Genomic DNA, 133,281 nt, shown 5'->3' with positions numbered 1-133,281 from the left:
GTTCTGTAGGCAAATTAAAAATCAAAACTGTATCAAGATAACAAGGGCCATAAGCAAAGACGGGCTGCTGGTCAGTCTAGGAAGTCATCTCGGAGAGAGTTTGGTTTCCTAGAGTTTCACGGAAGGTCATCTCCTCGTCACAAAGGCATAGCCCTCTACACTTGGCATTTAGTATTTGTGGCAAATTAAGTCCTCTTTAGGGAATCCCTAAAAACACTGAGTTTCTTTAAATCTAATACTGAAAACAACACATTCAAACCTTCAATAAAAATTATGTCTTTTCAGGGATTCATTAAAGTGAATTATAACATAAAAAATAAATCTGTCTCTGATCATAGATGACATGCTTACCTACTTGGAAAAGCCCAAAGAACCTACCAGGAAGGCTCCTGGAATTAGTGAGTTTAGCAAGGTCACCGGATATGAGGTCAATAGGCAAAAATCAATTGCCTATCCATGTGTTAGCAAGGAATATTTGGAATTCAAAATTTTAATAATAATAATAATTATGATAATGCCATGATGACACCAAAAAAAAAATAAAACCTACTACTATGCTCAGAATGTTTGTAACATCCCCCTCCGCTGACTCTACCATGTGTTGATAGCATTAGGAGGTAAGAGCTTCAGGAGGTCCTGAAGGTGGAGCCTTCATGAACGGCATCAGTGTTCTTATTAAAGGCCTCCCCTCTTCCCTGAGGGCTTGTTTTCTCCCTTCTACCATGTGAGGACGCAGCTAAAAGGTACTGGCTAAGGGCCAGGGGGAGGGGCCTCCCCATAATGTGACCATGCGGACAACTTGATCTTGGACTTCCCAACCTCTAGAACTATGAGAAATAAATTTTTGTTGCTTATAAGCTGCCACGTTTGTCATAGTGTAGCCAGGGCACAGGATGCAAAAGCAGCTGGCTCTGGGGGTTCTGAGAAGACCAGGTTCAGCCACTCACCACGGACAAAATCCAAAGGCAGAGAGATGTCTGATGGTGCAACAAGGAAGAGGTTCATTTCAGCGAGGCCAACACTGGGAAGATGGTGGGCTGGCAGGTCAAAGACTATCTCTAAAATGCCAAGAATATGGATTTATAGAAGGAAAATGTGGAGCAAAGGTGGGCAGGTCCATGCAGGGTAGGCAGTGAAAGTCGAATCCATCACGATCTTGGAGTCAATCACGCCTTGCTGGTTCAGGGCAGTCCTTATTGCTTGAGCATGTATTTTCAGCAGCCAGCAGGGGATGCTTTGCTTAGAACCAGAGGGGAGCTAGAAGGAAGAACTCAATTAGAAGATTCAAGGTCAAAATGGAGGCAATCAAAGGCCTCTTTCCATAGCAGCCTGGCTGGGCTAAGAAATCTAGGTGCAAATCTAACAAAATACAATTTGTGTAGTGAAAAATGTAAGACACCAACGAAATACACCAGCGATGACCTAAATAAATAAAGAAATATTTATAAAGATGTACTTGTGCTCACGGATTGGGAGACTTAGTGTCGTCAAAATGTCACTTTCTTCTCAGCCTGATCTATAAATTCGATGCAGACTTAATCAAAATCCTCGCAGTATATTTTGTAAACATAGACTAGCTGATTTTTAAAATTTACAAGTGGTCCAGATACAAATGGCAACGTATGCCCCTGATGGGAGCATCTGCATTTGTTTTTATTTTTTTTATTGGATGTAGTATTTCAAACACACAGTGTAACCGAGTCAATTTGACATAGTTTCATGAATAAAGTCAATACTACTGTTACTAATACTCAGATTAATAAACGGAGCAATCACCACCAACAAAGTCATCGCTGTCATAAATCATGTCCATATGTGCCAGGTTTTATTACAGGACCTTCTCGACAATCCTTTAGATTTTTCATCAGCCCTGTCACCATAGGATCCTCATCAGTAGAGCTTAATAGGAACTCTTGATCATTGGCAAGGTCCCCCCACTTCACTGGACGGTGGTTCCCTGACACGAGCCTTTGGATTCTGTGAGTCGCATGTGCCTGTGTCCTGGCCCCTGAGACGCTCTCTCCAACCTGACTCCACCACAAATGACAGTGGGTGATCATCGCCACTGATGTCAGCACCTGCATCCCCTGGCTTCCTCCACTTTTCCAGTTTCTGATGCGACTACCATGTGGCAGGACGTGGACACAGGTTTTCCATCCACTGCCAGAAGGGCCAGGCTGTCTCCACATAATGCCAGATTTGGGATAAAAGATGGGAGGGAGCTGATAGGTAAGTTCCTTCTCTGTTCCTCTCCTTCAGGGACTTCCAAGACATGGTATTTCTGCACAGACTGCTCAAGGCTAGCCTGTGTGGGGAAGTGAGTATCTACACTTCCCTTTAAAAAAAAAAAAGATTTTATTTATTTATTCATGAGAAACACAGAGAGAGAGAGAGAGAGAGAGAGAGAGGCAGAGGGAGAAGCAGGCTCCCTGCAGGGAACTCAATGCAGGACTCTATCCTGGGACCAGGATCAAGCCACCCAGACATCCCAGTACCTGCATTTCCTTATGAAGCAGTGACCAGTTTGAAATGTATTATATTTGCTTCATATATTTTTCCCTGCTTCAAATTTTTTTCTTTTTTTCTTCTCTGATATTCAAACTCACAGTAAAGAAGTAGCATTTACGTTTTTTCTTCACACTCTTTTCTAAGAAAATGACTAAGATGACTATTTAAGCTATTTTTTTGCCTTTTGCATTTCCTACAAGGTCATCAATTTCTACACACACAGTTTGTCCATTTCCATCATAAATTCTGTTATTATAAAGCAATGTGAGAAAAATCAACATCACTAAATATTGAGTACTTCAATTAATTGATACAGCATAACTCCTCCTTTATGGGGATTTTCTTCAGTGTCAATAAGTAAATATTTCATAATCTTTTGATAGATTTACTCCAATGTACATGACATTTTTATGCTATTTTAAATGGTGACTCCTCTTTATTTCTCACTCATTGAGCCGATGTGTGGAATGCAGCTAATTTTTAGATATTGCTTTTAAATCCTGCATACTTGCTAAACTTGCTGATGCATGCTCACACAGGCATGAGCGCACACACTCCCCCGACGCACACACTTCTTTTTCTGGCATATTAGACTATCTAGACTCTCCAGTAACATATTAAATAGCAATGGTGAAAATGGGAATCCACGCCTAATCTATAGGAGAAAAAAATTCAACCTTTAATTGATAGATTTGCTCTAAGTTTCTTTCACCTATTTTTCATCAGGTTGAAGAGTTTACTTGGTATTTCTGGTTTACCAAAAATCTTATCATGAATGGATCATAAATCTCATCATATCCCTTTTCTACACAATATACTCATTTCATTTCTTGAATTTAAAGCAAAACTCACTGTGAGTTCCTGTGATACACACACGTGAACGGGATGTGATATCATCTGCTGCTGCTGCTGCACTTGCTTCACTTATATTTTCTGTAGGGTTCTGAGGACAGTGTTGGCTTGGGATTTTCTTATATTGTTCTTATCAGATTTTGACTCGAGATCAGACTCGGTTCTTATATTGAATTATAAAGTGCTCATACTTTTTCAATTCTATATTGTATTATTATATCATAATATATTCTATATTGTATTATATTTTACAGTTGGTAAGCAATCTTTCTACCTCGAGTGTTTGGGGGGAACTTAACTAATGAAACCAGCTTGTCCTTCAGGAAGAGTTTTGCTTATTTGTTTGATCACACACACTAAGCGTATTTAATAGTTCTAGAATTATTCATTTGCTTAAATTTCTATCTGTGTCAGTTAGGGTGATTGTATTTTTAGTTCACTCGTTTAATTTTTGTTTTCTAATTTGGGGCATTAATTGGTTCCTAATCTCCTTTGGTTGATTTGTTGTTGAATACGTGCAACACCTCTTGCAATGATGTCTTCGTCTCTTCTGACTTTGGTTATTTGAATGTTTTCTCACATTTTTTACTGTTCGCTCCTGCCAGAATTACCTCACTCTAATTAGACATCTCAAAATATGAATTTTTTTGATCCTTACCATTGCCCATTCTGTACTTTATTAATGTTTTCTGTCTCTCCTCTACATTCTCCAGAATGTAGAAAAATAATACTGCTATTTTTCTAAATTTAACTTGTAAAATATTTTCTTTCTAATATGCCCATTTATCTATTTTAATTTCATCCCATTATTTAATTACATATTATTTTAATTAACACTCCAATGAAATGGTTAATTTTCCATGTTTTATCCTTTTCTCTTTGCTTTCAGATTGATTGTATACACCCTACTTCTCCACATACTAATTTAGAAGTCATATAGTGCTTTTATTCTTGTAAATGTTATCCCACTAATTACAGCATGCAGAACCCTCCTTGTACACTTCTGCTCATTCTGATTGCAACATTAATCCACTTACATTCTCTCAATTGTGCCCTAATATTTACCAAATAAACCTAGAACCATGTGCTGGAATTTAAGCTTCTGATCTCTCTTTGACTTTTTCAGTCTTATCTACTAGAACTTTCTTCAATATCCATTATTCACCCTAGACTAAACTCTTCACTCTCCTTCCCTCTTTGCTCTGTTTCCTATTCTTCATTTTTTTCTTCTCTAATATCAAAAAATGGAATGATCCTATAGTCTTCAGTCCTTAGTTCACATAATGTCAATTTCTCATAGGCTTTCTTGGCCTCTTCAACCGAAAGCTCAGCTCTCATTCCTTTCAACCTCTTGGCTCTACATCTGTACCTCAATTTCAATCTTAAATTACCTTTCTTTGAGTACATGTCATTTTTCATCTCCTAAAGAATATGCATGAGCCATCTTTGTATTTCCCATCATGCTTGGTTAATTGCCTTGCACGTAGTAAACGCAGTGGAAATGTAGAAGAATTGATTGAATAAATGAATAAATAAATAAATGATTCAGTTGGCATAGGATGATGCCACATTGTCCTTGGCTGATTAGAAATTGGCATCCATTCAGTGAACGCTCTAAATTGTTTCCACAACAAAGTAACATGCTTCATATAGTAGATAGTCAGAGATTGATCCTATTAAATTGGAACAGCACCTGTTTTTCTTTTAATGTATTTTCAGGGCATATCAACCATGCTTGATAATGCAGCCTTGCTTTAATTGTTCTAAATTGGTTTGAGTCTACTGAAATAATAAATGAGGTAATTTTGTCTTCAAAGACAATGGACTTTAATGAGAATATTTCTGTATCTGGCAATTTGCAGTCATAATTTATTTATAGCAAGGCTTATGATTCATCATTACAATTTCTTTCAAATTTTGTGAGAAAAATCATCTCTATGAGTAGAAGAATCTTATTCTGGCAGCTGTTCTTCACTCGCTGATATTTTCTGCAAGATCTAAACTTAACGTTAGCAGCTTTCAGCTTATTCTTTCTTTGTTTACATTTGAAATATGTTCGCCCTGTAAAAACAGTCTCATTATAAGAATGCAAGAAAGATATGTATGCAGTTGAAACAGACCCTGTTAGCAAACTCTAGTCTTCTCTTACCCTAGGTGAGTATGTTGGTAGAAGGTTACCTGTCCCTGTGGTGAGAATCTATAAAAGGAAACTGGATCAAATTATTTTTTTTTTCCAAAAGGCTCATTGTGCCTGAAGGGTTTCTGTAGAAATATTTGCTTTGTAAAGGTTTAGCCACTTCCCAAAGGTTCTGAAGAATGATATTTATTTTTTATTGTTTTTTTTTTCAAGGAATTGTAATCTCTGGTTGCTGGAGAAGGAATGGATGGGCATTATTGCGGTGCTAGAGTAGTATATTTAACCAAATCCAATGTCTGTGTATTACTTTCATTCTATCTGTGTTCATTTTGTGACAGATCCATCATGTATCTATAAGGCAATCTGGAGACTGGGAAATACCTACACAATGGCTGACAGCCTGAAACTCTATAGCTGCATACAAATTCACTTGGGAGACAATAAAACGCCCTGATATAACAGAAGGGGATGGAAGGAGAAGGTGGCTACTCAACTTGCTCCCTCTTCTTACAAAAGTATTTAACTAAACTCATACCCGGTATATTCAGGTCATATTAATTCCCACATGGGTTTGTTTCAACGTTAATTATTTTCATTCACACGCACACACACATTCACACATGCAATCACTTGTCTCATCTGCATTAGAATGAATTCTTGCAAATGTTCAACAGAAGAGTCAGGACTTTCCTTAGGAGATGAGTCACGTAGTATCAGAAACCCCGTAGCACTGTGCATGTGTGGAAGATGCAGAATCCATGTGGAGACGAGGTGTTTCAAACCAAAGCTTCAGGGGTTGGAGGTTTAGCCTCCAATTAAAACTATCAGAAAATTAATGGAATCGATATGTAGACATATTTGGCATATAGGAGACGTTCAGTTATATGCGTTCCACCTCCCAATTGTAATTGTTTAGTTTCCCATCAGAAAATGAAAAAATAAGTGGGAAATATCAGAAAGGAGACAGAACATGAAAGACTCCTAACTCTGGGAAACGAACTAGGGGTGGTGGAAGGGGAGGTGGGCAGGGGGTGGGGGTGACTGGGTGACGGGCACTGAGGTGGGCACTTGATAGGATGAGCACTGGGTGTTACTCTATATGTTGGCAAATTGAAAACCAATAAAAAATAAATTTATGAAAAAAAAAAGAAAACGAAGAAGTCAATTGCATTGAGAAATACTTGAATATAGGAAGGTGTCAGTCCTCAACATCAACTATCTTGGCCTTCGGAGTTTGAGGATCTTACCACCATTGTACCGTAGTCCTTCTGTATGAGAATCGTTCTGAGCTGCTTTGTGTCTGAATCCTGAGTTTTAATAATCCACTGACCCCTTAAAATTTGGTTACATTGTTAAGCTTCAATTTCCTGGCCCTGTCTTTAAAGTTCAAGCTTATATTGGGTTCTAAACTTTAATCTGTTGATGGTGTTTTCATTTTCTCACTGGCTCCTGGTTGAGATATACCTGTTTCTACTTTCATCACTTCCAGCCCTTCAAGGATTTCTTGATTTCTCTAGCTTAAGACATATTTCTGGAACCAGATATGGCAAATTTAAATACCCTTGGTGGTAGACAGGGGGCATAGATTCAATTTGGGGATTATAATTCTTACATGTTATTAAATTTGTCATTAGGTTAAACAAAATTGGGAGTCAAGGAATTAATGAGTATTGTGGAGGATATGAAAGAAATAAAAGATGATGCCGTTATGGAATTCATTTTCTAGTTTGTCCGGTAGAATTTTCAAAGGCTGTTGAAATAAAGTGAATGTTTTTTAATATGAATGCAATTTGGGGACAGAGTTATTGGGGGAGCAGAATCAAAGTGAAGGAAGTCCTAGAAGGAAGGCCAGAATCAGCAGTTGTGAATGAGAAATATGCAGGAAGATGGAATAATTGTGAGCAGATGACACATCATAGTCCTGAGCTCCATAATGGGAGTTGCTATTTCATGTACTGGAAGACAATTCATTTTTGGGTGGATTTCCTCCTGAGAATAGTTCACAAAGGGCCATGATTTTTTAATATAGTCTCATATTTTGTTGGAATATTTGGCAATGGATTCTTACTCCAAATTATTAATTTTTCAAGTTAAAAATTATCAAATAAATGTGTAAAGCAGTTATAGGCATATCACTCTTCCCGGGATGTGAGTTAAGACAGTATAAAGATGATTTAAGAGGTAAATGTCATTGATGTCTATGGAAATTAGAGTAACTTTACTTTTTAAAAAAGATTTATTTATTTATTTTAGAGAGAGAGAGAGAGAGCATGAGCAAGAGGAGGGGCAAAGGGAGAGGGAATCACAAACGGGCTCCCTGCTGAGTGCGAAGCCTGACCCAGGGCTCCATTTAACGACCCTGAGATCATGACTTGAGACGAAATCAAGAGTTGGGTGCTTAACTGAAATCAAGCGTTGGGCGCCACTCAGGGACCTCAGTAACTCTACTTTTTTATTCAATCAATGAAGCTTCATGGAACTGATCATATTTAAATAATTTTAATGTGAATATCTAGTTTTTAAACCCCATTTGTTAAAGAGACTTCCATTTCCCCATTGTATGGTACCCTTGTTGAAGGTCAGTTGACACTATACCCATGGGTTTATTTCTGAGTTCTCTATTCTGCTACATTGGTCTAGGTGTCTGTTTTCGCGGCAGTACCATACTGCTGTAATTACTATAACTTTGTGGCACATTTTTAAATCAGGAAATGGGATGACTCACATTTGTTCTTTCTCCAGATTGCTCAGGCTATTTAGGGTCTTCAGTGGTTTCACATGAATTTTAAGATTTTTAAAATATTTTTTTCAAAAAAATTCATTGATATTTTGATAGAGATTATATTGAATTTATAGATAGATAGTATACATATTTTAACAATATTAAGTCTTCAAGCCTGTTAACACAAGGTATCTTTCCATTTATTTGTATATTCTTGAATTTCTTTCATCAATGCTTTGTAATTTTTTTAGTGTGCAATTGTTTTACATCCTTGGTTAAGTTTGTTCCTCAGTATTTGATTCTTTTTGGTTTATTGTAAATAGGATCTTTTTTCTTAGTTTCCTTTTTAGGTAGTTCATTGCATGTGTATAGAAGAAATATAATTTTTGCATGTTGATTTTGTATCCTGCAACTTTACCAAATTTTTTATTAATTCTAAAAGCCTTTTGGGGTAGTCTTCAGGGTTTTCAATATCCTGCCATTTGCAAACAGAAGTAGTTTTACTTCTTCCTTACTGATTTGGATGCCTTTTATTACTTCTTTTTCTTGCCTAAGTGCTCTGGCTAGGACTTCCAGTATCATGTTTAATAGAAGTGGTGAGAGCGGGCATCCTTGCCTTATTCCTGATCTTAAAGGAAAGTTTTCAGCTTTTCTTATTGATTAAGATGTTAGCTGTGGGCTTTTCATATATGGACTTTATCATGTTGAGGTAAATTCTTTCCATACCTAGTTTGTTAAGAGTCTTTATTAATAGGAGGGTGTTAAGTTTTATTAAATTCTTTTTTGTGTCCCTTGAGATGATCATAGGATTTTTATCCTTCATTCTGTTAATAAAGTGTGTTACATTAACTGATTTTTGTATGTTGAGCCATTCTTGCATCTTAGGGATAAATCCCATATAGTTGTGGTATACAATCCTCTCCTCAACAAATGGTGCTGGAAAAAGTGGATATCCACATGCAAAAGAATGAAATTGTATCTTTACCTTATGCCATACACAAAAATCAATTCAAGTTTGATTAATATCTGAAACTGTAAAATTTGTAAAGAAAACACGAGAGAGTAGCTTCATGACATTGGTTTTGGCAATGACTTCTTGGACTTGACACCGAAAGCACAAATAACAGCAGCAAAAATAGATAAGTGGTACTCCATTGAAGAAAAAGCTTCTGTACAACAAAGGAAACAATGAATGAAGTAAAAGGCAACCTGCAAAATGGAAGAAAATACATGCAAACCCTCTATCTGGTTAAGGGTTTAATATCCAAAATACAGGGGATCCCCGGGTGGCGCAGCAGTTTAGCACCTGCCTTTGGCCCAGGGCACGATCCTGGAGACCTGGGATCGAGTCCCACATCAGGCTCCCGGTGCATGGAGCCTGCTTCTCCCTCTGCCTATGTCTCTGCCTCTCTCTCTCTCTCTCTGTGTGACTATCATAAAAATTAAAAAAAAATCCAAAATACACTCCTAACAATTCAATATTTTAAAAATAACATACTTGGATGAAAGCTGTGTAAAGGACTCGAATAGACATTTCTCCAAAGAATAAATACAAATCACCAACTGGCCGATGAAAAGATATTTAATATTGCTGATCACCATGTAAATGTGAGTTAGAAAAATGTATAAGGTATTACATTTTATCTACATATATCTACATATAAGCTATTGAATTGGTGACCATGTGTATTTATATTTAGTCTAATGGATTCCTCTGTTTTAGCAAAATAATAATGATAATATTGGTAGGGGAGTTAATGTGATTAATTGCCCACTTCAACTACCACTGCTGATGGATAAATCCCTAGTAAAGAAATGATTGCAGTCGACAGCATAATCACCATGCCCCAGGGACCTCTAAAATCTGAATCAAAATTCTTTTTGTTAAGTCATGTTTAACAACCACCTTTACAACTTGAAAAGTAGTGCTCATGATCTACTGAAGAGATATTTTATTTTTAGTATTTTAGGTGTGTAACACTGTCTCAGCTGCTCTTTTGTTCCTTTTCAAATACTAGTTCCTTCAGTTCACATAAAATTTCCTGTGATGGGTGCTACTATTTTCCCAACTTTTTAGACGAGGATCCTGAGAAACCAGTGTGATTAAGTAATTTGTCCAAAATAATCCAGCTATGTAGTGCCTGGCTGGCTCAGTTGGTTGAGCATGTGACTCTTGATCTCAGGGTTGTAAGTTTGAGCCCCGCATTAGACGTAGAGATTTAATGTTAAAAAAAACTGAAATAAAAATGATACAGCTAAGTTGCAGATCCAGATTTTCAGTCTTGCATTCTGACTCCTTAGTCTGTATTCCCAAATGTTCCCTGCACAAAATCCAAGTTAAATAGCATTTACCTATTTATTTCTATATATTTTTGTTATTATATTTTAAGAAAAATTAATTTTGGACATTTTAATGGCATATTTTTTGATAATTGGATGGGCCACTCAATTGGTCTTCTTTAGGCTGAGGTAGATAAAATCACTAGCAACAATTTTCAAGCTGGTGAACGAGAAAGTGTGTTTCTCCACGTTATGTTTTACCTTCTTAGTCTAGTTATATGTTAACTTGCTCATAGGAAATTTGTATTCCCTTAAAAACAAGCACAAATTAACACCTCGGGATTTTTATGATAAAGATCATTGTTTCCTGCCACGTCTTTGAGTTTTTGCACTAGGTTGATAGCCCCAGCAGTCCTATAGCTCTTACATTTTTGGAGATGGGGAAATAATTGATACCATGAAATTCTAGGGCCATGTATAAGTTGGTAGCAGATTTAAAAATTCAGAATGTTCCAGAACAAGTATATCTGCAGAAAGTAAATAGTTACCTTTTTGAGGAAAACTCTACTCTCTGAGGAAGAGGGAATATCCTCCCTCCACTGGAAAGATTGAAATACAATCTAGTTGTATTCCTGAATTCTAAGATTAAATAAATGTGTGATATTTGGTTTCCCTCCAAGGCACTAGCATCTACTGATTTATGAATGACCTGGAAATACATACACAAATGAGCATCCAGAGATGAACATAAATCAGCAAAGGATTGTGTCAGAGGAACCAAGGGAAGAGAATGTTTCAAGGAGGGTTACTCAATATTATAAAATGTTCCTCCGAGATAGAGAAAAAAATTTCCATTGAATTTTATACATTTGTTGTGAGCTTTTTATTTCTAATATTTTTTATTTATTAAAAACTGTTTTTGCAACATTAACAGGTTATATAATTGGTGCAAATGCAAAAATTCTTATTTGTAGGGAAATTGTCTAACATTATTATACCTTAATTTAAATGTTTGCTTATAAAAATAGGCAGGGGTATTAGGACTGCTAATGACACTTAGTCTCTATAAACACTTTGGATTTGAATGGGGAATAATATGTGATTATTGCCAATTTCCCCGAGAACTTGAGTTTGGATAGCATCAGTTTTGAGCAATGGGTTTTACAAAGAAATCCTCCAGGAAAACCTCCTAAGGAGCTGGAGAGTGTACCATGAGCCAAAGGCGAGTGAGAAGAAGAGAATTAATAATACTAGTCTTATTCACTGGGGAGGGCTTTGTGCATACACTGAAAAACGTGTTCTACTGCAACATCTTTAAAGAGCTCAGCACGGACACTGTCACGAACACACATGGTCAAGTACTGGGCTGTTTCGTGCCTTAGCATGTTTGAATGGCTATCTTCCTCCGCTTAAGGAATTTTTCATGTATCAAAAATTAACCCAATTTCCAGTCTGAGAGACTTTTCCTGACCTCACAGACGGGATTAGGAATCTCTTTATTTTACCCTATAGTAGCATGTGCATGATCGAACCAGATCCACTGGTTTCCAAAATAGACTGTGAACTCTTCTAAAGCAGAAATTATAGTACTCATCATTTTATCCATCATTTACTGCCTGACATATTATGCACCGTAGTAACTATTGCTTAACTGAACTAACCACCTAAAGTCTTGTTAAGAGAATCTTGGTGTCGTGGGCAGCTTCTAAAAGGGTTCCCGGTGACTCCTACCTTCTTGGACTCATACCCTTATGTGGCTAGACCAAGGGAATTTCCTTTGCAAAATAAAATACAGCAAACTAAATGGGATGTCCCTTTTTATATTAGCTTAAAAAAATCTTGAATTCTTTATTGCTCATTAGTTCCGTCCTGCCTCTTGTTTGCAAGTTCTGATGAGGTAAGCTCTAATGCTGAGAGCTACGCTATGGAAAGGACCATGTAGAAAGATATTAAGGATGTTTTCCAGTCACTATCTTGTGAAGAACTGAGACCCTCCACCTACTGACCCATGGGGATATGAATCCTGTCAACAACTTGCCAATGATCTTGGAAGAGTATCTACCTGACTCAAACCCTGAGATGACTGCAGCACAAGATGACACCTGATTCCAGTCTTGTGGAAAACACACAGCCAGAGGACCTAAGATAGTGAATGTTGGTTTAAGCCACTACAGTTTGCAGTATTTGTTATACAGCAAAAGCTAAATTACATAACTATTAAGCCAAAGCCTAAGATGGACCCTCAAGTTATTCATTTGGTTAAACAGAAAATAGAAATCACCTTGATGTGTTCTATGCCAAGACCTGGAAAGTGAAACTTTGCAGAGAGAAGGACACTCAAAGGCACCCAGATACAATAGTGAACTATTGTGAGCAAAAGAAGGTTCATGTATCTTAGCATTTGCATTTTAAGTTCTTGAGAATTGATTAGAGGATGTGCCATGAGAGTAAAGATTAATACTTTCCTACTAGGTATGATCAAAATTGGGATTTTTTTATAGTTTTATAGTTCAGTGAGGGACAGAGAGCTGGGGCAGTTCTGAGGTTATATGAAAAAGAATTCTATATCAAGAAATATACTGTACTCTGTGTGATTCTCAAATTTAGGTTCTGTCCCCTGAACTATGCTGTCCAGCCATACATCAAATACCAAGTCCTCCAAGAAAGAAAAATATGTGTACAGCCTAAATTTATCTGTAAATGATTCAACTAGAATTCTGTGGGACTAACCTTAATATCTGAGTTTCTACTTGTTCTAGAATTGAGCGAAGAAAAAGATTGAACAATAAGACTTGATTGTAGAGATGGAGACAAAATTGCATGCAGAGGAAATTGTTCTTGGTTCTGATATAGCTGGAGAGCAATTTTGAGTTTCAGCTTGATGGCCTTTGTGTCATATTTCTTTGGTACATTGCAGAGAGGGAAGAGGAACAAAGGTCCAAATAGAGTCAATAGATCCCTTAAAGGTAGAGAACACAAAATTGGACACGGAAAGTGATGGTGATGAATCACTGAACTTGTTCCATAAAAAAGCACACTGTAAACACAGAAAAAATATTCAATGGTCTACATTACCTTTGTTGAAGTAGGACATATAATCCAAAATATAGCGATCCATGATTAATGCTATTCCAAAAAATTACATTGACATAGAACTTACTATATTTATATAGCTATGCAAGCTTTAAAAAAATTTTTTTACAAGAATCCTGTGAGAGATATCTTGTTATTTCCATTTTATATGTGAGACTAAAGCTTGGGGTGTTCTCATAAATTACAAAATCATCTATGCAAAACCCAATTAAGTAATATAGTTAAAAGGGGTAAAGGATTTTAGGGCTTAGATAAAAATTTGTTAGATAGGGGCACCTGAGTGGCTCTGTCAGTTAAGCATCTGACTCTGTTTATTGGCTCAGGTCATGATCTCAGGGTCACTAGATGGAGCCTGGAGGCAGGTTCCATGCTCAGCAGAGAGGCTGCTTGTCCCACTCCCTCTACTCCTCCATCCGCTCTCTCTCTCTCTCTCTCTCAAATAAATAAATAAAATCTTAAAACATTTAAACAATTTTATTAGAGGAGTTGGGGTATGGGTTGGAATTTGAAATGCAAGATTTAAAGAAACAAGGAGGTGTTTGGCCCAGAGACAAAGGATACTGGTGATTTTTTTTTTTTTTTTTTCAGTAGCAAGAACGTGCAGATCATTCAGGGAACAATGAGAACCTATGTCAAATGAGAGAATAATGTCCCTGGACTGGCACTAAACTAGACGTTGATTTTATCCATTTTGTTTTGAATTAATAGAAGAGATGAAAATTGAAGGGTGAATGGAATTCACAAAATACCAGTTTCCTCACCAAATTCATCTCTTCTTACTTATTACAGTACTTCTTATTCTATTTTGCTCTTATTAAAAAAATTATTATCTGGATTTTTTCCATTTCTCTCACTTTACCAGTGAGCTTTGCATCATTTGATTTTTCTTATCAAAAGAAAATTTTAATTTTCAGTACTATCCCTGTCCAATTTCACTTTCTTCTATGTCCATAAACCCCAATTAAATCTTTAAATATTTTCCTTGTGGAGAAGCTAGTGAAGATACATGTATAAGGAGGAAAAGGTTAGAAAAGTAAATGCTTATTATTATTCTCTTTTTTAAAAATTCCTTAACTGCATTTATTTCATGAGCTTATCCCTCATTAATTATAGTTGGCAATGGATTCATTGTAAGATTAACTAAGCAAAGCCAAGACCATTAATTTATGAGTAACTTCTATTCATTCTTCATTTATACTGCTGCATATAAGGTCATGTTTTTATGCCAGACTAAATGTAGTTCTAAAAAGCAAGAAGACATTTATTAGCAAAACACTCGTAAAACTCTTTGACCTGTGTAGTCAGAGACTGTACAATATGAGGAGCAAAGCCACAAATTTAACTAAACCCTAAAATATTATAAATTTCATAAATCAGGATGATGGAGGAACTGGGAAAGAGTAAAATAACTTTTTAATTGATATTTTTACCTTGTTATACCCAAGCATGGGCAAGAAATATCTGAATTTTTCTGCTGAGATTATTTTATATTGCTACATTTGAATATATATTAAGGGAGAACAAAATCTTTTTATAAATAAAAAATTACATAGCCACCATTTTTTAATTTCTCTTTCATAAATGTCAACCTGAAGAACGTTTAGTAATGAATGTGGTTTTAGCTCTTGACAGAAACATGAATTTTTTACTTATTTCTTGAGATAATGTCTATTTCTATATATTTAATTTAAATGAAATTCTCATTTGAAAGGGACCAAGTATTAAAAATGTAAAAAAAATTATATAGATGGTTATTTTCAGTAATCTAATATAAAATGTAAACCCTTAAAATTTTAATTTAAGTACACTTGGTCTAATTTGTTCTTTTCTCTCCAGAATCATGGAAGTTTAATTCTGAGGTACCTCTGATACAAGTAAGAAGATAGGTTATAAGATGGCATTTGATATTTCAGATACAAGACATTTCAGTAGAATATGTAATGAAAAGTTTTAAGAGTATCTTAAAACTTTACTATCTTTATTATTTATTTATTTATTGTTTCATTTCATGGAACTATTTGTCATATGTCTGATTATTGCTAAATAACAAGTCACCTTGTAAGAGTATCTTAAAACTTTACTATCTTTATTATTTATTTTGCTCACAAATCTGTGCCTAAGAACAGGCATTTCTTATTTGGGGTCTTTTTTGGGGTGGAGAGACTTTCTCATGTGATTGCAATCAGATGGGCGGTTGGAGCTGGGGTCATTTCAAAGGTTTTGTCATCCAAGTGCCAGACATCTAGACTAGAAATATACAAACAGCTACAAATAGTGAAGATTCTTCAATATATAGTCTCACCCCTTTTCTCTCTCTTTATAGCCATACTTCTTAGAAGGAGGCTGATGGCTCCCAGAGTGAATGTCCCAAGAAAAATTGGTTGAACTCGCATGGCTTTTTCAACCCATCTTTGGAAGTCACACAGAATTTCTGAAAATATTTTATTCCTTGAGATGATCACAAACACTGTTCAAGGAGAAGGGAGACCGACTCCACTTTGCAATGGAGGATGAATCAAAGAATACAAAAACTGGTTTGAAAACCACCATATCATGTGTGCAAACTATTGTGTAATTTTCTATCTTCTCTTTCTATAGAGAGTCCATTTTGATTTAATAATGATGAATTTATGAGGTACTGAAAACCATACCTCACTGTGTTTTATCAGTTATGATTACCACAGGTAACTGAAGGCACTTTTCATTCTGACCAATAATTCCACAAAACAATAGGAAAAAAGTTAAATTCAACAAAATGTGACTTTCAGTTAACTGATGGAATCAGTAAATAGGATAATTGATTTCCAATGTCTGTTCAGTAAATATTTGTTCAGCACCTGGTATATGCTCACTGATCAAGTGAGTGGAACTATCAAAAAAAAAAAAAAAAAAGTACGCCCGAAACAACAGTGTTTTTTCTAGGAAAACACTATAAACTACATCAATTGTTAACCTCAGTTTGCATTTTAAAAACTGAGTATTATTGCTAAACTAAAACAAACAAACAAAAAACAACTAGAAATATGTAAATATATTAATAAAGGAAAGACAAGTACACTTTTTCAAGTCCATGAAAAGTTCTTTTACAGAGTAGAACTACTAATGACCGACAAATGGGTTGGTTAATAAAATATGAGCTCAGATAAGATAAGTGGGGAAACCTAATAAAGACTGATTTCAAATAAGAAATTGGAGTTGATTCTGCAAAGAAAAACGGACAAATGTGGATAGGCTGAAGAGATAAAAGAAATCAAAATCAGGGTAGTAAATCTAACACAGTCTCCATTGTGGCCCTTAGTTAACTCTTATTATTCCATTTCACATCAATCTTTCTCTTTTCTGAATTGTTAGCACATTCACCCTAAGTGCCAAATCCTTTAGCACATGTTTTCTAATTATTTTTGTTTCTTTGCTTTGTTAAATGGTTAGTACTCTAAGGACAAAAGCGATATCATTTTTTTTTTTTTTTGGAATGTCTTCTTTAGTATCTTTCATTGCATGGTGCTGGGTGCATGGGACCTGTAAATGTATATAATTTAAGAGTTTGTTGATTGAGCAAACACCTAACGAGGTTCAGTACATGAAATACTCCATTCGTATATAGGCAGCACATCCACACCAAAAAAAATTTTTTTATCTCACAGACTGCAAAATTGTCTACTTTTTTGCTCTTACTTTTTATTTTGCTTTTAATAGTCTGGTTAATATAAATTAAATTACAGATCATAAAAAAGCACTTAATAAAAATAAGCATTATTGCCTAAAAATGCATATTTTCCAATTTTCAGCATGGAACTGGGAAGACCTAATTTTAATATCCTAATATTAAGTATTTGTAAAACACTTCAAAAGTGAAAACTATTAAAGCAATATTTTGTCTGAATAATATTTCCTTTTTAGTCACACATACGAGATACAGAGAGAGAAGTCCTACTATTTGTCAGTCTATTTCCATATGTATATTTAAAATGATACTATGATTCATCGCACTATTAATGTTTAGAAATAACTTATTTGTCACATTTCCAGATGTGAGAAGATACCAAAAATCCCTATTTTTTAATTTTATAAACTGTCCAGAATAATTTTATGAACAAAGGAATCATAGTTATAACAACCAGTTGATTACAGTGGGTGAATCGTTTATCCACATTGTTTATTTCCTTTCATGTGTGAAAGTAGTTGCTTCTTACTTTTACAGTATATATAAACTTATGATACAAAACCAGATACTCTCAGCAAGAAGGCAAGAACATTCGTTTTACGATGGGAAAGATTTACATTTTGTGGAAGGCAGTAGTGGGGGAAAAATGTGCATACCAGTTATATTAAAGAAAACAGAAAGTGGGACAGGTTTATGCACGTATTCAGTGCACCGTGGAAAAAGCTACATATCCATATATTTTGCTTATTTAATCATTTGCATCTCATGTTACATTAGGAAATAGAGTGTCCTATGTGGATTCAGTTCTAATCTCAGGAAGGACTTCTTCCTGCCACTTTGTATGGGGAAAGATGAAGAGCTCAATTAAAAGTCGATAAGGAAATGAAATTGTATTTCTGAATGGGAAACAAGCACTTGACACGCATCTACATTCTAGTTGTTTTCTTTGTTTTTTGTTTTTGCAATGAAATACAAAACCACTACGATGAGATGTAAGATAAATTAGAAACTAGTTTGGAGGAACAAATCTTGTCACAATTTCACTGAATTGCCCAGTAATTAAACATATCCAATAGTTTGTCAGAAACGTGTAAAGTAAAATAATCCAAAACATAAAATTCCATCTCATGGGAAATCTTCCTTCAACCTGAAGGAATAATCATTTTTTTTCTTCTCGGACACTAACAGAACAATAGTTTTCTCTACTGAACTCCGTCAGTTGGGCTAAATGAGCACAGAGCGAATAAGAAAGACTGCACAAATTAACAACTTCTAAAGCTATCCGTCCTGACAGGTGTGAGTTAATATCTCATTTTGGTTTTCATTTGCTTTTCTCTAATGATTAGTGATGTTAAGAAGTCACTTCCAGTTTGCCGTTTGTATGTTTTCTTTGGAGAAATGTCTCTTCAAGTCCTTACTCATTTTTTAATGGGGTAGAAGTGTGGGATTTATCAGGACCCTAAAATATTTCTTTAGAAAAATGAATGATTGGTTGCTACAAGAAGCTTTCAAAACATATATTTTATAATAGAATATTTTAGCGCTGTTTATGTTATAATTAAGGTACCTTGAAAAACACAGATATCCAACTATTTAATAACTATTAACTCTTTAATGATAACTATTTAATAACTATTTAATAATCAAACAAAAAAAACTATTTAATGATCCAACAAAAATTATACAGAAGCATAAGTGTATGGCATTTATAGAGAGAAATAGGTAAATCAAGAATTGTTAACACAAAAGATCCAGTCTTAGAAAAATCCTTTAATGTTTTAACATAGTGATTTGCTCCTAGATCATTGCTTAAAAATATTACTCATACATTTAGTGAGTTTTCAGGCATTTGGGAAATGTAGGTGGAAACAATAGATTCTCCAGTTTTCTGGGTGATGGAAAAATAACATAAACAAGTAAAATAGAGAAGCACACTAGACACATACTCCTACAACAATCTCTTAAGTGTATTTGCCATATTTGCTGACTTGATATTCAAAAGTATGTGCTAGACCAAACCTTCTAGGCCATTCATTTGTTCTTTCATTCATTCAATGAACCTGTATCTAGTAGTTACTATGCGTAGGCATACACGGGAGATGGTATGATACAGAAATTAAGATAGGAGAGGGGAACACCATTGAAGCAAATTAGGACAATATAATGCTCAATGTGCTACTGGTGTTGATAAACACAGCGGTGAAAACACAGAACCGGCTGTGCTTGATCTTGCCTGAGGAAGCTGGAGACAGATTTGCAAACGTGAGAGCTCCAAGGTGCTTTGCAAAGAAGGAGACTATTGGCAGCTATAGGCAGAAGGGGAAAATAGAAAAAAGTGTGAAAAATAGAGATTAGTCCAAGGCCACCATTGCTTTGGGCATGAAAACATCCAGAAACACTGTGGCACAAGGACCAAGAGCCATAGGACAGGAGAGGCCAATGGAGGAACATCTATGATGGATGGATGCAGGTAATTAGAGCCAAGAAAGTTGTCTTTGGGGTCTGCCATGGAAACAAGATGACAAAGGGGACGTTATTGTTCAGAAAGTGTAATAAGATGCTTGTGCCGCCGCTGTGGCTCTAAGGCCTACCACCTTCAGAAGTCCACCTGCGGCAAGTGTGGCCACCCTGCCAAGCAAAAGAGAACGTATAACTGGAGTCCCAAGGCTGAAAGGCGAAATACCACTGGCCCCGGTCGAATGGGTCGAATGGGGCACCTGAAAATTGTACATTTTTTGCAGATTCAGGCGTGGATTCTGTGAAGGAACGACACTTAAGCCCAAGAGGGCAGCTGTTGCAGCATCCAGTTCCTAAAATCCTAAGGATTTCAACGATTAGTCAAAACAAACATTCTGGTTTAAAAAAAAAAAAAAAAAAAAACAAACCAAGAAAGTTATTTAAATAAATTATATTTGGGATTCTGAAAAAAAAAATCTGTCGGTTGTGTGTTCGGGAATGAGTGGGTTAGAGCTTGTGGCCAGAGGGGTTAGAGAGAGTGACAGAGAGCTTGCTGTTTCATGTAGGGTTTGGTTAGTTACAGAGAGAGCGTATCGGGCGGGAGGGTGAGAAGCCCAGATGGCCCTTGCTGGGGCAAGCAGCCCAGCTCAGTCCCAGCTCCCGGCAGCACGATATCGCTCTCCCTTGACCAGAAGAGCTTCTTCGTGAAAAATTACGTACCCTTAGTGCAGGCAGCTGGGTGGCCCACGTCAAACTGCCGGTGTGTTCAGGATTGCAGAGACACGGTCCTCTTGCCTCAATCCAGGACGACCTCTAAGGGCCAGCCCAGCTCCATGTATCTGGGCAATGAATAGGGTTATTTGGACATCTGAAATAGAAACGTCGGCCTTCATCTTCTAAGCCGCTACTCTGGCCAAACAGTGGTTTTTACATTCTCTGTGGCCATTATATCGGTGATTCGAGGGAAAATCCAGTGTTGGGGGGGGGGGATGAGGAGGTGGGGGGGTTGGGGGGTGAGAATCACTCATGATTAGAATAATTGGGCACTTTTTTCTCTAGAGGACAACATATCTATAGAGGGAATAGACATAGGTTGACCTCGTTCATAGGAAGACAGGATAATTGCCTTGTTGGAGAGGAGAGACTGGAAGGCCATGGCCCACGGTTCGGTCCAGTCCTATAGACCGTGAGGCGGCCTCATAAGGCCATCGCTGAGGTTGCCGCTGGCGGGAGAGCCTCGGTCGCTCAGGAGAAACCCTACTATTTCAGGGCGTACAGATGGATTTGTGGGTCAAGGCAAGGGCTCTCAGAAGCTTGTCTCAGACTATTTTCATAGATGAGTTGTCACTCGTCATCTTTTTGAAGGCATTAAAATAAAATATAGCCAAGTGCCCAACTGCTACAGTTATGCCCCCCTCCCCAGTGTGTACCTCAAAAATCACTCCCCTGTAAAATGATCATTGAAGTCTTGGAGGCGGGAAGGAAACCAGGGGAGCCAGCTGGCGTGACCCATGAAACTTGGAAGCGCTGCCTCGACAGCAGCAGGCCTGCCCGCGTCCATGTGGGGAGAGAGCACGCGCAGGACCAGGACCAGCCTAACTCTGCGAGATGCTAACTGGTCGCCGTGGAAGCAGCTCACCTCGCAGGCCTTACACGCTCGTGCACTGACAGGTTGAGCTGAGTGTGCGGCGGGGTCAGCTCCCTCAGTGACTAGATGGCATCAGTCGCAGGAAGCGGCATGAATGGAAACCAGTGAGTTCCCAGGACAGACAGCCGTAAGCACACATGTGCACACATGCACACGCACATGCACACGTTAAGAGCGTACTGAGCTCTTGCACCCTTAAGTCTTCCGTTTCCCTGTCCTCGTCCGTGTGGCCTGCTGTCCAGAACGCCAGCAGCCAAGCGGCTCCCGTCACAACACACATCCCGGGTGGGGACACCGGGATGCCCAAGACCAAGGTGCCAGCAGACTCTGGCTTCCTGATTCATACATCGTCACCTTAGTGCTGCGTCCCCACGTGGTAGGAGGCTCAAGAAGCTCGGTGACCTGGACGTGGGCTCCACCTCATGACCCGATCACCCCCAGGGCCCACGTCCTAGTAACATCACCCTGGATGTTAGCACCTCAGCAGAAGGGCTGGGACAGCACAAGCACCCAGCGCATGGTCCACCTCACTCCGGCTTCCTGTCATTTCCGACGGCAAATCCTCACTTTCCTGGCATTTGTGATGTTCTGACGTTTTCTTCTTTATTTATTCTAACAGTAGTGAGAGATGGTCTTCGTCTGTCTCTCATCAACAATCCTACCGATGTCTTGTACATAAACCATGGAGGCCTTAATCCAGCTTCATTTTAAAATTATTTTTTTATGTTGTTTCTATTTTTTTTGTTTCTATTTTTTTAATAAATTTATGTTTTATTGGTGTTCAATTTACCAACATACAGAATAACACCCAGTGCTCATCCTGTCAAGTGCCCCCCTCAGTGCCCGCCACCCATTCACCCCCACCCCCCGCCCTCCTCCCCTTCCACCACCCCTAGTTCGTTTCCCAGAGTTTGCTTCAACGTGGATGGAACTGGAGGGTATTATGCTGAGTGAAGTGAGTCAATCGGAGAAGGACAAACATTAAAATTATTTTTAAATAATTTTACGCCCACGGATAATATTGGGCATATGTGGAGTGGGAAATACACAGATGCCCCGAGGAGAAAGTGCGATCCCTTACGGGCCGAGTCTGGGAGCAAAGGGAGCAAAGTACACATAACGTCTTTATATCCCAGGATGAGAGAGCGCGTAGGCCCGAGATAGTTCATGCAAATCATTTACCTAATCTCTCTGACATTTCTCTACAACAGCTGTGTCCTCGGCATTTCCCAGTGTGACCCGCATAGGAAAAGGACAAACCGGGGAATATGGGGCTCATAGACGTGCTCTCTGAGTGCCCCAGTCCCGAGCACTGTCTTACGGGAACCACGCCACCCAACCAGCCCCATGTCCCTCCTTTCTCTGATTGGAGCTTCCCAGTCATCAAACCACAGCCACAGCCCTCCCCTGATCCCACGGATGCCTCCCTCCCCACCTCCCTGTGCCCTGTGCTGCCCTCTCTGCAGGTGTCACTGGCTCACCCTGATGCCAACCCCGATGGTGGCTCCAGACGTCTGGTCAATCATCCCGTTGACTCAGGGCCGACACCATATCATGAAAGCCTTTTTTTTTTTAATTTACCATGTTATTATTCCTATTGAACTTCCAGTCTCTCTTCCATTTCTTGAGTCACTGCACTGAAGTCAGATAAAACCTCCCTCCATATCTATCCACAGCAAACAATTCTTTAATTAAACGCTCAAATAGGGATCATGATTTCTTTTCCTATGAGTAATCTACATTTTTTTGTGTGCTTTAATACTTTGATTTATTATTTCAATTTAATCATCCTGCTCTATCCTTTCTCGGACCTGCACAAAACCTCCAGGACATGAACAGAAAAATAATATAAAATGAATTCTCAGTGCGGTGTTCAAAATCATTCGGCCTCATGGTGAGCAGTGGGCCAACTTTCAGCGTGGGTCCCCACTCCGAGCAGCACCAGCAGGAGCGGGTCTTAGACACACGCTGCTCTGGGCCCTGGACTTACATCAGCATTGGCTCAGCACCAACACATCAATCCCTATTTGATAGATGAGGAAACAGAGGTGCAAATTGCTAACAACTTGCCCAAGTTCTCACAGCCCACGAGGGGCAGAGCTGTGATTCTCTAGCAGGCAGCATGCTCCCGAGTCTGGGCTCTGATTACCCTGCTCCTTCATATCGGAGGTCGGGGCAGTCGCACTTACCAGTAGGATGTCCTGAAAGTTGAGGAGAAGCCCTAGCAAATTTTCTAATTCCAACCCCCAGTGAGTCACCACCAGCTCCAACAACACATTATTCATAATTTGGGAAAAAAAACCCAAAGCCTTCCTTGACGCCCATGCTGGGAAGCAGGTAGTTCCAAAGGGAACGTGAAAATGAGAGGTCTCCCCCTGGAGACTCCACTACAGTGGAATTTGATTGAAAAACTCTTTAACACGCTTAATTAAAATGGCACTTTTTAATGCAGCGCTACACAAATCTTTGGCAGTATGCATGTTTCCATCGACCCAAACATTAGCAAATGTTAAATAACGTGGAGGCCACTTCTCAAGTCTTTAAGGTTTCTTTTTTTTCTTTTTTTTTTTTAAGTCTTTAAGTTTTCTTTACATACTTACAAGAGTAGCATTGATTAGACTGCCTTGAGTAGATCTTCAGCTTTAGTTGTTCCTCCATATGACCATGAAACAGGACCGTTCTACGTGCCGCCTCCCGATCGGCTGCTGCTCCCCTCAGTCTTCCGTTATGCCGTCTGGGTCTGGAACCCCAGTTTGGATCATTCAGCAGCCAGTGTTTGCGTTACCACAACTCTGTTGTACCAAAGCCATGGATTAGACTACGGTTCCTCTTTCTTGCTTTCAACATGTTACCGGTTTCCCCTCTATATGCATTAATTATCTTTTTTTTTCGTTTTTCTTGACTTCCATGTACTGTTTCTTAAATTAGCTCAACACTTTCTCCCAGAATCGCAGAATTCATTCAAACTCCTTATATACATTGTGTGAGTTTATCAATTTGCTCTGTGACTCCGCGTCTGCCTCTGCGGCCTTTCTAAGACTGTGGTCTAGAGTCATCCTAGGTTGCCAACATCCTGGGGGTGCTCTTCACCTCTTTCAGAACCCTTTTCTTCACTCCCATGTTTTCTTTCTCTTGGATTATTTATTTATTTATTTATTTATTTATTTATTTATTTATTTATTTATTTTACAATATATCTTCCAAAGATTTCCTGAAAAAACAGCCTATGTAGGAAATGAATGTTGAGAATCTTTGTTGCTCCGTCACACCTGACTTGAAATGGGTTAGGTAATAATCACCAGTGGTTGTCACCTGTAATTTGGAAAGGTGTGCCCATTCTCCGTTACCTTTTGGAAACCACTTCCAGTCTGTTGGTTCTCTGGGCCTGAAATACCCATGTGCTCCTGCTCAGGTGCCAGGGGTAACCCCGCCGAGCAGGCTCGTCACTTAGGGTACTACACACCCGCGGTCACGGTGGCTGATTCTGCAATGAGCTTGCAGCCCCTCGGCACCTGGTCTGTATCAGTCTCTGTGTCCTGCATTTGTTTGTCTAGTTAACTGTCACGTTAGAGCATCAAATAATGGTGAAGGGCATACATATGCTGACCTCATACCAGGTGCTGGTCTACCTACATCTCCGTAGTCCTGATGAGCATAGTGCTCATCCTCAGACAACCTGAGGACGACTTCAGGCTCCCGCACCCCTGCCAGTTTCCACCTCACCGTCACTGTGCCAGGCACTCTGTGAGGTTTTCACATGCTCTTAGCTTTTGCACAACATCTTTCTTTGGTTTAGGTCAGGAAAAGTCATTTAAAAGTTTCAGATTTTATATATGTTTCGTAAATATTAAAAATAAATAATAGCATTTTGCAGTTGAACTCGACAAATTTCCTTAAGCTAAAATCCCGGTGGTTGTTTTTCATAGGCTTGTACTGAGTTTTTGTAAAATATTTATTTTGTAAGGTTATTAAGTACCTCGATAAATTTTGTTTAATAAAATGACAGTCAGAAACCTAAAATACTACATGACAATACTTGCAACTTGCCCACTTCTTTATAGTTCCTGTAGACAATCTCAACTCTATGATCTTGTCCAAAGAGATAAAGCAGGACTGAACAGAGAAAGAAATCTGCTAAAACTGGCCAAAGAGGGGATAATTTGGTGTCAATGATGTCAAAGAATGTTTATTTTTGTATTCTTTGATGGATGCTTCTTCATCATTGTTGTCACCATCATGATTTCAACCTATAGTTTTGTTAAAATTACATAAAATATCTTATTTGAATTATCCAATGCATGACCGTAGTTTTCCATTTTCAAGTTGGAGATTGTCTCCTTAAATATGTAACAGCTTTGCTTACAAAGTATTTTCAAGTCCTGGAGTTGAAAGTCCCTTAAGAATCTTTTGTTTTATGGTCTAATATAGTGAATACTAACAATATCTGTAAGAACCGGCCTAAATTTTAGGCAGTGCTAATTCCACTGTCGACATATGTTTATTTGCAAATGAGACACTTTCAGTCTATAATGGATGTATATTACTAGACTCCAAATTTGTATAATCTTCCTCCACAGTCTGCTTCTCAGTTTTAAAAATAATCATCTCTATAATGCTATGAAGATATATAGCTTGGATTCCATCCTTTCTCTCCCTGCTGGTTGTTTGTATGGTAGGTCCCTGACATTCCCGGCATCGATGCTCTGAAATAACGGAGCATCAGTAGTGTATACCGTGCACTTAGCGAAGGAGTTTTGGGAAGGTAGAAACTCATACCAGGACATCTGCATTCTTTGGCCTGGGTTATCTTGGAATATTAGAATGGGTGGTTTATGATGGACTAAATGTTTGTATCCCTATGAAAATCATATGCTAAAGCCCTAACTCCCAAGGCAATTAGATTAGGAGGTGAGACCTTTGAGAGTTCATTAGGTTTAGATGGGGTCACGAGGGTGAGGTTCTCATTGATGGTGGTAGGGCCCCGTAAGAGGAGACCAGAGAGCTTTCTCTGTCCCCCTTTCTCTCTTCCTGCCTTGTGAGGTCGCAGCGAGAAGAGAGCCATCTGTTAGCCAAGGGCCTCCCCAGCCACTGAATCTTAACCTCAGTAGTCAGTCCTCACCTTAAAAGGCTCGTGATCAATAACACATTATCCGTGTGACTTTGCAAATGTTATTTAACCTATAGCTCATTGTCCTTATGTATGAAATAAGTATCATGATAATACAGTTGAGATCAGATGGCTTGAGGTTTGCAAAGTGCTTAAAAAACAGTGCTTGGCTCATCCTAAGTGTCAGTTGTGTCATTGCTGTAGTTGTAGAAAGGGTTCTCACTTAAAATATTGAGTCTTAAAAAAAAATAAAAATAATTAAAAAAATCAAATAAAATACTTAGTCTTATCACCCCCTTTATGTAACGCTGATGCTCTAAAAATATGACCCCTAGTTTTAAATTAAGAAAATAAGGGCATTGCTGTAAGCGAGACACTTTTGGCTGGAGGTGACGGTAATTAGCTCAATGGGTTGATTAGATAAATAGTTTATGATCTTATAAAACTGAGCCCTGCTGAATCCAGGGTCCAAAGATTCATGGGTTGGAGAATATCATCAGCCTATATCAGTCTTCCTCTGTTTCTCTCCTTTTCAATCTTGCTTTCTTTCATGTCGATTTTACTCAAGATAAGCATGTCCTGCTAAGACCTCCAGAACTGCACTGTCTTTTCCATTTGAGGTCCCAGCACTTGCCCCCACCAAGCCCATCCTGGTTCCTTGTCTGTCCCTGAACAGTCCCCAGGGGTGTTCCAATCCCCCTGCCTCAGTCATAGCCCTCCTCTGGAGCTGCCCCCAGTGTCAGCCTGGCCAGAATCCTGTGCAACAGGAAAAGAGCTTTATGCTTTCACAAAACATCTTTAAAAGGAAAGGAAATAAAAGAGCCTTAAGACACATAAAACCGTACAAGTGTGTGCACAGCCACACCGGGCATCCCCCAAAACGTCCGGGGCAAGTGACAAAGCCTGTCCGACTGTTGGGTTTCCTTGGCCTCCCCGCTGCTGCTGCCCCCCCAGCTTTACCTCTTGGAATAGCTGCTGTTTCTTCTGCAGTCCGTGCACTCACCCCTGGCTGCAGGAATTCTGGACTCCAGGGTCCAAGTTCCTGCTGCAGCACTACTGTGATGAATAAGTTCCACTTCTTTTTTTTTTTCTTTTTTTTTTTTTTAAGTTCCACTTCTATGACTTGAAAATGGGGATGGTTATAGGACCGTCTCAAAATTTGGTAAGGCGTGAATAGGCTAATCCGTGTAAGATCTCCCACTTTGCTAATTGTGATAAACTGATCACTTTTCCTGGGCTAGGGAGTCCGTGTGGATAAGTGGAACACCCGTTTCCTTACGATGAAGAGAAAACATTGAGGAGGAGTAGAATTTAGAGGGTGGTAGTGAGAGCAATTAACCGTGTTCACAGGAGCAAGAATAACTCCATGCCTTACGTTTCATCTTAGGACATAGTGTGATCACTGCCTGCATTTTTCTTTTTCTTTTTTTTTTTTTTAATTTTCTCTTATTCATGGCCAAGCTTAATATCTGATGTATTCCAAGCATGTAATTCTTGTTTGATTTCAGAGACTGTCAAATGAATAAATAATATGTTCATACTTCAGGCTTCATCTGGTTTTATTCAGTGTTGCTATTTTTGCTCATTTGCTGTACCTCTTTGTGTCCTACTTCCTCCTCTACCTTCTTACAGATAAAATCTTAGATGATTTCCTTTAATCTTAAAAAGCTTTTCATAATTTTATATATATATATATATATATATATATATATATATATATATATATATATACAGCTCAGAGGCCAGGTGCACTTTTTAGTTCTCAATAGTGACAAAAATGCTTTCCCAAATGCTTTCATTGTGTTGAAATCCCTTCAGCAGCCCTGTTCTTGCTTTGGCAAACCCCACAGAGAGGTCACCCACTTCATTCAAATTCTCTGCCTTCTCTGAATTTGCAAAGTATGTTTAAAAGTCTTTACTCTAAAAAATAAAAATAAATAAAAATAAAGGCTTTACTCTCCCTCGTTCAAGTGAGTCTTGGTATAGAGATATTTTATCAAAACCTTTCATGCGTTTTTGTTGTTGTTGTTATTCACCTCCTATTTTACCCGTATCTTCATTAATTTTTCATTCTGTCACGAGGTAAAAGATTTAAAATAGGCATCTACAAAGCATATAACCTAATATTGTAAATGTCTTTGACAATACTCCCTTCATTTTTATTAATGTGTTTTTTTTTCTTCAATATGTGCTTTTAGAGTAGGAGGGCAGGGTATCCACAGCAGCTGGTTGTTTATTATCTGTCTTTGCAAAAGCTGAGAGACAAGATCAGATAATTCTCCTTGAGAGGCAATTGCAGGAGTAATTATCAGGCGAAGCTGTCTGATTCACACGGGCACTCTGAATAGCCCTCCTACCACATGACATTGAGGGTCACCTTAAAAGTAGATGATAGTTGACCAAGGAAATAATGGCTCATGGTAAATATAAATTGTGGGTTTTCAAGCTAGAAACGCTGGCCTTGAAAAGGAAAGGACTCTGAGATTCTGTGAAGTTTTCTTTATCCCACATTTTGCAAGGTGAAGAGTGATGAAAGATAAAAATCTCAAGCTACAGGAGGCCTGAAGCCCATTCCCAGAATGGCTTTAATAAATCTCCAACTAGAGGGGCCTGAGTTTTGGGGGAGAGTGTGATTCATCCCCCCATTATTTAAGATAAAAGTATTAGCCCCAGGCCCCCATCTGCAGTGTTGTGAAGATGAAACATAAATTAGGAATTTTGAAGAGACTCAGTAAATACTATTTTTCCATCTATACATCTTCATTTTCTGTTATTTCAACATTTTTCAATGTCATATATATTAGTTGTAGGTCAGACCAAATGCATTCCATGCCTCACCTTTCTTCCACCATAAAAACCCTGACCTAGTATTCACTTTATAACTTAAAAATTGCAAGGTTTTCCAGAGAGGTTTCTAATATATATTCATGTGAATGGTCATGTTTCCTTTATCTTTGGGGAGGAAAACTGATGCATCAGAAAAATTGCTAGCTAATGGATTTGGGTGGTGACTACATGAAGTCATTCATCACATACTCTCATTCATAATGCACAGTGGTTCTCAAAGTGCGGTCTCTAGACCAGCAGTATCAGCATTGCTGGCAACTTGTTAGAAATGCAGATTTTCAAAACTTACCTTAACCCATTGATTTGGAGAATCTGACGGGTAGAGCCTGGCAACGAGGGAAGCAAGCTCTCCTGATAAACTCTACAGTTTGGGAATCCCTAGTCTAGTGGACCAGTAGTTCCTTAGCTTTAGTATCCTTGAGGTATTTGCAGATTGTTAAAAATGAAGATTCTGGCAACACTCAAAATATAATAATTCTGACTCAAGCTATGTGATTTGGGCCACAGATAATGGCATGATAAGGAGCAGGTCAGTAAACCTGGTGTTGATGGTCCTTGGGGTTGCCTGGGTTAGATAATACTGTTCAACATTACAGTTATTTAGCTTTCTACATGTGCAAAATCAAGACCTGTTCTTTGGATGGTACTTAAACTCCATATTGGGCTCGTGCAGACCAATTTATCCCATCCTCAAAAGTATAGTTTTCAAGTTAGCAGATGAATTTTTGCAGTGTGACTATAATAATCCATACTGACTGTTCAATGTTCTTTTTTTTTTTTTTGGAACATTTACTGTTCTTTATGATGTACTTGCACTTCGAATATTTGCTATATGTGACCAACTAGTTGTGTTACATCAAGTCAGTCTAGTTTTCTTGCATTTGTTAAAGATCATTCTTTTAAGGTTTGAAGTCATGCTTTTTTAACCCAAGACAGAATTTTTGGTAATTCTGCTTTAGTTAGCTTTCAAAATCGGAGATTAGTTTATATAACTATGTTAATATTTTTATTTGATGGGTTGATGTTGGAAGACTATGAAGTGTTTGTTGCTTTATCATATAGGACTAGTCCACGGATGGTATCGCAAGTGTTTCGTTAGTATGGTAGCTGCCAGCCGAAATGCCCATTTTAATGAAGCTTTGCACAGGCTCTTATCTCTTGTTGTGACTGACTGTGTTATAAATAGCTCGGCCACTGACTCATCATTAGACTCAGATCAGGAATCAGCCTAAGCTCCTTTAGCTCCCTCAGAGGCCTGCCCTGCTTTATGGTTCGTAATTTTATATTCATATAGAGCAGATAATGCTCACTTCATGGTCTTATTTTTCTCTGCTACTTTATATAGTCAAGTAGAGGTGGGATCATTTTGTAATTTCTGGGTGGCTGAATTTTTGAGACATGCTTTTGCTGTGTGAGCTATTCACCAAGTGTAAGTGGTGTTATTCTAGTCCCTGACCATCAGATAAGACTGCCTGAGACAATGAACAGCTCTGTGTGTGGACGTGTGTGTGGACCTGTGGCATTTCATTAAGGAGAGGTTAAAACTCCCAGTCTTTAACTTAAAAGGTTAATGCTTTATAGCTTCTTAATGAGTAAGACTAGTCTAGGTTATACTATTAAGGCAGATCAAGTTTCAAAGTAAGATAGGGGGACTATTTCAAGAACAATGGGCATAAAGCTATGGTTAGATCCGCAGATTTCAGAGCATTGGCCATAATACAGTCCTGGTCGTATGGCTATGAGGGTGGTTTGGTTCAGTCGTCCTGGAATAGCGTCAGTTTTTAGACCTAGTGATGGAACTGCTCATGAATGTAAAACATCTTCTGAAGAGATAAGTATTCGGACAGTTATTTCCGAATGTGTGTGGACATGTCTGTGGACGTGTGTGTGGACGTGTGGAGGACAGAAGAGGAGAGGATAACTTGAATTTATCAGAGTTTTCCCAGCAGGGCGGGGTGGTTTGGGAGGAAATGCCAATGTCCTCTCACTGTAGATTTAGAGGAACTATTTTACCTGCCACTCGCTTTATATAAGCCTGACACCCTTTTCTTCTAGAACATTAAGGAATTGGCATTGGTCAATAACCATGAGCAAAAGAGCAAAAGTTTGGTAAATCATATCTGGATGTATGAGTCATATATGAAGGCTAGTAGTACTGATAACAAATAGCCCTCAAATCAAAGTTCTTTAAGTGCATATTTTTTTCCCCCATGTTATTAACACGGGTCTCTTGGAAATCTTTTTTTTTTTTTTTTTTTTTAAGGAGTGACTTAAGGATTGAGGCTCCTTCTGTAGTGTGGCTCTACTCTCCTGAAGTCATTTGCTTGTGGTTATGGAGATAGGGGAGACACACATACACACACAGAGGAAAACCTGAAATTTTAGGGTTCGCCCTTGAAAGTGGAGTGCCTCATTTCTTTCTGTATTTTATTGGCCCAAACTAACCCCAGTCACAATGTCACTGCAAGAAAGACTGGTATAAAAAAAAAAAAAGAAAGGCTGGTATATGTCCCAACATATGCTCCAAAACAGTGGGTAGAGTTGGCAAGAATGCACACAGTCCCTCTGGTTACCCATATCCTGTCCACCGCTCCTCCCATACAGAGGACATTCAGCCTTTCCCGACTGTCCATCCCCAAATTCCATCAGGCACTGAAGCCACCACAAAAACTAGGATATTTATGTGATATTCATTCTTCCTGATTGTGTCCAAATATTACTCTTTTTGGTCTAGAGACCTATTGTCAAAAAGATGTATTATTTGCACACCCTCCTCCTAACACCTACCCAGTTATTTAATGGTGAAACAAGGAAGAACATAAATGCAAAACATTGTTATTCTGAAAGTAAAAAAGAAACCCATTAATGGTCTGTAGTAATTCAAAGTCCTCCCAGTCAGACTATGTGAAAACCCTTTTCCTAGGATGGGGAAGTTGCTTGACTGGACATCAAGTAAGCTATCTGGGAGGAACTCCTTTCTTAATTTTTTCCCATATTCCTTTTGATCAGATTTCTGGGATGCTTCTCCTTATCCAAGCTGCCCGTAGCTGTAGTGAAAGCAGGCCTTTGGAGACTTGTTTCTTCTCATTGAAAGTTATGGGCCCAAGAATTCATCTTAAGTAATTTTCAAACCTCCCTCTCAATCAACTTTTTTTAAAACTTTTTTTATTTATTCATGAGAGACACACAGAGAGAGAAGCAGGCTCCATGCAGGAAGCCTGATGTGGGACTCGATCCCAGGTCTCCAGGATCACACTCTGGGCTGAAGGCAGCGCTAAACCACTGAGCCCCCCGGGCTGCCCTCAACTTTTTTTTAATAGTTAATTTTTTATGCTACATTTCCTTCAAAACTTCATAGATTTCTGCGCTGTTCTTTTTGAGCTGTTCCACGTGTTGGAAATCATGTCCAATGTTTTCCACTAGACATTATTCTCCAATCTGTTTTATTTCTTTTCTTTGCAGTCTCCATATCTTTCTGGATCTCTTTGTGGTCAGGTTTTGCCAAAGTAAATGATAAAAATAAATCCAGACTATATGAACAATATTACTAAAAACTGAACAGAATATTTTTTCAGCTATGAATAGTTGACCAAAACACCTGCTTTTAATTGCTGTTCTCTTTACATAAAAAATTGAATTAATTTTAACCTAATGTTTTATCCAAGAAGTTTGGGTGAGATTCTATCATTGTTATGTCTGGTGATACTTAGCTTAGCCATCATTCTTTCTTATAGTCACTGACACCTATGTTTCCTGGACATATTACTCAATCTCTCTAAATCTTACCTCTAGGGCAGCCTGGGTGGCTCAGTGGTTTAGCACCGCCTTCAGCCCAGGGCCTGATCCTGGAGACCCAGAATCAAGTCCCGCGTCGGGCTCCCTACATGGAGCCTGCTTTTCCCTCTGCCTGTGTCTCTGCCTCTCTCTCTCTCTCTCTCTCTCTCTGTCTCTCATGAATAAAGAAATAAAATCTTTTAAAAAAAATAAATCTTACCTCTAATATGAGGATAATAAGTATATTCTCTCCGTAATGTCACTTTGAAGATTGAGTAAATAACATTAAATTTCTTGTATAGTGTGTAAGATTTCAGCATATAACTATTATCATTATAATAATATATGATAATACTATTATATAGTAATAATAATGTCATAATAATATACTTTCATGACTGTTGTGTGGCTGCTTTTATTCCAACTGCCATCCATACTTTGGGTTTTACTTAAATACAGTATCTGTTGCATATTTCATACAACCAATGTTTATTGACCTGGATATAAAAGAATGATTAAGACATGACTCCAGAAAGTTCTGAGCTTTGCGATTCCTTTATGCGATTCCTTTATTCCTTTATAATCCACAGCAATTTGAGAAAATTCAATTCTTATGTTCAGCATTGCTTTCTTTCACCTGATCACTTACGAATGTCCACAGATTAAATCACTACTTACTGATTCAATAAGCAGAATTTGGAATAGCAGATGGCTTTGAATTGTGTCCATATTATTTCTTTGGGCCTTAGTGATGTATTGAGCAATTGTTTGCTATGTAGTTGTTGTTTCAGGAAACAGCAAAATTCCAAAGTATGAAGCAGACACATGGTGCGTGGCACCATGGTGTACACAGATGCACGTGGTGATGACATGGGTACAGCCTAAGTACCGGCCATAGATTCTAACTACCGACCTGCCTTTGGGCTACAACAGACACCACCAATGTGATCATTCTCAATTTGTTTTAAGGAGATATATACTTTTATTTTTACTTCTTGCTATAGATTTAGGAAGCCGAGTCAAGGTACTGAATAGTGCGTTATAGTTAGCCTAATTCTCCAACTTCTATTCCACATGATGCTGGATTCACCAGACAATTCAAGTAAGAAAATATACCTTCTAATATATTTGTCACTCTGTATACAAGGCACACTTCTTTTCTAGATGAGACTCTGGACAGATACCAATAATAGAATCTACGTAAAATGTGTTTCCTGGAATATATCTGGCCCCGATATAGAAGCACAGTGCCCAGCATAGTGCTTGTAATTGCCAAATTTGCTGAGATTTCAGGTAGGTGTTTGGCATTGTCAGCACCTGACAGATCTACGGCTGTGATGTAATCCTATCCCCAACTCCAAAGCCCCTTTCTAACTACTTGCTGTTCTCAAAATAAACCTGGTCTCCGTCTCTTGACTTTCATGGGACCCAAGATTGTACAATTGCATAAAAAATACTGACAAGTTAAGAATAATGTCTTCTTCAATTACTGTGTTTCTCTCTTTTAATTCTTTTGATTTTAGTAAGTCAAGACACACCATTGTTGTGCTCCAGGAGAGGAACAAAAGCAATTCCAGCTCGAAAAGTGTATCTTGAATTATCTGTGGGACCAGGGTCAGAAATCACACTCTCACATTCATTATTCTGCTGGTATTTTTCCTTAATATTTAACCTGGCAACTTGTAATAACCTAAAAAGAAAGATTGAATGACATCAGAGGTGGTTTTTTAAAGTACTCACAAACTTTTTTTTTTTTTTTTTGGTAAATTAAATCTTTTCATCTAGAGGCCAGTGTATGTTGTTGGGTGGGGAGAGGGAACAACAGACTTGCTCAGGGGTAAGAGGAGCTTGTAAACTTATCACTCAGATTGGATCAGTATTCTGATATTTTCCTAGGTTTGTAATTTGGTCTCAAGAAACTCCTACTATTATGGCTTTGGCGCTATTGTTTTATTAGCATCAAACATACTATATTTTTTTCTTTTTAAACATTCCCCTGCCCACTCATTTTCATCTCACCAATGATGTTGACATTAGGGCAAAACATTCTGGGGATTGGGGTCCTATCCTTGGCTTCCCCACATTGTGTCCTCTCTGGTGTTCATATATCCCTTTCCACCCGAGATTACTTTATGGGGATCACCGCTCACCTACCACTGTCTGAAAATCCGGTGGAGCGTGCCCTATCCTCCTCGCCTCTGGCTCTCAGAAACATCTGACTCAAATAAGCTCTTTCTTCTTCTGAAAGAATTCTCTTTCTCAGTTTCTGAGAAGTCATATTCTCTAGTTTGCTTTTTCTTTCTAATTTCCCTCTCAGCTTTTTAGTTTTTCTTGATATTCCTCCACTATTCTTCCTCTTGTGCTAGAATAATCCCAGACTCACTTCTGTCCTTATTACCCTTTCCCCACTGTCATGGTCAAAGATGTAGCTTATGAAATCAGGCTTCCAGAATCTGTCTGAATCCCAGATTCATCAATTATTATCCACTGTCTTTAGTCACGTTATGAGGCTCTGGGTGGTTCAATTTCTTGAGTTGTAAAATGAGATAAAATCTGTCTTAAACTCAAGTTATTAGGATCAGATGAATTAATCTAAATAAAATGTAAAATAGTGTCTAAACCACTACTAGACATGTGTGTGCATAACACACATATGTAGACAATATGTTAATTTTTGTTATTATTGTAATCAGCACATGTAATGTCTGTACGCTTGTTTCTGTGATTCTACCCTTGAGTTTACCACTGACATCCAGAGTTGGCAACCACTTGACAACCTGATGCTTCTGCCTGAAAGTTCATATTCTAGTAGCAATAAGAAAATATGAGCCAACCAAAATTCTTGATTCCTTTCGTCCAATAGCGTTCTTCCCCCTTCAGTCTTTAGTTTCTTTAAATGATACCACTCATTTGGCTCAAGTTAAAAATTTAGGAAACATCCCTGAGCTCTCTCTCTCTCTTCCTTATCATCTAACCACGTATTCATCTATTTTTTTTTACTCATCTATTTATTAATTAAACAAATAGTCGTTGAACAGTAACTAACTGGCCTGTTTTTCTGAGCCCTACAGATACAGCAGCAAACATAATAATTAAGCCCTCTGCTTAAGTTTACATTTAAGTAGGAAAGACAAACAAATGGATAAAATATTCACTAGTAATAAGCGCTATGAGCCTCATGGGAACACAGTTCTGTAGAAAGGCAAGCATGATTACATTGAACTAGAGTCTGAAGAGTTCTCCTTAAGAGATGACATTCAATCTTGGATCTAAATGACCGAAGAAGAGGGGCACCTGGGCGGCTCAGTTGGTTAGGCGCCTGACTGTTGGCTTCAGCTCAGGTCATGATCTCCCAGTCGCTTCAGATTCTCTCTCCCTTCCCCTTGCACCTCCCCCCACTCACATGCATGTGTGTGTGCTCACTATCTCTCAAATAAATAAAACCAATCTAAAATAATAAATGACAGAAGAAGAAGAGGGGGATGAAGAATAAATTTAGGATGCAGCTTGATTTGAGGAAAATAAAATGGCTGGATGGTTTTACAGTGGATGATGGTAAGAGTCATTTGAAATGAAGACAAAACAGGTAGTGAGTGGTCAGGTCATGTGGAAATAGATGAAAAAACAGCTTAAAGAGCTTGTAAATCATTCTAAATGCCACCAGAAACTGTTGGGTTCTGAGCAGGATGATGATATAGAATGATTATCTTGTAAAAAGTTTAGAAGTCTCATATTTAATACAAATCCTGTTCCTTTTTTTTTTTTTTGCTTAAAATCCTCTAAATGAAATTCGCCATTAATTAAATAACCAAGTGTTTTGCATATAGCAAATGCATGATGAAAACCATCGAATGAACAATTAAGCAAAATAAATTTTACATAACTTTATGTCTTTGTGAAATTAGCAATATTTTAAAATAAAACTGCTGAGTTTTCCATTTTATCTAAATTAGTAAATCTTGGATAAATTTAATAAAATTCAACTCAACAAATACGTATTGGATGTTACACATCTTCTTTATAAACATGCTCCAACGAAACGAGGAAAGCATAGCACAGAGCTCAAACCCTCGTAAGACATGTTATAGTCTAATAGAAGAGTGAATCACAGCACTTTCTCAAGACAAAAACAAACATAGGTTTTGATGATTTTCTTTCTTCTGCTCTTTGTTCAGTCTCTCGTTCTATAGGAAGGCTATATTACACCAGTTGTAGAAGCTGGGAGGGAAAATGAGAAAACTTGTAAGTAGTCCAATAGAAGGTAAAGGACATTGATATTTTAAGGGCATCAGATGACTTTGGTTCTGTTGGCACCAGAGACTAATGTATCACTAAATGCAGCTACAAATTCTCCGGAGCTTGACTGTAGAACTGCTCGTTATTGGTCAGTTTGGGTTCCCATGACAAAATTCCACAGGCTGGGCTACCCAAGGAACGGAGAGTTATTTTCTCATAGTTCTGGAAGTTGGAAGTTCCAGATCAAGTATGAGCAGAACTGGTTGGCATACAGACGGCCAACTTCCTGCTGTGTCCTCACGGGATCTTTTCTCATCACATGCAGAGATTGAGACAGACAGAGAGAGAGAGAGAAAGAGAGAGAAATTCTAGCATTTCTTTCTTCTCTTATAAGCACACCAACCTATCAGATCAGGGTCCTACCCTTATAATCTCATCCTTCACTACTCCCTTACAGGCCCCATCTCCAAAAACAGTCACACTGGGGGTTAGGGCTTCAATACATAAATTTTGGTGGTGGCGCACTTACAATTAGATGCCATGTCATCTATTAAATTTCCCCTGAATCTCACAGTTTAAAATAACAAAAGTTTCTGTGGTATAAGACTTGGGAAGAGGCTTCATTAGGTGTTTGTGGCTCAGAGTCTCCGGTGAATTTGTGGCCAACACATCAGCTGGTGTCTGGTGTTCTGAAGGCGAGGCTAGTCCTGGAGGATTTACTTAAAAGATGGCTCACTCACGTGGTTATAATTCCAAACCATCACAGCCCCCTGATAGTATTCCTAGCTCTATGATCTTTATAGATACACAGCAGTGCCTTAAAACTTAAAGAAAAAAGAGAGGAGGATCAATAAGAAATAGATGAGTTGGATTATTTACTCTGAAATTCAGAAAGAAGTCTCAGAGGACTCAACTCCTGGTATAGTAGGGATGACAAAAAAGGGAAAAGACCAGCATTTTATCAGCATAACCTACAGAAGCCTGGTTCTTACTAGTTCACAACAGTTTGCATGTCAGCAAAGAAAAAATTCTGGTAATTGTTTGTATTTTAATGTCATATATTAAATAATTTATTTTTTACCGGAATATCTCTTGAGTTATCGTGTAACAAAGACATTGGCCTTCACAGAAGATAGGCAGATATGATTACTGCAGTTCTTTTCCGGTGTATGTTCATTGGTCCAGAGAGTGTCATTTTCCGAGGCTGTGGATATGTGCTTCAGTTTGGGTCTTGCACAGCAAGATACAGCACATTGGTCTCCTTTCGCTTTAGCATAGTCAATGGATTTTTTTTTCCCTGTTGACTGGATAAGCTATTTCAAGAACGAAGAAGAAAACAACAGCTCAAAGACGTTTTAGATGCTGTCACAGGAAATGTTTCCTGAACAGATAGATATTCAGGGGCCAGAAAGACCTCTACCTTGAGATATTGAAGCCAGGGTTATAATGGCTTTTAAAATGGTAGTGTGAAAAAAAAAAATGGTAGTGTGGTCGGCACGGAACTTTCACCAAGGATAGCGCTGCAACTTCTGTCCTTGCTTCAGAATTGCGAAGACTCTCTGGCCTTGTAACAGAATTCCAGGGGAAAGCCCTAAGGAAGAGACTGCACATCCGAGTCCCAGAAACTTGAGCAGGGGTCAGCCCTCTGACTCCGTTTCCTCTACTACAACATGAGAAGTTAGGGTTCGTTGCTTTCTGAGGCCTCCTGAAGCTCCACAGTTCTGTGATTATTATTTTGAGGTAGAAAATATAGAATGTCACTTACTTGATTGGAATGTACACATCAATGAAAGCAATGAGCTGTAAAAGATGCAAGTTAATCTCCTACACGACCAAACCAATTTAACATTTAATATTTACAAGAACTTTTTAATGAAATGAAAGCTACCTGCGGTATAATGTACATCAATGTTAAAATTCTGTGATAACAGTGAGGAAAGCCTAGAGCTTTACAGGCACTGCGATGACCAAAGAAGTTGCCTATGTTTAACCAAAAATTCAGGAATCCTCCAATATACAACACTTTCTCTATAACATCTGGTATCAGCAAATTAGATAAGACCAGACATATGATCTTAGGATAAATGTCATCATGTTCATCGTCTCCAATGGGGTGATGATAGATAAAACATTTCTAAGCACATTATCACACCGGAGAGATTAGGGCAGGGAGGGAACTAGAATATTTTGAGTAATCTAGGTTGAAGCCACAGTGCTCAGCTATTTATAGATTTCATTTAATAAAGCTGTTTTTTTAAAAAATTACTTAAACAAAGATGAGACATTGTTAGCCCAGGTAAAGTCTTGCTGTAGGCCCAGGGACCCGAGAGTGACCTTTGGCTAATCATCTAATGTGGATTCACCGTGATGCTCTCATCTGCAAAATTAAGGGTTTGGAGTGCTGGGTCTCCTTGTGCAGATTTAAAGACACACCTGTAATTGATTATCTCTCTTTCTTCTACTAATTAAAAAAAATATATTCATGAGACACACACACACACACACACACAGAGGCAGAGACATAGGCAGAGGGAGAAGCAGGCTCTATGCAGGGAGCCTGAGGCAGGACTCGATCCTGGGACCCCAGATCACGATCTGAGCAGACGCTCAACCTCTGAGCCCCCCAGGCACCACTTTCTTACTAACATTAATCAAATTAAACATATTTAGTTTCTTTAGCTGCAAAATGAGAAATGCATCTTCCATGGTTGCTTTAAGGGTCACATGAAACACTGAGCATCAACTCTCTCACACAGGCCCAGCAGGTGGCAGGTATCTTATGTACTAGACCTCATCCGTACATTCTCTTAGCCTCCATGTTCTTTCTTTTTTCTTTTTAAACTAATTTTTGTCTAGGTTTTCCATTAACAGGGCCAATAAGGTTGTAATAATAATACATTTTAAGTTTCTTTGCGCAGATGAACCTAGATGGAATCAAATGTTATCTCCATCAGTGTACATTGTTGATAGTGGTAAAAGAATTGTATATTTGTATTTTTATGATAGTATGAAAAGTTCATAAATATGTATGTATAAATAGAACTCTTACATCCTGTGAACCCGTCACCTTAAACTCTCAGTACTTGGAGGAGATGTGAGGTCATAGGCATAGAGTGACACTTAAGATGCGGAATTGGTGCTTTGGTTAAGTAAATGCCAAATCATTTTCACTAAAATTAAAATTAAAAAAAAAACTACATTAAGAGAATGTACTTGTTTTGCCAGTGGTCCCTTTCCTCCTTCATTCCCTTCTAGTCCAGGATCTTAGGCTGGCTTCTTGGGGACAGGTGTGATAGCACTGGGGCACACAGAGGCAAACCCTAGAAATCCATCCAGAGGGAATTCATGCCTGAATATATACTATGTAAGCTTTTGCCAGAGAGCTCAAATCCACAAAGTGAAATGTTGGATGTGTCATGGTCTGTTCCTCCAGGGAGGACAGGCCTGGCACAGGTCAGACTAAAGGATATTTGGTGAGTGATAAAATGCAAAGAGAGAAAAAAAAAAGGTGTATTAATAGCAAACAAAATGGCATGAATGTTAAGGCAAATTAAATATGATCCCGGTAGTTCACGTAGGTGGTAAGATGTTCCAGTTTCTGAAGGATGCTGCAGTTCTTTCAAGGGCCTGCAGTGGAGGCCCCTGCCAGCTTGTTTCGTGGGCTCACCTTGTCAGGACGCCCATCTGGCTCCCTGGCTCACCTTCTGGGGTGAAGCTGCCTGGCTGGCCATCCGTAGCATCTGGAGCCCAGGTGCTTACATTGTGGATCAGCGAAGTGCTCACGGCCACCTGCTGTGTCCACAGTGGGGAATGTAGTAGCTTGATTTTAACCCTAAAAAACGAAATATGCGAAGGCTGCTGAATGGTTTTACTCTCAATCTCTGTCTCACGTCCGTGTAACGCTATTTCGACACAGCTCATCGCCCCATGTCCGTGCAAGTTGTGGGGAGAAATAAAAACATTACCTCCAAAAAAAAAAAAAAACCCAAAAAACAAAAAACAGCATACTTCCAAAGCTTGCCTGGAAACCCTTTTCTTGAACGCTGAGTCATCAGGTAACCTATACACCCCAGCTGACCTTTGATGCCCTCAGTGTAGGTCTGTTGTTGTCCCATAACTACTGAAAACACCCTCTTTAATTCCTGAAAAGCCCAGGTTTGGACACTACATTACACGGTTATTCGGTAACCTCCTCTACGATGACATTAAGAACCCAACATTCTTCCTAAGACTCTACTCCTTTCTACTTTTAAGCATTGAATTCAAAGCTGGATAAATAAACTTCCTGCCTATAGCTCAAAATCTAGGCGGATGATTCTAGAGCAACCTTCTAGGAGGAGATGCTGGTCCATGCAAGTGCTGACAGAAATCGCCCGACGTTTAGGGCCAATGCGGTCATTGCTAAGGCGAGCGACGGTAGAGGACTGCAACGGCAGAGTTAGGAGCTCATATTCACGGTAAGTTTGTCGCCATAGGGTTATGGGCCCATCTCTGGGTTCTCTGTTCTGTTCCATGGGTCTATGTGTCCGTTTTGGGGCCAGGACCACACTGTCTTGATGACCACAGCTTTGTAGTACAGCTTGAGGCCCGGCATTGTGATGCTTCCCACTTTCCTTTTCTTTTTCTTTTTCCAGGCTTGCTTTGGGGTCTTTTGTGGTTCCAGACAAATTTTAGGATCGTTTGCTCCAGCTCTGTGAACAATGCTGGTGTACTGTGATAGAGATTGCCTCAAAAGTCTGGATGGGGGAGGAGGGGCAAGATGGGGGAAGAGTAGGGTCCCCAAATCACCTGTCCCCACGAAATTACCTAGATAACCTTCAAATCATCCTGAAAATCTAAGAATTCGGCCTGAGGTTTAAAGACAGAACAGCTGAAACGCTACAGTGAGAAGAGTTCGCGCTTCTATCAAGGTAGGAAGACGGGGGAAAAAGAAATAAACAAAAGGCCTCCAAGGGGGAGGGGCCCCGCGAGGAGCCGGGCTAAGGCCAGGGCGAGTGTCCCCAGGACAGGAGAGCCCTGTCCTGGAGAGCAGGAGCTGCACCAATCTTCATGGGCGGAAAGGGGCTCGCAGGGTGTTAGAGCAGGACCCAGGAGGGCGGGGATGCCCTCGGGCTCCCTGGGACAGTAACAGACACCTGCGCCCCGGGAGAGTGCGCCGAGCTCCCTAAGGGCTGCAGCGCGGGCGGCGGGACCCGGAGCAGCTCGGAGGGGCTCGGGCGGCGGCTCCGCGGAGGGGGCTGCGCGGCCCGGGAGCGCGAATCCAACTGCACAGGCTCCGGAGCACAGGGCGCCGGGACACAGCCCAGGATCCGGCCTCCCCCGGGACAGGCAGAGGCCGGGAGGGCCCAGGACAGCAAGGACGCTCCTGCCCCAGCTGAGCAGATCAGCGGCCCCGCCCGGAGCCTCCAGGCCCTGCAGACGGAGATCTCCAGAGTTCCTGCGGGGGCTGAATCCAGGTTTCCAGAGCTGCCCCGCCACTGGGGCTGTTCCTCCTGCGGCCTCACGGGGTAAACAACCCCCACTGAGCCCTGCACCAGGCAGGGGCAGAGCAGCTCCCCCAAGTGCTAACACCTGAAAATCAGCACAACAGGCCCCTCCCCCATAAGACCAGCTAGACGGACAAGTTCCAGGGGAAGTCAAGCGACTTAAAGTTTACAGAAACAGAAGATACTCCCCCGTGTTTTTTTTGTTCGTTTATTTTTTTTTCTTTTTTGATTTCTGATTGCTTTCCCCACCGCTTTTTCCCCTTTCTTTCTTTTTCTTTCTCTTTTTCTTCTCTTTTTCCCTTTTTTCTTCCTTTTTTCTTTTTTTCTTTTTCTCTTTTCTTTCCTTCTTTCTCTCTTCTCTTTTTCTCCTTTTCCCAATACAACTTGTTTTGGCAACGCTGCACTAAGGAAAAATGACTAGAAGGAAAACCTCACCTCAAAAGAAAGAATCAGAAACAGTCCTTTCTCCCACAGAGTTACAAAATCTGGATTACAATTCAATATCAGAAAGCCAATTCAGAAGCACTATTATACAGCTACTGGTGGCTCTAGAAAAAAGCATAAAGGACTCAAGAGACTTCATGACTGCAGAATTTAGATCCAATCAGGCAGAAATTAAAAATCAATTGAATGAGATGCAATCCAAACTAGAAGTCCTAACGACCAGGGTTAACGAGGTGGAAGAACGAGTGAGTGACATAGAACACAAGTTGATGGCAAAGAAAGAAACTGAGGAAAAAAGAGACAGATAATTAAAAGACCACGAAGAGGGATCCCTGGGTGGCGCAGCGGTTTGGCGCCTGCCTTTGGCCCAGGGCTCGATCCCTGGAGACCGGGAATCGAATCCCACGTCGGGCTCCTGGTGCATGGAGCCTGCTTCTCCCTCTGCCTATGTCTCTGCCTCTCTCTCTCTCTCTCTCTCTCTCTCTCTCTGTGTGTGACTATCATAAATAAATAAAAAATAAAATAAAAAAAAATAAGACCATGAAGACAGACTAAGGGAAATAAACGACAGCCTGAGGAAGAAAAACCTACGTTTAATTGGGGTTCCCGAGGACGCCGAAAGGGACAGAGGGCCAGAATATGTATTTGAACAAATCCTAGCTGAAAACTTTCCTAATCTGGGAAGGGAAACACACATTCAAATCCAGGAAATAGAGAGATCCCCCCTTAAAATCAATAAAAACCGTTCAACACCTCGACATTTAATAGTGAAGCTTGCAAATTCCAAAGATAAAGAGAAGATCCTTAAAGCAACAAGAGACAAGAAATCCCTGACTTTTATGGGGAGGAATATTAGGGTAACAGCAGACCTCTCCACAGAGACCTGGCAGGCCAGAAAGTGCTGGCAGGATATATTCAGGGTCCTAAATGAGAAGAACATGCAACCAAGAATACTTTATCCAGCAAGGCTCTCATTCAAAATAAAGAGCTTCCAAGACAGGAAGGAACTGAAAGAATATGTGACCTCCAAACCAGCTCTGCAAGAAATTTTAAGGGGGACTCTTAAAATTCCCCTTTAAGAAGAAGTTCAGTGCAACAATCCACAAAAACAAGGACTGAATAGATATCATGATGACACTAAACTCGTATCTCTCAATAGTAACTCTGAACGTGAACGGGCTTAATGACCCCATCAAAAGGCGCAGGGTTTCAGACTGGATAAAAAAACAAGACCATCTATTTGCTGACTACAAGAGACTCATTTTAGACAGAAGGACACCTACAGCCTGAAAATGAAAGGTTGAAGAACCATTTACCATTCAAATGGTCCTCAAAAGAAAGAAGGGGTAGCCATCCTTATATCAGATAAACTAAAATTTACCCCAAAGACTGTAGTGAGAAATGAAGAGGGACACTATCTCATACTTAAAGGATCTATCCAACAAGAGGACATAACAATCCTGAATATATATGCCCCGAATGTGAGAGCTGCCAAATATTTAAACCAATTAATAACCAAAGTGAAGAAATACTTAGATAGTAATACACTTATACTTGGTGACTTCAATCTAGCTCTTTCTACCCTCGATAGGTCTTCTAAGCACAACATCTCCAAAGAAACGAGAGCTTTAAATGATACACTGGACCAGATGGATTTCACAGATATCTACAGAACTTTACATCCAAACTCAACTGAATACACATTCTTCTCAAGTGCACATGGAACTTTCTCCAGAATAGACCACATACAGACAAATCGGGTCTGAACCGATACCAAAAGATTGGGATCGTCCCCTGCATATTCTCAGACCATAATGCCTTGAAATTAGAACTAAATCACAACAAGAAGTTTGGGAGGACCTCAAACACGTGGAGGTTAAGGTCCATCCTGCTAAAAGATGAAAGGGTCAACCAGGAAATTAAGGAAGAATTAAAAAGATTCATGGAAACTAATGAGAATGAAGATACAACCATTCAAAATCTTTGGAATGCAGCAAAAGCAGTCCTAAGGGGGAAATACATCGCAATACAAGCATCCATTCAAAAACTGGAAAGAACTCAAATACAAAAGGTAACCTTACGCATAAAGGAGGTAGAAAAAACAGCAGATGGACCCTACACCCAGCAGAAGAAGAGAGTTAATTAAAATTTGAGCAGAACTCAAAGAAATCGAGACCAGAAGAACTGTGGAACAGATCAACAGAACCAGGAGTTGGTTCTTTGAAAGAATTAGTAAGATAGATAAACCATTAGCCAACCTTATTAAAAAGAAGAGAGAGAAGACTCAAATTAATAAAATTGTGAATGAGAAAGGAGAGATCACTACCAACACCAAGGAAATACAAACGATTTTAAAAACATATTATGAACAGCTATACGCCAATAAATTAGGCAATCTAGAAGAAATGGACACATTCCTGGAAAGCCACAAACTTACAAAACTGGAACAGGAAGAAATAGAAAACCTGAACAAGCCAATAACCAGGGAGGAAATTGAAGCAGTCATCAAAAACCTCCCAAGACACAAAACTCCAGGGCCAGATGGCTTCCCAGGGGAATTCTATCAAATGTTTAAAGAAGAAATCATACCTATTCTACTAAAACTGTTTGGAAAGATAGAAAGAGATGGAGTACTTCCAAATTCGTTCTATGAGGCCAGCATCACCCTAATTCCAAAACCAGACAAAGACCCCACCAAAAAGGAGAATTACAGACCAATATCCCTGATGAACATGGATGCAAAAATTCTCAACAAGATACTAGCCAATAGGATCCAACAATACATTAAGAAAATTATTCACCATGACCAAGTAGGATTTATCCCCGGGACACAAGGCTGGTTCAACACCTGTAAAACAATCAATGTGATTCATCATATCAGCAAGAGAAAAATCAAGAACCATATGATCCTCTCATTAGATGCAGAGAAAGCATTTGACAAAATACAGCATCCATTCCTGATCAAAACTCTTCAGAGTGTAGGGATAGAGGGAACTTTCCTCGACATCTTAAAAGACATCTACAAAAAGCCCACAGCAAATATCATTCTCAATGGGGAAGCACTGGGAGCCTTTCCCCTAAGATCAGGAACAAGACAGGGATGTCCACTCTCACCACTGCTGTTCAACATAGTACTAGAAGTCCTAGCCTCAGCAATCAGACAACAAAAAGACATTAAAGGCATTCAAATTGGCAAAGAAGAAGTCAAACTCTCCCTCTTTGCTGATGACATGATACTCTACATAGAAAACCCAAAAGCCTCCACCCCAAGATTGCTAGAACTCATACAGCAATTTGGTAGCGTGGCAGGATACAAAATCAATGCCCAGAAATCAATGGCATTTCTATACACTAACAATGAGGCTGAAGAAAGAGAAATTAAGGAGTCAATCCCATTTACAATTGCACCCAAAAGCATAAGATACCTAGGAATAAACCTCACCAAAGAGGTAAAGGATCTATACCCTAAAAACTATAGAACACTTCTGAAAGAAATTGAGGAAGACACAAAGAGATGGAAAAATATTCCATGCTCATGGATTGGCAGAATTAATATTGTGAAAATGTCAGTGTTACCCAGGGCAATATACACGTTTAATGCAATCCCTATCAAAATACCATGGACTTTCTTCAGAGAGTTAGAACAAATTATTTTAAGATTTGTGTGGAATCAGAAAAGACCCCAAATAGCCAGGGGAATTTTAAAAAAGACAACCATATCTGGGGGCATCACAATGCCAGATTTCAGGTTGTACTACAAAGCTGTGCTCATCAAGACAGTGTGGTACTGGCACAAAAACAGACACATAGATCAATGGAACAGAACAGAGAACCCAGAAGTGGACCCTGAACTTTATGGTCAACTAATATTTGATAAAGGAGGAAAGACTATCCATTGGAAGAAAGACAGTCTCTTCAATAAATGGTGCTGGGAAAATTGGACATCCACATGCAGAAGAATGAAACTAGACCATTCTCTTTCACCATACACAAAGATCAACTCAAAATGGATGAAAGATCTATATGTGAGACAAGATTCCATCAAAATCCTAGAGGAGAACACAGGCAACACCCTTTTTGAACTTGGCCACAGTAACTTCTGCAAGATACATCCACGAAGGCAAAAGAAACAAAAGCAAAAATGAACTATTGGGACTGGATCAAGATAAGAAGTTTTGCACAGCAAAGGATACAGTCAAGAAAACTAAAAGACAACCTACAGAATGGGAGAAGATATTTGCAAATGACATATCAGATAAAGGGCTAGTTTCCAAGATCTATAAAGAACTTATTAAACTCAACACCAAAGAAACAAACAATCCAATCATGAAATGGGCAAAAGACATGAAGAGAAATCTCACAGAGGAAGACATAGACATGGCCAACATGCATATGAGAAAATGCTCTGCATCACTTGCCATCAGGGAAATACAAATCAAAACCACAATGAGATCCCACCTCACACCAGTGAGAATGGGGAAAATTAACAAGGCAGGAAACAACAAATGTTGGAGGGGATGCGGAGAACAGGGAACCCTCTTACACTGTTGGTGGGAATGTGAACTGGTGCAGCCACTCTGGAAAACTGTGTGGAGGTTCCTCAAAGAGTTAAAAATAGACCTGCCCTACGACCCAGCAATTGCACTGTTGGGGATTTACCCCAAAGATACAGATGCAGTGAAACGCCGGGACACCTGCACCCCGATGTTTATAGCAACAATGACCACGATAGCCAAACTGTGGAAGGAGCCTCGGTGTCCAACGAAAGATGAATGGATAAAGAAGATGTGGTTTATGTATACAGTGAAATATTACTCAGCTATTAGAAATGACAAATACCCACCTTTTGCTTCAACGTGGATGGAACTGGAGGGTATTATGCTGAGTGAAGTAAGTCAGTCGGAGAAGGACAAACATTATATGTTCTCATTCATTTGGGGAATGTAAATAATAGTGAAAGGGAATATAAGGGAAGGGAGAAGAAATGTGTGGGAAATATCAGAAAGGGAGACAGAACGTAAAGACTGCTAACTCTGGGAAACGAACTAGGGGTGGTAGAAGGGGAGGAGGGCGGGGGGTGGGAGTGAATGGGTGACGGGCACTGGGGGTTATTCTGTATGTTAGTAAATTGAACACCAATAAAAAATTTAAAAAAAATTCACACTCTCAAAAAAATAAAGAAAGAAAGAACTATTAGTTTATGTTTTGGGACACACGATGTATAAAGATGTAACTTTGTGTAATAAACAACCAAATGGAGTGGGAAAAAAAAAAAAACAACTAAAAGACAACCTACAGAATGGGAGAAGATATTTGCAAATGACGTATCAGATAAAGGGCTAGTTTCCAAGATCTATAAAGAACTTCTTAAACTGAACACCAAAGAAACAAACAATCCAATTATGAAATGGGCAAAAGACATGAAGAGAAATCTCACAGAGGAAGACATAGACATGGCCAACATGCATATGAGAAAATGCTCTGCATCACTTGCCATCAGGGAAATACAAATCAAAACCACAATGAGATACCACCTCACGCCAGTGAGAATGGGGAAAATTCACAAGGCAGGAAACCACAAATGTTGGAGAGGATGCGGAGAAAAGGGAACCCTCTTACACTGTTGGTGGGAATGTGAACTGGTGCAGCCACTCTGGAAAACTGTGTGGAGGTTCCTCAAACAGTTAAAAATAGACCTGCCCTACGACCCAGCAATTGCACTGTTGGGGATTTACCCCAAAGATTCAGATGCGATGAAACGCTGGGACAACTGCACCCCGATTTTTCTATCAGCAATGTCCACAATAGCCAAACTGTGGAAGGAGCCTCGGTGTCCATCAAAAGATGAATGGATAAAGAAGATGTGGTTTATGTATACAATTGACTATTAGCCATTAGAAATGACAAATACCCACCATTTGCTTCGACGTGGATGGAATTGGAGGGTATTATGCTGAGTGAAGTAAGTCAATCGGAGAAGGACAAACAGTGTATGTTCTCATTCATTTGGGGAATATAAATAACAGTGAAAGGGAATATAAGGGAAGGGAGAAGAAAAAGACTCCTAACTCAGGGAAACGAACTAGGGGTGGTGGAAGGGGAGGAGGGCAGAGGGTGGGGGTGAATGGGTGACGGCACTGAGGGGGTCACTTGACGGGATGAGCACTGGGTGTTATTCTGTATGTTGGTAAATTGAACACCAATGAAAAATTAATTTATTTAAAAAAAAATTCTGGTTGACTTTGGATAGAATAGACATGTTAACAATATTTGTTCTCCTAACCCATGAGCATATGGGATGTTTTTCCATTTCTTTGTGTCTCCTTCAATTTATTTCGTAAGTGCTTTGTTCTATAGTTTTCAGCGTACAGATCCTTTACCTCTTCAGTTAGGTTTATTCCTAAGTATCTTATAGTTTGGTGCAGTTGCAAACAAGATGGATTCCTTGGTTTCTTTTTCTGCTACTTCAACATTGGTGTATCGAAATGCAGCGGATTTCTGTGTGTTGATTTTATATTCTGTGACTTTGCTGAATTTATGATATCAGCTCTAGCAACTTTTTGGTGGAGTCTTTTAGGTTTCCTACATAGAGTATCATGTTGTCTGTGAATAGTGACAGTTTAACTTCTTCCTTGCTGATCTGGATGCCTTTTATTTCTTTTTGTTGCCTGATTACTGAGGCCAGGACTTCTAGGATTATGTTAAATAACAGTGATGACAGTGGACATCCTGCCGTGTTCCTGACCTCAGGGGAAAAGCTCTCAGTTTTTCCCCATTGAGGACGGTATTTCCTATGGGTCTTTCATACATGGCCTTTGTGAAGTTGAGGTATGTTGCCTCTATACCTACTTTGTTGAGGGTTTTTATCAAAAATGACTGTTGTATTTCATCAATGCTTTTTCTGCATCTATTGAGAGGATCATATGGTTCTCATCCTTTCTTTTATTAATGTCCTGTATCACATTGATGGATTTGCAGATATTGAACCACCCTTGCAGCCCATGAATAAAATCTACTTGATCATGGTAAATAATTCTTTTAATATACTGTTATGTTTGATTTGCTAGTATCTTGTTGAGAATTTTCTGCATTCTTTTTCATCAGGAATATTGGCCTGTAATTCTCCTTTTTTAGTGGGTCTTTGTCTCGTTTTGGTATCAAGGTGTGGAATGAGAGGATATTCTTAAATTCAAGCCATAGTGGGGCAGAAACACTACCCATTATGCAAAGATTGGTGTCTTGGTGATTAAACATTTGATATTACCCTTGGGAACACATCAGGTCCTGATTTTATCACTTAGAAATTTTTTTCTTGTTTGCTATTTTGACTTTAACAGATGCAAAGTACAGTAGGTATATGTCCAAATTTATGTATTAAAAATTGGAACTTGAAAAATACTACATTAGGTATTCAAAGTCACAGAGTGAGCCAGTAGTAATACATAGAGGGAGTAGATCACAGGTTTTCTAAATTCTTACTTGCTGCTCAGTTTATTAGCATATGCATTGAAAATCTGTGGATTAGGGGCCTGCACCTGGGTGGCTCAGTCGGTTCAGCATCTGACTTTTGGTTTCTGCTCATGTCATGATCTCATGGGTCACGGGATCAAGTCTCAAGTTAGGTTCTGTGCTCAGTGGGGAGTCTGCATGAAGATTCTCTCCCTCCACCCCTCCACCCACTCTCTTTCAAAATATATAAATAAATCTTAAAAAAAATAAATCCGTGGATTAAATTACTGGGAAAAATCCATTTTATAACTTTTCATAATGGACATAAAAGTCCTTCCTTAGGCATACTAGTTATGATTTTATTTAAAGATATACTTACCTTGATTCTGTCTTGGTATTTACAAGGCAGTCAGAACCATTAACCTGAGATGACATTATTTTCAGTTGACATTAAACTACATATGCTTATTTTAGGTAACATTTAGAATCCTAAGCTTGGTTTAACAATTGGTTACATCTTTCCATCAATGAATGCTTTTTCTATCTTTGAATTCTCTTAAGTATAACCTGTTTTTTGTTGTTGTTTTTGTTTGTTTTACAAAGGTTATACATTCATACAATAAAAATTCAGAAGGAATTTAAAAAAATAACTTTAAGACTAAATCCTGTCTTCTTCATCTCCACATAGGTCAGTATCCTTCCCCAGGATACTGTCCACCATTCCTACTTTCTGGTATATTCCTCCCTCTAATTTATTGTTTGAGAGATGCACATGTACACATGCATAATTTTGTTGTTTTTACACAGAAAGGTACTGTACTAAATCTAATAGTCTATGCCTTGCTTTAAAATAAATCCCTATGTGACATAGCATTCTTTTTTATATCAGTTTATTTATTTTTAAAGGTTTTATTTATTTATTCATGAGAGACACAGAGAGAAGAAGGCAGAGACACAGGCAGAGGGAGAAGCAGGCTCCCTGCAGGGATCCCGACGTGGGACTCGATCCCAGGACTCCAGGATCACACCCTGGGCTGAAGGTGGTGCTAAACCACTGAGCCACCCAGGCTGCCCTTTTATATCAGTTTAAATAGAACTGTCATACTCTTCTTAATGGTGCACGGTATTTCACTGCATGTATAAGCATGATTGATTTGAATCAGCCCTAGTTAATAAACATATGTCTTGTATTTCTAGTGCTGCTCTAAATGTCCTTGCACATCTATTATTTTCCTCAAATGTAAGGAAGCTAAATAACAATGAATCGGCTATCTGGGTAAAAGGATATATGAATTCAAAAATTTTGTAAATATTGTCAAATTGTGACAGTATTTCAGTTTACATTTCCTCCAAGAGAAATCAGGAGATTGGAGAATGGTTCTTTCCTCAATCCTCCCTCACAATGTGTGGAATCAAACTTTTAGTTCTTTGTCCTTATGCTATGTGAAAAAATAGTATCTATTTGTAGTTAAAATTTATAATTTTTGTTAGAAAATTAATTTTGTCATTTTACTCTGTTTAACACTCAATTTCTATGAAATGTTTATATCTCTTTCCCTGGAGGAAGGGAACACTAGTGGCTTCAATATATCCGTATAAGATGAAGAGATAAATCAGTGATTTTAAATCATGGATAGAAGTTACATTTTGGGGGGAGGCTGAGCAACAATATAATGCCTGGACTTGTTATACACATACAATCTTATGATACAGAAAAAAATATCTAGTTTTAAAGCTATCTTGTTTTACCTGTTGTTATATTGGCATTTTTTTTTACAGAAGCTTTATTTGTGTCTTAACAAATATGACAAATTATATATTTGCTCATCAGTATTTTTCTTATTGATTTGTGTTTTTTATTATATACAAACAATGAAAAATTGAATAATTCATACAAAACATCCCCTTACAATTTAATTTTGTTCTTTGACTTACTTTATGATTATTTTTTCCTAAGGTGATTTTTTTGTGTGCCTGTGTTGTCAAATTTATCATAAACATTTTCTTCTGTGGAATCTAGATTTTGAGTAATTTTGTGAAAAATTTGTCCCATGGAGTGCTTTTTTAAAAATTACTTTGTAAGTATATATATATATATATATATATATATATATATATATATATATATTTAAAAAGCCATCTTGACACTTCACACTATACATAAAGAGCAAAGCAAGATTGGTTACAGATATAAAAGTGACAGGTAAAACATAAAAGTCTTAGAAGAAAACATAGGAAAATATTTTTTGCCAGTAAAGTGTGCAATTTTTTACTAAGAAATTAGAAGTGCTAACCTAGGGGCTGGGTGGCTCAGTCAGTTAAGCATTCAGCTCTTGGTCTCAGAGTCATGAGTTCAAGCTCCACACTGGGCTCTACACTGGGTATAGAGCCCATTTAAAAAAAAAAAAAGAAAAAAGAAAGTGCTGACCTAAAGAAAAAAAAAACAGATAAAATAGATATTATTAAGATTAAAAACTTTTATTTATCAGATAAAGTGAGTAAAATAAGCAAGCACAGACCAAGAGAAGATATTCAGAAGATATATTTGGGAAGGTATTTACATTCAGAATATCTAAAATCCTAAAACAATATCCTTTAAAAAGATAAAAACAGACAACCCAACAGATAAATGATCAGAGACATTCATTTCACAAAAGAAGAAAATTAAATATGCAATAGGTATATGAAATTTCATCAAAGAAATACAAATTAAAGTTACAATGACATACTACCATATTTTCATCAAAATTATTAATGTTTTAAGATGCTGACAATATAAAAGTATTGGTGAGAATTAGAGCAACTAAAATTTTCGAAAACTTCTTATGGGAATGTCAATTGGAAATTTGGCAAAATTACAGCTAAACACGTGAATATCCAAGTACACTATTCCCAACAGAATTACTTACATATGTTACCAATAAAAAGTACAAGAATATATGTAATATTCAAAAATTGGAAATGTTTACATTTTCATCAATAGAAGAATAAATGTGGTATGTCACACAATTGGTATAAATGATATTGCATTCAACAACCACATTAAAAAATATGAATGAATTTGACAAACCCATAAAGCTATGCACCCTTAATGAGAGTATACTCCCAACAGGGTGAAGATTGATTCTTGGAAAAAATGATCTTATTCTTTTTATATGCACAAAATCACAGATATAACAGGATTGGAGAATGCTTCTTGAATGCTGTCTCAAACCTACTTGCTACTAGCTCCTCTCTTTTCAAGCTGTCTTACCTCCCTGGTTGCAGGAGAAATTCTGGTGCAGGAGCCCTTGTTCTCCTGAGTTTTCAATACTGCGCCATGAAGCAGAGTTTTCCATATTGCAGTACATGATACTACACCCACTTACTTGCCATAAGACCCATCTGTGTGAGTACAAATTTCTGATGGGTGGCTATGGCCTTCTACTTATTGCTGAGGATGCCTGAAGTCACGATGCTGACTTAGCCAGACCTAACCCAAATGCAGCCACGGCTGGTCAATGCAGTTCCATGCTGGAGTCCAACCCATAGAGGGTAGTCCGTATTATCCTGTCGGCTTGGTTTTTGAAAACTGTACAGACTAAGGGCCTGCAGCTGGTTTTTGTTTTGTTATCGTGGTTCCTCTTCAGCCTGGTTTGAATAAGTAACCTGACGGGATACAAAAGACCTCTCGTTGAATGAGACTGACTTCTGGCAAACCAAGGTTTTACACATATTTTGGTGGTTTGTGATCCAATAGTGAAGCATGTCTTGTGTGACCAAAACCAGTCTCTGGAAGCAGAGGCTGGATACTTCATATTTTCATGATGTTTGCCTATTTTTTCCCTTTCTCTTGTGCTCTCTCATTTTCATCAGTTACTTGTGATAATATTTTTCATATCATTAACCTCCAAAGTTATAATTAAGACATCATTTTACCATTCAAACGAGTCACTGCTGCTTCTAAAGAGTAGAGCAAAAGACGGCTACAGAGAAAGAAGAGGCTTTCTCCGGAACTGTTCCTAAAGTCAGAGTTCCTGCGTTATGGACCATGTTGGAATAATACGGAGGAAAAGAAACGATAGTTGGCATTCTGTTCTCTTAACTTGAAGCCACCCAGGAACGTAGCTGACCTGTCAGGCAAGAGAACAGATTCCCAGATAAATACTTCTCCCACCTTGGTGGTAACTTTCCGGATAGAAACTATTGTTCTTTTCTGTATCTTTCTGGGAACCTTGTGAGAAGCTAATCTTGAGCCTTCTAAAGCTTCAGAGATGGGCTAAAAAAAATCCAATCATATTATATGGTCTTGGCTGATAATTCTTTTCCTATTTTTCCAAATTCAAACAAGACTCAGTAATGTTGTCCAAAATTTTTTAAATCACAAAAAAGAGCACACACTCTCAGATTACAGTATAAACATGGCTAAATAGGGGATCCCTGGGTGGCGCAGTGGTTTGGCGCCTGCCTTTGGCCCAGGGCACGATCCTGGAGACCCGGGATCGAATCCCACATCAGGCTCCCGGTGCATGGAGCCTGCTTCTCCCTCTGCCTGTGTCTCTGCCTCTCTCTCTCTCTCTGTGACTATCATAAATAAATAAAAAAATAAAATAAAAAAAAATTAAACATGGCTAAATAATATAACCTCAGGATCATAAAAATGTCCTAAATGTGAGCATCTAAGCACCTGCTTGGAAAGGACTCAATGAAATTGGCTGTGTCTCTTCAATATGGAAAACATCATTTTCAAGAAACAGCCTTGTTACCCAGTACTTTAAATGAAAAAATATTGACATTTCCCATATTTTATTCTGATTTTTTTATAATAAACAGAATAACATATTATGGATAAATTTGGAATCTTTTATATACCTCTACAATTTTACATTATTATTTATATCCCCCAGAAAACCATTGCCTAGAATTTAGTATGACTTCTTCCACTACCCCATACTTTAATAATTTTTCTAAATATATATTTATCCATAAACACTAAGTAGCAATATATCTTGTGCTTTAATTTATACAATTAGTATAATGCAGTTTACATCATTCAATTATTGTGGACTTTTTTCCCCATGTCACACATTTTTGAGATCTACACATGTTGAAATATATATGTCTGTTCATTGACATTCATTATCCATCCCCCAGGAGAAATTAAAGTCCCAAATAAAGCCTTTTCAAGAGTAGTAAGTGATTTGAGCCCATAATTCTCCCCAATTTTATGTCTTATTATTCTTAATCTGCAAAAAAAATGTCAATTGCTCTTGATCACTTTTGATAAAATCATTGGTAGTATCATCATATATTTTATAAATTCCGTACCTGCTAGTTTTTCCTATTCCCTCCCCCTCCCTCCCTCCTTCTCCCATTCCACCCTCTCTCCCTTCTATTTATCCTTCACTTTAACTTCTGAAGCAGGACAATTAACTATCAATCATGTTATAGTCTTGTTTTCATAGAATAGAGCTGCCACTGGGAAAAGAGGCATGTGGGGCCAATAAGACTATTGTAAGCGGAAGCCATTTATGTCATTTCTGGGCCAAACAGTTAAGTAAAGGAGTTTTGGGGTTTCTTTTTTTGTTTTGTTTTGGTTTTGTTTCTGTTTTACCCTACTTACCTTCATGTTTCAGCTGGAAGCAGAGAACTCAGGGAGTCCTTAGGAATAGGAGAAACCTTGGTCCTTGAGTCACCGTGTGTAGAAAAGTTGTATACTTGCCACCCAGTCACCCCCACCCCCACCCACCTCCCCTTCCACCACCCCTAGTTCGTTTCCCAGAGTCAGGAGTCTTTCATGTTCTGTCTCCCTTTCTGATATTTCCCACTTATTTTTTCTCCTTTCCCCTTCATTCCCTTTCACTATTTTTTTATATTCCCCAAATGAATGAGACCATATACTGTTTGTGCATCTCCGATTGACTTATTTCACTCAGCATAATACCCTCCAGTTCCATCCACATTGAAGCAAATGGTGGGTATTTGTCATTTCTAATGGCTGAGGAATATTCCACTGTATACATAGACCACAGCTTCTTTATTTATCATCTGTCGATGGACACCAAGGCTCCTTCCACAGTGTGGCTACTGTGGACATTGCTGCTATAAACATCGGGGTGGGGTGCAGGTGTCCGGGCGTTTCATCACATCTGTATCTTTGGGGTAAATCCCCAGCAGTGCAATTGCTGGGTCGTAAGGCAGGTCTATTTTTAACTCTTGGAGGAACCTCCACACAGTTTTCCAGAGTGGCTGCACCAGTTCACATTCCCACCAACAGTGTAAGAGGGTTCCGGGCACTGAGGTGGGCACTTGACGGGATGAGCACTGGGTGTTATTCTGTATGCTGACAAATTGAACACCAATAAAAATTAAATTTATTTAAAAAAATAAAGAAGACATGCATGTGGCCAACAAACACATGAGAAACTGCTCTTCGTCACTGGCCATCAGGGAAATACAAATCAAAACCACCATGAGATCCCACCTCACGCCAGTGAGAATGGGGAAAATTAACAAGGCAGGAAACCACAAATGTTGGAGAGGATGTGGAGAAAGGGAATCCTCTTGCACTGATGGTGGGAATGTGACCTGGTGCAGCCACTCTGGAAAACTGTGTGGAGGTTCCTCAAAGAGTTAAAAATAGATCCGCCCTATGACCCAGCAATTGCACTGCTGGGGATTTACCCCAAAGATACAGAAGCAGTGAAATGCCAGGACACCTGCACCCCGATGTTTCTAGCAGCAACGTCCACAATAGCCAAACTATGGAAGGAGCCTCGGTGTCCATCGACAGATGATGGATAAAGAAGCTGTGGTCTCTGTATACAATGGAATATTCCTCAGCCATTAGAAACGACAAATACCCACCATTTGCTTCGACGTGGATGGACCTGGAGGGTATTATGCTGAGTGAAATAAGTCAATCGGAGAAGGACAGACATTATATGGTCTCATTCATTTGGGGAATATAAAAAATAGTGAAAGGGAATAAAGGGGAAAGGAGAAAAAATGAGTGGGAAATGTCAGAAAGGGAGACAGAACATGGAAGACTCCTAGCTCTGGGAAATGAACTAGGGGTGGTGGAAGGGGAGGAGGGCGGGGGATGGGGGTGATGGGGTGATGGGCACTGAGGGTGGCACTTGATGGGATGAGCACTGGGTGTTATTCTGTATGTTGGCAAATTGAACACCAATAAAAAATAAATTTATAAAAAATAAAGAAAAGTTGTGTACTGTTGCAACATACCCACATTCAAGCACTAATTGAGTGAGAAATAAACTTATCTCAAAACACATAGCTGTGGGGATGTTTGTTACAATAGCTTGCATTATTGTAACCACTGTACTTGTGTATGGAAAACACCCCAGGGAGACAAGGAGTTGATTTTAGCCTGCCCATTATCCCAATCATGTTAACATTCCCCATATACTCCCACAGCATCTTCGACTTGAAACTTCCAGTTGTAAGAGAAATATGTTCTGCGGATGTAATGCACGACACGGTGAGTATAGTTAACAATATCGTACAGTCTATTTTTTTTTAATTTTTTTAAATTTATTTATGATAGGCACTCAGTGAGAGAGAGAGAGGCAGAGACACAGGCAGAGGGAGAAGCAGGCTCCATGCACCGGGAGCCTGACGTGGGATTCGATCCCGGGTCTCCAGGATCGCGCCCTGGGCCAAAGGCAGGCGCCAAACTGCTGCGCCACCCAGGGATCCCTCGTACAGTCTATTTAAAAGTTACTAAGAGAGTGGATCTTGAACGTTGTCATCACAAGAAAAAATTGTGAATATGTGAGGCACTGGGTGTTATCTAAACTTACTATGATAATCATTCTGCAATATATACATACATTAAGTCATGATGTTGTAAACCTTAACGTCATGTAATGCTATATGTCAATTATTTTTCAATAGAGCTGGAAAGAAGACACCATATAGACCTATAGCCTACCTTACTTGACAAACATCACCAGATTCTCTCAGGCAGACGTAAGTGTTTCTTCTATATATTTCTCAAAGCTGGTAAAGGGGCATTTGTTGAAAATGCCCCTACTTCCTTCCATATGAGACTTTAAGCTTCATAAGTGGTAGAAGTTTATTGGTATCTTCCCAGTGTCTTGGCTGTTGGATAAGTATTTGCAAAAATAATAATAATAATAACAAAATAAAATAATAAATGAATAAATGTGTGGTCTTTAAGACAGTTGGTTTAGAACTATTTTCTTACAGAGACAATTAGATAACATGGAGGGATATTTTTAACAGACTTCATTGAAAATAGGACAGTGTTGCTAGGAAATAACTGCATTGGATATTTTGATAAACACTTAGGATCAAAAGGCTACATTTAGCCTAATTAGAATGATTATTTCAATTATTTTATTTTTTTTTTATTTTATTTTTTAAATTTTTTATTTATTTATGATAGTCACAGAGAGAGAGAGAGAGGCAGAGACACAGGCAGAGGGAGAAGCAGGCTCCATGCACCGGGAGCCCGACGTGGGATTCGATCCCGGGTCTCCAGGATCGCGCCCTGGGCCAAAGGCAGGCGCCAAACCGCTGCGCCACCCAGGGATCCCTATTTCAATTATTTTAAAGGTAAAACCTAACATACAGGTTTATTAGCCATTTGAGATCTAGACAAATCCTTTCAGACACTAGGAGAGAAATGTTATTTCATTAATTATGAAAAGTGTCAGACTTCCAACCAATTCTAATGATGACACAGCCAAAAAGAAGAAATTGCGCATCAGTTAATGTATTTTTCATCCTCTATTACGTTTTTATATACATTCAGAAATATTTCTAAATTTTGGAATTTCTTAGAAGTTATTAGAAATAACACATGGTTTGTTTAAAATCAACTGAAAACATTCTCCAGTATTTGGAAATTTTGGCAAGACATTGAATCTATCCAGGTTTACCCAGTGACAAGCCCTAGGTCTGTGCTCTGGAGTAGACAGTTGTGCTGGTTGGTTTCCTAGTCACTGTCTGCTCTCACTTCTAGTAGAAGACTCTCAAGTGACCATTTCTTCTTCCTACTTGTTTGCATCCTTGAGAAAGTACCATTAATTTTCATCGCCTGCCCCTACAAGATGTGGGCACGCAAACCCAGCTGAGCCTGTTAGACTCTCTGGTACATTGATGGGGAGTTGAGTGACCCAGGTCTTGGGGACGGGGAGGAACCCTGACTGGTCAGAGCAGCCGCCTGACTCTGTCATTTTATTCTTGCTCCCTCAACCTTTGGGGCTGTTAGTTCTTGCTTTGTCCCAGCCGAGGTTTCCAGTTCTTCGTTCAGCGAATTCCCCTTGGTCTCAGACAGCCAGGGAGGGACCCGTTGCAACCTAAGCACCATCAGAAGACCTGTTATCATGATCTGGTTTCAGCATTACTTGAATGTCATCTGATCATTTCCTTCGTCCAATTTGGATACCACGATTGACATTTGTCAAACTTTTTTCAAATCTGAAAGAAGCAAAGGAACATGGCAGCTAATTGACCCCAAGCCTCCAGGGCATGGACTTCAGAAGTGATTTGCCAGACATGACAAATTAAAACCATGACTAGAATGCTCTGTGTTTCTAGAAGTTTACGTTTTTAAAGGGTTTTCATGCTATCATCTTATTAAATCCTCATAAAAGCTCTCAAGTGGATAAAAAGGGAAATATTACTCCCATCTTCAAGAGAGGAAATTAAGTTTGGAAAAGAAAGACACCAGTGAACCCTTGAGTTAAAGGGAAATGTCATTTCAGTAAAAACATTTTGCATAACAAGTCCAAGACTACAATGCAAAAGCACGCCTAGGGAAATCCTTTATTATTTTATTTTATTTTATTTTATTTTATTTTTTATTTTATTTATTTTATATTTTATTTTTTTATTATTTATTTTATTTTATTATTTTATTTTGTTTTCATATCTCATTGATTTTATTTTAATCATTGCAATCTGTGTATGTTGTTGCTGTAACAGTTAGTCTCTAGGTGGTTGGCCGTTTCTGCACAGACTCCTCTGGAGACTTTGCAGATGGTTTTAGGTCTCCAGGTGTCTCTACACACAGCATGTTACTTGGATCAGCAGAATTCCTCTGGGCCTCTTGGTTCTGCTCTAGATGAAGCTTATTTTGTTTACTGTCTTTATCAGCTGTTGATAACAGACAAATCTGTGGGTCCTGTTTCTCTCATGTGCTTCTTGAATAGGTGGTAGAGATGTCAGAGGGTCTTTGGCTGCACCAGCTCACAGGGGCATCTCTACCTGCCTAGTGGTCTTGTCCACCTTGGCACTGTCCCTCCACTTGCATTGACAGGGGACCAGCCTCTCCTTCCTTTCTTCTCTTGTGATTGGTTATTAGCCCCTGATGATCAGTTGTGGGTGGTTGTTTCCCGCTTGTATTTGGTGGTTCAATATATCTGTTAGGTTCTCATCCACGTTGAAGCCAAACCGTTGAGAAGTTATTTATTTTTAATGTAATTATATTATGGAAAAGAAACTATCTTGCTTTACTTATTTATTTATTTTTTTACCATCTTGCTTTAAAATAAAAATAAAAGACTTGGATTTCAGTTCAATATTTATCCTTCAATCTCCATTCCTCAGTAGTGCTATTCATACTAGCCTGGTTAACAATCTTTAATTGTGTAAAATCTAATAGTGACTTTTTATTCAAATAATATATACAGACGTATGGCATTATTATGACTCAATGAAGCTGATGATTTTCACTTTCAGTGGGGTCATGAGAGTCTGCACTCAAGGCCCTGGCAAAAACAAAAACAAAACAAAAACAAAAACAAAACCTTCTTTTCTTTCTTTCTTTTTTATTTTTTTACATTTTGTTTACCTATTCATGAGAGACACACAGAAAGGCAGAGACACAGGCAGAGGGAGAAGCAGGCTCCCTGCAGGGACCTAATGTGGGACTTGATCCCGGGACCCCAGGATCATGACCTGGGCCGAAGGCAGGCGTTCAACCAGTGAGCCCCCCCGGTGCCCCAGAATCCATCTATTTTTAAGAAATGTTTGCAAATTACTCCACACAAATTACATACACGGGGATGTATTATAAGCATACATACTTATATCTCAAAAATAGATTTAGTCTCTATTAGTAAATGTCTGGAAAATAATATTTGATTACTTGTAACTATTGCTACAATAGTTTCATTACTATTATATTCATAACTATTATATTTCATTACTTGTAACTATTGCAAGTTAAAATATTCCCTTTTTATGGCTTACAATACATTGACTCTATTTCTTTCTGTTCTTTTCTTGTTGGAAAAAAGAAACAACCAGCCACCACCATTTCTAAAATAGACTTCATATCTCTGATGACTATTTTTAAATTACTTCTCAATTTTTCTACCAGGCTAAATTACCTCTTTTATTTTAACATTTTTTTTCCTAATAGGTCTTGTTTTTCAACCTTTGCTCATCCCCTTTGCTTAACCCTTTCTAAACTTACTACCCATATTAAATTGCAATTGATTCATTCATTTGGGTGCCTAGTGGACATACAGAACTCTACAAAGTGTCTTTCATCCATATTCTTGTGATTTCAGCCAAGTACAGAAATTTTGATATAAATTTAAACAGCATTCTCTATAATGCATTAGAGGTTAAAAGATGAAGCCTGTGAAGGTTTGACTTCATCAGATAAAACCTGCCCTCACTATTGATTTTTAGGTGAATGGAGGACTGTAATTCACAGTGTCATTGATCATTCAGAAAAGTATTTTTCTTTCTCATCAGATCGCCCATGCATCTACAACTTCTAGGTTTCTGTGACAATATTTAAACATCTCCCTTTCACAAGTGTAAGAATGAGAGAAGAAACAAACTCTACAATTCAGATCTGTTCTGTATATACCAGTTTGTCTGTTTTCGTTGGCAAGGTAAGAAAAAAAGAAGGAAAGAAGAAAGAGAAAGAAAGAAAGAAAGAAAGAAAGAAAGAAAGAAAGAAAGAAAGAAAGAAAGTTAAGCAACTAGCCTGTTGTTTTGTTTTAACTGACAACTTTTTTTTTTCCTTAATGGCCTGAAGCATTTTGACTAAACTTTAGTTAAAAATAGTCACGTTTGTATCAGTGGACATAGACTTTAATTTTTTTTTTTTATTTGAAGCAAGAAAGTCAAGAGTTCACATTTTAGCTTTCAAAGTTGTCTATCCTTCCTTCAGCCTCTTTTCCCTTCTCATTCTCAATCCAAGATCATTAACTAATGCTACTAGTCAACTAGTTGCTAGCAAAACCACCTTCCATATACTTCACAGGAATGGCTATTCAACACTTTTCCCCACTATAGCTACTTTTTGGTACCTGTTATAGAACTGTAACTGCTCACCCTCTGGAGCCCACTAATGAGTTTGCTCCCAACAAGCTATGTGACCTGTTTAAGTCAAATTGCCATTTTGTTTCTCAGTTTCCCCATCATCTCTATTTAGCTTCCAAATTGGTCTAGTGCATAAATTAAAGGCAGACTATTGCATATAAGATTCGTTGCACATTGTCTAGCGTGTAATGAGTACTGCTAAAATAAATTCTATTAAAATACATAATATTCATCAATGTTATTAATTCATAAAATGAAAAAAAAATCATAAAATGGAGACACCCAAGCATAGTGAGGCAAGGCTAGTTACTATAAATGATAATCCCCAACATCCTCAACAAGTTTGTCATGGTTTTAAAAGTTTAAAATTTATCTGAATATTAATCTAAATGAACTCTTTTTTTTCTTTAAAAGTAATACCATAGAGCCATAGAGGAAAGTACAAAAATATCAAAAAGCACATGGATCCCTTCTGATGAAACAGCAGTCTTTTTGGTTGTTAGACATGAAATTTACTGTTGCATAATTGAAAGGAACTGCTTCAGACAAAGAAACATGAAAATAAAATAGAATTTTTAGAAGTTCAAAACCTTAAATCTAATAATAAATTTATCTACCCTGCAGGTGACCCAACAGTCATGATTAATTAGATTCCTAATACATTAAAATTTCAAACTGCATTTTCAGAGTTTGAGGAAACATATCAAAAGTAGGTGGAAACATACTATAATTGCATCAGATTTAGAAAAGTATTGTGTGCTTTCTCTAATTGCCCCCTCCTTTGTAACAACATCAAGTTAAACATCATTTCTAAATTATCCTTATTTTACAAAAATGCCCACAATAAAAGATAAAGTGTATCTTCAGAAAGAAAGATCTTTCTCCTGCTAGGGTAATTGTCTATTTAAGGTAGTTTATTATAGACGTGTTTCCAGCTGTAAACTAAGGATTTGGGCAAATGGTTTTGTCCAGTTCCTTGAAAAGCCAACATTTGTTCTTTTTTGCTTTTAAAGCCTTCATGCATTTTTGCTATTCTAAAGTAATGACGTGAAATGCACAAAAGTCAGAACTACGGGTGTGTAATTGAGAAATTTATTCATATAATGGCAAGTCAACTAAAATTTGGTGGCTAAGTGTTAATAATAATTTGGGTATAGATGTCATGGAACTGATAAAACACAAGATTTCATAACATTTATGAATACTACATTATGTTATCCCTTCTAAGAAAATATCTGTACTTTCAATCTGGTCGTGACCTCCTGCTATATTGGAATGCATGCTGAATGGAGCACCAGGAGGACTAGCTTCTGGCCTTGGTGTTCCCGAGCAGCTCCTGAGACATCAGACAGGTGTCCATTCTGAACCTCCATGTCCTCACTAAGAAAGCTGTAGCATTTAAATAGAGAAAATAACTTAACGTGTGGCGTTTTGTTGGCTGTTAGATGAGAAATGGTATATGAAAACACCAAGTGTAAAGTGAGGCTCATGGTAATCATTCAGCAAGTATAAATTGCCCTTTGTCTGTTTGAATTCCCTTTCCTCTCTTTCCTCCCTTTACTCCATTCCCTTTTCTAACGTCTGGCCTATAGGTTAAACTATTTACAGATTATCTCGTTAGTCTCTAGGTTAGTTTCTCTATAGTCTCTCTAGAGCTCAAGAGAATATAACTTTGAATGTACTTCTGGTTTCCCTTCAAAATGACTCTGTAGAAGGCCAATAATGCAGTTGTCTTTTTATATTCTAGACATTTTTGTACATTATCTTGTTTTGTGCTTATATAACTGCAAAAAGAGACTTTACTAGGAGAAAGTAGGTGTACAAATTATGCAGAGTGTAAATGATATTTGATATTAGAACATATGCTAATGGAGCCCTGGAGCCTTGATACAGATAGAAGTAATGTGAGACAAGGATCAGTCTGAGATATTTTAAAAATATAAATATTCTTTTTCAAAGAAGAATAATTATAATTGTGTTGACTTCTTGAATTCTTTTAAAAAACAGTTAAATGCAAATCACTTCAAACATTACTAGTTTTTATAAAATACAGGTATTTAAAATATAATAAAGTGTTTATAATTTTATGAAATGTTTTCATATTTGCACCTGCAAACAATGTCTAAATAGCAATTAGTGTTGGCTGAGCCTGAACATTTTATGAGCGCAATAAAACTTTAGATCCCCAAATTAAAGCAGATTTTAAAGTTATATTTAGTATTAATTTTCAAACTCAAAATCAGCAATTCCCTCATTGTAATAAAACATAACACTAATGAGATGATAACTCTTAGACAAGATTACACTAATTTGAATAACAAAAATGCTATGTTTAAATTTTGATTATATTAATTTGACATAAGATTTGTCCTTTTTATTTATTTATTTTTTAGATTTGTCCTTTTTTGAAGGAATAAGTTTGTATACAATCCCTCCTCTTTACATGTCCCATCCTGCCCTATGACAATTTCATTTCTTTATATCTTATATGCTTCTTGTAAAGTGCATCTATTTTTTATAATTTCATAAACAATTGGTAATTTATTTTGGTTTACTGAACCTTATATATATAATTTCTACATGCTATTCCTTTAATTTGTCCATTCATGTATTCATATTTAACTGATTGTCTCCCATATGCTGATAGTGGGCCAATTGCAGGAAAGTCAATATGATGAGAGATGATTTAAAACCTTAGGAGCCCTTACTCTATTGAGGAAAGAACACAATATGCTATTCTGTATAAGAAATGACAAAGGAGAATTACAGCAATGAAAATAGTGTGGTGATGTTATAAGACTTGTCTAACTGAAAAGAAGAGGGAAGTAACACATCAACCATTTGTGTGCAAGCACTTAATAAGCATACAGTACACATTACATAGTAGATGGTGTTACAAAAACTGGCTCACAACATGAAGAGAAATAAAATTACCCATGAAACTTGAATTTCAGATAGAATAAAAATCTCAATGTGAAAGGAAAAACTACAAGGTAATTATATTAATATATGAGAGAACATTTTACTGACATGCTAGAAAAGGACAGATTTAAAAATTTTTCAAAAATATAAACCAGAAAAAAATTGATGAATATGCTTACATAAAAATAAAGGAAATCTAGTTGACAAACGTTACCATTATGAAAATTAATAGATGACGGATTGTGAGAATTTTCAGTAGCTAAACCCAATACAGGCATATATCTAGACGTATATAGATAATACTTCTGTAAACTCGAGTCCACAACAAAAAGAAACCCAATGTCACTACATATTCTGGAAGTATGGCATAACATCCTCCCTACAAATCCAGATGTATGAGTCATTTTTAAATAGCTTTTGCTAAGTTATAATTCACATACCATAAAATCCATCTACTTCAAGTATACAGTTCAGTTTACAACACTGTGGACGGGACTAGAAGGTATTACGCTAAGTGAAATAAGTCAATCAGAGAAATACAATTATCATATGATCTCAATCATGTGGAATTTAAGAAATAAAACAGAGGAGCATAGGGGAAGGGAAGGAAAAATAAAACAAGACAAAATCAGATAAGGAGACAAACCACAAGACTCTTAATCCTAGGAAACTGAGTGTTGCCGGAGGAGACGGGGGTAGGGAGATGGGGTAACTGGGTGATGGACATGAAGGAGGGAATGTGATGTGATGAGCACTGGGTGTTACATAAGACTGATGAATCACCGACCTCGGCCTCTGAAACCAATAATATATTATATGTTAATTAACTGAATTTAAATATAAATGAATAAATTATAAATAAAGTTTTTAGTTTTAAGATATTTTTATCAGCCCAAAAAGAAACCGATAGTGGTCATTCCACATGCTTCCTCTCGTCCTAGGCAACCACTAATGTATTTTCTGTCTCTACAGATTTGCCTATTCTAGACTTTTTGTAATCGTGGCGTCACATAACATGTAGCATTTTGTGTCTGACTTCTTTCTTCTTTTTTGTTTTTTTTTCTGACTTCTTTCAATTAGCATGAGCCTCAGGGTTCATCCATGTGGTAACGTGTGTCGTTCACTGCTTCATTCCTTTGGATTGCCAAATAAAAGTACATTGTACGGATGGATATACATTTTGTTTATCTATTCATCATTTGATGAATATTTATTTATTTATTTATTTATTTATTTATTTATTTATTTTAAAGATTCTATTTATTCATGAGAGACACAGAAATAGACAGAGGGAGAAGTAGGCTCCCTGCAGGGAGCCCGATGTGGGACTCGATCCCGGGATCATGCCCTGAGCCAAAGGCTGACGCTCAACTGCTGAGCCACCCAGCCAGGCATCCCAATGAACACTTAGGTTGTATCTTGGTCCAACAGTTGCCCCACCCGCTTCCTCAAAAAAAAAAAAAAAAAAAAAAAAATTCCAAATCCACCCAGAAACTCAGAATTGACTTCAGTTGGATATAAACTTTGCAGATATATTTAGTTGAGATGAGGTCATGTTAGAATGGGTTTTAAACCCAAAGACTTGTGTCCTTATAAGAAAAAGAGAGGGCACACAGAAACATAAAAAAGAAAGAAGGCCATGTGAAGGTGAAGGTAGAGACTGAGAGAGGTGATTTTAAGCCAATAAATGCCAAGAACTGCCAGAAACGATCAGAAACTAGAAGATACCAAGAAGGATCCTTTTCCTGCGTCTTTCAGAGGGAGCATGACCTTGCAGACACCTTGATTTCAGACTTCTGTCCTCAGTAACTGTGAGATACTACAGGTCAATAGTTTGAACCCACCCTCTAGTGGGTTGTGCTGAGTGTGCATTTTTCAAAGCAGTATTATTTTTATGCTCTTTATTCAGTTTGTGCTGCTTTATTACAGAAGCCCTAGGAAATTGATAGAGATTGTTTCACCACTTAGCTGTTATGAATAAAAAAAAAAGTACAAAAAAGAGCAGACAAAGTATGGAAATAACCTAAAATGCTACTTATAGAACAGTTGTTAAAGTCCCTTAGTAATCAAAGAGAGAAGGTGTCGCTCACTCCACAGCTAACAGACCCAAGAGTTGAAAATGCTAAGGGTTTGTGTGGAGGTGTCCATATTTGAGCGCCCAGTCACCGTAGACTGCTGTAGTCACTCTGGAAGACAATATGATTGTACTTAGTTAAATTAAATGAAAATATACTCCATAACCCAGAAATTCCTCTCCTAAGGATGTATCTCAGGAAAACTTGTGCACATATCCACAAAGGGCCATGTCGGCACCAGTCACTGAGGTGTCCTTTGCAGAGCTGAGGAATGGTTGGCAGTTTCAAAGGGTCTTGCTGGAGAATTCTGAAGTTCCATGGTTTGTCCAACACACAACCCAGTGTCCAACACACAACCCATACCCCGTCTGACAACACGGAGATGCAGACGTGCAAAGGGATTCGCCCGAAGCTGTCCAGCAGGGTAGAACCAGACCCTTCTACATCAAACTACTCCTTGGGTGATTATAAAGTTGTGCTAAAAGGGTAAATATTTAAATAGTCCTCTTACTTTTAAAATACCTTGTTCATCTTTTTGCTTATTGATCCTGAGCATAAAAATAATACTGCTTTGAAAAATGCACATGTGAAGAAACATAAAAAATGCTGTACATCATTGTTACTCTCACAGCTGTAGCTACATAAAAATATCTGATTTAGAAAAAATAAGTGACAATGCATTACAAGCACGTTACAAAAGGGCATGAACCGGATAAAGGCTTGGGATGAGGTCTGATTAGCTGCCGGTGTCCTGAAGAAAAGTGCTTGGGACAAAGGACACAGTGGGAAAATGTTGTAAAGGAAAGGAGACTACATAATACACGGCAAACAGTGTTAAGCAAAACATCTGGAGGGAGAAAATAAGAATAATGGTGAGTAATGGTGTGGAATTCCATGGGCACATGAGAGGCCAAGATCAGATGTCTTGAAGGGAGGCTTCTCTGAAACCGATGTGGAGAAGAAATCGACGAAGTTGCAGCATAATTAATATAAAAAAGGTTAGAAGACTAATTGGATTTGTTTGGATTTACAGCCAGGAAGCGTGGCCAGCAATGAGGAATTCGGGAGAAGCCGAAGTCTAAGGAATGACTCCAGGCAGATTGCAAGTTTGGTGGAAGTGCCGTGTTTTCCAGTAATTGTTCTATGGACTCAATCCTAAGATGTGTGTGATGTCATTACTTTCCCTTACAGACAAGGACATTAAGACAGAGAATTTTGGAAAATTCTCCAAAGTCGTTCAGCTAATATATGGAAGACCCTAGCTGTGCTTCAGGCAGTCCAGCTCTTGAACCCACTCTTAAAGGCCGTGCTAAATTGTTCCATTTCAGGACACCCGGGAGGCTCAGAGGTTGAGAGTCTGCCTTCGGCCCAGGGTGTGACCCCAGGTCCTGGGATCGAGTCCCACATCGATCTGTGCCTGTGTCTCTGCCTCTCTGTGTGTGTCTCTCATGAATAAGTACATAAAATCTTTTTTAAAAAGCATTTAAAAAAATAGGGCACCTGGGTAGCTCGGCGGTTGAGCATCTGCCTTTGGCTCAGGTCATGATCCCGGAGTCCCAGGATCAAGTCCCACATCAGGGTCCCTGCGGGGAGCCTGCTTCTCCCTCTGCCTGTGTCTCTGCCTGTGTCTCTGTCTTTCATGAATGAATGAATAAATACATAAATAAATAAATAAACAAACAAACAAATAAATTCTTTTAAAAAATAAATAAAAAATAAAATAAATTGTCTCATTTCTGGTTACCTAATTCCTGTGCATGTCAGGAGATCTGCTATTTTTACATTTCCTATACATAATGGTTCAAAATTCATGAACTGATCATTTCAAATATTACCTCCCTTTTCACTAAGATGATAGTTTCTGTATATAATTTTTATTAAACAGTTGTCCCACATCCTGTCTTTAGTTTTTCCTCTATGCGGTTTCTCAGCAATTAGAATATTTATATTCAATAGAATGTAATTGCAGTCTGGCAGATGTTTATTAATTGAGGAAAATGTAACAACTCGATCTTAATTCACCTTAGAGGCCATGAATGTGTATTGCCACACTAACAAAAAAGGCAGATAAAAGGGAAAGAAGGAAGGATGGAAAGAGAGGAAGGGAAGAAGGAAGGAAAAAAGAAAAGAAAATTTGTTGAAGATGAAAATTTCCACAAAGAAAATCATTAATAAAGATCTATACCAAAATTGTAAATTCTGTTCCTCAAAGGACATATTTAAGATATTGACTTGAGTGAGAAACAATATTTGCAACTTGCAAGTATCTCCTGTATTTGCTCTTTAACCCAGAAATTCCACTGCCAAGTATATATACACACACAAAGTCATGTACAAGAAAAATAGATAACTTTTTTTCTGCATTTATTGAGATGATATATTTTATCTCCTTCAAATTTAATCTGGTAACATTATGTTAATTGATACACCAATTTAAAAAAACTTGAATTTCTGAAATAAATCCAATAAGATAGGTTACATTATCTTTTTTATTCATTGTTGAGTTTGGTCTGTTCATATTTGGGTTTGCATTTTTCATCTATGTTCATGGGTGAAATTTGTATGGAAATCTATTTTCATGCATTATCTTTGTTTTTTATATCAAGGCCATGCTAATCTTATAAAACAGTTGATATACATATGTTCTTTTCCCATTTCTTAGAACAGTCGGTGTTGTATTAGAATCATATGCCCCTGGAAGTTATAATATTACCAATGCCATATAGACTAAGAATTTTCTTCAAATAAAATTTTTGACTACTGATTTAATTCAATGATTTAGAATATATAGTTCTTCCTTTGTCAATGTATAACTTGTATTCTTCTAAAGATTTGTCTATTTTGTATGAATTTTCAGGTTTATTAGTATAAAGTTGTTCATTATATCCTATATTAATTTATCAAATCTCACTGAAGGTTAGTCTATTTTATAGTAATATAAATATATTACTAAAATATATATATTTATATATATATATAAATATATATATTTAATATATATAATATATATTTATATACTTATATAATATATATTATATATATAATTTATATATAATATAACAATATAATAGTAATATCTATTACTGTCATGAACCAACTTTAGACTTTGTTGATTACATTTGGTAAGTTTTTCATTTCATTAATTTTACTTTTTACCCCTAGCATTTCCAGTCACCTACTCTTTGGACTTGTTCATTTCCTTTTTCTAACTTTTGAGTTTGTTATTCTTTAGCTTTTCTGCCTTCAGATTTTCTCCCTTAGGCAAATCCTGGACATTTTCTTCTAACACTTAAACCCAAGCTTAAATTCACTGTATTTTTCAACTGTCTTCAAGATAGAGGGAGTGACGTTTCTATTCCATATTTCCACATCCACTAGATCTTGGCTAGGTCATGCATTATTTCCTTAGTATCTTATCAAATTCTTGATGTTAAAAAAGATTTTATTATTTTTTAGTAGTCTCTAATATCTAAATTGTTCTTAACTTGATTGATGACTCTGATGCTCAGCCCAAAATATTATTGTAGACACAAAATTGTATTCTTTCCATAGGCAAAATCCATTCTTTAGGATTTTCTCTTAAGACTGGAGCTCTATTCCTATCTTTATCCGTGTTGCTCCTTTCCACACTCTCCCCAGTTTTTACTTTATTCTTAACAATGAAGCAAATATTAGATGCAATCTGCAGTGATTGTTTAACTGATGTAAAAATGTGAAGGCTTCTTTTTCTGCATGTGCCCAGCCAGTGGTTCATTATATTTAAAATTGAAGCTTTTATCATCCAAAATATTATACCTTTTTTCATGGTATCATAGCATGCCAGTGCTGAAACAGACAACCTTGAAACCTCTTTGCTCTAAAATTAAAAGATTTATTTCTCACTCAGAGGTCAGTCCAATCCACCCTTGACAGCCAGGTTCCACGTGGTGATTCAGGAATCCTTGCACCTTCCATCTAGTAAATTCTCAAATCTTCCCACTGGATCCTTTGCAACTGTCTGAGAAACAAATGGGGATTAGAGGATTCTCAAGGGATTAATTAGTGTTTTGCTTCCTTTTGAACTAACTGACCATGAGCTTTTCATCTTTCTTCCTATTTTTGAGATATCTTACATTAAAGATGTCATTCTGGCAATAAGCACTGATTTCAGCTTCCAAATTAGTACAAGTTGTTCTTCATTTATTATTTAAATTCACCTACCTCTATATATTCAGATTTTTGGTAGTATATGCATCCAATAATTCCTGATAGAATGTTTATTATTCATAGCAATACAATTTTTTTTAAATTATAACATTTGACTCCACTAAAGTTTGTAGGTTCCTGCAAAGAAGACTTATGTGGTCTCTACTCTTACTTGCTGTTGATCTTACCTCTATTCCCACACATTGTGTGCTGATCATTTAAAATGAATAGAAGAACATTATAATTATTTTCCAGAATAATTATTTTTTATTTCATCTGTGAGATCGTTAAATTAATTTTACTTAAGTAGCGTTGGGGCAATGTTTTTAAATTTGCTTTTAAAAAATGATGTACCATATTCTACCATTTATCTTTCTTATTAGTCTTGTTTTTTTAATATTTTATTTATTTATTCATGAGAGACACAGAGGGAGAGGAAGAGACACAGGCAGAGGGAGAAGCAGGCCCCATGCGGGGAGCTCGATGTGGGACTTGATCCCGGGACTCCAGGATCACGCTCTGGGCTGAAGGCAGGCGCTCAACCGCTGAGCCACCCAGGGATCCCCTAGTCTTGTTTTTCTTACCTTTTCCATGCTGTTCCCTAAACTGTTTTATTCAAGTGTAATTTTGTCATATCGGTCCATGTCTGGGTAATAGAGCTCTGGAAATATGTATTTTAAAAACATAGTGTTGTGTATAATCTCATGTGATATTATCTGTTTTTTCAAAATTTTATTCTTCAAAGACTCAACATCCATGACATCACCCTGAAGTCATCTCCTACTTCGCCATTTGAATCGACTGTACAGTCTCTGCCTTCACAGAGAGATTATTTGTATTTTTATAATTGCACTTATTTCACTCTGCCCTGTATTATAACTAAGGTTTACATGAGTGTGCTCTGTTACTCTCCTCACTACTCTCTCAAATGGTCCATTCTATTAAAAGGGGCAGGATATAGACTTAAATTCTTAATGAAACTATGGTGAATCTGAGGAAAAAAAAATATTTCTGCTACTCCTAATTTATCTCCTTCTGTCTTTCATAGGACCTAGCATTCAGTTTTTGTGCATTTAGAAGTTACTTTAATAAGAAAAACAAATTCTTATTAAATAAATAAAATAATGAAAGATAAAAATAAGCTATAATATCAATGTTTTTAAAGATTTTTTTATTTTAGAGAGAGAGTGAGATTTGAGAGAGAGAATGAGGGTGTGTGCAGTTGTACAAGTTGAGGGAGGAGCAGAGGGAGAGAATTTCAAGCAGACTCCCAGAGTGTGGTGCCTTTTGGGGCTGGATCTCTCATGACCCATGAGATCATGAATTGAGCCAAAATCAAGAGTTGGTTGCTTAACTGACTCTGCCACCCAGATACCCCCACAAAGGTTTTTTGTTTTGTTTTGTTTTTTAAAAAGTGATGGCAAAAACATGTAACAAAATACCTTGACAATGCTATTATCACATATTTTTGTATAGTTTCAACTGTGACATATATAAATGTGTATTGTCATAATAAGAATCTTAAGACAAAATGGGAAGCAAAAAACAAAAGTAATATTGGGCATTAATTTAATTCAAACATGCTTATCGCTTCAAAGCCATACTTCACTTTGACAAGATTTTTCTGACAAGGTTTTGGTGTAAACTGAGTGGAAAAATGACATCAACTTACTAAGTACACATTTATTTCAACCTTCTACTTAGACACAGAATTACAATAACTGCAAGATGGGGCAGAGAAATCCTGACACAGCACAGATGACTTGCTGATGAGAGTAGACATGAAGAGTTGGGGAAGTTGAGGCAGATAAATTTCAGAACTGGGTATTTGTGAAAAGGGATCCATACAGAGAAATACTTCAGAAATATTCATAATGGCACCGGAGATCTGTAGTTAATAGCAGTCTGCAAAGGTATAGGGTGAGACTCTGTAAGGTTGGTTAAACAACAACAACAACAACAACAAAAATGCTGCAGAGAAAGTTGTAAGCTAAACAATCTCAAGACTCACAAAGGTCTGGGAAATGTTTGAGTTTCTACTAGCCGGGGTGGAGTACCTGGCACTTAGAAGAAAGACTGGAAAGGAAACATTTCAGTAGAAGTTCCAAACTACCCTTGGAGCCCACCAGAGTGGAACTTAAAAACAAGTCATTGTTTGAATTCAAAGGGTTAAATGGCTTACATAAAATGAACTTCAACACTCTTTCAAAGAAGATAATAAATCTAAACATTCAAAAAATGTAATAGTGTGAAACCTCTGATTAAAAATTACTAAACTTGTATAGCCAATAGCAACATGTTACACATCATCAGGTGAAAAGTCAGTAATACAGCATTGCCTCATTAAGCAGACAAGACCTTCAAATAACTATTATTAAAAATGCATATCAATTTACAGGTAAATATAAACATAATGAGAAAAAAAGGTGGATATAAAAAAAGAACCAAATAGAACTTCTGGAGATTAAAAAAAAATCCAACATCTGAAAAATAATTTCACTTAGTGGGCTTAACAGTACTGCTGAAATTGGAAAATGGAAAAACCACTTGGGAAAGCAGGTCAAGAGTTTATTATAAAATTAAGCTTTTACTTCCAACAGATAGTATAAGGATGTGTGAAATAAAATTTTTAATGCACAAAATTCTAAAATTTGAAGAAGAAATAAATAACCTGGATAGCTCTTTATCTACTAAATTAATTGAATTTCTGAAAACTTTGCAAACAGAATTACAGACACAACTGATATCATTAGAAAATTCTCTTAACATTGAAAGAAGAAATAATACATATTAAAAAATCTTTACCAAAAATTAAAGAATAGAGACCACTTTCTAATACATTTTATGATGTTAACATTACATTGTTATCAAATCAAAGGTATTACAAGAAAAAAGATCATCTTCATGAACATACATGCAATAATCCATAATGAAACATTAAAACATCAAATCAGTAATCTAGTAAAAAATATAACGTATTATTACCTTGGGCTGACCTCTGGGCTGCTCTCTGCCCCTTCAGGCTCAGGCTGCCCAGCGGGCGTGGTGACCGCAGATACGAGGCCCGGGCAATGCAAAGACTGCGGGAAGGGGGCCTGCAGCCTTTAGGCCTGTGCAGTGCCTGCCTCTGAGCTCCCTGCCCCTGAAGGCCGCGGCCCACCTGTGGTCTGCAGGAGACCGGCCCAGGCCTGCGGAGTAGACACAGCCCAGGTCTGCAGAGTAGACGCGGCCCAGCCCGGCAGATCAGCCACCGCCCAGGTCTGTGGAGTAGACGAGGCCTAGGCCCTGTGGCCCGCAGTAGACACGGCCCAGCCCTGCAGAGTAGACGTGGCCCAGGTCTGCAGAGTGGACCCGGCCCAGCCTTGCAGATCAGACATGGCCTAGGTCTGTGGAGTAGACGAGGCCTAGGCCCTGCGTCCCACAGTAGACGCGGCCTAGGTCTGCAGAGTAGACATGGTCCAGGTCTGCAGAGTAGACGCGGCCCAGCCCTGTGGAGTAGACACGGCCCAGGTCTGTGGAATAGACCGGCCTAGGCCCTGTGGCCCACAGTAGACACGGCCCAGCCCTGTGGAGTAGATGCGGCCCAGGTCTGCAGAGTAGCTGTGGCCCAGCCCTGTGGAGTAGACACAGCCCAGGTCTGTGGAGTAGATGAGGCCTAGGCCCTGGGCCCGCAGTAGACCTGGCCCACCCCTGTGGAGTAGATGCGGCCTAGGCCTTGTGGCCCTGCAGTAGACGTGGCCCAGCCCTGTGGAGTAGACCCGGCCTAGGCCCTGCAGAGTAGATGCGCTAAGGCCCTGCAGCCCTGCGGTAGACATGGCCCAGCCCTCCAGAGCAGACACGACCAGGGCTCTGCGGAGTAGACGCGGCCCAGGCCTCAGGCTGCAGTCCATGGCTTGCGCTCCTCACTGACGCCTCATCAAGTCAGCGAGCAGCTCTCTAAGCCGAACGAAAGGCAGCAATCATTAACAGGGACTGTTTTCATCTATCAGAATATAACGGAGGACTTGTGAACTTTGCAAAATACAGTCTGTGAAATGCTAAAAAGGAGTCTTCCCGAAGATTGGAAAAATTAAGACTTGCTATTAAAGTGCCTTGTGCTTTAATTTCCTTAATGGTTGCAAAAGATCAGTGATTTTTTATCATTAATTTTGGAATTCTGATGCTTTTTTTCTCTAGTTGTTTCAACTGCTTGTAGTGGATAAACGGAGAGACAAATAGCTACTAAGTTGTCATAATGCTGGGTATCAATGTTCCTCATTGACTTAAATTCTCCAGTATATAGTGATAAATTTTATTCTAAAATTTCTTATTTATTTATTTATTTATTTATTTATTTATTTATTTATTTATTTATTTATTCAGAGAGAGAGGCAGAGACACAGGCAGAGGGAGAAGCAGGCTCCATGCAGGGAGCCGGACATGGGACTCGATCCCGGGCCTCCAGGATCACACCCCGGGCTGCAGGTGGTGCTAAACCACTGTGCCACCAGGGCTGCCCTATTCTAAAATTTCTATTCTAAAATTTCTATTCTAAAATTTCTATTCTAAAATGTTAAAAGCCTGAAAATGCCTACTAATTTAAGTCATTTTTACAAGTGGTCCATTATAAAATCAATAACAAAGATCTAACCCAAGCAAGTTTGTTTCAATTCCTGTCTGTCTGGACTTCATTGTTTTAAGCATCTTCTCAATTGTTTAAAAAAAAAAAAGTTAAACATAGCAAATTATGATAAAAATACTTTCTGTTCGTTAGAATGTGTTGCTTCAATTACATTTTGTACTGAATTTCATTTTCCTAAATCCTTATCTCCTCTAACCTCAGTTGAAAATAAATCTCATTGCTTTCTCCTAGGAGACCAACCAGAAAACATGTTTTTAGTTTACAATTATATCATGGATAGAAAAGGAGAGGAATATCTCCTCATTTGAACATTCTTGGGCAGAAAGACCAATGTTTGCTGATATAAACCAAGAATGTCTGTGCTTTTTTGTGTCTTTAAATTCATTACACTGCAGGTTTCAGGAATGCAAGGAACATGCTCTGCTATATTCCCCTGTCTAGCATGAATGAATAAATAAATAATGAAATAAAATTGTGCAGATCTCACTGCCTTTAAATATTCATCTCTCCTATTTCTCAAGCTGCTGTCAGAGTTTCACTTTTAACTGTTTTCTCAAAAATGTAAATGCTTGCCAAAGGCCTACAAAATAAAGTGAAAATAAAAGGATGAGGAGCAGACATATTAGCAAATACAGATAACAGAAGGGCTGTTAGAGTGGACTGCCTGCAACGATCCTGGTCCCCACACGGATGCTTATTTATGTGAGTGAGAAAAATCTCCCAGACTCCATATTCTGTTTGTTTCTCTATTGATACAAAAATAGTGCATCATCCCCTTGGGTTATTGTGAAGCCGTGGCATATGGTGATTAATTAATGTCGGGTAGTAGTATTTTTGTTATTATCTACCTTAGAATCCAGATACCTCCTTACGCTGCCACCAAACTCCTTTCCTAGCTTTAGCTACCAGTAGATTCTCTTGTTTTCTAAGCAAAACTTAGTTACCATTCATTGGCAAATGCTATTCTGCATGTTTTATATTGCTAGGTCTGTTTATGCTAGTTTAGACTCTCTCTAAAGGTACGAACTAAGCATCTTTTAGGACAAATTGCTGATCTCCAAGTCAACTGCTCCAAGACCACAGAGTTTCTGCGTCTGGAATATAACAATTTGAGTTTTGTGACACAAAGGGAAGAATTATGCATACATGGACCTCTTCACAATGTACCTCAGATGGAAGATAGATGTTCTCTGGATCTTGCTTCACTTCCCTTTGCTCTTCTCTAAAGCAGAAGCTTTGAGCTCAAACTCCAGCAGCTGCCTTACATCATGAGCAAAGGCTTGTATTGAGGATGGAGTGGCAGAAAGATAGAACTATGTTCCTGACGATCTCTGAATTTCTTTTATACAAGATAAAAACCAATCTCTTGACTTGCTGAAATAGACATGGTTTCCATTTTCTTTTACACCTAAGTAAGGTATTTTTAACCTTCATTAAGGTGCTAATTAAACTGATAATAAATTCATTTGATTGCATATAATAAAATTGTTTATTAAGAATACATTCATTACTTCAACTACAAAAAAACCGTGATGATTTTCAGATCAAATTTCATTAACCTTTCAAGAATAAGGAGATATATTGCTAAAACCAATATTTGAAAAGTTGCATAGAGATAGTAGGAGTAGCGGTAGTAATAGTAAGCATCCAGTTTACAAATATCAGCTTATTTAGTCTTTATTGCACCCTTTGAGGTAGTTATTGCTGTAATCCCCAATTTACGGATGATGAAACGAAAGTTCAGATAGTCTAGGCGATTTTATCAATGTGAAATTTGCAGTGGCAGTCAGAAATTAAAAGCTGTAGCAACTAGGCTTCAGTGATTATACTCAATACTTTAATGTCAAAGACACTCCACTGTCAATTATTACACTGCTTAACCTTGGCTATTCCTTTAGAGGTCTTTTTTTTTTTTTTTAAAGATTTCATTTATTTATTTATTTGAGAGAGTGCACGTGCACAGGAGCAGGGGGAGGAGGAGAGAGGGAGAGAGCAAGAAGCAGAGGAGCACAGAGCTGGATGCAGGGCTCCATCGCAGGACCCTGGGACCATGACCTGAGCCCAAGGCAGATGCTTAATGGACTGAGCCAGGTGCCCCTTCTTTAGACGTCTCAATGAAGTTTCTGTGTAGAAATCTCAGGAGACATTTAGTGGAAGGAAGTATAAGAAATGTTTGGCTGGGACAGTACTTAAGATTTCAGAAATGGTTTAAATCAGGTGATTTCAAGGTCCAATGTCCTTAAGTGGGCTGGCTGGTGTTGAGTGGGCACAGCACTGTTAGAATAAAGGAGGAAAATAACCTTTTAGTTTGCATTATCCGTTCAACTCAAATCTCTTTAATGAAGGCTTTTTATGGCCATCCAGATCTTAGTAAGTACTTTCTTCTTAATAATAATGTTGATTTAAATACCTTTAGGGACAGAAACTATGTCATCTTCACGCCCCCAGGATCAAACAGCCAGCGTCCTGATGATATGTGAACTTACACATGACACAAGTCTTTCTCTCTCGCTCTCGCTCTTGCTGTGCTAAAAACTTAAAGAGTATTTTTGCTATCATAAAACGTATTTTATCAAGTTGGTTTTCTCTTTGTCACAGTATACCCACATATATATTGAAATATGGTAGCAGCAAAGACTTTGTAATCCTGTTATCTCATGACAAAAAAAAATGGCTGTCATGGAAATGAAACTTTTGAATTTATGTGAGAAAAGGTATTGACCTATTTGTATGAATTACTGTGTGCTTCACCAGTTCAGAACGACAGTTTGATCTGTTGACTGTAGCCTATAAACAAAAATGAAATAAATTAAACTAATAGGAAATTGATCCAAGAAAAGACAACAGTGTGATATGTTGATTTCAACTCCTTCTTAGGTAGGCGTGACAGGGACGTTAGAGCTCTGACTCATGTAATAAACACCAGGACTGCCTAGGAAAGGTTAATTCTCCTTTCTAATAAACATAATTTCCTCTACACTTATTGATCAAAAAGTATGCCTCTGATAGACCTTTGTGACTTGAATTGTTCCTTTTTTTGTCTGACATTGATGGAATTTTTTAAATTTTACTCTGATGAAAATTTATAATATCACTGTGTTTGACTGATACTAATTCAACCGGCCTATTTTGCATCATTTCTGTGTTAGAGACTAAGTTATAATGCTAAGTGTAGTCCTGATTTGTAAGTGAAAGCACCATGTTCTCACCATGTATCTATTCCTAGACAAATTCAGATAATATGAAGAAAACTGTGGATCCTAGGTAGGTTAGACAATTCATTAGGAATTTTGGAGGCATCTGAATAAGTACAAAGATAGGCATATCAAAATATTTTGCAAAATGGTAAAATACTTTGTATGATATACTTGAAATATTATGTAGGCAATTAGATTTAAACCAAATTAAAGGAAGTACAAATGCAAACCTGAATAGGCAGGTATTTCTTGAGTATCTTAATAAAAGTAACAATATTTTATTGACATAATTGAATTATTTACCATTATGGTTATTTGTTATTCATTAAAGAGATGCCAAGTTTCGTAAAAGAAATGTTTTCTAATTTTCCATGATATGTTTCATTTATAAACTGTTTAATTATTCAATGCTAATAAAGTACACAGTTAAACCTTAATCAAGTTGTACTTTCCTCTTATTTCTTATTGCTGCCTGTTAGAGTTCACAGTCCTTCCCTCTGTAACGTTTGCTATGCTTTGGGTTCAGTTACCTTTTGTTCCTCATGCTGACATGTCTATTTCCCCTCAACTCTTATTCCTCTACTTCTGTCTACAAACATAGTCATATAGCTCACTAAAAAAAATCAAAACAAAAGCAAAAACAAAACTAGAAAAATATATCTTTGAGATAGATAGATATATTGTACACATGTCCACCACTATCAAAGAAAATGTGAAATGTCCCCATATCTCATCTTACTTACACACTATGCCCTAGATGTCCACTGGGACATCAGAGTGTCACGTTCCGAGCATATGTTCAACTTTTGGGTCATATCAACACAATTTCTAGTGTGTTTGCCTGCCTTGCTTGGCCCTCCCTTCAAGAGTTATTAGTGATTAGTTATCATCGGATTCTAAAAATGGTGTTTGCGTCAGGGTATATATGATGACCTCTTGTGTCTGAATTTTCTTTCTTTTTTTTTTTTTAATTTTATTTATTTATGATAGTCACAGACAGAGAGAGAGAGGCGCAGAGACAGGCAGAGGGAGAAGCAGGCTCCATGCACCGGGAGCCCGATGTGGGATTCGATTCCGGGTCTCCAGGATCGCGCCCTGGGCCAAAGGCAGGCGCCAAACCGCTGCGCCACCCAGGGATCCCTGAATTTTCATTCATTTTCCGAGTCCTCGCTTCCCCTTGTTACACGTGCTCCTGTATGGACTACGTATCTTATCCAGTCTGAATGGATAAGAATGGTCCGAAGGCTTGTTTTCCTTCCCAAATCCATAAGATGAAATCTTAACCCAGAAAGTCAAAGGTGTTATGAGACAGAGTTCTTTGAGAGGTGATCCTGAGGAAAAAGTCCTCAGAATGTAACTTGTGGTTTTATAAAAGAGGCTCCAGAGACAGAAGTTGCTCCTTTCACCGTCTGAGGACATAACAAGAGGTTGGTGGTCTGCAATCCGGGTCTTCACCAGAATCCGATCGTGCTGGTGAAGACTTCAGCTCCACGACTGTGAAAAATAGATTTCTTTTGCTTGTAAGCCATCCAGTCCGCAGTATCTTATAGGAGCCTAAATGGACTAAGACAAATAAATCTCTTTCTTGAAACTTTTCTTACTTAGATTTCATTGCATTGGAATATTTCCAGTCCTTGTGTTAGGACATTGCATTCTTCCTCCCCCATGTGCACTTTCCCAAAGATTCCAGCTTTAAGCTTTTTCACCCTCGTATCCCTCCCTACTTAATATTCTCGTTCACTTCTGTTATTTCAATGGTGTAGAAAAATAAAGACTCTCAGGATGAGACTTAGGAGACCTGGGAACGGATCTTGCTTTGACGCAAACTAGTTTGTGACTTTGAAATTGTCATTCCATTTATTTGTGCCTCATGGTGCATAATAATTCTCCACATTAGAGATTCACAGTGTTCATTAGTAAGTTAAGGCTTTGAGAAGTCTTGCAATATGCAGGAAAAAAATAGGGAAGGAAAAGAAAACTGAGTTCTTTAACTCAGAGATTCAAAAAGATTCCACAGTATTAAATAACACTGAGCTGATAATTCACTCAGTTCTACCCACTTCATGTCTACAACCAACAAAAATGTAATTCAAACTGTCACAATTTTAAAGTCATATTTGATTCCACCCACAACTTTGCTAGCCACACAGAATCGTTTACCAGATTGTTTGGTTTGCTTTCTTAACTGGTTCTAGCAATTCTTCTTTTCTTGGTTTATCCTTGTTGTCATCATTATTCAGGGCTTTTGTTTTCATGGGTTTCAGGGGAGAGTGTTTAGTGATTCCCTTCTATCTTTCTATCCTTGCAACCCGTTAACTTTAGTAAAGTGCTATTTTATTAGAAAACTCTTCAATGACTCCCCAACGCTTGAAGTACAAACTTTGCCAAATTAGGGTCCCTCATAGTCTTTCTTTAGTGTCTGTGCTTGGCTTCCATATGCAGGCAAACGTCCATTTGGCTTTTTGAGGATAGGTCTGGTTTACATCTCTTTCGTCAGCAAAATTATTAATTTCTCTGTTCCTCTCAAAAAGTACTCCATTTTGGACAATAAATTATATATTTATCTTACCAAATGTTATTTATTTCTGGTCATTTGCATCAGTTACTTGCCCCAAATCAAACATCACTATTTCCTGTTTTCCTTTATCTGCATTAAATTCATTTCCACCAAATAAATAAATAAATAAATAAATAAATAAATAAATAAATAATAAATTCATTTCCACCTATGAAAATTCTACCAGGATCCAGAGCCTAAATCGATTTCCATCTACTCTGGATGGTCTTGTGTTACATAGTTTTTAATTCTTTGTTTTTTCTATTTTGCAGAAGCTGAGATCCATTTTATTAATAATGCATCTCTCAAGATATATTTCCTAAAATTTAATTTGGATTCCAGCTGTTGATTGATTAAAATAAATGTATCAGACATTCAGTGTTTTTCAAAGTGAAAAGCTCATAATATGACTTTGACTCTTTTTTTTTTTTTTTTAATGACTTTGATTCTTAACAGCTTTCAGGAGATCCTCTGCCACAAAATATAGACCAAATTCTAAAGATGGAATACAAAGTCCTACCTAACTCTCTAGCTGCATCTCCTCAGCATTCCTTACCATATCCTTTTATTTCTAGTTATTCCAAATTATTTACTGTCCTTGGAATATACCATGCTCTCTTATACTTGTGTTTTTTGCATATGTAAATCACCTGTTTTGGAGTAATCTCAATTAATTCGGAGAATGAAGATGAAATTCATTATATTTCTTCCAACGATTGCCCTGAACTAAAGTAGGTCAAATTCTACTTTCTCATCCCAGCTGGGCAGCTTACATAAATGCACAGTCACTTCCTGCTTTTAAAATTAGTTTATTATGGTTAAACTCCCGTCTCCCATTCCATTCTAAACTGGTCCCCAACCCAGTGCAAACCAGACCTGTGCTTGGGGAAGAGAGCAATTCACTGTTTTCCTGCCTTCCCCTCTTCCCTCTTCCAAACTCTACATCTTCCGTGTTGGAAGACAGGAAGGGAAAGTGTGGAGTGGAGCTGGGGACATTTCTCTTTACTTAATTAGGCTAGAATTTGCAATTTTCCCCTGTAGGCATCAAAGTTCGTTTTCTATCTGAGGTGTGCTGGTAGTTTCTTCCTAGAGCATCTACTCTGTCCCTGAGAATCTCTCACATTCTTGCTTCTCCGAGAAGGAGAAGGTAGAGAAGGGAATCACTCCCACCAATTCTGGAGCGTAGGGGGAAAGTCCTGTTCAATAGCCCATAACTCATTTGCTCTTCTTGGCTTGGCACGCCCCTCTTTCCCCGGGAGGCTATGAATTCCCACTCATTCTTTAGATTCAGCTCCCTTGCTGTTTTCCCTGTGATTTTTTTTTCTAATTCTTTTAGACTAATTTAAGTGTCCTTATGTCAGAGCTTCCCTTCATACTCTTCCCACAATTATGCATCATATCTGTCTATATTGTTTATGCTCCCCTGGCCCCTTAATGGAAACCTGGTATCATCAAACAGCCTCAACCACATCAGACGACCAAACAAAAATCCAATTCTGCATACCCAGGTTCCATTTCCAAAATGATACCACTCCATCTTGAAATTCCCTGATCTGAAGCTCCTTGGCTTCTATCTACTCTTATGATTTTTTTCCCTACCATAAATGTTCGAAGCACTAAGAATATATCATTATAAACATAACATCTCTATTATCATGCAGGTTGCATCCTAATACTTTCCGTTTGTTATTTAAAGTATTAACTACTTTCATTAAATTGATAATACAGATGGCCCTCAAATTTGATTAGTATGACACTAAACTCATTTTCAAGCATGGAAAACAGTTGAATCAAAAAGGTCCAAGGACAGAACTTTTAACAGAAGGCAGGTTTTCCCTCAGATAAAGCAGCATATGTTTGCAAAAATGAATGAATGAGGAAGAAAAGAATGAATATTTTTTTTAAATGGTTAAAGAAAGAGGAAGTAAAAAGATGTAAAAGAATAAAGGAGAAACAGGTGTTAAATAGAGGTTAGAGGAGAGAAGAAGAGCAGAATGGATGAAAAGTCAATCTGTCTATCCCTCCAAGCCAGGCCTGTTCAAGGGACACAAATTTATATTAGTAATAGTCTAAAAATGTAATTAAACAATAGGTATGGAATGAGGAGAATGAGATCTGTAATGCATTGCAAGTCCAATAATTTAGATCATCTGTCTCAGAGATTATCTTCACGTTCTCAGGCAATGGCAAGTTTTCTTGCTGTGTTTCCTTAAAGTATTCCTGCTTAGAGTACATATTTGGGAGTTGTAAATCAACTTTTAATCCATTTTTATAAATTTAGGATGTGATTTTTTGTTGTGACGTTTCAAAGATTTTAAAATCAGCTCATTGAGCCATGGTAAGACCATGTTCCCAAAATAGCAGTAAATTATCTCTAGAATGGCATGGTGCAGAATGGATTCTGGGGCTGTGGCCTGCTTGTGATTGATGAAGCAAAATTTATCAATTGTGAGTCTTAGCAGAGCCCAGAAATACCCACAGCTCCTACTGAGCCTTTCTTACTCTAAAAACTAATCAGGCCTGAGGGTTGCCAACATAGGGACTCACTGTGACTTGGAATAAAAAGCAGGAGAAACAGAACTTTTACAAATACAATACTCTTATAAAACAACTAGAGGGTTGGGGTGCCTAATTTAGTCCATAGAGCAAGGGACTCTGAATCCTGGGGTTGTGGGTTTGAGTCACATGTTGGGTATAGAGATTCCTTTTAAGTAATAAATAATAAAATCTTTAAGAAAAAAGCAACTAGAGAGTTATTATAAAAACCATGTTTTTGGTTACAGTATCTCAAGTTCTAGAAAGAAGTGAAATATTTGAAGGGTTTTATTTACCTAACAGGCTTTCTGTTATAGTCCAAATTGTCTCTAAATCTGGTACCATCAAAGGGACAGCCGAGTCCGAAGGTTTAGCATAGAGTAGTGAAGTCAGAACCAGATCTCTAACTCACTGGGAAAAAGCCATTTTATTTATTTATTTTTTTTTTTTTTTTGAAAAAGCCATTTTAAATCCTAGGGCTGGCAGACAGTCTGGAAAGTCTAACTACTTCAAATAATAAGGAAATAATACATGAGGGAATTTTTGTTACATTAAATTAAATTACATTAAATTTCTCCATAAATATGAAAGCCGATCCTGCAGGCTGTTTTCAAGAACTACATTACATTTTTGAAAGATAACAACTGGCCAGAGGCTGAAGGTACATATTCCTTTTCTACTTTTTTGCATTTCCAGTTTGAAGTACTTGCTTTGTGAACTCCCTGCAATTGGTTCATTTTCATTCTTCATGCTTCTGAGTCCCTTGGAGTCTACTCAAGACCTTCATATATATATATATATATATATATATATATATATATATATATATATATATATATGATTTCTTAAGACTAATCTTTTTAAATATGTAGAAGCATGCCTTAATTTATGCAAAACCTAATCAGAAGGCCTGGATAATTTGAATTATGTACAATGGATTATATTTTTATTATACTAAAACCTCTGTTATATTTAAGTAATTGATTTACTTTTTAAATGGTCATTTCCAAAAAAATTTTTAAAAAATTAAAAACGAACAACAAACAAACAAAAAATAAATGGTCAGTTCCTCAATTTGTCTTCCAAACTATTTAGTGATATTAATACCAAAAACTGAGTGGTTACAGGATGTTTTCTTCATATAGGAAGGCAAAACTGAATTCCTTCTTAAAGAGTAGGGTTGGGTTTTTTTTCTAATTATGAAAGTAAGACATTTTTGGCAGAAAAATGCATAAAAGAAAATGTATGAGAAAATAATATTCATTATAAGATTATTATAACTCAATGTTTTTAATATTCTCCTTATCTCCGTAAACAAAGCAACGGAAATCAGGCATCTAAGACCTATATTTAAAAGGTATTAGTTAATTAAAGACTATAAAGTATAACTAATATAAGTGTTAGATATTAAACATAACTCGTAATTGAGATCACATAAAGTGCTGTGGTCTGGATATCTGTGTCCTCCCAGAATTCAAATGTTGGTATTATTATGCCCTAAGCAATGGTGTTAAGAGGGGGGTGCCTCATGAGAGTGAAGTCAATTGGAAAAGGACAGACATTATATGGTCTCATTCATTTGGGGAATATAAAAAATAGTGAAAAGGAATAAAGGGGAAAGGAGAAAAAATGAGTAGGAAAAATCAGAAAGGGAGAGAGAACATGAGAGACTCGTAACTATGGGAAACGAACTAGGGGTGGTGGAAGGGGAAGAGGGCGGGGGGTGGGGGTGACTGGGTGACGGGCACTGAGGGGGGCACTTGATGGGATGAGCACTGGGTGTTATGCTATATGTTGGCAAATTGAACTCTAATAAAAAATAAATTAAAAAAAAAAAGCCTTCATGAATGAACCTCCTGCTCTTACTAACGAGATCCCACAGAGGTCCCTAGGCCCCTTTCGCCGGGTAAGGACACAGTGGGAAGGGTGCAGTCCAGGAGCAGAACTTGACCTGACCTTGCGGGCACCCTGATCTCAGACTTTGAGCCTCCAGAACTGTAAGACATTAAATTCCTGGTGTTTATATATAGGGCCGCTTGGTCTATGGCAGTTTGTTACAGCTGCTAAGATTAAGACATAAAGCAACTTGAGATAACGACATTTTTTAAAAACAAAATCTATAAGCTAGCAAGTCATCACAAAGTAATATAGGATCTTTCATTCAACTTTATGAAATAGAATGAAACTTTGAAATATATATAAGCAGCCTTAAAATTTTTATATTCCTTGTCACATATTTCCACTTTTAAGGATTTTTGCTAAAACAATCCTTACAGATACATGACTGTTCATTACATCCTTTTACAGTAGTCCAGGATCGGATCCAGGTATGTGACTGGGATGGTAGATTTGTTCATGCCCTTATAGTGCCTTACAGATCCGTATGCTGGAATTTATTAGCAGATAAATGTTCATAATACACCGTTAATTGGAAAGCAGCGTGTGCTGTTGCATGATCCATCGCTGTGGGTGCTGAGAAACACGAGTGTCCCCACCCCAACGTGTGCGTTATTTTCTCCAGTAACACTCAGTGGCTCCCTTGAAGTTGGGTTTTCTGAGTTCACAGTCATACCCGGAGTTAAGATGAGGAGAAAACAACCAGAGAATTAAGGACGTTTGTGAGGTGATTGTCGGAACAACGGAGAACGTTCCTTAGGTCTACAGGAGCTAAAGAGCTACAGGCCAATAAAGTAACTAAAGATAAACAATGGCCAGATCCATAGCCTAAGGCCCCAAGGCCTGTTAAACAAGTAAATTGGAAGCTCTTCCTCTAACTGGGGAAACTAACGCTTCATTAACACTTGTAAGAGGTTGACCTTTACCTTTTAATTCTCAGTATTTTGGAGTCTTTGCAATCTCTGTGCCGATTGGTTCCTTTATTATTGTCTTTCTGCTGAGAAAGTCTCTCAACCCCAGATCAGTGTTAATGCACCCATATTTCCACCCATGTCTTTTATAATGTTACGCTTTATATTTTAATGCTTAATCCATCTGTAATTTGCTTAAATTCAAATTTTACCCTCTGTCAAGATAAACATGTTAATATCCCAATCTCGTATTTTCACTAAATTATTCATTTTCTATTAGTTGATTGCTATTTTCTATGGGAAATATCTTCAAAATGCATAAGAATATGCCTTCCTCTGGCAATCTCCACAGCCGCAAACGGCCTCCAAGCTGCCATCATCTGGAACACCGAAATACCTCCTAAAGAGCTCCCACTTTACCCCTGCACCGCAACAGAATCTTCCTGGAGACAGCGCACAGTGGTCGCTGAAAACAGATGTCACATCCCGAAGCTCCTCTGCTCAAAATACTCAAGTGGATTTTTTAAAAAAAATTTTTAGATATATTTATTTTTTATTGGTGTTCAATTTGCCAACATACAGAATAACACCCAGTGCTCATCCCGTCAAGTGCCCCCCTCAGTGCCCGCCACCCAGTCACTCCCACCCCCCGCCCTCCTCCCCTTCCACCACCCCTAGTTCGTTTCCCAGAGTCAGGAGTCTCTCATGTTCTGTCTCCCGTTCTGGTATTTCCCACTCATTTTTTCTCCTATCTTACTTACCACTTTTTGGTCACATTTCTCTTCCTCTACTCCCTAAAGTAGCCTATTTTCTAAAAATTTGATGATTATTCTTTCCATACTTTTATGACATACTTTTATGTAATACTTTTATTACATATGACTAAGCAGTCTATAATGGCTAACGTACAACTTATAAAGTATAAGGTATCTCACAGACTTCTTGGGGGAATGCAGAAAATGGATTTTGGAGAACAGCAGAAATCACTACCACTCTGTGGAGTGTTTCTGCAGATTCCAGTCTTCTGTTAATCAGCGAAACTAGAAACCAACCAGCAGCATTTCCATAACAGAACCACTACCCCTGCTACTTGAATTTCAAAGATAACTATCTGTCAACCCCACCTGCAAGCTTTTGTGTAGATTGTCCTGCAGAAGCAAGGGAGGGCACATGTGAAATTCTGACTATAAAGGAATCTAAGGAATGTGGTATTTATCTTTTCTGGGGAAGTGCTCAGTGAGCCAATTTTCAGTGTATTCTATAGTCTATACCTTAGATGCAGTGTTCATATCAAGCACACACTTCTCCTAATCTAATCTGTTGATGATAAAACAGCAAAAGCACCATACTCTAGCTCATTTAGTGTATCGACACCCCAATGGGGAGATCCATGTCTCATGAAGTCCTTGGTTCTGGTTGTTCTTCATTCTTCCTCTAACTCATGTACAGTCCTGACCTGAAAGCATATGATTTACAGGCCAAGTTAACTTATCAATAACACAGCTTATACTGCAGAGAAAGGAGAATTGAGAGGGAGAAAAACCCAAGTATACATAAATAGAACAAGTTCGTATACGGTCACCTATGCTAGTTCTTCGTTCTGCAGCCCTACTTACCTCTAATTTGCATCTATACCTTTCTTTGTCCACTGCATCAGCTGGCATCTATGTTGAGGTTCTTTATCTCAAGGTATGATTAAAGCTGGTAGGCTTGAAAGCTCGGAGTTTCTTCTTGTAAGGGTTTGATGGACATGTGAGTGCAGGGAGCGTTCTAGAGTATTCCCAGGCACAGGCCTTTCTGCCCACTGTGTGTCACAGCAGCAGTAATTCTGTGCCCATTTCACAATTCTGATCAACTATGATAGCTACAATATCTTCCCCATTTTGCCTGTTCAGTGGCATGACGAGCACTGAGGGGCACAACGGTATCATAACTTGGAATTCAATGGAGCTGTCGTCGTGATTCCTCGTAGAAGATTTTCTGCCTTAGATGCTATGATCTCTGAAACATCTGAGGCCAGCATGGACAGGGAGTTGACAGTCGTGTGTGGTTCAACAGATGTAATAGTGATGAAATCTATCTAACTATCGTATAAATAGTACCATTTATTGGTAACTGCTTCAAAGTATATATTACATCCTGTTGGATCACCTACACCATAAACTGGTCATTAGTAAACCATTCCATTTATTCTATAGGGACAGATGCCTCTGGATTAGATATAGACAGAAAGCATGGCAAGACCAATAAAGCCCTTAAGAACCAATGCTTTGTGTTAATTTGCTCTAAAAGGGTTTTCTTCTTGAGAGGCAATATTATGTGGGATGCTCTGACTCACTGAGCAAAGAATTCAGAAAGTTTATGGATGGTGATGCAGGTGAAAGCCTTCACCTCCTGGTGAAAGAAGGCAGATCTTTATCATCATCGTGTATATTCTAGTGAACAAGAATTGCTGCCCCATTTATCCAATAGAGAAGAGGGTCTAGAGGGTCAATCTTCCATTAATATGGTGGTGGATCTGGGGTCTGGATTCTATTGCAAATTGAGGGGAAGTCCATTTTATTGAACCTTGTGTAAACTTCATCGCTGCCATCTTAGCAACTTTGTTCATAAGGAAATATGATAAGCATTGCCATGGCTGGGGAGAAGGACCATCTATAACCTACTTTGTGGAAGACATGATAGGTCGTCTATTAAATAACAGCTTCAGGGAACAGGACCTTTTGGCAAGTATTTATATCATATATGCATATATTTCACAACGTGAGCCATTTTGGGAGATCTAACCATGTATTCCTTCCAGAAATGCATTTTTCACGAATTCTGCACACTTAGGTCGTCCCATTCTCTATTTATTGAGTTAAATTATTGGTCTCTTTTTATAAGACCTGTATAGTATCTTTTCTTCTAGGCAACAAAGAAATGTATTAGCTCCAACTCCTTCCTACTGAGAGGACGTTACCTCTGTATCCCTGGAAGTCACCCCTGTATGGTTCTGTAACGCAGCCACCCACTTTTGGCCACTATCGTCACGTAATCCATGAGATACCCATGAACCAGACTTATGTAGTTTTGTTCTCTCTCTCTTTCTTCTTCTCTGTTTTTTATTACCCCTTCTCAGACAACTACTCATAGCAAAATCTGACAGTGATTATTAATTACTCACAAAACTCCCCATCACACCCTGTGTGATGTATGTTGAGACCATAACTTTCAGCTTTCCTAAAAGTTAGGAATGGGCACGGTTAACAGAATGTAGATCAAACTGGCATGCTACATAGAAGCCAGCTCCATTTAAAAAACAAGCAGAAAACCTCCCTTGAGCCATTCTACAAGTTGAACTGTGGAGATGTTTGAAATGCAGCGCTGAAATAATTTGTAGTTGGGCTGGATATGAGGTTAAGAGAAAGAGTCATCGTAAGATGACTCCTCGATTTCATTTTTTAAAAATTGAAATGCAGTTAACACATGGTGTTGTATTCATTTCAGGGGTACATACACCACCATTGGACAGATCTATATGTTATGCAATGCGCACCACAAACGTAGCTACCATCTGTTACCACGCAGCACCATTACAGGGCCATTAACTGCACTGCCTATGCTGAATCCCTTATCCCCATGACATATTCACACCATAACTGGAAGATAGTGCTTCCCACCCCCCTTCACCCAACTTCAAGGCTTTTTGGCCTGATCAATGGGAAAAATGAAATAGTTCTTAGCTGAGACGAGGACTATAAGGGAATCAGATGAAAGGAACTTTGGGACCTCTTGCTTGTAGTAATTTGTTTCATTTTCATCCAAGACATAGTTTTTCTTGTATTGTTTTTTCTTGCCTTCAATTTGTGTTTTAAAATTTATGTTTGACATGCATATGTTATAAACCCTGACCATATCTGAAGCCACTACAGGTAAGACATTTATACAGATAGACACACACAGAGCAAGAGAGAGTCAGAGACAGAGATGGATTAGAAACGGGCTTCATTAGCAACCAAGACTGGCCCATAGTTCAACAAATATTCCAGAAACATTTGTTGAATGAATAAATCTTTGAATGGATCTATTATATTGTTATATAATAGATTATGTATTAATATTTTATCAGCATGAGTAACTTTTTCTAGTCTTTCTTAAATTAAATAAAACTTGACTGTTACCTACCACCAAAATGGTAAGTTTAAACTAAGAGCAACATTTACCTTAAAAGTTTTTATTGTGCTCTTGGTGAAAAAAACTAAAAATGAACTTATCTAAGAACATTACTAAAGTATAATGAAAATTATCAAAAGAATTATTTGAAATTCCTTAGTTATATAACTTTTAGAAATCATAGAGTTTTTGAGAACTGGGACTTTTTAAGTAAATTCTTGATGATACTTAAAATGGGATATACATTTCTTTTTACAATAAGATTGATACAAAGCCATTTTGAGAATGGAGCAACATTTAGGAAGGGAAAAAAGAAGCCTTAGAGTTGTTTTGATTTTATCATCATTAAGATTATTAATATACAAAGGAATACAATGCATCTAAATAAGCATATGAAAGTGCAAACAAGTACAGGGCTCTGTTTGCTTATATTACAGAAATCTCAGAGGACAAATGTCTTTCCTTTTCCCACCTATGACAAGTTTCTTCCCAGTCTCCACTATAATGCTCATGGTTATCCAGCCTTGTTCATGGTGACCCTTTACCCCTTCTTTATTTCCCCATTCTTATTATGCCTCTTTCCTCTCTTTCTTGCTGCTTATTCCCCATTTGCCTCTCCACATCCTTTCCTTGTCCTTCTCTGTCCTGATTCATGCTCCTGAAGACTGACCTCTACAGACTGGTGGCCTAGGTTCTCTGGTTCTTGATTTCTGGATAGATTTTGGCTTCAGCTTTCTCTTGATTCTGGCAACAGTGCTCCCTTCATTGGCCCCTTCAGGTCTAGAGCCAGTAACAGTTTCCTTCAGCTGATTTTTATTCCCTTAACTTCTTGGTTCAGATCCCCTTTATTAAATTATTTTTGGTTACTCTCTTTTGAGTGCATCATTTTTTTTTCTTATCAAGACAGTGACTGATACATTTTACTCAACTTCAGATGTAGGAACTAATTTCCAGTTGCCTGGAACTCCTAAACCTTCTCTGGATATGACTGGGGAACCCTCCCCCCACTTGTTCTTCTAGATAACATTATCTGTTATGTATGTGTTTATTTCTTTTCATTGAAAATAAATATTCTATATTTCCCTCATGCAAGCCCTTTTCAAGGATCTATTCTGATTTATTAATTCATGTTATTAACTGTGGATAAGTTAATAGGTGTTTTTTCCCAGAAATTCTCAGGGTTTTAATTCAAAAAAGTGAAATGAGGTTTGGGGAGTTTGATAAGAGTCATTGATATGGAAAAATGTTTAATTTTTTTAATACTCATATATTTTAATCACATACAGCTATTCAGTAATGAGTGTTGTGTTTGAAAACATTTAAAGACATAGACAAAGCCCACATTTAAAACCTCTGTAGAGTTTCCATTTCTTTCTTTCTTTTTAATTGAGATATGATTAACATATAACAACATTATGTTAGTTTCATGTGTACAACATAATTTGGGATTTGTTGTACTTTCCATTTCTGCCTAAATAAGGTACATACTCATCAGCACGGCATTTAGTGTGCTTTAATCTCTGGGCCCTACCCTCAAGAGTCCATTATTTTATCTACATTTTTTCCTAATTAAATTTTTTAAAGATTATTTGTTTATTTGAGAGAGACAGAAACAAGCAGAGAAGAGGGGGAGAAGGAGGCAGAGAGGGAGAAGCAGACTCTGCAGGGAGCCTGATATTGGATTAGAACCCAGGATGCTGGAATCATGACCTGAGCCGAAGACAGATGCTTAACTGACTGAGCCATCCAGGCCCCCCCTGCTAATTTGATTTTTGTTGACTAGTTTTTAGTTTTGCTTTTTTTTTTTCAATTCCCTTTTTGACATTTCCTTACCTGATAGATTTTTACTTATGCCTCAGATCTAACTCTGGATGGTCTCTTTTCTGTGAAGCTTTCTCTGATTCTGGTGAAAAAAAAAAACAAAAACAAAAACAACGAATAATTTCATCCTCTGTAACTCAAAAACATTTAGCACATATAATATTATGAGACATAGGATGTCCTATAGTAGTAATTTTAACAAGTTCATATTTGAATATTTCTTTTGTCTTTTTCAAGGATGGGCACTGATTATAGATTCTTACAAGTATCTCAACAAATAGGTGGAATATAAAATTAGAATTCAATTAATATATGTCAAATCAATTAGATAAACAAAATATTAGTTGATAAATGAAATAGAAACTTCTAGATTATTACTAGGCCTCCATTATTCATGTGTTTGCCTCTAAATTTAAATGAGCAGAGAAGAAATTTAACAAAGATAATGGAAGGAGTAAATGAATGAAAAGAAGACAAGACAATGGAAAATTAAGTTTCGTTAATGGAAGTTGTGTCTAAAAAAGAGATTAATTTAAGAACAAAATCCAATTGTTTTTATGTGATTTTTGAGTTTGTAGGTATTACTGGGTCATTGGAGGCCAAAACAAAACTGAAGTGGATTAATATAGTAAGCAACATTTTTTCCCCATAGGAACAGAAAAGATATTTTTGGAACAATGCCAACTCAAGTGCTGCTCAGAGCGACTAGGAAATTAATAGAGCAATAACAGGAATAAATTAGAGTTTAGACAATGATTTGGGTGTAGGAAAGGAAGAACAGACGTGAGTAAAATCGTGAGGTTGACTTCCAACCTCACAGGAGAGAACGAAGCCGTGTTTCTCTTCATTAGTAACTTCTCTTCAATTTACACTTTACTCAGATTCTTTGGTCTTCTGCATTGTCCTTTTTCTCCCTTAAATTATACATTTAAAACTCCTTATTGTACACATTATGTATAAAAATAGAGTTTTTCTTTGAAACTCTGAAGTGTTCATTGCAAGCCATTGATAGATTTTGACTCACCTTAGTGTAAATTTTTAAATTTCAGCTTATAGATTATGAGGACATAACTTACAAATATTAGTAAAGCATGTATTAAAATGGGTATATAGGGTAGGATGAAATATCTTATACATTTTTCATTGCAATGAAAATTATACTTTCCATTGAAAATCTCCTACAGGGAAGGGATAGTTGTTCTGAGTACACCTTGTTATTTATTGGGCATTTCTTCCCAGTTCAGCACTCACATGGGCTCATGTCTGAAATACAAAGAAAAGGCAGTGGGAAACCTGAGAAACATCAGAAAATACAAGGTTAGTACCCATTGTAGAAGAATGTAGCATGAAAGAAAAAATAAGTATAGCACTAAAAATATCAAAGCACCATTTTGAGGACTCCAGGACTTTCCCAGATCAGTGAAGGGAGTGGAGTGGTGGTGCCTGGTGTTGGGGCCAGGGGAAGGCAGTAGCATCCACAGGGATGGAGCAGAGGGCAGAGGTCCCAGATTATGGAGCATGACTGACTTACTCACAGTGAACAGTCACGGCAAGTCATCTTAAAATAGTCTTGGGAAAAAGCTATGCCAAGGGTGCTGGGTAAGGGTGGAGGCATAGTGACAAATGGGCAGAACAGGGATTTTAGCAAAGTGAAAATACTCTATATGATATCATAATTATGGGCATATGTCATTATACTTTTTGCCAAACCCATAGACTCTATGAATTTTCCCAAACTCATACCTCAAGAGTAAAACCTTAGGTAGACAATGGACGTTGGGTGATTATGAAGCGTCAGTGTAGCTTCATTGGTCGTAATAAACATCTGTTCATTGTGAGCGATATTTACAATGGGGACATGCATGGGGGGGGGGCAAGAAACATAGGGGAAATCCCTGTACCTCCCTCTCAATTTCGTTGTAAACTTAAAACGATGTTAAAAAATAAAATTTCCAATAAAAAAAAAAGATACCCTCACATAGAATCTATATATTAGCTACTAGAAGAGGGCTTTTCAGTTCTGATGATAAACTAATGAGAAAATTTCATATTATGGTACTACAGTTCTTTTTTGCATAATGACACTAATGGAGCACCCCTAAAGCAATGCAGAAGCAACACTGATCAGATTATAGAACTGTTTTTTAAAAAGAGAGAAAATAGACTACTTATTTACACACAGAAGGATGAAGACATTTATTTTATACTCTCACATAAAAGTTATTTATATGGCATTCAAACTTTAAATTAAGTGCCCTAGAGTATTCTTATTAATATTTTATGACAACGAAGATATTAGGCAAGTAAATCATCAGAGGAAAATGCCAAAATTGTCTTTTGCAAGGGGTGCCAGGCCTGCAGTGAATATTGTTCCACAGAATAAGTTGTCTCTTGGCATAAATGGAAGTGCACTTTCCTTCAGCCAATCCTCTACTTCATGTTGAAGGGAGAGCTGTATCCTTGCCTGAATATCTAAATTCAATAAAATATTATTCTAAGACAAAAATAAGCACCTCCATATAATAAGTTGTCTCCCACCTACAGAAACTTACACCCTCGTTATAATTACTTCAGTGCTAACAACTCCTCCTCTTAACACTCAGAGTGTGTGGGTTCTGAGAAAGAAGCACACAAACCTGGTATTTTTAAAAGGATTCTAATAATAACAACATAATATTTTTCTTCCCCCAGATGCCCACGTATCATCATTTACTTTTATTTTTTTTCTTCCTTTACCGACTTTTCCCTTCATATGTTCATTATGTCGATATTACCTATTCTGAATTAAATCTACACGTGTGCAATTTGCCCTCCTTTTTCCATTTATTCAGATTCCTAAGGAAAAAAAATTGTAAAACATGGAAGATCAGATGACTTTGTACATATTTTAAATTTTATTGTAAACTTGTTTCTTAGTGCATCAACAAAAATCTCAAGTTTTATGAGTTTTTACATTTCTCTGAAACTCAAGGATGTTACTAGTGATCACTCCTATTTATCGAGTGCTTACTCTTTAGGGCCAGATATAGTTCTAAGAGCTGTAAATCATTTGGTCCTCATAAGCCTATCTGTCATTCATTTGATAATCATGACCCTTGGAGAAGGGTGTAGCATTTGCCCCCTTTAGAGATAAAAATTGTGGTATAAAGTGCTTTAATAACATAACTTGATGATGAAAGTAAAATGAAACTTGGCACATTCTTAATTTCCTTTAAAGCTTAAGACTTCTACTTATATTTGTCCATTGTTTCCTTTAGGCAAAATGAGAGGCCCTGGAAAGACATAAATCATACAGAAAAATCGGAAGGAAAACAGAATATTTTTAGAAGAGATTTTGATTGCTAGAATTCATTTTTGCACTCTGTAATCCACAAACCCCCTATATTTTAGGCAAACTATCGTTTGTCCAATGTCGCACAGCTGGTAAGCTGTTGCGCAAAGATTTGAATCTAGGTCATCTGATTATATAAGTGATGATATTATAACTGTATGCACTGGGATTATATTTCCTTCTTTGATAGCACTGTGATAGTGAATATCACAAATTGCTTGGAGGCAGTTCTGATCAGCAAGTTATCGACCTTCAGAACAATGGAATAGATTCCATCAGTTTGCTGGTTTAAAAGGAAATATTATATTTATACCCTGACATTAAAGGTAGAGAAATAAATTCCCTTTGAAATATTGAAAATTTTCGCCATTTTGCTCACACATGATATGTGAGATTATGCAAATTCCTCAGTGACAATTTATAAAACCACATGCTGGCAGTACACTTGCAACAGTGGTTATAAATACTAGCTTTTGTAGTTTCTTTTCTTCTTATGGAACTTATCAGTGTTCAAATGCATAAGGCTAACAAGATTATACTTGGATCAAGTTTTAAAGAAAATGGGAGATTAGCAAGCAATAAATGTAATGATGAAGATATTTACCTAAAACGCCACTTTTGTATCATACTAAGCTTTTATTTTCACCACCTTGCTAAGAAAGTGAATTTAAGAAAAATAGATTTGGGCCAATTGTTACCCTGTCATGCAAGCTGTGCCCTGAACAAGGGTCCTCAGCCAAGGAAGCCTGTTAGGGCTAAAAATCCTCTCTGTGTGCTTTTGATGCAAGATTATGTTAGCCCCGAGGAAAACGGTGCCTATTTCTAATCCATCTTCCCAGAGGGGGCGCCTTCTTCTAATTCAGCAAATGAGCCTTATGTAACAGCAGCAGCAGCCCTGACTATGTGGATGCTCAAAATATTTTGCAGAGAATTTTTTAAATCAAAGCTATTATTGCACCGGAGTTTTGCAGGAAGAAGCTAAATTGCTGGGCCAGGAGCCAAAGGCACATAACTATGGCCAATCTTTGGCCATAACTTTTCTTCTGGTAAAGTGTCTAATTAATTTACTTTTGCTTGGAGAGATGTTTCTCCAAAATTATTTCTACATTATCATTTTTTTCTTTAAATTTTGGGAGTCATGAATTATCAATGTTGACATCCAAACTATCTAGAGTTGTACAGAATCCAAGTGCACTGCCCACATTATTTGATACTCCTGATGCATTTGACACTGGCATAGCTGTTAATTTTCATTGTTTAATTGTCTCACACACAACCTTTATATTTGTGAAAAGAAAGAAATGACTGAAGAAATGACAAAACAGTGAACACTATAACTATCAAAAATCATGGTAAATAAAAATGCATTAGGTAATTCAGGAGTCAAGAGGAGGAATAATATTGCTAGTTTGGAGTGGGCATCTTTGAACAGTCAGTGGCTTCACTGGAGGTAAAGCAATTTAGCATTATGATGTTTCAATTATAATCTTTCTGATGATATAATAATGAATAAATTAAAATGAGTAAGAAAATGCTAACTCTGGTCATCCAAATGGCAATATAGGCCATTCCCAACTTCAATTTCCTTCATAAGTAGACCAACTAGCAATTATCCATAGACAGGAAACTATTAGACACTGATACAGATGATGAACAGACACATGAAAAGATGCTCAGCGTCATTCATCCTCAAGGAAATACAAATCAAAACCACAATGAGTTATCACCTCACACCTGTCAGAATGGCTAAAATTAACACAGGAAACAACAGGTGTTGGTGAGGATGCAGAGAAAGGGGAGCCCTCTTACACTGCTGGTGGGAATGCAAACAGGTACAGCCACTGTGGAGAACAGTAGGGAGGTTCCTCAAAAAGTTAAAAATAAAATTACCCTATGATCTAGCAATCGCAGTACTAGGTATTTACCCAAAGGACACAAAACTACTGATTTGAAGGACTACATGCATCCTGATATTTATAGCAGCAAGATCAGCAAAGACTGAATTATGGAAAGAGCCCAAATGTTGATCAACTAATGAATGGATAAAGAAGAAGTGTGATTTATAGATAGATAGATAGATAGATAGATAGATAGATAGATAGATAGACAGATAGATAGATGATAGATCTATACATAATCTTTATAAATAAAGATCTATATATAAATAAAGATCTATGTAAAAATAAAGATCTATCTATCTACCTACCTATCTATAATGGAATATTAGTCACTAAAAAGAATGAAATCTTGCAGTTAGCAATGACATGGATAGAGCTAGAGTGTATTGTGCTAAGCACAGTAAGTCAGTCAGGGAAAGATAAATACCATTTGATTTCACTCATATGTACAATTTAAGGAATGAAACAGATGAGTATTGAGGAAAAAAGAGGGAAACCATAAAACAAATTCATAACTATAGAAAACAAACTAAGGATTGTTGGAAGGGAAGTGGGCCAGAAGATGGGTTAAATGGGTGATAGATATTAAGAAGGGCACTTGTGATGAGCACTCGGTGTTACATATAAGTGATGAATCACTAAATTTTACTCCTCAAATGAATATTACACTATATGTTAACTAACTGGAGGTGTTTTTTTTTTTTTTTTAAGATTTCATTTATTTATTCATGAGAGACACACAGAGAGAGGCAGAGACACAGGTAGAGGGAGAAGCAGGCTCCCTGTGGGGAGCCCAATGTGAGACTCTGTCCTAGGATCCCGGTGTCAGGACCTGAGCCAAAGCAGACACTCAACCACTGAGTCACCCAGGTGCCCCTAACTAACTGGAATTTAAACAAAACTTGAAATAAGAAAAAAAAATGAAAGTCTAAAAAAAAAAAGACATTGATGAAAAATATTGAAGAAAACATAAGTAAATGGAAAGATATTCTGTGTTCATGGATGGGAAGAATTAATATTATTAAAGTATCTGTATACCCATAGTCATCTATACATTGAATGCAATCCCCAGCAAGATTCCAATGACATTTTTTACAGAAATAGAAAAAAAAAAACTAAAATTCTTATGGAACCACAAAAGAACTAGAGTAGCCAAAACAATTTCAAGAAAGAAGAACAAAGTTGGGGGCATCACACCTGCTGATTTCAAACTCTATTTAAAAAATGAAGTAACTAGGGATCCCTGGGTGGTGCAGCGGTTTGGCGCCTGCCTTTGGCCCAGGGCGCGATCCTGGAGACCCGGGATCGAATCCCACATCGGGCTCCCGGTGCATGGAGCCTGCTTCTCCCTCTGCCTGTGTCTCTGCGCCTCTCTCTCTCTCTGTGACTATCATAAATAAACAAAAATAAAAAAAAAAAATGAAGTAACTAAAACCAAAATGGAGGATGGTAGTGCCATAAAACAGACATATAGACCAATGGAACAGATTCAAGCTCCCACCCAACAACCAAAAAAACCATTTACAGTCAACTAATATTTGAGAAGAGAGACAAGAATATTCAATAGAGAAAAGATAGTCCCTTCAATAAATTGTTTTGCTAAAACTAAAAAAAAAATTGTTTTGCTAAAACTGAATTTTAACATTCAAAAGAATGGCACTGAATCCCCATCTTACACTACTCACAAAAATTAACTCAAACTAGATTAACGACTTAAGTATAAGACTTTAAGCCATAACATAAAACTCCTTTAAGAAAACATAAGTTAAAAAGCCTCTTGACATTTGTCTTGGCAATGGTTATTTTGGATCTGACACTAAAGGCACAAGCAAAAAAAGAAAAAAAATCAACATGTGGGATGATATCAAATTTAAAGACTTCTAGATGACAAAATAAATGATCCACAAAATGAAAAGGTGGTGTATGGAATGGGAGAAAATATTTATAAATCATCTATCTGATAAGAGGTTGATATTCAAAATATGCAAGAAACTCCTATAACTCAATAACAAAGAAACAAATAACATGAGTAAAAGATGGGCTCAAGACTTGAATAGACTTCCTTTTCTTTTTTCTTTCTTTTTTTTTTTTTTTTTTGACTTCCTTTTCAAAGAAGATATACAAATGGCCAACAGGTACGTGATTCACTAATCATCCGGGAAATGCAAATCAAAACCACAGTGAGATTTTCTCTCTCTTCTATTAGAATGGGTATATTTAGCAAATCTTTTCTTGTGTGAGATTTTGCTGACTATCTTGTAAGGAAATTGCCCATTTTATCTAGATTATCAAATTTGCAGGCATAGAGTTATTCATAGTATTTATTCTTTTTTTTTTAAATTTTTATTTATTTACTTATGATAGTCACAGAGAGAGAGAGAGAGAGGCAGAGACACAGGCAGAGGGAGAAGCAGGCTCCATGCATCGGGAGCCTGATATGGGATTCGATCCCGAGTCTCCAGGATCGCGCCCTGGGCCAAAGGCAGGCGCCAAACCGCTGCGCCACCCAGGGATCCCAGTATTTATTCTTTTATATCCTTTCAATATCTATAGGATCTCTAGTGATGACCCTTCTTTTGTTTCTGATATTACTGATTATAACATCCTTCTATTTAATTTACTTGTTTATGTGTTTGTTAGCCTGACTTGAATCTTATGAATGTAATTTTTTTTTTTTTTTCGGAAAACAAGCTTCTGGTTTTATTGATATTCTCTATCGATTTCCTGGTTTCAATTTCATTGATTTCTGTCCTAATTTTTATTATTTCTTTTCCTCTGCTTACTTTGGATGTAATTTGCTCTTCTTTTTGTAGTTTTTTACATTCTGGATCAGAAACCAGAATCTAAAACAAAACCAGAAACAAAAACTTGTTTTTTAGAAATGCATGCATTTATTAGTATTAAAAAATCATAAAGCATGGAAAGAACTTACTGTTTTTATTAGACTTTATTCATCTCATAGTTAAAATTTCCCTTGGGAAACAAGGATATATTAATAAATGTTAATTTTTTTCTTCCCAACTCTATCTCTTAATATGTTTTTGGTCACCTAATCTGAGAATCTTTAGGTTTATCAGTAACTAAGGAACAAATTTTTGTTTGCTTAAGATGAAGCAGATCCCATCACTTGTAGAGAAAAAATAAGCAATTACCCAGATGGAATAGGTTTATGGATTTGTATCATTTTCTTTAAATTTATACAACAGTTTATAAAACCAAAATATATATAGTATGATAAATTTACGTATTATCATAACCTTTAAATTTAAACAATTTTTGTTATTTTAAAGTCCCTCTACTTAAAACAATTCAGTTATCAATGATTTAATGCTTACATTTTAAATAAAATTTTGATGTGAAGGTATTAAACCACTTTTAATCCTTTGAAAATAGTACAAAAAATATTGAAAAGCAAGCTATCATTCAAAGAAATTTTATAAAGTGCACAGAATAATCACAGAAAGATCACTTTTTCTAGTATCAGTCACACTGTAGCACACGTGTGTCTGAACAGGAAGTTTTACCGCTCTTTGCAAGCAATAAGCCTTGAAATAGAGACAATGCAATGAAGACTGGGATCCCTGAGAAAGCAGAAGACCAAGGATACCATTCTAAGTATTTGTAGTCATGATGTCTTTGTTGCTTCCAACTGGCAGAAAGTTCTACTGAGAGTTTCTTGATCTCTGTGACATCTACCTTAAAATAAGGCCACAATCCCAAGTTTATCAAAAGATGGTTTGGGAAACTCTATGTTTGGGGAAATGCTTATGATCCTTCTAGCCATGTTTGCATCCTCTCTTTTCCCTCTCAAGTAGAGCCCACGTTGTAAGAATACACCCAGGCTTCCCAACGGGATGCGGAGGGACTAGTGCTGCTCCCAGCCTGGCGGGGTCACTGACTTGATGCTAATAAGGTCTGTGCTCCTTTCTCTGGGTAGTTGCCTCCCCAACCCCTGTTCATGCTCTCTCTATCTCACAAATAAGTAAATAAACTATTTTTAAAAATAAAATAAAATTGCATTTTGTCCTTGAGTTAATGTCACACCGACTCATCAAATTTTCCTAATAATATTTTTTAAAAATACTGTTAAAAATTTCCCACCAGTACCCTCTGTCTATTCTCAATTGGTTCAGAAGAAGAGAGTTGGGTGATTAGATACCCCTCTCAAAACCTTTAAAATCTTAGGTCAGTAAATGACACTTATTGGGAGAAATGTACATGAAATTTATAGATATGTCATAATATTTGTGTATTATAAGGATGCCACTCATTTTCATCTTTTAAAAATAATTCCGATGACAAAGACTAAATTGATTCCTCTATTTTCTGATAGATTCATTTCCACAGTATTCACACACAAAAGCCAGTAAAAAATACTAAGGACTAATGATGAAATTATATTAAATTTAAGAAAATTTTCATTTGAGAACGAACTGTACTTTGATTTCGGGGCCAACACTATAGAGCTTTTGTATACAAGGAAACAATTCTAATATAAAACTGGGTGAGTCTAATAAAGGCAAGAAGACACTAAAACTAATCCAAGCAGGAGTTGTATTGGTGATGTGAACAATAGGGATGGCTGAATGAATCTGTGAATCAAACAGTAATTATTTTTTAAATACTAAAATATTTATTCATGTTAAAATTGGGGAAGGGTGTAATCCACATGTATAAAACTTCAATACATTTTAGAGGCAACCTCTCTGTTATGATAAATATCAGATTTAGAAAGGATCACAAAGAGTCTGCCCCAAGTCAGGCTTTGTGTATTAAATGGAGAAAAAAAATAAAAAGAGAGAATGACAAAAGGGTAATAGGGTTATGCAAGTTTTGTCCTATATTGCCCAAGGCTGAGAATCATATTAGGAACAATAAATTTGATATAAGAGAGGAGAACTATATCAACAACCATAAATTGAACGCATCCTCATAGTATGAAAATAGGCTCTCAGATCAGCGGCCCCGCCCCGGAGCCTCCAGGCCCTGCAGACGGAGTTCCTGCCGGAGCTGAATCCAGGTTTCCAGAGCTGCCCCGCCACTGGGGCTGTTCCTCCTGCGGCCTCACGGGGTAAACAACCCCCACCGAGCCCTGCACCAGGCAGGGGCACAGCGGCTCCCCCAACTGCTAACACCTGAAAACCAGCACAACAGGCCCCTCCCCCAGAAGATCAGCTAGACTGACAACTTCCAGGAGAAGCCAAGGGACTTAAAGTACACAGAATCAGAAGATACTCCCCTGTGGTTCTTTTTTTTTTTTTTTTTTTTTTGTTTTGTTTTTGTTTTTGTTTTTGTTTTGTTTTGCTTTTTGATCTGTTTCCTTCCCCCACCCCCTTTTTTTCTCCTTTCTTTTTCTTTCTCTTTTTCTTCTTTTTTTTTTTCTCGTTTTTTTTTCTTTTCTTCCCTTTTTTTTTCTCTTTCTCTTTTCTTTCCTTCTTTCTCTCCTCTCTTTTTCTCTTTTTCCCAATACAATTTGCTTTTGGCCACTCTGCACTGAGCAAAATGACTAGAAGGAAAACCTCACCTCAAAAGAAAGAATCAGAAACAGTCCTCTCTCCCACAGAGTTACAAAATCTGGATTACAATTCAATGTCAGAAAGCCAATTCAGAAGCACTATTATACAGCTACTGGTGGCTCTAGAAAAAAGTATAAAGGACTCAAGAGACTTCATGACTGCAGAATTTAGAGCTAATCAGGCAGAAATTAAAAATCAATTGAATGAGATGCAATCCAAACTAGAAGTCCTAACGACGAGGGTTAACGAGGTGGAAGAACGAGTGAGTGACCTAGAAGACAAGTTGATAGCAAAGAGGGAAACTGAGGAAAAAAGAGACAAACAATTAAAAGACCATGAAGATAGATTAAGGGAAATAAACGACAGCCTGAGGAAGAAAAACCTACGTTTAATTGGGGTTCCCGAGGGCGCCGAAAGGGACAGAGGGCCAGAATATGTATTTGAACAAATTCTAGCTGAAAACTTTCCTAATCTGGGAAGGGAAACAGGCATTCAGATCCAGGAAATAGAGAGATCCCCCCCTAAAATCAATAAAAACCGTTCAACACCTCGACATTTAATTGTGAAGCTTGCAAATTCCAAAGATAAGGAGAAGATCCTTAAAGCAGCAAGAGACAAGAAATCCCTGACTTTTATGGGGAGGAGTATTAGGGTAACAGCAGACCTCTCCACAGAGACCTGGCAGGCCAGAAAGGGCTGGCAGGATATATTCAGGGTCCTAAAGGAGAAGAACATGCAACCAAGAATACTTTATCCAGCAAGGCTCTCATTCACAATGGAAGGAGAGATAAAGAGCTTCCAAGACAGGCAGCAACTAAAAGAATATGTGACCTCCAAACCAGCTCTGCAAGAAATTTTAAGGGGGACTCTTAAAATTCCCCTTTAAGAAGAAGTTCAGTGGAACAGTCCACAAAAACAAAGACTGAATAGATATCATGATGACACTAAACTCATATCTCTCAATAGTAACTCTGAATGTGAACGGGCTTAATGACCCCATCAAAAGGCGCAGGGTTTCAGACTGGATAAAAAAGCAGGACCCATCTATTTGCTGTCTACAAGAGACTCATTTTAGACAGAAGGACACCTACAGCCTGAAAATAAAAGGTTGGAGAACCATTTACCATTCGAATGGTCCTCAAAAGAAAGCAGGGGTAGCCATCCTTATATCAGATAAACTAAAATTTACCCCAAAGACTGTAGTGAGAGATGAAGAGGGACACTATATCATACTTAAAGGATCTATTCAACAAGAGGACTTAACAATCCTCAATATATATGCTCCGAATGTGGGAGCTGCCAAATATATAAATCAATTATTAACCAAAGTGAAGAAATACTTAGATAATAATACACTTATACTTGGTGACTTCAATCTAGCTCTTTCTATACTCGATAGGTCTTCTAAGCAAAACATCTCCAAAGAAACGAGAGCTTTAAATGATACACTGGACCAGATGGATTTCACAGATATCTACAGAACTTTACATCCAAACTCAACCGAATACACATTCTTCTCAAGCGCACATGGAACTTTCTCCAGAATAGACCACATATTGGGTCACAAATCGGGTCTGAACCGATACCAAAAGATTGGGATTGTCCCCTGCATATTCTCGGACCATAATGCCTTGAAATTAGAACTAAATCACAACAAGAAGTTTGGAAGGACCTCAAACACATGGAGGTTAAGGACCATCCTGCTAAAAGATAAAAGGGTCAACCAGGAAATTAAGGAAGAATTAAAAAGATTCATGGAAACTAATGAGAATGAAGATACAACCGTTCAAAATCTTTGGGATGCAGCAAAAGCAGTCCTAAGGGGGAAATACATCGCAATACAAGCATCCATTCAAAAACTGGAAAGAACTCAAATACAAAAGCTAACCTTACACATAAAGGAGCTAGAGAAAAAACAGCAAATAGATCCTACACCCAAGAGAAGAAGGGAGTTAATAAAGATTCGAGCAGAACTCAACGAAATCGAGACCAGAAGAACTGTGGAACAGATCAACAGAACCAGGAGTTGGTTCTTTGAAAGAATTAATAAGATAGATAAACCATTAGCCAGCCTTATTAAAAAGAAGAGAGAGAAGACTCAAATTAATAAAATCATGAATGAGAAAGGAGAGATCACTACCAACACCAAGGAAATACAAACGATTTTAAAAACATATTATGAACAGCTATACGCCAATAAATTAAGCAATCTAGAAGAAATGGACGCATTCCTGGAAAGCCACAAACTACCAAAACTGGAACAGGAAGAAATAGAAAACCTGAACAGGCCAATAACCAGGGAGGAAATTGAAGCAGTCATCAAAAACCTCCCAAGACACAAGAGTCCAGGGCCAGATGGCTTCCCAGGAGAATTTTATCAAACGTTTAAAGAAGAAATCATACCTATTCTCCTAAAGCTGTTTGGAAAGATAGAAAGAGATGGAGTACTTCCAAATTCGTTCTATGAAGCCAGCATCACCTTAATTCCAAAGCCAGACAAAGACCCCGCCAAAAAGGAGAATTACAGACCAATATCCCTGATGAACATGGATGCAAAAATTCTCAACAAGATACTGGCCAATAGGATCCAACAGTACATTAAGAAAATTATTCACCATGACCAAGTAGGATTTATCCCTGGGACACAAGGCTGGTTCAACACCCGTAAAACAATCAATGTGATTCATCATATCAGCAAGAGAAAAACCAAGAACCATATGATCCTCTCATTGGATGCAGAGAAAGCATTTGACAAAATACAGCATCCATTCCTGATCAAAACTCTTCAGAGTGTAGGGATAGAGGGAACATTCCTCGACATCTTAAAAGCCATCTACGAAAAGCCCACAGCAAATATCATTCTCAATGGGGAAGCACTGGGAGCCTTTCCCCTAAGATCAGGAACAAGACAGGGATGTCCACTCTCACCACTGCTATTCAACATAGTACTGGAAGTCCTAGCCTCAGCAATCAGACAACAAAAAGACATTAAAGGCATTCAAATTGGCAAAGAAGAAGTCAAACTCTCCCTCTTCGCCGATGACATGATACTGTACATAGAAAACCCAAAAGTCTCCACCCCAAGATTGCTAGAACTCATACAGCAATTCGGTAGCGTGGCAGGATACAAAATCAATGCCCAGAAGTCAGTGGCATTTCTATACACTAACAATGAGACTGAAGAAAGAGAAATTAAGGAGTCAATCCCATTTACAATTGCACCCAAAAGCATAAGATACCTAGGAATAAACCTCACCAAAGATGTAAAGGATCTATACCCTCAAAACTATAGAACACTTCTGAAAGAAATTGAGGAAGACACAAAGAGATGGAAAAATATTCCATGCTCATGGATTGGCAGAATTAATATTGTGAAAATGTCAATGTTACCCAGGGCAATATACACGTTTAATGCAATCCCTATCAAAATACCATGGACTTTCTTCAGAGAGTTAGAACAAATTCTTTTAAGATTTGTGTGGAATCAGAAAAGACCCCGAATAGCCAGGGGAATTTTAAAAAAGAAAACCATATCTGGGGGCATCACAATGCCAGATTTCAGGTTGTACTACAAAGCTGTGGTCATCAAGACAGTGTGGTACTGGCACAAAAACAGACACATAGATCAGTGGAACAGAATAGAGAATCCAGAAGTGGACCCTGAACTTTATGGGCAACTAATATTCGATAAAGGAGGAAAGACTATCCATTGGAAGAAAGACAGTCTCTTCAATAAATGGTGCTGGGAAAATTGGACATCCACATGCAGAAGAATGAAACTAGACCACTCTCTTTCACCATACACAAAGATAAACTCAAAATGGATGAAAGATCTAAATGTGAGACAAGATTCCATCAAAATCCTAGAGAAGAACACAGGCAACACCCTTTTTGAACTCGGCCATAGTAACTTCTTGCAAGATACATCCACGAAGGCAAAAGAAACAAAAGCAAAAATGAACTATTGGGACTTCATCAAGATAAGAAGCTTTTGCACAGCAAAGGATACAGTCAACAAAACTCAAAGACAACCTACAGAATGGGAGAAGATATTTGCAAATGACATATCAGATAAAGGGCTAGTTTCCAAGATCTATAAAGAACTTATTAAACTCAACACCAAAGAAACAAACAATCCAATCATGAAATGGGCAAAAGACATGAACAGAAATCTCACAGAGGAAGACATAGACATGGCCAACATGCATATGAGAAAATGCTCTGCATCACTTGCCATCAGGGAAATACAAATGAAAACTACAATGAGATACCACCTCACACCAGTGAGAATGGGGAAAATTAACAAGGCAGGAAACAACAAATGTTGGAGAGGATGCGGAGAAAAGGGAACCCTCTTACACTGTTGGTGGGAATGTGAACTGGTGCAGCCACTCTGGAAAACTGTGTGGAGGTTCCTCAAACAGTTAAAAATATACCTGCCCTACGACCCAGCAATTGCACTGTTGGGGATTTACCCCAAAGATACAAATGCAATGAAACGCCGGGACACCTGCACCCCGATGTTTCTAGCAGCAATGGCCACGATAGCCAAACTGTGGAAGGAGCCTCGGTGTCCAACGAAAGATGAATGGATAAAGAAGATGTGGTTTATGTATACAATGGAATATTACTCAGCTATTAGAAATGACAAATACCCACCATTTGCTTCAACGTGGATGGAACTGGAGGGTATTATGCTGAGTGAAGTAAGTCAGTCAGAGAAGGACAAACATTATATGTTCTCATTCATTTGGGGAATATAAATAATAGTGAAAGGGAAAATAAGGGAAGGGAGAAGAAATGTGTGGGAAATATCAGAAAGGGAGACAGAACATAAAGACTGCTAACTCTGGGAAACGAACTAGGGGTGGTAGAAGGGGAGGAGGGCGGGGGGTGGGAGTGAATGGGTGACGGGCACTGGGTGTTATTCTGTATGTTAGTAAATTGAACACCAATAAAAAAATAAATTAAAAAAAAAAAAAAAAAAAAAAAAGAAAATAGGCTCTCAGTGAATAGTTAGTAGATAAATAAATAAATATAAAATGAAAAAGTGAATCCAAGAAAACATTAAAACTCTGAAAACCTAGTAGTGTGGCCTGAAAGAGTTTCATAATACAAATTTAGTAAACCCCCAGATTATATACAAGCTCCCACACAATAAAGGAACATATACCGAACAAAAGTGGAGGAAGAAGACATTTCCATAAAGTAATTTTCCTAGGAAATAGGAGAATATTTTTGAAAAGTGATTTATATCAAAATTTAATAAAATGTAGATTTTATATAATGATATACAAGATGAGATGATGATAAGAAATCAGATTTAGATGAGTTAGGAATTCCGTGATAGGCATTCAAAATATAAAATATAAAAAAGAAATGAAGGAAAAAAAAAAAGAAATGAAGGAGATAAGAGAAAAGCTTACCAGAATTAAAATCACAATGAAATCAATATAAAATGCATTAGAATCAGTGTATGTTCTCTGAATAGGAATTCAAGGTCCCTGACATTTCTTTATGCTCCTCTCCTATTCCCTACAATGAAAAAGGAATTGTTTGCAAAGATTCACAGCAGATTTGGATTTTCTCTTCCAGATTTTCATTTGATGTCATCAGGCTAGTAATAGAAAGGAATGGCTCAAGGGGTGGCCTGGCCTTCTTTCCCTCCCTCTTTATTCTCTTCTGCTAAGTGACATCCACTGCTCTGTGACATCTCTTGCTACCTGACATCCATTTAAGTGGGCGTTTCTGCTCTTGGCTTGAAAGGGAGAAAAAAAAACCTGTCTATTATCTTTCTGATAATGATGGATGTGTTAGAAAACCATTTCCCACCCCAACCTCCATCCTGAAAATATTAAATTTTAAAATTCTGTTTTTGGTATTGAGAGATAGGGGAAATGGAAAAAAAAAAAACAGTGCAGTTCTCAGAGACTTATTTTGTTTTTTATATTTGTTTAACTAGCAGAGAAAAAAATAACTACTGTATTACTTTATTTATATGTAGGTCACTATACATAGATGATAGATGATAGATAGATATAGACATAGATAGATAGATGATAGATGTTAGATAGACAGATGATAGATAGATGATAGATAGATAGATAGATAGATAGATAGATAGATAGATAGACAGATAGATAGATGTTGGCAACCTCCTAAATAAAAGAGCCATGGTATAAGTACAATGGAATATTCCTCAGCCATTAGAAACGACAAATACCCACCATTTGCTTCGACGGGGATGGACTGGAGGGTGTTATGCTGAGTGAAATAAGTCAATCGGAGAAGGACAAACATTATATGGTATCATTCATTTGGGGAATATAAAAAATAGTGAAAGGGAATAAAGGGGAAAGGAGAAAAAATGAGTGGGAAATATCAGAAAGGGAGACAGAACATGAGAGACTCCTAACTCTGGGAAATGAACTAGGGGTGGTGGAAGGGGAGGTGGGTGGGGGGTTGGGGTGACTGGGTGACGGGCACTGAGGTGGGCACTTGACGGAATGAGCACTGGGTGTTATTCTATATGTTTGCAAATTGAACACCAATACAAAATAAACTTATAAAAATTTAAAAAATAATAAAAGAGCCATGGTCCCACCTGGTAGAAGAATTATGTAATCCTCAGTTTCCTAGCCCAAAAAATTCTCCAATTGTATTTCTATTAATCAAAGGTGAAAGAATGATGACAGAGAAAGGCTATGATGTGTGTGAGAACTTTAGAAGACTCTTCAAAAGTGCAGAGGAATTGGACAAAGACATTAAAAAATGTGGAGAGAGATGACAGCTATAGAAGATAGAGGATAGCATAGGGAGAAACTTCCTCCAAACCAGAAAAAGATGAATGAACAAATAAAATTCAAAAATCAATAGTACAATGGAAAAATGTTCCAGAGCTGAAGACTTAAATTTATAAGTAAAATAATGCTCACGGTGCACCATGGAGAAAGAATAAAGGGATTCAAACTTAGAGACAAAGACATTTAAAATTTCAGTAGCATTTTTTTAAACTTTATAAATATCCTGAAAAGGAAAAATGTTAACTACAATTGACTTAAAAAAATTTCCTCCACAACAATAAATTCAGAGGATGATAGATTGATATCTTACCTGTAAATCATAAGCAGCCCCATGGCTGTACCAGGACACGGATAGGCTTGGCTTGGCTCATATAACTGTTTTTGTTTTAATTTTTTGAAATATTGTAGTTCTGGCTTGTCCTAAATAATAACAAGATTTGGCAATGCTCATTGCATGTTTCCTTCAGGCAGCAATGAGCTGGAGCTCAGAGATTTTGCATCAAATTTTTTCCTCCTCCAACTTTTACCCAACAGTGAGGCAAATTATTACTTGGGGTTTGTAATAGGGTTTGCACTATTGTTCTTAAATAAAGAGATATTTCTACTCATTTATGGCTCTATCAGTAGTGCAAAAATGAAAGATAAATGGAAAGATAACATACTTTTAAAAAATGAGAGGGAAAATATTTCTATGTGGAATTCTTTGGTTTTAAAATACAAATATTCAAAATAAATAAATAAATAAATAAATAAATAAATAAATAAAATGCAAAAATAATTTTTTTATCTAAGATAAAGAAATGGCCCTAAAGTTATTTCATGGATTTATCTAATTTCCTTGTCCTTTCTAGGAATTGGAGCTTTTAAACTCATTTGGGGTATGAAGTAGAAGTTTGGTGCCTAATTGCTCTACATTTTGGATAATTAATCTCAAGGGAGAGATCTTTCTCAGATATGTCACAAAACTCAAGTATCATTTCTTGGGGAAACAAATAAGTAGACCTACAAACTCATGGAATTTGTATGCTCACCAAAAAAATTGATCTACATAAAGTTTTATTTTATAATATTGAATTTGTTCACTAAGATAATTTGAAGAAACAAAATAGGTATACAGGTAATAGACGGATGATAGCCAGATAGATGATAGGTAGATAGATGATAGAATTTATGGTTTCTGATAAAAAATAAAGATATAAAGGAAATTAGAAATTAAGATCGATAAAGTAATGCATGGCAAATGGCCCCACAGCTGCTCTGCTTGGAATTCTCGTTGATAGAACCTCGCGAAGGAGACACTCTGACTAATAGAACAGAAAGTGGATTTGACAATGTTCTCAACATGAAACACAGTAGAGAATTTTATATAAAACCTTTTATAATGTTACTCAGAATATTATAAAGTAGAGAGCATAGCATCAAAATACAGAGGAGTGAAAGCATTTTCACCAATAGCCCAATCATTTTGACCCAATTTCATAGCCTTTGGATGCCATGATATAACCACCAAATCTAGGCTGTTTAAGAGACTATATGTGTTGTTGAGAACTATATGTCACACTTTTCTTTTAAAGATTTTATTATTTCATTCATTCATTCATTCATTCATTCATTTGGGAGAGAGTGAGCGATAGAGGAAATAGCAGGGGGAGGGTCAGAAAAGGAGGCAAATTCCCTGGGTTTGCTGAGCAGGGAGGCTGATGTGGATCTCGATCCCAGGACCCCAGGACCATGACCTGAGCTGAAGGCAGACTGAGTCACCCAGGAGCCCCCATAATAATTCTTATAACTAGGATTTTCCTAAGGATTTGTTGAGAGAGCCTAGGTCATATTCTTTGTCAGAATCTTGTATTAGTACTATCGTTCTTTACTAAAGGAAAATCCTTTCACTTCAGCATTTAATACAGTGACATGCGGGGGGCAGTGTCAGAAATGGGTAGGGTACCCTTTGAAAGCTTAAACAGCCTACCTACCTGGGCAAAATCTTATTCTCTCCTGATCACAGGATATAATTAAGGCCTTCCCCAAATGGTTCCTGATTAGACTTGAGTTCCAAATCATTGGGACTGAGTCTTGTGTGGGAGGAATATCCATTCATCTGGTGCCATGGCTCAATCAGCAAATGTGTGTTGCATGCCGTGACCGTGCTTATTTCTCCAAGCTCTGAGGAAACCTAGGGGGCAACAGCAAGCCCCACAGTTTGGACAGAGTCCTTTTGTCATGAAAGATCCAAAGCAAACAAAAAGCAGGTGTACTTAAGCACAGAGAGAAATGGATAAGGAGCGACCAGAACTGGGGAGAAGGGTGCACTGATCCTCCGGGAGATATTTTGCCAAAGAAGGTGTAGCATTGATCAGCGGATGTGTGAGGCCCCTGTGATGGGAGGTCCATGCAGTGTGGGTTCCACACAGTGAAATGAGGTCACGAGTTGATCTCAGATGACGTAGGCTAGATGACTGAGGGAAACTGGCCCAAGGTGGGGAGAAGGGCGTTACATGACCCAGTTTAGATGGTTCTAGCTTTACACTTTGTTGTAAGAGGATGAACTTAAGGATATAGTTTATGGGATTGTGAGCTGCATGGTGTAGAGGACTTGATTGGGCCAGAAAATTCCAACTAGCATTTCTAATATAATATTTCATTATATACCTTCAATCTCTGCACATGCTGTAATAAAGCATTGAACACTAATGAACAGGACTTAAGGCTTTGCTATTACTATTCTCAGTGCTTCTCTAAATTTAGATGCCCTTAACATCTTATGTATCTTTTTTTAAAAGATTTTATTTATTTATTCATGAGAGAGAGAGAGAGAGAGAGAGAGAGAGAGGCAGAGACACAGGCAGAGGGAGAAGCAGGCTCCATGCAGGGAGCCCAACATGGGACTCGATCCCAGGACCCCGGGTCACGCCCTGAGCTGAAGGCAGATGCTCAACCGCTGAGCCCACCAGGTGTCCCCATCTTATTTATCTTTCAATGTCATTCCTTAATTTTCCTTGAGAGAGAATGGCCTGTTCTCACTCTATTCAACCAATAAGCTTTGCTTACATATCTCCCACCATATGCCCCGTATTATAATTCTTGTTTTGATTCTCTCAACCCACAGAATGAGGGGATCTTGTTTTGTCCCTATGAATCCCCTAATGCTAAACAAAGTGACATACATATTATAAGCCTCTCTTTTCCCTTTTAAATTGTCATTGTGTTTTAAAATCAGAGGTTGGAGGGAATGTATGACATGCTATTATTAGTGGCCCAAGAAAATTTTATTTAGGGCTCCACTTATATAAGATGAAATTTATATTGGCCAAGTCTCTGGTTGGAGGTATTCCTTCCCTAGTTTTGCTTACATCAATTACTCTGTTTTCACGCAAATTGAAAATTATTCTATACAATAGTTCTGCAAACGTACACAACAATTCTTTCAAATGTAAATTTCACAGAAAACACACCATTTAAGGAGTGGCCACCTATAAATATTCCCTTTTATAATAAACCGACAGAAAGAGTGCGCTTCTTTTGAAATAATGCATTCTAATGAATGTTAGCAAGCAGTCAGAAAAAGTAAGCATGTGGAAAAGGGGGAAATAAAAAGTGGTGATAGAAGTATGTATAATTCTTGAATCAACTTAGATTGTTGGAACTCTGAATATAAGGGATGACTTAGATTGTTGGAACTTTGAATGCAGGGGATGACTTTTGAAAACAAATAATTGAAAAATATCTCAGAATTATTCCAAAGAACTATCACAGATTTTTTTTAAGCTTTTAATTTCAAAGCATGGGGAAGAAAAAAATAATCAGTTGTCCAGCTGAACTTTTTACTCCACATTTCTATGGCCTTATAGTTCTTCTGTTTTGATACAACAGTTTTCAGTGATTTACGGTATTCCAGAACTATCTAATTCTGTAGTGCTTGTTGTGCAACGTGTTTAATTGCCCATTTTATTGTTGATATATTGTCTTTTCTCTTTGCTCCTCTTATACTTTGTTTTCCGATGTAGAATAATTTAACAGACACAAGTTACATTTTGAGCCAAAGTTATTTTCCTTTGTAGAAGAAAAAAGTAGGTATTGTCGAATTTGATCTCGCTTTTCTTCTTTGTCAAATTTCTACTGCTGTGTAATTGCTTGGTATTGTGCGCACTTGAACTGTGTGACGTGTGTGAAAGCTGTCAAGTAGCACTGAAGATTTAACTAATTAACCCCCACCAGAGCGTGAGCAATGCAATTCTCTTAAGGTTTCCGTTAACACAATGACAATTGACCTTCTGAAGGCTGTGTCCTTACTGGACTGATGAGGTTCCAGTATAAATTTAAAGCATTTCTCATATGCAACTAAAGGGGAAAATTGGCAGTTTGCATAAACCAACTTTTATTACTGGTCTTTAGCACTGCATTTTCTTGTTTAATATTAACTAATGAATTTTTGAAAATTTAATCTTTGACAAGATGAATTTCTGAAAAGTCCTTCGTAATCCATAATGTGATTATTTGGATTCTAAAACACATTGTTTTCACCCAGATATATCAGTGTAGGCTTCTGTTTTGTCGTTCACTGTGGTGGTTGGCTGGTTGGTTGGTTGGTTGAATAATTTGTTTTAATTTTGTCTTCCTTTGTTTGATTTTGCTCAGACATTTTCTTCCCACTACTGTAATGATGACTTCTTCCCTCTAAGAGGTTAACATTGCCTCATTATTGACGCATGTGGCTGAAACAAGTTCATGTGTCAGTGTGGCTAGAGAAGGAAGGGAAAGGAAAGAAAAAGGAAATAGAATCATCTTCTAATTGTTAAAGATTTGAGTGCCTAATATTTTCATAAAGGAAGTGCTGTTGACCTGAATGACATATGTATTATTTCTGAGGCTACTGATTCATTCAAACATGTATTAATTTAATAAAGCAATAAATATTTATTCAGGACTTAGAGTAATTCTAGATTCTTTGCAATGGAGACTCCAAAGATGGAAAGTCTTCAGTTCTTGCTTTGAAGAGATGAATCGTAAAAGGAAGACAACTTAGCAAAAATATATATAGCATTGAATGTTGTCATTTCTTGGAGGCAATAAATGTAGATATTTCTGTGAGGTCAGAGGATTCTAGTTCTGCCTTGCAAGGGGGCTGAGGATCACAGGAGGCAACTACTTAATAGTTGTAGGTATTTGGGGTTTGGTAGCCTGGGTAAGCTGAAAATTCTGTAACAAAAAACACCCTGCTCCATGCCAGCGATTACAGAACAGGAAGTTTATTTCCTTCATATGCAAACATATAGGGCAAGTTTTCACACAGCAAGGCAGTCTGTGCACACAATTATTTGGCCAAGATAAGGATTACGTGGAATTTTTAACACATATTTTCCAAGATCCCCTGGGCGCTGTCCTTTCCATCAGCTTAAGGGGAGGAACACGAGTGCGTTTATTGACGGCTCTGTGGGCCAGACCTAGAAGCAGTGCACGTCCCTTTGGTTCAGAGAAGTTGGAGGGCACTTTTCCACGTTCACCTAACTGCAGTGAAAGATCTGGAGCTGAAAGACCTGGAGAAAGGGATGATCGATTTTAATGGGCAGCTGATGGGCTTTGCCCTCAGGAAATATTTCAAATAAGAGAAATGACAGCATGTTCAGAGGTTCCTGACTTTGAGCATGCTTGGTGTATTTTGGAAAGAAATCAGTTGTAGTTTGATGGAAGCCATGCAGAAGCCTCCTAAGTTTGTTCTGTAGATGGTGAAGTAGAGCTATTCAATTATTTTGAATAATGGGCAGATTTTATCATATTTTATTATAGCCTATAATGCTGATAAAAACAAGGCTTTAACTTTAAACTAAATATGTTCTGTAAGCCAACCAAATAGTTAAGATTTATGGTTTTTCGGTTGTAGTAGGCAACCAGATACCTCCCAGTAGAGAATACCAGCTTAAATACCAGCAGACTCGTCTGATTTACATAATACATTAGCATTATTATTTTAAGGAGATTGGGAGAAAGGTTATACTGAGACCTGAACTAATTATTTTTATTACAAAATCTTTCAAGTGAGAAAATAACACTGTATTTCTCCTCTGAACATTATTACAAAGCTTCGGTACCCTTCTGCTTAAAGTCCATTGCACTATAAATCAGTTTATATTTATTAAATACCTACTATGTTTCATTAGGCATGTGTACATACAAATATACATATATATAATTGATAATTCTCATGAAGATTATTTTTGGAGTTCTAACCTCACTGATAAAAAAATGACTATTACAGCACAGTAATAAAAATAGTGGCATACGTATCATAAACATTATCAAAATTAATGTTTATCACTGATATATTAACTCAACCAACATCTTTCTTTAGCACCTTCTATGTATGAGAAATTTTCCTACATGTCTGAGCCATGTCAGAGATTTTAAAGAGTCTTTGCCCTTTGGTACCCACATCTCAGTAGGAATGATAAATATAGTGAATAACGTAGTATTAAGAGGTAATACGAACTATGTAAAAAGCAGTGAAGTTTGGTAGTGCACACAAAGGGAAGACATTGAGAGGCAGAGGGCTATGAGTTGCTTTTTTATATGGGTTGCTCTGGGCTTACCTCATTGAAAGATGCTATTTTAGGAAGAACAAAGGACCCAGTAGAGTTAGTTGTAGATCTTTGGGGGAAAGACTTTTCAAATAAAGAAGTGTCCACGCAAAGGCCCTGGAATGAGAGTACACCTGTATGACACGTGAAAAACCAGTGCACTAGAACATCGGGTGACTTGGTCAGAGAGGTAACTAGGAAGGAAGTGAAAAATCATGCGAGGTCCAATAGGGTATTGGAGAGACATTGGCTTTCATTTTCAGTGAAGTGAGGAACCAATGCAAGGAAAGGAATGACATGACACATCCCTTGTTTTTTTTTATTTTTTTAAAGATTTTATTTATTTATTTGAGAGAGAGAGAGCAAGCATGAGCAGGGGGAGAGGCAGAGGGAGAGGGAGAAGCAGACGCTCCACTGGGCAGGAGCCTGATGCGGGATCATGATCTGAGCCCAAGGCCGATGCTTAACTGACTGAGCCAGTGCCCTAATACTTCTTGTTTTTAAAAGATTATTATTGTTGCTGTGTTGAAATTAGAAGAGGGAAGTGGTTTACAAAAGGAAAAGTCAGGATATTTTTAGGAGGCTATTAAGGTAAATCCCAATGAGAGAGGACATGGGTGGGAGCATAGGGGTGTTGAGAAATGCTTGGGTTCTGAAAGCACATTGAAAGAATAATCAACAGAATTGTGTTGGGTTGGAGCTAAGATTTAATGGAAAGAGGGACATTGAGATAACTCCAGGGCTTCTGGCCTACGTGACTGTGAAGATGATGTTGCCCTCAACAGAAGGCAGGATGAGGTCTCTATTAGGCATCTGAGGAGAGGTACTGGATAGATATTAAAGTCTGGAATTCGGGAAAGAGATCTGGACGAGACACAGACATGAAGGGTAATGAGAACAATTGGAAGTAATTCAAGTTTAAAGTCTAAATTTGAATTTAATGACTGTATATATAGTGAAGTCATGAAATTTATTTTTCTCTATGTTTTATTGCTATAAGACATAGTCTATAAATCATATCTTCTATTACATTTATGCAAATTCCCTTGAAAAAAAAATCTTTAGTTTTACAACCCCTCCATTGAGCAACAGAAGTAAAATATGTAACTTAACAAATCTCAGAAGAATACACTGTGAGCTCCCTCTGCTGTTACAGGAAACTCAGATATTAAGAAAGTAGGCAAATAGTCATGAGACCTAAACTAAATAAATAATGGATATTTAAAGAAAAAAGATAATGATGCATGATCCTTTCAGAACATGAATTTGGAGTTTCAATGATATTAAATGGCTTGCTAGTTTCTTCTGTTTAGTATTGATAATATATTAAGAATGTAGCAAAACACTGAGTTCGAAATTTCTTTTAATTTAAAACTACTATATAGTTTTCATTTTTTAAAGTGAAACCACTTACGTAGTTACCAATTAAAACCATAGAGAAATGATTCAGATCAAAAGAGAGTGTGACCATGGACTTAAAACTTAATTAGGTTCATCAAGAAAAACATGTACTAAAGATTTCACATGTAGGTGGCTCAAACATAAGGTCTTGAGGAAGTTTACATCACATGGCCAATATGGTAAAGCTCAGGAATTCCAGCCTTACTTTTTCCCTCTGCACATTGGAAATAACGGGTAACGCATAGGATTGTCAAAATAATAAATGAAATAATGCATATAAAGCACCTGGTATAGTTTGGGGCACATGGGAGATCCTCTGCATGCTGTAGTTGTTAGTATCATGTGATTAATATCTTCCACAAAACATAATACGCATGGTAACTGTTCGTTTTTGTGAGTCTCTTTTACGAGACCTCAGTTTCTTTAAAGAATTTTCTATTTTTTTTATGTTATCTTTAGAGACGAGCTGAATATGTGGTATAATGAAAGCAAGCAATCAGCACTACTGAATTACTGGATGCAAAAGGATTAATTATATTTTCAAGTGCTCATTTAAATCGGAAAATTAATTTTAAGGCAAAGATATGTTATAGAGTAATAGACCATTCATTTCTAAGTCTGTGTATTAATGTTTTAATGGAGTTAATAAATTAGACAATAATGGCAAAAATATTAAAGTAAGTCATTTGCATTGGTTAATATTGTACCCTCTTTGTTGTTTCTTTCTTCACAGCTTTCAAGTCATTAAATGTAGCAGACTGGAGGGACAGGTAATCATGTAAAATGATGGTTGTAACTAAGGCAACCAGGTCATTTCTTTTTGTTTTTCTTTCTTTTCATTTTCCCTCAATCAATAAAAGCCCTCAAATGAAATGAAACATTGTGTTTATGCTAATTTTCCTTTCTGCTTGATTTTTTTCCAGGTGTGTTCCTGCTGTGTACATGGTAATTATTCTCACTTCTAAACAAAAAGGTACTCTTTTCAAAAAAACATTTCAGGCATTGCTTTATTAGAGTTTCTTAAAATGTGACACATAAAAGTAGATGGAAGTCACTCTTAACAGTGAAATTCCTAATATTTCAACAACATCAAAGTCTATTTTTGTGAAGTTTTGATATCTCAAGGTGAATTTTTCAGAATATGAAATGATTTATTAGTAGACAATTCCATTTGGAGATATGACTTTCTTATTAAAAAACACTTTAGAAGACCAATTATAATGTAGAAACTGTAATTTTCTATATAATTAATAGAAAACAATGTACTTCTGGATGTTAACGATTTATTCTTGTTTAGTAAAGGAAAAGAGATAGCATTTCAACCTGTTAAACTTCCTGAGTTACCTAATTAAAATTCTACTATTAACTTCTATTACTACTTGGACTCTTTTTAAAAGTGACGATTTCAGTTCAAAACCTGAGAATGGGATTGATTATCTAACTGTACAAAGTGGGATGAGATGGATGAGGAAGGGACCGATGCTGTCTCTTGTTGTATGGGAAGAGAAATAGGTACATAACTAAGTGTAGTTGTGAGTTTGGATTTTGACTAGTAGGTAATGGAGGAGGGTTTAAGATGTGCTTTGCTGATGGCTGTATTCTCTGCACCTAGCAAGATGCCTGAAAATTAATGGATGTGAAGTATATTTCTTGGAAATATTTTATTGAATGCGCATTGTTGCTCGCATATCTGAATGCCAGTCTTGGAGCACTGCAGAGAATAGAGTAAAAGAATGCAAGACTAGTATAGAAAGGTGAGAAGGATCTTGCAAATAATCCTGAAAAAGAGGTTGAAATGCTGCTCATCTAGCAATCCTGCCATAGGTGGAAGAGGATTGAGAGATACAGGAGACATTTTGCCAACAGGTAGTACAGGACTGGGTGCGGTGGGTGAGACAAGTTTCTGATATGGAAACTTGGGTTTCATGGGTCATGCTCACCTCCATGAGAACACAGAACTAAGAGGTGACAGAAAGAGGGTGCTGAGAGGTAGAAAGGGCTAAAAAAGATTCAAGGTTGGGACACTGGAGATTTTCAAGTGAATGGGACGAGTAATCAGAGGGATCCAAAATTGAGCAGACATGTCTACACAGATTCCAAGCAGGTTAGGAGGATGAGGACGATGCATACAGAAAAAGAATGAGCGGGGCAATAATGCCACCACTGTGAAGTACTTTGAACTAGATCCATTCCTGGTGTTCAGAGAATTAGAAAATGTGAGGAACTAATTAGGTGTCTTAAGGAACCGTACAAAGGGAGTTGTCAACAGGAAACCAATTTGAGGCAGTGTCATTATGAGGGCTTTGTAGGGCGATACGACTTCAGTTTTGATCCTTATTTCAACTACTTCATAGTTAACTAGTTTCCTTATATCTTAGGGCAATTATATCTTCTTTTTATAAAAACCTTAATGACAGTTTCGTATTGAATAGAGTCCACTTAGTTCTCAAAGGAAGACTAGGATCAGATAGACACAGATTTATTGGATATTAAATGGGGTGATGGACAAGTTGCTTAATCTCCGTGTGCCTCTGTTTCCTCTTTCTTATGCTGTTGATAAAATTGAATGACAACTGAGTTTCACCAGGTGAAATAGGATTCAGCTAAATAGGATGCGTTAGTAAATTTATACAGGCAATTCTTGTTTTATTGTGCTTTGCTTTATTTCATGTCACAGGTATAACACTTTTCCAAATTGAAAGTTTGTGGTGCCATTTTTCCGACACCATTTGCTCACTTAATGTCTCTTTGTCACGTTTTGGTAATTCCTACAGTATTTCAAACCTTTTCAATATTATTGCATTTGTTATGGTGATCTGTTAGCAGCGACTAGGACTCACTGAAAGCTCTGATGTTGGTTAGCATTTTTTAGCAATAAATTATTTTTTAATTAAGGTCAGTACATTGGATTTTTTTACACTCAATGTTATTGCATATTTAATAGACTATAGTGTAAGTTTGACTTTTAGATTCCCTGGGAAACCAAAAAAGAAAAAATCATTTGACTCACTTTATTGTACTATTCACATTATCGCAACGGTGTGGAGCAAAACCCACATTGTGTCTGGGATATGCCTTTATAATGAAAAGATTCAGTAATGCTTGACAAAAGCAGTAAACTGAGGATTCAGGGAACTCATAACTGGGGAAGAACTCACTTTGGATGTAGGCAGTTTCTAATTCTTTGTATTCCACAGAGTTGAAGACCGAATGAAATTATCGTTGTACTTTCTGATGGTAGATCACTTCGTTACTTTGGCAAATAACATAAATGGAGTTTTAAGAATTGAATTATTTAAAAAAAAGAATTGAATTATTTTGCTATAACAAATATCTTCCATTTCTACCTACTGTGAGAAACAAGTTTTCTCTGCTCTTACAGTTAATAAAAGTAAAGAATTAGAAAATAATAGTCTAAAAAGAAAGGTCTCATTGTAAGAATAATTACTACTCATGCTAGCTACATTAACTAATTAACTAATTGCAAAGAATCCAGCTCTATCCATCTCATTAATAAATTAATTTCCAAAGAAATTGACTTTTTTATGTTGAATGATTATTTCTTTATCAAAACATGCAATATTTTTGTTATTTGAGTCTCTTTTATAGTGGTAACAACTGGAAAGATGACTCAATTCAGTTTTTTTTAACACGTAGAAATTGATGGTTATAAGACATTCTTTAAAATTTATTTTAATTAATACATTTTGCTCCAGAAAAGTATGATACAATCCTGAGAAAAAATTGGCATGGGAAAAGATTAATGTAAATTTTATGGATGTTAGAGAAGGACACATACACATAGTGAGTGATTTTGTATATCATTGTCATGCAATTGTATTGTTAGAATTATTTAAACATACAGTATAACAATTTCCTTAAAAACATAAATACTTATGTTTCATATAATTTTCAGCTATTTAAGTTTAAAGCTTTTATTTATTTATTTTTATTTTATTTTATTTATTTTATTTTATTTTATTTTATTTTATTTTATTTTAAGCTTAAAGCTTTTAGATGTAAATCTAAAAATGTAAAAAGGATTACAAAGTTTTTCCAGATTATTTTGGGTCACTTAAGAGCAAAAGAATTTTAGTTCTTTATGATCTTGGCTAAACTCTGGGAATAAAAGGATGACTAATCAAACGCCTGACCTATAGGGGTCTTTAGGGATCTTTAAAGCTACTAACAGGATTTGACATAGTTTAAAAATCCTGTCTAAACATGACAGTAGGGAGTCAGTTCCTGCCTCAATGACAAGAGAATTGCATTTTCTGTATGGAAGCAGCAGAGGTTAGGAAAGTCTGGCAGAGCGTGAAACCACGAGGGTCACGTCTCGGGCACCACCAGCACCTTCGTCTTCACATAACAGACTGACAGTTAACGTAGTGGAGAATTACAGGCACAGACATATCTGCACGTTTATGAGGTTTCAGTAAGAGGGTAGATTTTCAAATCGGTGGAGAAATCATATATTTTTCGACAAAAGTAACTGGATAATCATACCAAAAATATATGAAAAGCCAAACACAAAAGTAACTATTATAACACTACTAGGAGAAAACAGTTTTGAAAAAAATGCCGTGACAAAAAAATTATTAATCAGAACTAAAATCTATTATTTAATAGATTATATATATATTTATATATATAGTTTATATTTAAAATGTAATGATAGTTTTTAACACATAAATTAAAAAAAACTGTTTAATAAGATATTCCTGGGGCTCCTGGTGGTTCAGTCAATTAAGTGTCTGCCTTCAGCTCAGGTCATGATCCCAGGGTCCTGGGATGGGATCCCTGCATGGGGCTCCCATTGGGGAGCCCCCTTCTCTCTCTCCTTCTGCCCCTCCCTCAGCTCATGCTCTCTCGCTCTCTCTCTCTCTAGCTCACTCTTTCGCTCTTTCTCAAATAAATAAATAAAATCTTTAAAAAATTAAGATACTCCTTAAAGTTTAAAAGGCAAGCAATAACTTGGGGTGGTGGAAGGGGAGGTGGGCGGGGGTGGGGGTGACTGGGTAATGGGCACTGAGGGGGGCACTTGACGGGATGAGCACTGGGTGTTATTCTGTATGTTGGCAAATTGAACACCAATAAAAAATAAATTTATTATTAAAAAAATTTTTTAGCACTTTAGTAGTTCGGATGAAGAGTATCACATGTGGAAAAGTAAATAGGATTATAATAAGAAACAGAAAAAAAAGGCAAGCAATAGGGGGAGTATGAGAAAAAATAATTTTTAAAAATCAAAAGAAAGTTCTCATTTATACCCATAATTTTGGCATTACTTAAGCAAATTACTTTGATTTGGATCTAAATAATCTGGTAGTAACATGCCAAATAAGTTGGAGAAGACAAGGGAGGAGAAGCCATGACTGTTTCATGCCATTACCTCCAATTGTGGTATCGTAAATAAGAAAGAGGCACAAGAGTGCAGAGCCACACACCTGGTCACCTGGTCCAACTCTTCAATTTTCTGGTGCTCTTGGAGAAGGAGCAACATTCTGTGAAGGAGATCGTGGCCGGGAGTTTCAGCTTGTGGAGGGAACCAAGGACATAATTTTATGTTTAATTTACTTCTTAAAGAAATTAGCAAACTATTTTCCAAGGTAGTTTCACTATATTACATTCCTATCAGTAGCATACGAAGGGTCCAGTTTCCCCACATCTTCATCAATACTTGTTATTGCTTGTTTTTCTCACTATAGCTATCCTTGTGAGCTTAAAGTGATATCTTATTGTGATTTTATTTTATTTTTTTAAAGACTTTATTTATTTATCATGAAGGACACAGAGAGGGGGAGGACAGAGACACAGGCAGAGGGAGAAGCAGGCTCCATGCAGGGAGCCCAATGTGGGACTCGATCCCGGGACCCTGGGGTCAACGCCCTGGGCCAAAGGCAGGCACTAAGCCGCTGAGCCACCCAGGGATCCCCCTCATTGTGATTTTAGATGCATCATAGATACTAGCTTATTTTTCCTTAGATGATCATTTAAGTCATTATAGAAAATTTAACGACCTAGTACAAACATAACCTACATCTCTAGGATGCAAACTTAATTTTCTGTAAACTAGCACTTAACAAATGTAGATTCTTAGACAGGCATAGTCACAGGGTTACAAGCCAACAGCCCTATTAAAAGAAACCTCCTAATATTAGAGAGAGGCTCTGGTTTAAGCAGCATAGCACAGTGGTTAAAAGCCTAGGTGCTAGACACCGAGGCTCCTTCCACAGTGTGGCTATTGTGGACATTGCTGCTAGAAACATCGGGGTGCAGGTGTCCCCGCATTTCATTGCATCTGTATCTTTGGGGTAAATCCCCAACAGTGCAATTGCTGGGTCGTAGGGCAGGTCTATTTTTAACTCTTTGAGGAACCTCCACACAGTTTTCCAGAGTGGCCGCACCAGTTCACATTCCCACCAAGAGTGTAAGAGGGCTCCCCTTTCTCCACATCCTCTCCAACGTTTGTGGTTTCCTGCCTTGTTAATTTTCCCCATTCTCACTGGGGTGAGGTGGGATCTCATTGTGGTTTTGATTTGTATTTCCCTGATGGCAAGTGATGCAGAGCATTTTCTCATGTGCATGTTGGCCATGTCTATGTCTTCCTCTGTGAGATTTCTCTTCATGTCTTTTGCCCATTTCATGATTGGATTGTTTGTTTCTATGGTGTTGAGTTTATTAAGTTCTTTATAGATCTTGGAAACTAGCCCTTTATCTGACACATTTGCAAATCTCTTCTCCCATTCTGTAGGTTTTCTTTTAGTTTTGTTGACTATATCCTTTGCTGTGCAAAAGCTTCTTATCTTGATGAAGTCCCAATAGTTCATTTTTGCTTTTGTTTCTCTTGCCTTCGTGGATGTATCTTGCAAGAAGTTACTGTGGCCGAGTTCAAAAAGGGTGTTGCCTGTGTTCTCCTCTAGGACTATGTATACAATGGAATATTCCTCAGCCATTAGAAACGACAAATACCCACCATTTGCTTCGACGTGGATGGAACTGGAGGGTATTATGCTGAGTGAATAAGTCAATCGGAGAAGGACAAACATTCTATGGTCTCATTCATTTGGGGAATATATAAAATAGTGAAAGGGAGTAAAAGGGAAAGGAGAAAAAATGAGTGGGAAATATCAGAAAGGGAGACAGAACATGAGAGACTCCTAACTCTGGGAAAGGAACTAAGGGTGGTGGAAGGGGTGGTGGGCGGGAGGTGGGGGTGACTGGGTGACGGGCACTGAGGTGGGCACTTGACGGGATGAGCACTGGGTGTTATTCTATATGTTGGCAAATTGAACACCAATAAAAAATAAATTTATAAAATAAAATAGCTGTTCAGTACATCTAAAAAAAAAAAAAAAAAAAAAAGCCTAGGTGCTAGGAGACAAGACTTCAAACCCTAGCTTTACCACTTCGGCATGTGACCTCTGAAAAGTCAATCAATCCTTTTGTGCTTCTGTTCCTTGTCTGTAAAATGAGGTTAGTAATAATAACTGTTCTACAAGTCTATTCTACAAGATTAGATTAGACAATATGTGTATATGATTCTGTGTCCGATTAAGAAAATAAAAAACTATTAACTTATTACTACTAGTCATTAAACTTATTAACTAATAAAACTACTAACTTCTTAAAAATAGAGGGAGAAAAATACAAGGAATTGACTGCAAATGTATTGCTGGGAAAACAATAGGGACATGACCAAGAAGTTGCTACTTCTTGCAAGAGAAGAAAACCCACATTCTCCCATGATGCCACTGGAGCGCCATCGCTGCCAATGCAACTGGTAGAAATACCTCTGAAAAAGTATTTCTGAGAGAGCCCATGGGAGCTTGCGAGCTCCACTCCTGTGCTGCAGTGGTGAAGCCACAGCTTACGCTACGGGAGCCTGGGCTTGCTTATCAGGGCTAGAGCCAGGAGTATCATCATTCCCCCATCTTCCCCTCTTCTCACCTCAAAAAAAAAACAAGCTGGCAAAGAGTCTGTGAGACACGGCTCTCCTGGCATGGAGTATAGAAGACAATGCAGGAGGACAAGAGAGAGCTGAGAATTGACAATATTGTTAAGAAGAGATAAAGCCCAAAGAACACAACTTGTCATATGATAACTGTTAGCTTGATTAGGTTCATTTTCACCTTTTAAGTAAGTCTTATGAAGACTCAGTGATGACTGAATTTATTTTTATTTTTTTTTTTAAAGATTTTATTTATTTATTCATGAGAGTCACAGAGAGAGAGAGAGAGAGAGGGAGAGACACAGGCAGAGGGAGAAGCAGGCTCCATGCACCGGGAGCCCGACGTGGGATTCGATCCCGGGTCTCCAGGATCGCGCCCTGGGCCAAAGGCAGGCGCCAAACCGCTGCGCCACCCAGGGATCCCGATGACTGAATTTAGAGTAAGTATTGACTTAAATGTTATCGTAACGTGTATAAGCCCTTCCTTATTTTTTTTAATGAGCTGTAATCTCAAACCCCAATGTCTGTTCAAAGCATGCCTGTCAGTAGATCTATTATTTTCTCAAAAACTCTTATCTGCTGCTGTTAAAATTTTTGGATTCCAGTTCCAGCTTAAGGTCTATCCAATGTTGAATTACAGATACATGGAGATTATGATACTTTATTTCCATAATCAAGGTCTTTTTTACCTTCAGATTTTGGAGCCAAATTTTTCGGTTGCGTTATGTTTTGTTTGGTAACAGCTTTCATGTAAATCGGGGTTGAGATTTCAAATATAAGAAGTGTCTTAGCCATAGACTTTTCCAGATCCTAGATTAAGAAAGTGCTTTCTTGATAATTGATCACATCTGGCAGGGCCACTTACATCACTTTACATGTGTAGAGTAATAAGTAGATTAAAATATCAGCAAAAGAATTTTGCTTTCTGGTCACATCTCAAGTAAGTACATTTCTAAACAAGCAAAACACTTTTGAGAGCTATGTTTGTAATGTCTGATTTCCCATAAAATAAAATCCTAACGTCTCCATCTGCTTTTGCAATCAAGAATTAGAAGAATATATACAGTGAGCAAGATAGAAATATCATCTAAATATATTCTATAACACTATCAGGATCACCTTGAAGGGTTATGCCAGAAATGCTTATTTATTTTGCTTGAATTGCTCCATTTCTGACATTCAGAAAAAAGCTGCAATTGCCAATACCAATATTTTTAGTAATATTGTTTTTTCCTTTTCTGTATCTCTCCACATTTAGGTGGTCATCTTTAGTGATTCAAAAGTTCTTACTCTATGACCCTGAAGATGAATATACATACGTGCCAGTAATGCTCATAAAACTGAGAAAAGTTAAAAAAAAAAAAAAAAAAAAAAAAAACTGAGAAAAGTTATTATATCACTTAAATATCACATTAATTCCATACTTTTATTGAATAACTTGAAATACTTTAATTATATTCATTAGGAATTTTGTTATCATTTAAATATCACATTAATTCCATACTTTTATTGAATAACTTGAAATACTTTAATTATATTCATTAGGAATTTTGTTATCATTTAAATATCACATTAATTCCATACTTTTATTGAATAACTTGAAATACTTTAATTATATTCATTAGGAATTTTGTTATCATTTAAATATCACATTAATTCCATACTTCTATTGAATAACTTGAAATACTTTAATTATATTCTTTAGGAATTTTGTACTTAAAAATGCAAGAAAGTGCCATTGTGCTCTAGATACTGAAAGAAGGAAGACACAGACTATATCATGAAAAGTAATAATGCTTTGACTAAAGAAAAAATCAGGGTAAGGAAAGGTGTACTAGTATTTTTTTTTAACTTTTATTTACTCATTCAGCATGTATTTATGAAGTACTTGGGATATGTCAGGCAGTGTAAAAGATTATAGAAATACATTCCAGAGTAAGAAGATGCATTTTGCCCGCTGTGTTGGTTAATTTTATGTGTCAGCTCGGCTGAACTAAGAGATGGCCAAAAGCTGGTAAAATAGTATTGCTGGGTGTGCCTGTGGGGGTGTCTCCTGGAAAAGATTAGCTCTTGAATTCTTAGGTTGAGTAATGAAGACCGTCCTCATCAATGCACTGGGCATCATCCAAATCCTTGAGGACCTGAATAGAACAAAAAGGTGGAGAGCAAATTCGCTCTCTTTTGCTGGAGCTCGGACATCCACCTTCTCCTGCCTTAGACATCAGCACGCTGGGACCCCAAGCCTTTGGGCTCACACTGAATTATACCTCCAGCTTTTCCGATGCTCCAGCATCAGAAAATTTCCAGCAGAAATTCGGACTTCTTGGTTTCCATAATAACATGAGAAGATTCCTATAATAAATCTCTTTCGTATACTTATCCATATATATCCTAGTGGTTCTGCTTCTCCGGAGAACCCTGGGTAATATGGAATGTGGTTTTGACAGTAGTTCTAGAAGAAGAGAATTTTATGGATTAATTTTCCAAATTGGTTCCGGAGTTTCTGGAATTGGTTCTCTAATCGGATTAGATTTAAAGATGCAAATGATGATGTTGGTTGGTGGCTCCTAATAGCCCTGAACAAAGTGGGGAGAGAAAAGGATGAGCTCAGGGATCTGCATTTATGCAGTCCCTGAGTTGAGAATTTGGGCCTAAGGTCTTCTCTGTATGTCCTGCAGGAGAGACATCTGTAGCCATAGGATTGACAATGCTGAAAATCAAACACAGGACCTCATCCCGCTATTGCCTAAGGTGAGTTGAACTCTCAGCATCACAGGGTGTCTATGGTTAGTGTGAGGGTATTGACTGAGAAAGATTGAGAGAGGTTGGGATGGCAACATGAGGAAAGACCCTGATGAAACTGGGAACAATGAGCCCCTAAACTCTAACGACGCCACTTCGCCAGTGGCAAAGGCCTCTCCGTGTTCTGTGGAAGTGGTCTAGTAACCCTGCATTTTTAGTTTTGTGTTAAATTTCTGCAGTCAGAAACCACCATCTGCACACCCCCTTTTACATAATAATTAACTGGAATGCTGAGCAGTTAGTGTAGAGTTAGTACATAGTTGTTTGTCCTTTGATTACAGATAAAGATTTTTCAGGATTTGATCCGATTAACATTGAACAATACTGAATAGTTGAACAAGTGGATAACACCTAACAATATGGAATTATATACTTCATTCTGCTAGAAAAATCTGAATAAATTTACATTTAGTTAAGAAATCACAAATAATTAGGACATTTGACTGTCATAATATTTAATTACCACTTATGAGCATAGAGGAAATTATGACTGAATAAATATTTAGGCTCTTATTTTAGAATTTCATTTCTTGACATTAGGATTTATGCCATTCTTTAGCTAAAGACTTGGTTAGAGAAAACAACAAGTAGACAGATTTCCAATTCATCACCATATTGGTAAATCAAGTAGACAGAAGGAAAAAAAAAAAGAACCTGTTATGTAATTTGTTCTTTTGTGGTTGGGTGGAAAAGATAAAAGAAATGCATTGAGAGGCTTTATTTATAGCTGGAATTTGGGAATCAAAAAAAAAAATACTTCCATTTATCTCCTGTTTAGGACAAATTATATTTTAATTTCAACAACTTCTTTTACAAAATTGTCTTCTTATTCCTTGCGATTTGCTAAAATGTCTGTCAAGTATAATCTTTTTAATAGTGAGATCCCAAATGAGCAGACTGAGCAGCAAGCTTCCGAGCTTACAGAATCTGAATGACACAATGAGCCAAGGAGGAGGAGAGCGCTCCTTCATCAAAATGAGCTAAGAAGGAAAAATGCAGGAGGCCACTAGGTAATGTGCAGAGAGCTCTCCATCAGGTTCTTCCAGGTGACGGCCACTGTTCCGTCCTCCCAATGACGGGGTGAAGGCCTGTGGGCATCCGTCTTCTCTGACCACGACTACGCCTGATTGTCCTCTAGTGCACAGAGTAGGGCTAGACTGGAAAACTGGTGAGGAAGAGAAGCTTATCTTCAGAGCCGGTGATTCCAGGCCTGCTTTCATTGGACGTTTCCATGGGAAGAAAGTGATCTGTCAAGTAGTTTGTTACACTTCACCAGGGTCTCTCCAAGATGGGAATCATTATAGGATGATCACCGGCATCTCGAAATGTCTGTAAATACAAGCGCTCATGGAGTTTCCTTAGATTCTCTTACCTTATTAGCTTTACTGCAAGCTACTGCAAATATTAAGCTATTATTGTAAGCAGTGGAGACTCAACAGCCTGTGCACCTTTCTAATCCATAATGATGCTGGAGGAGGAAACCTTGCTGCTTCATGTTAATTGTGGTGAATTTAAATACCCTGTGAGTATTTCCATTGTGTTTTCCTCAATTATGTAAATAGAGAGTCAGTGTTTTGTTTTTTTGAAAGAGGAGAGACTGTCACATTTTGTGACTGCTGTGATAAAATTTATTTTGATCATCATTGCTGTCTGTTATTCCCATTCTGGGGGGGAAAAAAACCATAAATACTTAGGCTCTCTTAAAAGAGCTTGCACAGCAGGATCCTGTTGTGGAGGCCTCTGATGAGAAATTTGAGTAAGTAATCTGCAGAGTTACACCTTTAGAGCCATATTTGTACCTAGAATGACATGTCACTTCTCAGATATGAGTCAAAGAAACATGTTTATGGACCTGGGGACAAAGTAAAAAAAAAAAAAAAAAAAAGCTATTTTTCTGAAATAAAAACAAATCCACACATACAAACAAAAGTATAAGCTCCATGAAATCAGGAAAACTACCAGACTTGTTGACCGTCTATGTTCAGCTCCTACGTTGTGTCTGATGCATAGTGAGTCCTTGATGAATGCTTGGGAATGAATGAGTGAGTGTAGTGATCTGCAGCAATAAGCTATTCAGTCAGCATTAGTGAGCAGAAAATTCTTTATTGCATATATTTTTTGAGATTTTATGTATTTATTTGAGAGAGAGAGAGCGTGAGCAAGAGTAGAGCAAAGGACAGAGGGAGAAGCAGACTTCTTGCTAAGCAGGGAGCCTGACATGGGGCTCCCTCCTGGGACCCGGGGTCATGACCTGAGCCTGAGCCTAGGGCAGAGGCTTCACGGAGGGACGGAGCCCCGCAGGTGCTCCTCTATTGCATTTTCAATCAAGCAAACGAATGCATATTATTAGTAACAGAGGAGTCAACAATAATTAATGTAAAGGGAAACTGTCATAATTTTCTGTAATGACTTGCCTGACCCTTCTAGTGACATAAAATACCAAAGTTGAAAGTCAAAATCTATCAATATTTCACCCGCTACGGCTCTGAAAGGGAATGCTCTTCTTCTTTCAAAAGAAATATCTCTAAAAAAAAAGAAAGAAAAAGAAAAAAAAAAAAGAAATATCTCTAGATGGGCAAAGGTGAGCCATCTGACTCTACGAGCTTGAAGGACGTTATCTCTCGTGAACATTCAATACTCCAAAGTGTAGACACTTTTCCAACTGAAGACCTAAGATGGGTTCTTTTTCTCTCTCTCTCTCTCATTGCAAATCAGATGGCTATCCTGACAACCAGTTAGCCCAAGAGTAAGAAATTCTGAACCCAGATCTTTGCTCTATTTTTATTTTCTCACAAATGTACTCCAAACACTTACACACTCACGCACGTTACCCATGGAGTAGATCCAGTCACCGGATCCTTCAGCTCTTACCCACTCAGTGAGGTCTCCCTTGATGCCCAGTTGGAAGTGAACTTCCCCAGTGAGTCCTCATCAGAGCTAATGCTTCACGGCACACATCACCCTAAAATTCCCTTGTTAATTGGCTTGAATCCCTTTCCTTTCCTACTAAGCTAATTCAAGTGAATACTTGATGAGAGCAGAAATATAGCCGGGGCTTGTTCACAGGTACTGAGAACAGTAACTGACATAGAAGAAAAGCTTGATAAATATTTATT

At 37.6% G+C, this 133,281-nt stretch overlaps 1 long non-coding RNA gene across 1 annotated transcript; it reads left to right on the top strand.

Annotated features, from left to right (window-relative positions):
* The first annotated feature begins 30,516 nt into the window (after positions 1 to 30,516).
* LOC140642154 (uncharacterized) lies at positions 30,517 to 70,777 on the top strand. Its single transcript, XR_012038699.1, has 4 exons — positions 30,517 to 30,585; positions 58,121 to 58,184; positions 58,601 to 58,675; positions 69,047 to 70,777. It is a non-coding gene; the product is annotated as an uncharacterized lncRNA (long non-coding RNA).
* Positions 70,778 to 133,281: the final 62,504 nt, after the last annotated feature.

Source organism: Canis lupus, chromosome 11 (genome assembly GCF_048164855.1).
Source record: "Canis lupus baileyi chromosome 11, mCanLup2.hap1, whole genome shotgun sequence".
Classification (NCBI taxonomy): domain Eukaryota; kingdom Metazoa; phylum Chordata; class Mammalia; order Carnivora; family Canidae; genus Canis; species Canis lupus.
Note: the sequence above shows the minus strand (reverse complement) of the source record. Positions and strands in the feature narration are given on the sequence as shown.